The sequence below is a fragment of the Bos taurus genome, chromosome 29 (assembly GCF_002263795.3).
Source record: "Bos taurus isolate L1 Dominette 01449 registration number 42190680 breed Hereford chromosome 29, ARS-UCD2.0, whole genome shotgun sequence".
Lineage (NCBI taxonomy): Eukaryota > Metazoa > Chordata > Mammalia > Artiodactyla > Bovidae > Bos > Bos taurus.
In genome coordinates, this window is record NC_037356.1 from 24,648,788 (window position 1) to 24,777,928 (window position 129,141).

The 129,141-nt window shown below is 42.5% G+C and overlaps 2 protein-coding genes and 1 pseudogene across 2 annotated transcripts; 1 reads left to right on the forward strand and 2 right to left on the reverse strand.

The window, feature by feature from the left end:
* Positions 1–874: 874 nt before the first annotated feature.
* On the reverse strand, positions 875–39,465 carry LOC107131959 (ubiquitin-conjugating enzyme E2 variant 1-like). Its single transcript, XM_015461172.1, has 4 exons — positions 39,436–39,465; positions 35,617–35,795; positions 35,341–35,489; positions 875–948 (listed from the first exon to the last, which is right to left on the reverse strand). The coding sequence occupies exons 1-4, from the start codon at positions 39,463–39,465 to the stop codon at positions 875–877; spliced, it is 432 nt and encodes a 143-aa protein (XP_015316658.1).
* A 10,761-nt stretch (positions 39,466–50,226) lies between these two features.
* LOC101906617 (uncharacterized) lies at positions 50,227–106,525 on the reverse strand (annotated as a pseudogene).
* Positions 106,526–109,150: 2,625 nt separating this feature from the next.
* On the forward strand, positions 109,151–113,995 carry DBX1 (developing brain homeobox 1). The gene is made up of 4 exons (NM_001098998.1): positions 109,151–109,808; positions 110,433–110,534; positions 112,470–112,672; positions 113,070–113,995. The coding sequence occupies exons 1-4, from the start codon at positions 109,439–109,441 to the stop codon at positions 113,430–113,432; spliced, it is 1,038 nt and encodes a 345-aa protein (NP_001092468.1). The 5' UTR covers positions 109,151–109,438; the 3' UTR covers positions 113,433–113,995.
* Positions 113,996–129,141: the final 15,146 nt, after the last annotated feature.

Here is a 129,141-nt window from a genome sequence, read left to right on the forward strand (position 1 = left end):
AAATCCATCTTCAATAGATGGATTTTAATTAGTATTTCTACAATTTAATTTAATTAGTATTTCTACAATCAGGTAGAAATACTAATTAAGGTAAAATTAGATATTACTTATTCTTTCTTTAAAAAATCAGAAATAACTGAGTAGGTTTCTGAAGAAGATAATTTTGTAAACAAAAAATTTAAAAATTTGCAAGCAACTAAATCCAGGCAGTCAGTAATAGCACTCCCCAAGAAAATACTACTATAAAAATTTGAAATTATTCCTTAAGAGCAAACAAACAAAACAATATACAAGATATTTGAACAACATGGATAATAAGCAACATGTTTTCTTAAAGACAGCATCAAAAATTTTAACCTATAACCAAAATCTGGAGTTCAGGTTTACTTCTGAATATAATCTCATCAAGGGTGATCATGTTTCCAGTATCTCTTTACACCTCGGTAATAAAACAATGTGAGTGGACACTGGAAATGTCTGTCTGCCATCCCATTCTGCAAGTTGGTCTTTTACTAAAACATCTTCAGTTAAAAGTTCTCCAGTTGCTATTATTTACTGTGGTCAGGCGACCAGATAGCGGGGTCCCTCCCCTCAGGGTCCTGGGCTGTAAATTAGAGAGAAGGCAGAAGTGAACTGAGTTTGGTGGTCATTTGAGATCCTGATGGACATTTGTCTACCTCACAAAAGCCCCCTACAATTGGGCTCAATTTGTCACAACTGACAGCTTCTGCTCTAAAGAGGCCCAGATCTGGAGTGGCACAGATGTTAACAGTTTTTCTCTTTGCTCAGTTTGGACCACAGGGACAAAATTCACAGAGTTGATAATTCTAAGCAACCTGCAAAACCTCAAATATGCACCTTTCCCTATCTCTTTTCAGAGCTCATTGATGTTATTCCGATCAGTTTCCTTAGGGAGAAAGCCATTGCCAGAACCAACGAGCAGGAGACCTACAGGAACACAATAATTTCATGAAGCATTAGAAGGACTCTAAAAAATACAAACTGAGAGGGCATCTTCACGCAAGTCTCTGAGCTTTTAGAAGGCAGAGCCCAGCCTCACTCACCGCTGTATCCTCCCACGGGGTTGAACTGGGTGGACCACGCAACAGTCCCTCTGTAAATGATGCACAGAATTGACAGAGGACCTTGACATGTGGTCTTAACGAGCCCATTTCCCTCAAGTCTCCCTTACACTGGTTTCAAAGAAGTTCCAATTTGTAACCAGACATCCACAGCAGGGGCCATTAGAAGGTACAATCACAGTGGATTCTTGTGGCAAAAGCCATCCAACTCTTGTGTGTTTTGTCTGTTCCCAGAAAAATGACTGAGGAAAACAAAAATTTTTGTGCAGGCACCTTGCCGTGAGTACAGTTTTCATATAATTGTCTTAAGAGTAATTGAATCTGTCTTTTAACAACTCACAAATTATCTCCTGACAACTTGAAATAATAGACTTTTTTGTTAAAAGGAAAAGCCTGTGGAGACCAAAGGTTAAACAGGTCTTTTCATCATGATAAATCACTGGTTAATGAGGTCACTATTGTTGAGTATTACGACCATTCCCTTTAATGCCATTACCTCCTGGTTGTAAAGCTGACACTACCAATGGGCTGCATTCTTTGAACTTTTCCACAATATTGACTGGCTTTTCTGAGCAGATGTTCCTTGCATGTGATTGCAAGAGGTTCTACAATTCTCAGTCAAGGAAACAGCTTCAGGGAAGCTTATGGAAACCAGACGATTGAGGCTTTGGCAGAGACAAGGTTAAGAAGGAGCAGGAAAAAAGAACACAAGTTTTAATTCTGTGATAATAACTTCAATTTGCCCCATGTACCTGAGGTGATATTATGTGGCAACTAGCACCAGAGAGCTTAATGAATGGTTATTCATTACAAATAAGGTGAAAAGTGCAATTAATACTTGGATTTCTCCTTACACATTACAATAGCATACATCTTCTCAAGTTGATTCTTACACAAATTCTCTATGTTCCATTTATTAATACTACTTTTAGATGGGGAGACTGAGAACCTTAGAGAATTCCTTTTTCTAGGTCTTGCAGATATTAGGTGATAAGGAATTATTGACACCAATCTCATGCTCTCTCATACACACAATCATTGATACCAGAAAAAGAAATTAACTAACTACACATTAGACTCCGGTAAGTATTAATAGTCACTTCAGATGTTTCTTTTAGAAACAACAATTCCACAAGAGTTGTTCTTCATTTGCACTCAATGACTGAACAGAAACAGAACTATATCATTTTTACAATAGAAAGATTTTAGAGAGATTGTAATTCCCAATTACATAGGGAACAGAGGCCCAGAGGTAACTTAGCAATTCTCATAGCCAGATGATGAATGAAGATATCATGAATGTCATATTTGCAGCAGCATTCTTAGAGCAGAATTGCTTCAGGGCACATTTACAATTTTTTGAATCACAAAATCTCCCTTCCTTAATGTTTTCTTGTTGTTGCATTGTGTTGTTTTGTCTGCCTGAATTAAAAATGAAAAATGGAATTAATAAATCAGATATACTGCTAATATGAAATCATGTATAATGCCTTCCAAATACACATTGTTACTATTATGTAGGCAGGACACCCAGATATTTTGGCATGAACTGTACATTTATTAACATCTGCTACTCACTGCCTTTGTGAAAAAAAGAGGAAAATTAAGCCATTGCCATCACTGGAGCGCTAGCAGACATTCAGTTGAAAAAGATGTGTATGAATTTATACCATTCCTGTTTCACAAAATTTTGAAGCATTGGAATAACTTAAATGTTTTACTTTTTGAGTTATTGAGAAAGAACTTTTCTCATAGGGGAATAAATCTAGAATCACTGATGTTTGCTACCTTTTTCCCCCCTCACAGTAAGTAATGACATCTACAACATTAGCCAAGCTTTGCTACTTCAGTCTGTGTTTTTACATTTTTTACATGCTTTAAACTTTTTATTTTATATTGGAATATAGCCAATTAACAATGTTGTGATGGTTTCAGGTGCGTAGCAGAGTGACTCAGCCATGCATACACCTGCATCCATTCTCCCCCAGCTCCCCTCCCCTCCGGGCAGCCACATGGGTCCAGCCATCACGGTTTGGGTTTGCATCACTTTTGAGGGATACTGATGAGATTTAGAGAGGATTAAAAGAGAGACTTGAAAAAATGGGGAAGCAAGAGAACAGCAGCATATTGGATGTTCATTAAGGGCAAACCACTTTTGTATCTGGCAGATAGAAGGCATTCAACCCATGTTTGTTGAATTAACTGAATAGGTACAAATGCACAAATCATAAGTGAACACTTCACATATACTCTATAGATAATGGTTTAATTTATACTTCAGGCTTCCTTTTCCAAAGCTGGCTGACTTCAAATATTTAATTTATTATCACAACTTCCAACTGTCAGTCAGGTGGAGAATCATTTTGTCTCTTTTGACAGATGAGGAAATAGAGCCACTGAACAGGAAGCATACTATATACAAAAAGAAATACTGATTTCAACTGAATCTTGCTCCATCTTTTCAAAATTATAAAAGGGAAACCATCCAAAATAAAACTGAAAAATTTAACACAAGAAGAGGCAATCTTGGTTGTGTATGTTCCTGCAAAGAGGGAAAGGTTTCCATTTTGGGGGAACAACAACAACAAAAGAGTCAAAAATCTTCCCTTTCACACAACAAAGGATAAAATGTGGCCTTGAAATAGGAAATTAATCTCCCCAGTGCTCTGTCTCTGTATTGTCAAAAACTCTGATATGGGGGAAAATTCTAGATGTCTGGAATCCCATATCAAAGCCCTAATAATGAGCTGTTTTTCACTTTTTTTTTTTTTTTGAGAACGGCAACCCTGGATCTGCAGGGGGGATTAGGCAAATGTTCATTAGTAGGGCTTAATTTCCAAACCTAAACTCAGACTAGGCCTAGTCCACATTCACATGAAATAAAAAAAAAACAAAGAAGAAGTCAGGCACACTTCAGGATGTTTTGAAATACATGGGTATTAAGTCCTGTCTTGGTAAAACAAATATTCTGCTTAATTTCTTTTTTCACCACATTCAGGTATCATACAGAGTCTGAATTGGAGACTAAACCTATTCTCTCACTTTAAGGGATTACAGTGTTTCAATAATCAAATTAAATAAGTGATTTCAAGAACATGGGTCTGGTCAGTGGACAGAGAAATAACGAGAGGATGGTAGTTAACATTTTACTTGAACTCACCACAATGTTGTATTGTGCCACCTTTGGCTAGTGTAGTTATTCTCATTTTAGATGAAGAAAATCAGATTCTGATGGGTGAAACGAGAGGTGAGCATGTAACATTACTAGCGAAACAGTCTGGCCTCTCTGTTTCTAGCTCACTGCAGTGGTCAGCAGTATGATAGTTATAATGTCTGCAGTGCTTTAAAAAACCTCAATATAATCTTGTGATAGAGAAGATGGGCCAGATAGCTTAAAGTGTATAACTCCAGGGGTGGCCAGCTCACATCTAGAATGTGTACTTCCCAGGAGCAGGTGGCTAGTGCTATTTCAGAAAACATACATCCCAGAGGAGGCCAGGTCATTCCTGATTGACAACTCACATGCTGCTAATTGGAATACAGGGCTGTCAAAAAGGGATATTATTAGTGAAACTAGTATCCTGTTAAATACAATAAATGTTAGAAAATGGGTTTGCATTCAACATAAAGGGATGGGCAAAAATAGTTCAGGGTCTCTCTCCATCTTTGTATGAACAAGGTATAAGAATCCACTGGGGGACTTCCCTAGCAGTCCAGTGGTTGGGACTCTGAGCTTCCAATGCAGGGCACACAGGTTTGATCCCTGGCTGGGGAATTAAGATCCCACATGTTGTGTGGTGCAGCCAAAAATAAAATAAAAGGCACATGCCATTGGGGAAAAGAGGATCTAAAATAAAAAGAATCCACTGAGGCACTGCAGGAGCAAGGGGATCCAAAGACCCTGAGAAGTTTGTCTTCAAGGAGAGCTAGAAGACAGCTACACAATCCATCAAGCATTCCTGGACTCACCCCTGTGATCATTTAGTATCCACCTTCAGCCATACCGTAGCCCCAGTCTATAGATTAAGTTCTGATCTTCAAATTCCCGAATCAAAAATATTCAAGGAACCTTAGTCTGAAGTTTGGAGTTTAAGCATCAACTTTCCCACATGTCTGGGGTTGACTTTCGGTGGCCAAGGTTTTGACAACTTGGCTTTTTCTTCTTCCTGGGGACTTTGTAATATGATCACAACTTGGCTGCCTGGGTAAGGGTCCTCCTCAACAGTCATTCCAAACCCAGAGTTTGGGTCCTGCTCTTGACATACAGATTCTAGCCAGGAAAGTACAATTTCCATAAGTTTGCCCAAGACAGTCCTGGTTAATGCCTATTGACGCAGTGTCATTATTGTGTAATTATTAATAGCACTCCGATTCCCTCTTAGAAGTGTCCTGGTTTGCATAAGAAATTATATGTTCACTCTACCCTTGAGAGAAGAAAACCTTCTCTTCTTCAGCATTATATTCCTGGGGCTTGGCAAGGAGATGGACTTCAATATGTATCAGCTGAAAGTGAAAGTCACTCGGTTGTGTCAGACTTTTTGCCACCCCATGGACTATAAGTTCAAGGAATTCTCCAGGCCAGAATATTGGAGTGGGTAGCCTTTCCCTTCTCCAGGGGATCTTTCCAACCCAGGGATCAAATCCAGGTCTCCCGCATTGCAGGTGGATTCTTTACCAGCTGAGCCACAAGGGAAGCCCAAGAATACTGGAGTGGGTAGCCTATCCCTTCTCCCTTCTCCAGCAGATCTTCCTGATCCAGGAATTGAACCAGGGTTTCCTGCATTACAGGTAGACTCTTTACCAACTGAGCTATCAGGGAGGCCCCCATGAGGATTCTCCAGGCAAGAATACTAGAGTGGGTTGCCATGCCCTCCTCCAGGGGATCTTCCCAACCCAGCGATCAAACCCAGGTCTCCCGCATTGCAGGCAGATTCTTTACCAGCTGAGCCACAGGGAAGCCCATGTATGGGCTGAAGGAGTGAGTTAAGTGAATGAAAGACTCTGTCACAGTGTGTTACCCGGAGCCAGTCTTCCTGATATTACTACTGCTTAAGACTTGCCAACACCACTTGCGTTGACTTTCAAATACATTCTTACATTTCCTGCAGCCACTTAAATTAGGCCAACTTGAACTTTTCACTTTCATGCATTGGAGGAAATGGCAACCCACTCCAGTGTTCTTGCCTGGAGAATCCCAGGAACGGAGGAGCCTGTTGGGCTGCCGTCTATGGGGTTGCACAGAGTTGGACACGACTGAAGCGACTTAGCAGCAGCAGCAGCAGAAGTGTCTTCTACTGGCCAAAGCTGGGAAAATCTGAATATCAATGAGAGTAACAACATCAATGGGTTGAACACATTAAATAAGATTAAGCTCATAATTAAAAGTGATAATCAAAAGATTCCAAAACAAAACTTCATTTGTGATTTTTGGAAGACCTGAGGAACCAATTCATCATTTAAAAACTAATATATATGGACTTCTCTGGTGGCTCACTGGATAAGAATTCACCTGCCAATGCAGGGGGCACAGGTTCGATCCCTGTTCCAGAAAGACTCCACATGCTGTGGAGCAACTAAGCCTGTGTGCCACAACTACCGAAGCCCATGCCCCTAGAGCCTGGACTCTGCAGCAAGAGAACCCGCCGCGCTGAGAAGCACACGCACCAGGAGGGAGCAGTTTCCACTCTCCGCAACTAGAGAAAGTCTGGACGCGGCAATGAAGATGCAGCACAGCCAAAGGTAAGTAAATAAATACAGCAGTGTGTACATGTCAAAAAAAAAAAAAAAACTAATACAGAAAGGGAAAGAATCAAGCACTGAGCCTGCCTTTCTTATAGGACTAACTACACCTCACTGTAGGTCATCAGCTCCTGAGGGGACGTTTGGCTTTATGATAGGACACCAGCTAATAACCAAAGACTGAATGATGTATTTAGAATATCAACATTTTCCAACTTCTAAGGAAATAATGAGTCTAGATTGGTGGTTCTCAAATGGAGCAATTTTGACCTTCAGTAGACATTTGGCAATGTCTGAAGACAGTTTTGGTTGTCATAACTGGGGAAGAGATGCGTATAGCGTCTAGTGAAGAGACATCAGGGATACTGCTAACATCTGAAAATGCCCAAGACAGTGCCCCGCAGTAAACGATTATTTGGCTCAAAATGCCAACAGTGCTAAGGATGAGAAACCCTGAAGTGGACAATAATTCTTAATGGTTGCGAATATTAGAGACAAGCAGACACTGTGTCCCTCGTGAAAGGCATACACAGCACCTCCTATACAGTTATCATGCAAGAAAAATCAATCTTGCATCTGAGTAAACCTCTAGTTCAGGGGCTTAGTAGGCATTCAAATCCCCAAGTGGGCTTTTGAAAACACAGATTTCTGGGATCCTCAACTGAAGTTGCTGATTGGATAGGTCTGGGTGGGCTCCGAGGTGTTGGCTCTGCTGGCCCAGGCTCACACTCCAAAATACAACTTTCAGTTTACAAGAAATAAAGAAGGTAGGGGAACATCTTAACTCATTATAATATTCATCCATCATACTCTTTATTATACTATTGGAGTTCATTATAATATTCTCTTCTGACCTGGGAGTGGGGGGCTTATCTAACAGTGTCATATCATTTTGTCTTTTCATACTGTTCATGAGGTTCTCATGGCAAGAATACTGGAGTGGTTTGCCATTCCCTCTTCCAGTGGACTACTTTTTGTTAGGATTCTGCACAATGACCTATCAGTCTTGGGTGGCCCTGCATGGCATGGTTCATAGCTTCATTGAGCTTCACAAGTCCCTTTGCCATGACAAGGCTATGATCCATAAAGGGGTGTCCAATATGCTATGGGGAAGAGCAGAGGGCAATCATTAATAGCTCCAGAAAGAATAAAGGGGCTGGGCCAAAGCAGAAATGATGCTCAGTTGCAGATGTGTCTGGTGGTGACAGTAAAGTCTGATGCTGTAGAGAACAATACTGCATAGGAACCCGGAATGTTAGGTCCATGAATCAAGGTAAATTGGACATCATCAAGTATGAGATGGCATGAGAACATCGACATCTTAGGAGTCAGTGAACTAAAATGGACAGGAATGGGCAAATTTAATTCAGATGATAAGTATATCTACCACTAGGGGCAAGAATCCCTTAGAATAAATGAAGTAACCTTCATAGTCAACAAAAGAGTCCAAAATGCAGTACTTATGTGCAACCACAAAAATGAAAGAATGATCTCTGTTCGTTTCCAAGGCAAATCATTCAGTATCACAGTAATCAAAGTCTATGCCCCAACCACTAATGCTGAAGAAGCTGAAGTGGAACGGTTCTATGAAGATCTATATGACCTTCTAGAACTCACACCAAAAAAAGATGTCCTTTTCATCATAAGGGACTAGAATGCAAAAGTAGGAAATCAAGAGATACCTGGAGTAACAGGCAAGTTTGGCCTTGAAGTACAAATGAAGCAGGGTGAAGGCTAACAGAGTTTTGCCAAGAGAACACACTGGTCATAGAAAACACCCTCTTCCAACAACACAACGGACAATTCTACACACGGACATCATCAGATGGTCAATACTGAAATCAGATTGATTATATTATTTGTGGCTGAAGATGGAGAAGCTCTATACAGTCAGCATAAACAAGACCGGGAGCTGACTGTGGCTCAGATCGTGAATTCCTTATTGCAAAATTCAGACTTAAATTGAAAAAAGTAGGGGAAATCACTAGGCCATTCAGGTATGACCTAAATCAAATCCCTTACGATGATATAGCAGAAGTCACAAATATATTCAAGGGATTGGATCTGATAGACGGAGTGCCTGAAGAACTATGGATGGAGTTTCGTAACATTGTACAGGAGGCGGTGATCAAAACCATACCCAAGAAAAAAGAAATGCAAAAAAGGAAAAATGGTTGTCTGAGGAGGACTTATAGTTGATAAAAGAAGAGAAGTGAGGCAAAGGAGAAAAGGAAAGATATGCCCAACTGAATGCAGAGTTCCAAAGAATAACAAGGAGAGATAAGAAAGCCTTCCTAAGCGATCAGTGCAAACAAATAGAGGAAAATAATAGAATGGGAAAGACTAGAGATCTCTTCAAGAAAATTAGCGATACCAAGAGAACATTTCATGCAAAGATGGGCACAATAAAGGACAGAAATGATATGGACCTAACAGAAGCATTAGATGTTAAGAAGAGGTGGCAAGAATATACAGAAGAACTATACAAAAGAGATCTTAATGAGCCAGATAATCATGATGGTGTGATCACTCACCTAGAGCCAGACATCCTGGAGTGTGAAGTCAAGTAGACCTTAGGAAGCATCACTGTGAACAAAGTTAGTGAAGCTGATGGAATTCCAGCTGAGCTGTTTCAAATCCTAAAAGATGATGCTGTTAAAGTGCTGCACTCAATATGCCAAACTCAGCAGTGGCCACAGGACTGGAAAAGGTCAGTTTTCACTCCAAATCCAAAGAAAGGCAATGCCAAGGAATGTTCAAACTGCTGCATAATTGCACTCATTTCACACATTAGCAAAGTAATGCTGAAAATTCTGCAAGCTAGGCTTTAACAGTACGTGAACTGAGAACTTCCAGATGTTCAAGTTAGATTTAGAAAAGGCAGAGGAACCAGAGATCAAATTGCTACCATCTGTTGGATCATAGAAAAAGCAAGAGAATTCTAGAAAAACATCTACTTCTGCTTCATTGACTACACTAAAGCCTTTGACTGTGTGGATCACAACAAACTGTGGAAAATTCTTAAAGAGATGGGAATACCAGACCACCTTACCTATCTCCTTTTGTTTTGCTTTTTTAATATTAAAGATATTCTCTTTTATCCTAAGAAAGTTACAAAAATTTCTCTAGAAACTATATTTCTAATTGTCTATTCTGTGTCCATCTTAGTGTCCTTACCTGGTGGAGATAGTGTCTCCCAGACACAGTCCCTTGAAGGCTATAGCAACCTGCTATAAGTCTTGGGCAGTCCTAAGCTATATTTACAAAATGACACAAAACGACTATCACACAAGACACCCTGGGAACTCAAGGATAGTGTCACTGGGGTTGACCAGAAGGAAAGACCACCTCCTTCCTGATGTAAGAAATCAGGGATGGCTGCATGGAAGAGGAAGGGTCAGTTGATTCAGAACCTGAAGCAAACGCATAAGATTTTGACAGCTGGAGATGCAGTAGATAAGACAGACAAATGAAAAGTCAATCACTGCAATAGATGCAATGGGGCAAGGTCGAAACTGGTTCAGCATCTGCTCAGAGGCTGGCAGGAGCATGGGAGCCCAGGAAACTTGTAGATGTAAGGAAGTTGGAGACACATAGTGAAGAATGGAGAGTGCTCAGTAGATGATGTGTCGTAAGTCTCTTTTGTTTTTCAAAGGACTTGCCTTATTTTGGAAGCCTCACCCACATAGCTCTCTTGTGTAGGTCTAGTTCATGCAGGTTCTTTTCTACTTCCTTTCCTTTTGATACTGCAGACAATTCCCCTCTCCCTCTAATGTAGACAATTCTCTCCACCAATGGGTACATGTATATTTTCATTTCCACAAAGACAGCCCGCTGCAACACTACCCCCAGATGCACAGGGTGTCAGGTTGAAGAACTACAGAGATGGCCAGGCCAGGCAGGTTCTGTCAAATTCTCCACTGCCTTGCACACATTCCTGACCAAGGCTGCCCCAGGGCTGTGCTCCTCACTGAGGGAAATGGTTGTGACCCTCAGCTCCTTTATTGGGTTTCCAAGTGAAACAAATAAATTTGGTCTAAAAAAAAAATGCTCATTTCATGTACACTGATTAGCATAAAATTGCCCTTTTGTCTCAGCTGCTACAGAGAACAATGGTGCTGAGACTCCTGGCTGGGAAGACAGTCCCTTTCCCTTCTTGCACATTGGCTCAGGTCACTCCACACAAAGATCCCAAGGAACCAGATCAGCCAGACTTCCACTGTAAACACCAAGAAGGGACCTCTGGCCTCAACCTGCTGCATCTCTAGGTGAAAACATAAAACATGGACAGGACAGAAAGTATTCCTCTCCGAAGTGCAATTTCTACCTCCCTTCAGGAGCAGAACCTTAAGACACGGGCGATTTTATTTTATTTCCTCTTTTATTATTTATGCAGTGGCTATCGCATAAGTCCTGATTGGCCTTGACTCTTAGCATCTGAGAAAGAGGTGAGAAAGCAAATCAAGTCACTGCTTATTCCAAGAACTTGGAAGGAATTACCAGCCCTATAATGCTGAAATCCAAGTATATGTGTGTGTGTATATACATATATGGGCTTCCCTGGGGGCTCAGTCGGTAAAGAATCTGCTTGCAATGCGGGAGACCTGGGTTCGATCCCTGGGTTGGGAAGATCCCCTGGAGAAGGGAAAGGCTACCCACTCCAGTATTCTGGCCTAGAGAATCCCACAGACTATATAGTCCATGAGGTCCCAAAGAGTTGGACACAACTGAGCGACTTTCAATTCATTGTATACATATATATGTGTGTGAATACATATATTTGACTCTGAAGTATGCACTTTCCTACATTTTAATATCTCCCAAATAGGCAGAAGTCCTATGATTAACAGCGCAAAATTATAAATGGCAGGAATTTTTCTTTCTTGGTGGCACATGAAACTGTGTGTGTTTAATAATTGATAATATCTTGGATTGGATTTAAAAACCAGTAAAAGTCAATGACAGACTGTTAGAAATTGATAAACAAACAAAAATCCTCGTATTGACAAGCTCTGCGCATCTCAAAGGAATTTCCCTTCTCATTCCAGTCCTCCAAAGAACAGTTTTCCAGGAGACAGAATTCTGTTTTATCAATCTGAAAATGAGGTAGTGTATCTCAAATTCCCTAAGACTACTGGTTCCTAGCAAAACTGCAAGGAGACAGAATCAACTTTAGGCAGACAGAGCTGGTTCTAACTTCCATTTCTGGTACTCACTATTCTTTCCTTTTTGAAGCTTCACTTACCTGCTCTATAAAAGATTGATGACATTTCTCTCCTAGAAATGAGATAAAGCCTGGTATGTAGGAGATGCTCAGAAAAAGTTTCTTATCTATTAATACAGTTATTTGTGATACTAGATACACAATTGCCCAGAAGTTCATGCAATCTGCAAAACACACCAATCAGGTATGAAACTGGTAACTTAAAGCAAGGTCACACGGTTGGTGAAAGAGACGGGGCTGGGGGTTCTGAACAGACTAGTGTTCTCTTTTCTATTCAACAGCCGACTCTGTCAAAATTCTCATCATAGCCCCCAAGGCCTGCACTCTGGATCCTAAAGAGCCCCAACCCACTCAAAAAGCGAACAAACAAATCCAGAGAGTGACATGAAAATGGCTAGGTTCTTTAGAAGACATTGACTGATTCTAGTGAGCATCTGTGTGAATTATCATGTCAAAAATGCAGGGGTCATAACGAGCTCTGATAGGATCCGATGCCTGTGACCCCCTCCCCTGACATCCTCTGGGGGCCACCAGTCCTAGCCCGACACAGCTGCTCTGCTACCCCAGTTCGCAGCTATATTGACACAGCCATTTTCATGGTAGGCCTGTTGTAAATTTGTTGTTACATGGTGCGTCTGCCCCAAATTGCACGGTGTACGTAAATTTTTGTGTGTGTGGCGGGGCTGGCACGGGGGTTGGGGGGTACCGGGGCTGAATGGAGCGTGTGATGAGCAACCCGCAGGAGACCTAACCCTGATAAATTGTTTACTTGTTAGCGATGCGGCTCAAGCGTGGGCCGGGGGCTGCGGGCTCAGCGGGACAGCCGTAGAAGGTGGACCCACGCCAATTACGAGCCATTGTGGCGTCGCACCCTGTGATTGACACCAATGTCTCCCCTCTCACCATGGGTCCTTTTACTCTCCCAGACCCAACACAAGCCCCACTGTGCTAATACCATGGTGTCTTCAATTTCCTCTGCTGCCAGCAAAAATTAACCTAGGCCTGCAGCCTGTGGAAGACCTAAGGCCTCTGTTTTATCATGCATTTTCCCCCAGTTTTTCAAGGATGAGTTAAAAAATAGAGGTTGCTAAGGCCAGTTGGGCAACAAAGGAAGCAAAGGGACAAACATTATCTTTGGATGACTGACTTCAAAGTTAATGATCTTCCCCACTGAATTGTGCCCTCCGCTCCTCAATGAGGTCTTTGCCATCAGATAAAGAAGCGCCTCTTTAATCCACTAACACTTCTTTGTCCCTTTGTGGCAAAATGATCATTTCATCAGTTTCGGGTACTCTCTGCCGGGAGAGGTTTTTTTTTTTTTTTTTAGCCTGAGTGATTCAGAGCAGGAGGGACAGAGAAGGGTATTTCTCTACTTCATTTTTCCTCAAGTGACGGCTGAATAACTATGCAAAAAAATTAAGGCATAATGACCCAGTAACAGTGACAAAACCTAATTAGTCACGGAGGCCACTGGGTAATGAGCCGCAAAACCCGGCTCTTGAGTGTGTAATAACTGTATTTTTCTCCATTTCTTCCCCTTTAGTCACAGCCTTGTGTGGCATTTTTAACAAACTAAAATGGCACCAGATGCAACAGGGTTCAGACATTTTAACTTGAATTAAGAAACCATATGTTCCGATAAGTCATGGTCTCTTCTTTCCCACAGACTGGGTGCTCCATCTGCGAGGTAACACTCCGATGGCCCATGGTGAGTGAGCACCCCACAAACACCATGAGGGGCTGGGCTTGGGAGTGGGGTCTCCAGAACCCTTGCTAGAGACAGCGGTTCTGACTCCCGCCGGCATCCTGGATATTCCAGGTGTGGGGCCCAGATTGTTCTCTGAGCACGCTAAGACTGAGAAGCTTGAGGGGGAGAGCAGATGGGAGGGGGCTCTGTGTCCAAATAATTGAGTCTGGAATGCTGAGAATTGCCTTTAACCCTGGTGGCTCAGGTGGGAAAGTACCGCTTACAATGTTCAATCCCTGGGTTGGGAAGATCCCCTGGAGGAGAGACTGGCAATCCACTCAGTATTCTTGCCTGGAGAATCCCATGGAGAGAGAAGCCTGGCGGGCTACAGTCTGTGGGGTCACAAAGAGCCCGACATGACTGAACAACTAAGCATGCATTTATGACAACGTCATCCACTTTCGGTGATTTAAGACACACTTTAGCCAAGTCTGAGGCTCCCAAGAGCCTTGAGAATTAGGATGGTCCTGGTCTCCTCCATCTTTTTGAGAGAAAGCAACCAAGGATCAGTGAGCTTAGGACACTGCCCATGACCACAGGAGTGCAGGCATCAAGCTTTGGAGCCACATCTGTGATCATTATCCCAGCGTATTTCCTGTTTGTTGTCATTATTATTGTTGTTAGCAGTAATTCCCCTTTGCAGTTAGAACATTTTTTAAAGGGCGGAAAGTTTACATACCATAGTTTGGCATGACCTCTGTCTTCAACCCTCAGATCCAGAATCAGTTAGGTAACAGGTCAGTAATAAACAATGCTTATTTGGAGCGGGGCATCATTGGGGGTGTGCCCTTGGCCCTGCTCTGATTTTAATGTGAGATACTTCCAAACCCCATCCAGGCAGGCGCTGCCCTACAGTGCTAACTTTCATTTCTCCTCTGTTTCAGTGAAGGTCATCTTACTTCTGGACGACACCAACTTTGGGGCTGCGACTGGGCTTAGAAATAACAGGCATTACGATCTTTGCTCTATGCCACAGAAAGGCTGACTTTTCTTTTGTTCTTCCCCATACCCAGCAGACCAAGAAAAAAACCTTCACGAGATGAATCCAGCTCCCTCTAGATTTCAATAAGGATCTTATCTCCCCCTGAGCCTCCGGCTGGGGAGTCACATAGGGGAATCTCAAATGAGGAGTCCCACGTGGAATACAGAGTATAGAATTCACCAGAAGACACAGACACAGGTTTGGAAAAAATTGCCTCCTTGGGGAATTTTTAAATATCATGCAGTTAAAAAAAAAAACACCAACCCAGCAGCAACTCTCTCCCTATAACAGGAACAATGCATGATATGAAAACATAAGCAAAAACAAAAAAAAATAGATTATACAACTCGAGGGTTTATATAATACATGTTATATTTTAATTCCCCATATAATTCTGACACAGCAAAGGCCTGGTGTCTGGGACTGTGTAAATGTGACAGCTCTCTGTTTCTCTAATCCAAGAGCAGCTGCATAAGGCAAAATAAGAATGTGGCGACCCCTGTTTAAAAATTCTCAAGGATTTCAAGACAGAGCATTAAACGAGGTGCGGGCCCTTCCACACCTTGGGTCCTGTGTGACTGCACAGGTCACATACCCATGGAACCAGCCCCGGAAAGCAAAGCTCACGCATCAGCGTCCAGGTTGCAAAGGCGCACATGAGACAACCATCAACAGTTGGGCTGAGAAGACCGCCTTGCGTTATCCCGACTTCTCACTCAGAGCGGTTCAAAGCTGACTCTTTTTCCTCTAAACTTTGAACTTCAGAAAGCCTACTTTAGCATCTCAGAAGTACTGTATGTAAAATAGGGAGTCTCTCCGTGCAGACAATGCCATTTCTTCTTGACTCTTCTCTGGACTTTCATCTATTCTAGTCCCCGGCAAGCTTGGCTGCTCTGCTCATTGGGCCTTTTCCTGCACTCCCGTCATTATCCTCTTTTTATATACTGCACTTCGTGCCCTTGTGAACCTGTTGAAAAATAGTGAAAGAGAGCTGAAAAGTGCCACTGGCTCCTAAAAATAGTGCTGAGGAGGAGGCAGAAAGGGGGAACTCCGGTTTTATTCAGTGCTAAAGATAACACCACCAGAGTGATAGACTCCTCCCAATTGTTTGTCTCCCCCTCCCCACCCCGGGCACTGAATGAGCCTCTTAGCAGCTCTTGAGGGCCTGTCACAGGTAGGCACCCAACAGAGATAATTCCCAGCCTATGCTTGACTGCTTCTTTATAGACACTCACTCATGGTTCTGAAAGGCCTCAGACACTGTTGAATAAACTCCTACTCGCTTCCATAACCTTTTTCTCCCACTGAATTTTCCGGGGATGTGAGCAGCTTCCCAGCCTCGCCAGAGGATGCTTCTGAATGCACTCCTGTTCTGAATCAAAGTCTGACAGCCAAGCCCCTTTCCTAAACAAGAGAAGAAAACGGGGGCATCGTTCCCCAGGAGGAATCTCTGCACTTTCTTCTTCAGGTGAAGGCCAGCTCCCAGAGGCTCTGGCCTTCTTCCTGCTCTTCGCATGGGTTTATTTAGTTAGGTTGCAGGAGACCCGTTTTTTGTTTTTGTTTTTGTTTTTTTAATAAACGAAAAAAGCTTCTGTTATCTGAGTCCTCTCTCTTTTGGTTTTGAACATGAAAGACATGCCTATGGGACATGCCGGGGGCCTATTTGTCCTCAGAATGTCCTAGAAGAACACCACACTGGCTGTGAATCCAAGCTCCACCATTTGTTAATGTGTAGGGCCTTGGGCAAGTCCCTTGCCTGTCACAGTCTCATCTATAAAGTAGGGCTAATAACAACCTCTCTCATAGGCTACTTTCTATCAAAGGTTCAAATAGATCATGTATGTAGAGTGCTTTCCATGGTGCCCAAAGAATTCAATAAGTGTTAGTTTTTATTACTATACTATTTCTCTGTTTTTCTTTTGTTATTCTTCTGATTTGCAGACTCTTAGAAGGCAATGGCACCCCACTCCAGTACTCTTGCCTGGAAAATCCCGTGGATGGAGGAGCCTGGTAGGCTGCAGTCCATGGGGTCGCTAAGAGTCGGACACGGCTGAATGACTTCACTTTCACTTTTCACTTTCACGCATTGGAGAAGGAAATGGCAATCCACTCCAGTGTTCTTGCCTGGAGAATCCCAGGGACGGGGGAGCCTGGTGGGCTGCTGTCTATGGGGTCGCACAGAGTCGGACACGACTGAAGCATCTTAGCAGTGGCAGAGGCCCTTTGAGGCCAGTCTTTGGCTTCTGAAGACTGTCTTCTGGCCTTTGACACTGACCACCTGCCATCCAGATCTTTCTAAGCTGGCTTCTCAGTGAAGGAGACACGACCTTCTCCTTATCACTATTAATTCATCTCTCTTTGTGTGTTCTAAACTTTGGGGCTTTATTTCTTTTTGGCTATGCTGAGTCTTCATTGCTGCTATTGGGCTTTCTCTAGTTGCTGCAAATGGGGGCTACTCTCCAGTTGCGGTGCGAGGGCTTCTCCTAGCAGTGGCTTCTCTCCTTGTGGGGCACAAGCTCTAGATTCATGGGTTTCAGCAGTTGTGGGGCACAGGCTTAGCAGTTGCAGCTCTTAGGCTTGGCTGTTCTGTGGCATGTGGGATTTCCCTGGACCAGGGACTGAACCCATGTCCCCTGCACTGGCTGGCAGGTGGATTCCTAATCACTGGTCCACCAGGGAAGTCCACTTTTCATCTGTCTCTTGAAAACACCCTAGGTGGACACATTTTGTTATAGTTCCTCATTCAAATAATGGGAGTGAATATCCCCATGACTTCAAAGGCCTCTTTTAAGATCACTGAGGCATGAGAGCACTTAGGGAAAATATTATATAAGACTTTGGATTACTGTTCTCTTTATTCTTTGTTCACCTTTTACTTCATTGTGTGAAATAAACAAAACAAATGCCTTGCTGCCTCCCTACCAGAAAGATAGAAAGATCCTTTTAGAGATTTCTCATTTAGAGGAAAATGAGGCCAAAAGTGGGGGCAACCTCCTTTCCTCTTCTTATTCCCCCAGCATTTCCTCTGGAACATCATTGGCACAAAATGCAAACTTCAAGGTGACCCATCTCTGAGGTCTTTGTTTTGAAATATCAGGCACCAGCAACACTTCCTCTATGAAACCACAAGGTTTTAATCCACACGCTGATTGGTGTGTGCTGGTGCTGGTTTAGCTACTCAGTCGTGTCCGACTCTTGCAGCCCCCTGGACTGTAGCCCACCAGGCTTCTCTGTCCATGGGATTCTCCAAGCAAGAATACTGGAGCGGGTTGCCATTTACTTCTCCAGGGGATCTTCCCAACCCAGGGATTGAACCCAGGTCTCCTACACTGCAGGCAGATTCTTAATTGGAACCTCTAGAATCAAGCGGGCTTGAGGTTAGGAAGGAGGCTCCCTCACTGAACACGTGAGCATTCTTTCTCTTAACAAGAAGAAAGGCATTTGTGTCCTATTCAAGTTGCTCCCCCTTTAGGATCAGCACAAAGCTGTCTGAGGTAAAGTCCTGGGGGAAATTGTTCAAAGGGAATTCCACCCCAATTCCAACCCACCCCAGAGAACCCATCACTCTGAGACATCTTTCCTCTCAGCAGGACTACTTGTGAGTAATTCACTTACTCATTCAGCTGTCTACTGAACACCTACTCTGTGCCCGGTCCTCTGCAATATGCGTGTGTGTGTGCACTAAATTGCTCAGTTGTGTCCGACTCTTTGTGACTCTATGGACTGTAGCCCACCCGACTCCTCTGTCCATGGAATTTTCCAGGCAGGAATTCTGGAATGGGTATCCATTCCCTTCTCCAGGGGATCTTTCTGACCCAGGGATGAATCCGTGTCTTTTATGTCTCCTGCACTGGCAGGCGGGTTCTTTACCACTAGTTCCATCCGGGAAGCCACTCTTCCATGTGTGGGGATATGGAAATGAGTCAATAAATGATCCCCACGGCCAAGAACTCACTCTCAGTAGGATAAGGAGATTACATACAAAGAACTCTAAGCCATGGTTTAAAAAACCCACTGTGCCACAAAAGAGGTGCAAGCAAAATATTGTGGGAGTACAGAAGAAAGAGAGACGAGTTCAGTTTTCAAGAATTGGCAGGCGAAAGGACAGGATCAAAAAATCCTCTTGAATTGTGCCTTAAAAGATAAATCTGGATTTGTTCTTGCAAAGATTTGTTGAAAGAGGAAATGAGCTTCCAGGTGGAGGAACAGTCAAAGCTCAAAAGTGTCGGCCCAAGAGGCATGTTCAGGAACAAGAGATATTGCATTGCCATTCAATTTTCAAACGTGAATGAACTCTGAGAGAAAGGGACTTCCAGTCTTGTTTGGAGCCACCTCCTGCTCTCAGTTTATGCCCAAAATGCTCACCTCTTTCCAAAGTACACAGAGTTCCACCAGGAGTCCTGAGGAGTTACACCAGCATAAGACTTAGTCTTTGCCCTCCCAGGGCTCACAGCCCTGCTTCTTCATCCTTTTCTCTCTCTCCATACATAGTGTTAACATCCCTTTTACTATACTAAAACAATCTATAGGTATTATCATATACCTTCCAGGGCTTCCCTGACTCACTGGTAAAGAATCTGCTTGCCAATGCAAGAGACGTGGATTCAATCCCTGGGTCAGGAAGATCCCCTGGAGTTGGAAATGGCAAACCACTCCAGTATTCTTGCCTGGGAAGAATCTGTCCTGGGAAATTCCATGGACAGAGGAAACTGGCGGACTACAGTCCACGGGGTCGCAAAGAGTTGGACGTGACTGAGTGACTGAACATACACACACATTATCATATATGATATAAACTACATATTGAGCTGTGGTTTTGGAGAAGACTCTCAAGAGTCCCTTGGACTGCAAGGAGATCAAACCAGTCAATCCTGAAGAAAATTAACTCTAAATGTTCATGAGAAGGACGGATGCTGAAGCTGATACTCTTAATACTTTGGCCACCAGATGCGAAGAGCCTGCTCATTAGAACACACCCTGATTCTGGGAAAGATTGAAGGCAGGAGGAGAAGGGGATGACAGAGGACAAGATGGTTAGATGGCATCACTGACTCAATGGACATGAGTTTGAGCAAGCTCCAGGAGTTGGTGAAGGACAGGGAAGCCTGTGTGCTGCAGTCCATAGGGTCACAAAGAGTCGGATATGACTAAGCGACTGAACAACAACAACCTACATATATAATTTCAAAAAAAAAAAAAAAATGTGATACCCTGTCAGAGATATAAAGGAGAAATAAAAGAAAAATAATTTATAGTAGCATATATTTAAATATGTAAATGCTTGAGGAAGCTTACACTAAAGTTATGAGAGATCAAAAGTTTTTATCTACATGTAGGATTATTGTAAATGCGGTCACTATAAAAGTGGATCAACAGACCTGTATTTTGCTGGAGAATCAAGCACCACAGTGTTGCCATCAGTGGATGTAATTTTCTGAAGTGGTTGAAAACTCTTAGTCAAAGGCCAGGCTAAACAAAATGGATATGGGGAGAGGGGAAGAGAGGGTGCGATGTATGGAAAGAGTAACATGGAAACTGACATTACCATATGTAAAATAGATAGCCAACGGGAATTTGCTGTATGTCTCAGGAAACTCAAACAGGGGCTCTATATCAACCTAGAGGGATGGGATGGGGAGGGAGATGGGAGGGAGGTTCAAAAGGGAGGGGGTATATGTATACCTATGGCTGATTCATGTTGAAGTTTGACAGAAAACAGCAAAATTATGTAAAGCAAAAAAAAAATATATATATATATATATATACATATATATAAAATAGCCCTTCTTTGTTTTTTAACAGTGGTTGCTACATTCCTGGGAAATTCTCTGTATATTAAACTGTGCAATGATTACTTGGTGTCTACAGGCTCCAATCCTTTGGCCACCTGATACAAAGAGCCGACTCACTGGAAAAGACCATGATGCTGGGAAAGATTGAAGGCAGGAGGATAAGGGGGTGACATTGGATGAGATGGTTGTATGGCATAATTGATGCAATGGCCATGAACTTGGACAAACTCCAGGAGATGGTGAGGGACAGGGAGGCCTGGCGTGCTGCAGTCCATGGGGTTGTGGAGTTGGACATGACTTGGCAACTGAACAAGAACAAAAAATAGGTAAAACAGAGTTTGGCTGATTCATGTTGATGTTTGGTGGAAACCAACATAATACTGTAAAGCAATTATCCTTCAATTAAAAATAAATAAAAAATAAAAATAAACCAGAGTTAGGTTTGAGCCTTAGACAATTATAAAAAGTTTTTAACTTTGAATATCTAGTGGAATACCACAAAATTTTGTGACTTGTGGTGTAATTATTGTCTGGGACTATCCTCTGCATTGCCTCTGCATGTATATGACAATAGTCCTCACCAATCAACGTGATCACTAGTCACCACACATAAATATTTACAAAATGCCTCTGAGGGGCAGTGCCAGCCCATTGAGAACCAATAGGTTTAGAGTTTAATTGAGGAAGGAAGATTCACACCCCAAAAGACAACCATATCATCTATTAAATGTCAAATCAGTCATTCAGAATAGACATCAGGTACTATTCCAAACAGGTCAAGAAAATTGGGGATTCGAGTTATCAGGAAATTCTTCACGACTTAGCATGGGTTAAGAAAAAGTACAGACTCTGAATCAGACTCTGGGGCCAGAATTCCAACTTTGACATTTGCTCCCTGCATGAATTTGTATAAGTACTTTAACTCCTCCAATCCTTCTTTTGTCTAGCTGTAGAATGGGAATAATGATACCTACTCTGAAAGGTAAGTGTGTGTGTGTGTGTGTGTGTGTGTGTGTTAGTCACTTAGTCGTGTCCGACTCTTTGCGACCACATGGACTGTAGCCTGCCAGGCTCTTCTGTCCACGGGCTTCTCCAGGCAGGAATACTGGAGTCGGTTGCCATTTCCTTCTCCAAGGAAAGGTAAGTAGAGAGGCTTAAATGAAGTTGGATATGTAAAGTATCTGGGAGAATACCTGGCTCTTGGCAGATGTTCAACAAGCAGTTACTTGTTACTGTTATAAAGGAAGAGCAGCTCTGGCTGGCCTCTGCAGGCTGACAGGAGTGGGGAAGGCAAGGCAGACACAGTGTGAGCAAAGGCCTGGAGGTGGGACTATCTATGGGGGGTTTTGCAGTAAATAGTTCAGGGAGACTGGCAAAGAGGGTGAGTGGGAGGCACGCTCAGTAGGTTGGGCACATTTAAGAGGGTGCAGCCTTGAACGCATGGCTCAGGAGGCTGGCATTTATTCTTGTTGGCTAAGAAGACAATGGATATGGAACAGTCCTGGAGACAACCTAGGTTAGAAGCAACTGCAGACAAGCCCAGCGAGAGCTACAGTCCCCACTGCTCTTAACAGCCATGTTCGGCACTGTGTTCTTCTCATCCTGCTCATACCTAAAAAGCCTTTTAGCAAAATTGAGCTGGGTCAATCCAGATTCTTCTGTGATGAACAAGAGCAAGACAGTAGCTGCTACAGCTGAACAGAAGAGTTTTGAGGCAAACCTGAGGCTGGGGTGTCTGCTTGGGACCACAGGCTCACCGAGTCTAGGAGGATGCTGGGTGATAGAGAGCAAGGAACCTGGACCAGACATGGATGAAGCTGTAACATCATTATGAAAAATCACATGGCCCATAGGAGAGACCAAGAGAGCAGCTACCTGAGGTACTGGTGGTTTTCTGGTACCAGATTCAGTTTCTGTGCGTCCTCACAAAAACTGCTCCTTCCTTAAAGTTAGATGAATGGGTTTATAATTTCTAATTACTACAGATTATAATACAAGCAGTACCATGTTTCTGGATGGCCCATCAGAATGCCATGAGTTGTCCATGGAAGAAACCCCAATGGAATCCAGATAGCAACCTCTAGTTTGTAACATTTCCTTGGGGAAATCAATAAAGTAAATCAAATTTCAAGTTTCCTAAAGCCTGTAGAAAGGCAGAATGCTCTAACACAAAAGGAATAGGAATTCTTTTGCAAAGACCACACCTGACATGGATGGATGGTCAGTCAAAATGCACAAAGAACCCAGTCAAAGGTAGATCCTTGAAAGAGCAGTCCTGCAAGTTAGAGATGAAACTGAGTGAGGTTAACTCAGACAACTATACCCGAAAAAGAAACATCTTACACACAAGTCAGTATCCTTTCCTTGACACTGCTGGTGACTGCTTCCTTCTACTCCAGTAGATGAAGTGACTTCTCTTATCATTGAGTGACATAAACTATGGGTTGCCCCTCACAGGGGTTGCCCATTCCCCTCTCTCTGCTAAACAGTGAACTGTTTAGTGAGGCAGATGATCACTTAGAATAAAATGTGCATTTCCCAGCCTGCCTTGCAGGTAGGATTCAGTCATGTGACTAAGTCCTAGCCAATGAAATGGAAGTAAAAGCATCATGTGGTAGCGTCCATAAACTTCCCTTAGTCTCTTCTTTCCTCTTTCCTCTATCTTGCTACCTGGAATGTGGGTGTGGTGGCTGGAACCATGAGCATAGCAAACACCCTGATTGTGGCAAGACAGAACGAGCCTGAGTCTCTCAGGACTTGGAGAGACCTGCCTTACCAGCGCTAGAATGATTCTTTTCAGATATTTACATACAACACAGATCTCTCTCTCATTGCAAATAATGTTATTTCATATCTCTGATACAGTCCAACCTAACTCTGAGTGCAAAAGCAATACTATATAAATCTGAAGTGTGTATGTTCCCTTTCTTCTGAGTTTAAAGAGGTATGTAAAGGTGACACATAATCAATCATAGAAATCTCAATACTGGACAAATAAAGGCTTCCAAGTGTAAGGATGAGCAAAGGGAAAGAATTTTCTGGATATATAGCAATATTAAGCAATTCCAAAGAAAGTGTTGATACAAGATGATATACAGCCCTAATAGCAAAAGAGAACTATAGAAACATCTCCAAATTGTATTATCAATATGCTCTAGAAGCTATCGCATCTATAAAACAGGATCAGTTTGGCAATGAAAGGGGAAAAAAATCTATATATAGTTTTCTTAAACACGGAAAGTATAACTAATGGATTTTAGAATACAGTGTAGGCAATAAAGGGCAGACTGAGTGCTGCAGAAGTCTTGGTTTCCTTGATTATTTCCCTTAAACATTTTGCTACTACTGCTAAGTCACTTCAGTTGTGTCCCACTCTGTGCCACCCCATAGACAGCAGCCCACCAGGCTCCCCTGTCCCTGGGATTCTCCAGGCAAGAACACTGGAGTGGGTTGCCATTTCCTTCTCCAACGCATGAAAGTGGAAAGTGAAAGTGAAGTCACTCAGTCGTGTCAGACTCTTCATGACCCCATGGACTGCAGCCTACCAGGTTCCTCCATCCGTGGGATTTTCCAGGCAAGAGTACTGGAGTGGGGTGCCATCACCTTCTCCATTAAACATGTTAAGCTTTCATTATTTTTACTCAAGGTTGCAACACAATCTATTCTACTCTTTCCAACATCTGACTTAACCTGTTTCACCAAGAATATTAAGTATATTAGGTATGAAATCCCTCAAACTTTTTCTATATACCTATAGTTTATCTCTATGTGGCCTGCTCTCTCACCAAAACACCCTCTCATTGAAGAGGAAGATGGATCTTTTCCTTTTCTTAGGCCAGTCTCTATTCCTGATCACGTCCTTTTCTGATTTCTCTAAGATCAGGACCTTGTTCTTCCTCTTTCCCTATATTATTACCCTTTCACTCTTTGCCAGATTCTTTTGTGCAGACTGAAGATATGTTTAAGTTACCTCTTTTTAAAAATCCTTCAGTTCTTCATCCTCCACTAGTACTGCATCACCGAGCATCTCCTGTGCCAGACATGGTCCTCAAAACAACCAGAACCCTCACTACCTCTATTTTCTCACCCCTAAGCACTCATTTTTAAAGAAGTTGCTTACGTAAGTTGCTAAATAAGTTGATTTTCCTTGTTATAAAATTATATGTGTTAATTATAGAAAACTGAAAAAGTATAAAAGAATTTATCCATAGATCTGTGACTCAGAAACAAGTGAATCTTTCAGAGATTTTTCTATTCATCTAGTCTCTATATATTAAACTATAAAATTGAATCTGACTCTAATTATAGTTTCATAGGCTTTTACTCACTTTAAGAATATTTTGTAACTTTTCTATATCATCAAGTTCTCTTTAGAAATACATTCACTTAAATAACAACTTGTACATGAATGTTCACAGCAACCCTAATTACAATAGCCAGAATAGAAGGTGAAAACAACCCAAATATTCTTCAGCTGATGAATGGACAAACAAAATGTGTTACACCTATACAAGGGATATTATTTAGTCATAAAAAGGGATGAAATAGTATCTATGAAAGTGAAAGTTGCACAGTCGTGTCTGACTCTTTGCGACCCCATGAACTGTAGTCTGCCCGGTTCCTCTGTCCATGGAATTATCCAGGCAAGAATACTGGAGTGGGTTTGCCATTTCCTTCTCCAGGGGATCCTCCTGACCTGGGGATCGAACCCAGATATCCTGCATTGCAGGCAGATTCTTTTCCAACTGAGCCACTAGGGAAGCCCAGTATCTATACTACTGAATAGACAAATCTTGAAAATGTTAAGGCCACATATTTTATGATTCTATAGATATGAAAAGTCCAGAAGAGGCAAATCCATAGAGACAGAAAGTGGATTAATGGTTGCCAGGGGCTGGGGGAGGGTCAATGAAGAGTAAGGGGCTTAGTGGGTAGGTTTTTTGGTGTGTGTGGAGCAGGAGGGGCGTGATAAAAATATTCTGGAACTAGATAAGGGTGATGTGTATGTACCAAATGTCATTATTGTATACCTTATAATGGTTAAAATATTCAACTTTAAGATTATATGTATTTTACCACAATAAAAAAGATATTTAATAGTTGTTCCCCCTAGAACAGATAAATGACACAAATACCACAATAATTCATTAATGACTCATCCACATGTATGATTCATTAATACATAGTCATTCTTTAGCAGGGACCTATGAAAATTGGACATGGAGAAGGAAGTTTTAAGATAGGAAGGCAGAGGGAAATCCCCGGCTGTCCAGTAGTTGGGACTCCGTGCTTTCACTGCAGAGGTGCCTGGTTGGGGAACTAAGATCCTGCAAGCCATGTGGTGTGGCTAAAAAATAAATAAATAAGGGCAGGCAGAACACAATGGGAAAAAGAACCTCCTTGGCGTCACCCAGAGTGAGTGCATTTTGGCACTTAGAGGGCCGGTTAGCGAAGAGATGAATGGAGAAAGGAAGAGAGATCGAAGCAGAGGAAGACTTTGGTTTACTTCTCTAGATTTGTAGTACAAGCCCCACAAGTGGCTTGGAGAAGATGGCTGGGAAAGTACAAGACACATTAACACAAATTGTAAACTGCTTAGGAGTCTATCACTGCCTTTTCCATTACTGTAGTCCTAAAGGTTGACACAATGTCAGGTACATAGTAGGTGGCAGGTGCCCAATAAACTTTTTTAATTTAAAGGAATAATGGAAATTTCATAGTTTTCTTATCATAATATTTGCTTGTACATAACAGAAACTTCGTCAAATTAATTTAAGTAAGTTTAGCATGAGGATAAAGATGAATTTCCCGCAATCCAACTGCAGAATGCACAGCAAGGTCTTGTGAGAACAGAACAATTATCCGTTCTTTTCCTCTACCTGGAGCCATGCAGATCTCTCACCTTGACTCCTTTGTCCATATCTAATCTACTCTTCCTCTTACAGATTAGTTTTCTCTGCAAAACTTTTAGTTTTTATTCTTTCAAAATTCTAGCTGCATGAGGCTTTAGGTAGACACGTTGACTACTTTGCATGCCTACAACTCCGATGAACAACACTGCTGACTGACTCAATCTCAGCTTGATTCAAGTGTCTACATCAGAAAAGTGGCTGTGACTAGACTGGAATCATGCAGTTAAAGACTCTCTCTTCTAGGCTATGCATAAGAGATTTTCAAAGACGGATCATTGTTTGTGGAGGCAATGGTAGTGCTATGACATGGATAAGTGCAAAGGGAATCGTATTCCAGCCTTTGAAGCTTTGGGCCACAGCCCATGGGCCTATGAAAATGTCTTTAGGCTATAAAGTGTCACTGTGTGTGCGTACGTGCTAAGTCACTTCAGTCGTGTCCAACTCTGTGCGACCCCATGGACTGTAGCCAGCTGGGCTCCTCTGTCCATGGGATTCTCCAGGCAAGAATATTGGAGTGTGTTGCCATGCCCTCTTCCAGGAGATCTTCCTGACTCTGGGATCGAACCTGCACTTGTTAGGTCTCCTGCATTGGCGGGCAGGTTCTTTACCACTAGCGCCACCCGGGAAGCCCCTAAAATGCCACTAGAGTCATAGAAATACCATCAGCAGGATGCTCCAGTGACTCATCTGCTTCTCAAGTCACTATTTTTCAAATGGATGCTAGCCTCCGCAAATGGAGATCAAGCTACAAGGGTAATCACTTAGTCATGACATATATTGTGCAAGAGTCCCTTCTAATAATTAGCATCTTGTCTCTGCTTTCCATGGGCACTCTGAGTTCACGGGACTATTAAGAGTCCACAGTCAGCCAACGATGAAAATCAGAGTCCCTCCCTCTCTCTTTTCTTTTCAACTAACGTATAACTGACCGATAACACTGTGCTGGTTTCAGGCACATAACATAGAGATTCAGTATTTCTACACAGGGAAAATGATCACCATGATAAGTCTACTTACTATCTGTCATCATACAAAGTTAATATAATGTTATTGATTATATTCCACACACTGTGTATTTCATCCCTGTGACTTATTTTGTAACTAGAAGTTTGTACCTCTTAATCTCCTTTACCTATTTCACTTAGCCCCTCAAGCCCTCCTCTCCGACAACCACCTGTTTGTTTTCTGTATCTATGCATCTGTTTCTATTGCACTACATTTGCTTTGTTTTTTAGATTCCACATATAAGAGAAACTGTATGGTATTTGTCTTTATCTGACTTATTTCACTTGGCATAATATCCTCTAGATCCATCCATGTTGTTGCAAATGGTAAGCATTCTTTTTCTTTTTCTTTTTTTTTTTTTGCAATCTTTCTGAAATTTCCAGAATTTCAACCTTTCTAGCAACATGCATAGAAGCACCTAGGAACTGATGTATTAATTTGGATTAATCAGCAGTGTTGAGGCAGGAAAGAAAATAGTAGCTTTCTACAGTGAGTCCACCTGGTGCTGATGGTCTGAGGGAGTCTTCAGACTCTTTAACGGTCCCCTAAGTGGCCTGAGGGGGCAAGGCTACCTCCAAGTCCCAGCTTATTCTTGAAGCTTTCTGTGTGTGTGTGTGTGTGTGTGTGTGTGTGTGTGTGTGTGTGTGTGTGTGTGTGTGTGTGTTTTAACCATTTGGGCTACATGCAAAGTTTAACACATATCAAGTTAAAAAGTTAGACCTAGAAAAAATAACATAAATGTGGTATATTTTAATATTTGCTTGTACATATTGTTACTGGTGGCTCAGATGGTAAAGAATTTACCTGCAATGTGGGAGACCTGGGTTCTATCCCTGGGTTGGGAAGATCCCCTGGAGAAGGGAACAGCTACCCACTCCAGAATGCTGGCCTGGAGATTCCCATGGACAGAGGAGCCTGGTGGTTTACAGTCCATGGGGCCCTGAAGAACTGAACATGACTGAGTGACTTTCATTTCACTTCATTGTTATAACAACACTGGATCAAAATACATGCGGAATAGTTAAGGAAAAAACACTTGCATTTCCTTCATTCTGGTATTCTGCACTGCGTTTTAATTAGTGTGACAATAAGACTCTCAAAAGCCATCGTGTGAACAAAATTTTTACAAAATGATTTATTACTGAAAGGCCCTAATTCCAAGTTACAGCATATTAATTTCCAAAGTGTCTATAATCTAATGCTTTGTTTCTAAAATCCTTAGTGGGTCCCAGATAGAGTTTTGTCCTGAAAAAAAAAAAAAGATAAGTTCCAGTTCTTTTCTCAAAATACTTTTGAAAATCATTCATTTTTAAATCTTTAAAGGCCTAGGCTGTTGGTTAACTTGAGAGAGCACTGGGGCTGACTGACAGCGTCTGTCAGAGGCAATGAACTCCACTCCAGCGTTGCCTTTATGCTGCTGTGTCAAGTTGTTCAACTGTGACCCTTCCATCTGTTCCAGCTAATCTGAAAGTCATTTAGACCCGCTTCCCCATTCATTTGAAACACAGCACATTCTCCTGTTAACACACATATGCAAAGTTGTCTGCTGTCAGCAACCTATGGGTTTTTTTGAAAAGTCTCACTTACAACATCTGTATAAACATATATACAACAGAAAATCCATTTATCGACTATTACTGCCTTCCTAACTTAACTTTTTCAGACCTTTCTAAGTATAGGGCCATTTTGGATAGACACTTAGTATGTATTGTCACTCCAAATTAATTTTTAAACAGGAATGGTCACTTGACTTTGACATTTCAAAAAAAGCATTCTGTGTTATGTATTAAGACTTCTTGCGAATTCATGATCTTATTTTCAAGGATGCAGTTTACAATTGAAAATCTTTTCTTTTTTTGAAAATAAGTTTGGGAGGAAGCAGTCTAATTCATCAGACCTACTAAATAAGAATCCCTGGAGTGGGACTCTGGCAATCTGTTTATTCAAAAAGTCCTCCAAGTGATTTTGAAAATCAACCAGGTTCAGAAACAACTGATCTGATTTACTTACACTTTACTAAGATGCCTGGTAATACATAACTCTGTTTTCTTATCTGTAGGACTCTCATAAGATTCTATTAAGTAAATCACTTAACTAAAAGTAAAAAAAAGAAGTGTAATTAAAAAAAAAACAGGAAAGCTTATTTGAGGGATTTACACAGACATTTCCTTGCATTATGTGTAAATTGAAACTGCTTTTGGATGTAACACAATAGGAATACTCATACTGTGCTAAGTGAATTAAGACCTCCTTTGGTACAGACCTTTAAAAAAAATTGCTTTGCTTTATTTTAACCTGTTTCCTTCTCTGTACTTACTCTGTTAGATCTGTACTGTGTAGACCTTGTGTGATCCTGTATGACCCTGAGTGAGTTACTTCTCCTCTCTGCGACTTAGTTTATATGAGGGAATTAAAATGATTTCTAAAGTCCCTTCTAGCTCTGACAGCGCCTGGGGACCTAAAACAAGTTCTAGACAACCTTTCCTCCTGATAAAATCACTTCTAGCCTAGAATGCAATCTCCAGCCAGACATAATTAGGGGATCACAAAGATAAAAAGTTATCAAGGTATTTCTGGAGAGTATTTCTGAGGTTTAGGAGTTTAAGTTTAAGGGACTACCCTTTGTGAAATGTTCCTAGAATCTAAATTGACAGCCCTAGCTCCAAAAGGTTTTTTTCACTAATCTACTCACAAAATGTGCCACTCTCTCCTTTGAGGTTCTATTTCCAACCATCAAAGATTCTTTATGTTACATCTGTTGAATTTATCCTTCCATATACACCCCATCTCCTTTTTGTGTCTTGAACACGTGTAGTTGAAAGAAACATAAAACTTCTGATGAGCTATGAGATCTTGAACAAATTATTTAATCTTCTCAAGCTTTAGGGTTTTGTTTTTTTTTTTTTCATTTGTAAGATGGAAATAATTCTGCTTGAGTAGAAAATAACTCCTAGGTACAAAAGAAATAAGAAAGAAGCACTTTTTAAATTCACCCTGCTGTGCAGATGTCATTATTACTATCTGCCACCTTCCACATCTATCTGCCATTACTATCTGCCACATCTTCCACCTTCAAGAGCATCATTTTTTATTTTTAATTGAGTTGTTTGCTTTTTGCTGCTGAGTTGTATGAGTTCCTTATATATTTTTTATGGTACCCCCTTATCAGATATATGGTTTGCAAATATATTCTCCCATTCTGTGGGTAGCCTTTTCATTTTGTTGATTGCTTCCCTTGTGGTATAGAAGCCTTTTAGTTTGGTGTAATTCTTTTGGTTCATTTTTGCTTTTATTGCCTATGCTATGGGTGTCATTTCCCCCGAATCATTGCAAGACTGATGTCAAGGAGCTTTTTCTTTGCTTTCTTCTAGAAGGTGAATAGTTTCATGTTAATACATTTCAAGTTAATTTTTGTGTGTGATGTAAGATGAGGACCCAATTTCATTCCTTTGTTTATGAATCCCTAGGTCGCAAGAATGAGTCAATGTATGCAAACCAACAAATGTGATACACCACATTAGCAGAATAAAGGATAAAATCATATAATCATCTCAACAGACACAGAAAAAGCATTTGAAAAATTCAACGTTTTTTTCATGATAAAAATTCTCAGCAACTTAAGTACAGAAGGAATGTATCTCAACATGATAAAGGCCATATATCACAAACCCACAGCTAACATCAAAATTAATAGTGAAAAGTTGAAAGCTCTTCTTCTAAGACCAGGAATAAGACAAGGGTACCCACTCTTTCATTTCCAATCAATATAGTACCAGAATTTTGTCATGTATTTAAATGTTGAATCACCATGCTGTACACTTGAAACAAATTTAGTATTGTATGTCAACCACATTTAAAAGAAAACACTGGAAAATGTAGCCAGAGCAATTAGGCAAGCAAAAGAAGTAAAGGGCATCCAAATTGGAAAGGAAAGAGTTAGACTATCCCTGTTTGTAGACGATGTGATCTTATATAAAGAAAATCCTAAAGATTCCAGTAAAATATTGTTAGAACTAATAAATGAATTCAGTAAAGTAATAGGATATAAAATCAACATATAAAAATCAGTTGTGTTTCTATATACTATACTATATACTAAGAACAAACTAATCAAAAAAGAAATTTAAAATTCCCATTTACAATGCAATCAAAAAATGAAATATTTAGAAATTAATTTAACCAAGGAGGTAAAAGATCTGTGCAATGAAAACTGTAAAACTTTGATGAAAGACACTAAGAAGACACTCATAAATGGGAATATCCTGCATTCTTGGATTTGCTGGAGTAGGAAATGGCAACCCACTCCAGTATTCTTGCCTGGGAAATCCCACAGACAGAGGACACTGGCAGGCTACAGTTCATGGAGAGAAAGAAGCTGGAACAAACATCCCAAATTAACACCCTTTCCGCTGCTTTGCCCCAGAGCCAGCACAGTAAGGGTTCTGTCAACACTGGCAGAATACAGGACAGTTACACATCCCAGAGTCCCTGGGACAGCCCTGGCTTCTGCCTGTTGTCCTAGAATACTTATTTCCTTTCACTCTCACAGTGGTCCCGGTTGGGTGATACATTATACACTCAGGAGCTTTGGGTCCACTGGACACAGGAGGGGGACAGCCCCAGAGAATGTTGGTGTCTGGTATCTTGGTATGTTGGTAATGCTGGTATCTGAATGAATCAGAGAAGATTAATGCTGGTATCTGAGTGAATTAGAGAAATGTTACTGCTGGTATCTGGACAAACCAGAGAATGTTAACACTGGTATCTGAATGAATCTCAGCCTTTCTCCACCTAGACTCTACCGAGGGCACAGTGAACCAGCCAGAACAACAGATGAGCAGTCAGCCAGGTAGAGGAAAGATTCTATTCACTATCTGCCACCAGGTCCCTAATGCAGCCATAGGGGACACACATATATCGCTTTCATTTGTCTTTCATTCATTCTCACACCTTCTGGGAAAGCTACTTGAGTGTGCTTAGAAACCCCATCTCCCCACTAGTAAGCTGGGGGGATGGGGTGCAGCTCAGGAACAAATGTGTGATCCAAGGTGGTCACACAGAGCATTTCAAATCCTTGCTTATGGGGTTGGTTCAGGAATAGACATGTGACCCAGGCTTGGTTGTTCAGAGTTCAACCCTGGATTGCTCACATCTGAAAAACTGCCTCTGCTACAGGACCCTGACAACCTGGAAAATCAATTTCAGGATATTTTGGAAATTGGTTGAATCGCTGAGGAGTTAAGAGAAAGCTTGGTGTCCTTGGCAACAATCTTTACCCTATGAGAGCACAGTCTACCTAAGAATAGAATCAACACAGAGGAAAGGCAGGATAGACAGAGTGGTGGAGAGAAAAAGACAAATCCTAAGGACAGTGTCTAAATCTATGTATGTAATGAGGCTCAAAGTTAGTGTTTCCCTAAACTTTTAAGTTAGGAGTGAAAGTGAGAGTGAAAGTCACTCAGTCATGTCTGACTCTTTGCGACCCCATGGACTATACAGTGGGGAGTCCTGTTCTCCAGGCCAGAATACTGGAGTGGGTAGCCTTTCCCTTCTCCAGGGGATATTCCCAACCCAGGGATCGAACCCAGGACTCCCGCATTGCAGGCGGATTCTTACCAGCCGAGCCACAAAGGAAGACCAAAGTTAGGGGTAAAGTTACTAATTTCCTTTTCTAAAAAATTGAGTTTAAGTTGGATTTCTAGCTCTTGAAAAACAACAACGAGAATTCAGTTCAGTTCAGTTCAGTTCAGTCGCTCAGTCATGTCCAACTCTTTGTGACCAAATGAATCACAGCATGCCAAGCCTCCCTGTCCATCACCAACTCCCGGAGTCCACCCAAACTCATGTGCATCAAGTCGGTGATGCTATCCAGCCATCTCATCCTCTGTCGTCCCCTTCTCCTCCTGTCCCCAATCTCTCCCAGCATCAGGGTCTTTTCCAATGAGTCAACTCTTCACATGAGGTGGCCAAAGTATTGGAGTTTCAGCCTTAGCATCAGTCCTTCCAATGAACACCCAGGACTGGTCTCCTTTAGGATGGACTGGTTGGATCTCCTTGCAGTCCAAGGGACTCTCAAGAGTCTTCTTCAACACCACAGTTCAAAAGCATCAATTCTTCAGTGCTCAGCTTTCTTCACAGTCCAACTCTCACATCCATACATGACCACTGGAAAAACCATAGCCTTGACTAGAAGGAACTTTGTTGGCAAAGTAATGTCTCTGCTTTTCAATATGCTATCTAGGTTGGTCATAACTTTCCTTCCAAGGAGTAAGCGTCTTTTAATTTCATGGCTGCAATCACCATCTGCAGTGATTTTGGAGCCCAGAAAAATAAAGTCTGACACAGTTTCCACTGTTTCCCCATCTATTTCCCATGAAGTGATGGGACCAGATGCCATGATCTTCGTTTTCTGAATGTTGAGCTTTAAGCCAACTTTTTCCCTCTCCTCTTTCACTTTCATCAAGAGGCTTTTGAGTTCCTCTTCACTTTCTGCCATAAGGGTGGTGTCATCTGCATATCTGAGGTTATTGATATTTCTCCCGGCAATCTTGATTCTAGCTTGTGTTTCTTCCAGTCCAGCGTTTCTCATGATGTACTCTGCATATAAGTTAAATAAGCAGGGTGACAATATACAGCCTTGACATACTCCTTTTCCTATTTGGAACCAGTCTGTTGTTCCATGTCCAGTTCTAACTGTTGCTTCCTGACCTGCATACAGGTTTCTCAAGAGGCAGGTCAGGTGGTCTGGTATTCCCATCTCTTTCAGAATTTTCCACAGTTTATTGTGATCCACACAGTCAAAGGCTTTGGCATGGTCAATAAAGCAGAAATAGATGTTTTTCTGGAACTCTCTTGCTTTTTCAATGATCCAGCAGATGTTGGCAGTTTGATCTTTGGTTCCTCTGCCTTTTCTAAAACCAGCTTGAACATCTGGGAGCTCATGGTTCACGTATTGCTGAAGCCTGGCTTGGAGAATTTTGAGCTTTACTGGTGTGTGAGATGAGTGCAGTAGTTTGAGCATTCTTTGGCATTGCCTTTCATATATATATATATGTATATATATATGTGTGTGTGTGTATATATATATATATATATAATCTTGGAACACAATGAAATGCTTTTATTTCGGTATGCATCCACATCTAAGCATTTAGTGGTCCTGAACAGAAAAGTGGAAAAATCAGCCATTTGCCAGGAGTTTCAAGGATTTGCTGTGCACTCTGAGTTCTTTCTTAATCCCTGCTAACAACCAAGAGAAGCAGCAGTACCAAAACCAAAGTATGCACCAAATTCAATGTTCTTTTTGTTCCGGTTGTCAGCTTTCAAATTAGACCTAAATGAATTGCAAGGATGACCAAATGAGAGCCCTGTTTATAACTTCTTCAATTTTTAAGGGCAAAGCAATTACAGGAAAAGAAAACAATTCATTCAGAGAGATTGTGTGTGCTTGCAAGTGCTTTCTGGGGCCTTTCTCCAAGTGTAACCACCAAGGACTCCGAGGGCTGGCAGGTCTCAGCACCCCGATGACTATTTTTTTCACCTTATCAAAGCCTGAGCTAAAAAAACAAAACAAAGAAAAACATACACACACACACAAACACATCAGCTGACGATGACAACAGAGGGTGACAGGGGTGAGAACCCAATATTCATTTCCCAGGCTGATGTATGCATGCTAAGTTGCTTCAGTCATGCCCAACTCTGTGCGACCCTATGGACTGTAGCCTGCCAGGCTCCTCTGTCCATGGGATTCTCCAGGCAAGAAAACTGGAGTGGGTTGCCATTTCCTTCTCCAGGGGAATCTTCCTAACCCAGGGATTGAACCGAGGTCTCCCGCATTGTAGGCAGATTCTTTACCATCTGAACTACCAGGGAGTGTCTCAGGCAGCTGGGGGAGCTTCATATTTTCTTTAGACACCATTAGGCACCAAAGCTCTTGCAGAACAACTCTGATGCTATATGAATCCGGCCACTCTGCTAGCACTGACATGGTTCTTGGGTCCACCACTCCATTAGAATTATTAACTCCATTCAGATGACTTTTTGTTACAAATTGTACAAAAGGGAGGTGCTTCTGGGTATTTAGGTCCACATTCTATTTTAAGGGTGTATATCTGGTTTTCATAAATTGTTCTTGGTGGCCCAATCATCATCCATGTCCACATTGTAAGTGTCCTGTCATTGTTATTGTCTAGATCCCAGCTAGCTGTGCCATCTCTTACTCCTTTCTGGCCTTCTTTGAGTTCTTCCAACAGCCAGAAATCACAAGGGACTTTTACTTCCAAGCCCATGGTGGCTGCTATTTGGTATCGCTGTGGCTTAAAGGCCTACATCCGTATGTCTGAAGACAGATCTCGTGCCCCCCAAGGATAGTCATCCTCATATGCCACGATTCCAGATGTTTACACATCGCTCCTACTGCTTTAGGGGTCTCCCAGAACACACCTCCACCCCTGATTAGATGCACTGCCATAACAGCCAGGAGGTATTAAGCATTTAGTATTAACCAGGCAATGTGCTGGGCTTCTCCTATGGTTTAGCGCATAAAGAATCCACCTGCCACGCAGGAGACACAGGAGATGAGGGGTCAATCCCGGAGTCAGGAAGATTTCCTGGAGAAAGAAAACGTCAACCCACTCCAGTATTCTTCCCTGAAAAATCCCTTGGACAGAAAAGCCTGGTGGGTCACAAAGAGCCCACAGGGTCACAAAGAGTCAGACACAATTAAGCACTAGGAATTGTGCTAAGTTCTTTACAGTCCTCATCTCATTTAATCCTCATAGCAGCTCTACAGAGGTGGGTCCTATGATCATCTCCATTTTACAGATGAGAAAACTGAGGTTTTGAAGATTAAATAACTTTCCTAAGGTGATGTAGATATTAAGTGACAGGTCTGGGCCCATAGTTTGACTAATGGAATTCATACTCATTTCACTACTACATTAATACTGCTTTTACGCCTGGGACAGAGGGTCTTATATTACACATAGGAACTTGCGATTGCATTTGTATACAGACTACGCAATGTCAATAAAATACCTGTTAGGGGAAGCACACTGATTGAAACCGTCCACCCTGGCCAGGTACCATAGTAACTATTTGCATGAGTTGTTTTACGACAGGAGGTCCCGGTAAGGAACACAGAACTAATAGGCCTCCACCAACCGGAAGAGTTCAGGAAAGGTCAAAAGGAGACACCACGTGTCCGACCACCTCCCAGAATCCTCTCTGGCATCCATCTTGGCCGAACAAGGCATGCACCACCAGGAAGCACTCTGAGTCAGAATGATTGGCTAAAGACAACCCGGAAACTAATCCCATCACCATAAAACCCAACACTCAAGCCACGTGGCAGAGCAGTTCTCCTGGGTTCCCTTGCCCTACTGCTCTCCACCCAGGTGCCCTTTCCCAATAAAATCTCTTGCTTTGTCAGCACATGTGTCTCCTTGGACAATTCATTTTCAAGTGTTAGACAAGAGCCCAGTTTGGGGCCCTGGAAGGGGTCCCCCTTCCTGCAACATAGCCATGAGAAAATACATTTCTGCTGTTTTTAGCCACCAAATGTGTGACAGTTTGTTACAACAGCCATAGAAACTAAGGTAACTACAGGGTAGCTTCAGATCCTACTTCCCCAAACCAATGAATAAATTATATCTCCCAATCTTGAGCCTCCAACAACGTAAAATATATCATGCCTTGACTTTGATCACATCCTCTACATAAATACTCATGTAACTGCTAAAATGGAGACCAGACACAGAACCTTTTCTGTCATTGTCAGAAAGGGACTCTGGCTTCACAGTGGGAATTACCAGACAAAAGGGCTTCCTGGTTTAGTAAAGAAATTTGGGAAATACTGGTTTGAAAACATTTGAAAAAATTTCTCTACTACAGGACTTCTCAGAGCCTTTAATATGCTAATAAGACTGTGAATCTCCAAGGAGCAACTTGGTCTTCAGTGTTCACCAAACTTATTTCATTATAATCACCCTACCCCTGGGAATGGGCTTCCCTTGTGGCTCAGACTGTAAAGGATCTGCCTGCAATGCAGGATACCTGGGTTCAATCCTCGGGTTGGAAGATTCCCTGGAGAAGGGAATGCTACCCACTAAAGAGCCTCTTGATGAAGGTAAAAGAGGAGAGTGAAAAAGCTGGCTTAAAACTCAACATTCAAAACATGAAGATCATAGCATCCAGTCCTACCACTTCATGGCAAATAGATGGGGAAACAGTTGAAACAATGACAGACTTTATTTTCTGGGCTCCAAAATCACTGCAGATGGTGACAACAGCCATGAAGTTAAAAGAAGCTTGCTCCTTGGAAGAAAAGCTATGACCAACCAAGACAGCATACTAAAAAGCAGAGACATCACTTTGCCAACAAAGGTCCATATAGTCAAAGCTATGGTTTTTCCCAGTAGTCATGTATCAGATCAGATCAGTCGCTCAGTCGTGTCTGACTCTTTGCGACCCCCTGAGTCGAAGCACGCCGGGCCTCCCTGTCCATTACCAACTCCTGGAGTTCACTCAGACTCACGTCCATCGAGTCAGTGATGCCATCCAGCCATCTCATCCTCTGTCGTCCCCTTCTCCTCTTGCCCCCAATTCCTCCCAGCATCAGAGTCTTTTCCAATGAGTCAACTCTTCGCGTGAGGTGGCCAAAGTACTGGAGTTTCAGCTTTAGCATCATTCCTTCCAAAGAAATCCCAGGGCTGATCATCAGAATGGACCGGTTGGATCTCCTTGCAGTCCAAGAGACTCAAGAGTCTTCTCCAACACCACAGTTCAAAAGCATCAATTCTTTGGCACTCAGCCTTCTTCACAGTCCAACTTTAACATCCATACATGACCACTGGAAAAACCATAGCCTTGACTAGACGAACCTTTGTTGGCAAAGTAATGTCTCTGCTTTTGAATATACAATCTAGGTTGGTCATAACTTTCCTTCCAAGGAGTAAGCGTCTTTTAATTTCATGGCTATGAATTGGACCATAAAGAAGGCTGAGTGTGGAAGAATTGATGCTTTTGAACTGTGGTGTTGGAGAAGACACTTGAGAGTCCCTCAGACTGCAAGGAGATCAAACCAGTCAGTCAGTCCTGAAGGAAATCAGTCCTGAATATTCATGGAAGGACTGATGCTGAAGCTGAAACTTCAGTACTTCAGCCACCTGATGCGAAGAATCAATTCACTGGAAAAGACCCTGATGCTGGGAAAGATTGAAGGCAGGAGGAGAAGAGGATGACAAAGGATGAGATGGTTGGAGGCATCACCGACTCAATGGACATGAGTCTGAACAAAGTCTGGGAGATGGTGAAGGACAGGGAAGCCTGGTGTGCTGCAGTCCATGGGGTCTAAAGAGTTGGGCACGGCTAAGCGACTGAACAGCAACTCCATCCCACTCCAGTATTCTTGCCTGGAGAATTCCATGGACAGAAGAGCCTGGCAGGGCCATGAGGTCATAAAGAGTAAGACACGACTGAGTGACTAACACACATCCCTGAGAAAGTACCTTTAAAGACAAGTGCTACAAAGACCACTACTGCTGCTGCTAAGTCACTTCAGTCGTGTCCGACTCTGTGCGACCCCATAGACGGCAGCCCGCCAGGCTCCTCCGTCCCTAGGTTTCTCCAGGCAAGAACACTGGAGTGGGTTGCATTTCCTTCTCCAATGCACGAGAGTGAAAAGTGAAAGTGAAGCCACTCAGTCGTGTCCGACTCCTAGCGACCCCATGGTCTGCAGCCTACCAGGCTCCTCCGTCCATGGGATTTTCCAGGCAAGAGTACTGGAGTGGGTTGCCATTGCCTTCTCTGAACAAAGACCACAGTTAGGAGAAAAATATGTCTGGCCCGAATACCTCACTGTACTGATGACACTGAGGTTCAGAGCAGCTGATCTGCCACAGTCCCACTGCTGGTGGGGCACCTTCAGGGTTATAACTCAGGCTTTCTAACCTTTTGTCTGGTGTTCCTTCTATTAACCATGTTGAACGTCTTAAAAAAAGGAGGCATTCAATGTCATCTTAAAATGAAGGGAGGAGGGATCCTCAAAGACAATTTCATTGAAAGGAAACATTTTCTGCAGTAAGTTAACAATTTATAGAACGCAGCAATGAGATATGAGGAAAGGGGCATTTTTCTCATCTTTTGTTATTGGCATTGACCCTGAAGGCCCTTAGTCCTCCCCCAGAAGCTTAAGGGGCTTAGATCAAGGGCAGATTTTGAAACTGAATGTATTCAGATTAAGCAAAACCTTGAGTGAGAGGATTTACTCCCCACAAGCTGTTGCCAAGTTGGGGCTGTCCCAGCCAGGCCCCTTTTCCTCAACTGCAGTCGACTGGTTTCCAAGTTGCTAGCATTCAAGCAGCCCAGTTTCCTGGGACATTAAATATCCACAGAGCTTCATCAGCCTCCTGGATCCTTTCCTATTTCTCCACTGTTTTTAGACAGGTTTCGGGTAGGCTGCAGATTTTCTAACAATCACCCAAGGAGATGATCCTGGGGAAATTACCCAGAGATTCGGAGTCTAGAAAAATGCTCCTTTCTTATTAGTGTTTGACAAGTCACAATGAAGATTATTCCTAGCAAGGAGGATATTTTGCCATGATAATCTAGAAGACAGAGGCAGCTGGGAGTCCAGGGTTACAAGTGGTTGTTTATTTGGGGACTTTTCTTTTAATGTCATTTCCCTGGTTTGCTGGATGCCACTGCTACTCCTCAAGTCTGAAAAATTGCCACTGATTTTGAGAGTCTTGAATGTGGCAGAGAAAACAGTTGCCAAGTTTCCATGAAATTAAAAAAGACGCTTGCCCCTTGAAAGGAAAGTTATGACAATTCTAGACAGTGTATTAAAAAACAGAGGCATCACTGTGTTGACAAAGGCCCGTCTTGTCAAAGCTATGGTTTTTCCAGCAGTCATGTATGGTGGTGAGAGTTGGATCATAAAGAAGGCTGAGTGCTGAAGAACTGATGCTTTCAAATTGTGGTGCTGGAGAAGATTCTTGAGAGACCCTTGGATTACAAGGAAATCAAACCAGTCAATCCTAAAGGAAATCAGTCCCGAGTATTCATTGGAAGGACTGAAGCTGAAACTGAAGCTCTAATACTTTGCCCAGCCAATATGGAGAGCCAACTCATTGGAAAAGATCCCAATTCTGGGAAAGAGTGAAAGTAAAAGGAGAAGAGGGAGAAAGAGGATGAGACGGTTAGATAGCATCACCAATTCAATGGACTCGAACTTGGGCAGACTCCGGGAGATAGAAACAGGGAGGCGCGGCGGTCACAAAAAGTCAGACACTTAGCGACTGAACAACAACATTTTGAATGAGCTCTGTCTTTAAGACTGAATTTCTTTAAGTGTTTAAAAGGCCTCAAATTTTTCTTTTGTGTCTATATTTTTAAAAATAGCTTCTATACTTTGTTCTTCATAATACCTGTTTGTTTTAGAAATGTTGGAAGTATGAGAAAAGCATAAGAAAAGAAAAATCTTCTGTGTTCTCACCACTCAGAAATAAAAGTAATTAACATTTTTGGCTCCAAGCTCTTTTAGAATCATTTTAAAATATCTTAACAGGATGCTGGTGAGGATAAAGTTTGAGGTGAGTCTCCCTAATCCCCACAGGATGGAAGGCAACCTGTGTACTCTGTCTCTGAATCAAGCACAAGGAGAATCACCTATCATTTATCGAGCTACTATCTCAAAAAAATCTTAGTCAAATTATATGGAATCAGAGAACCCCATTGAATGGGTAAGAAACTGAGCACCAGAGAATTAATTGACTTTCCCCGTAACACCTGGCATCTCAGGGGTAGAGCAGGGACCAAAAAACCTTTCTGGCTCATTTTAGTGTTTCTTCTCCCCTCACTGTACCAGTGTGTCACTAGAGAAAGAATTATAGTTACAAAATTCAGTTTGAGTAAGAACATTTGGCTATGCCAAAACTCAGAGCACAAGGAATTTTTATGTACTAATTATTTGGCATTATGGAGAGAGAAATAATCTCCACATAAATAGAAATTTCCAAACTACCAAAGGTCAGCTTTTCAAGCACAAAGGCCTGCATTTTAATGTTAGCCAGTGCCAGTGGAAATTATTCTAAATATGCCTTTTTAAAAGACAGGCACATTTAACAACACAGTTTTTTTCTTGATGACTCGAAATCATAATTACAAGCATCAGTTTTTATTCTATCCTACAACAGAGTGAATTCTTCTGGGATTGGTAAATTATAAACCCCTAATGGTTCCAGACTGCTAAGCTTTCATCACGTTATGTTTGCTTTATATGGATTTTCTGTCTCCCCCTTCACAATCAAGCTGTCAGCTATTATTTCTTACTGCTCCCAGTATGTCTGAGATCTTCTCCTCATTTGTTCCCCATCTGCTATGCTCCTGCTAATCTTTTATGAGCTGGAGAAGCGGATATCCACATGTGTTAGAAGTATTTGTAACGTACAAGTAATTAGGCTCTGAGTGAGTATTGAGGGGTTTTCTCAGTCATAAAGTTAGTGAGCAGATTTAGGAACACATATTTTGACTGCTCAGAAGCCGTTTTAAATTTGCATTCTCTTCAGATTGACAAATAAATAATATCCAGATAAATGATACATCACAGTACTTTAAAAATAAATATAAACAGACATGAAGAACTCAGAAATCCTTTGCTGATCTTATACACATCATTCTTTCCTTGGGAAGCGATCCAAATCTCTAAGCAACACAGTGGGTCCTGAGTTCATAATTTCTTTCTTTCATTTCTTTTGTTGCTGTTGTTCAGTCTGTAAGTTGTGTCACACTCTGCAATCCTATGGACTGCAGCAGGCCAGGCTTCCCTGTCCTTCACCATCTCCTGGAGTTTGCTCAAATTCATGTCCATCGCGTCAGTGAAGTGCTCTACCCATCTCATTCTCTGCCACCCTCTTCTCCTTTTGCCTTCAATCTTTCCCAACATCAGGGTCTTTTCCAACGAGTCGGCTCTTTGCATCAGGTGGCCAAAGTACTGGAGCTTTAGCTTCAGAGGTTTGTAACACTGTACAGGAGGCAGTGACCAAAACCATCCCAAAGAAAAAGAAATGCAAGAAGGCAAAGCGGTTGTCTGAGGAGGCTTTACAAACAGCTGAGGAAAAAAGAGAAGTGAAAAGCCAGGGAGAAAGGGAAAGATATACCCAATTGAATGCAGAGTTCCAGAGAATAGCGATAAGCAGTCCTTCGTTGCTTTTAAACTTCTAAAATTTACTTTACAACATACAATTGGTCTCTTTAAATCTAATGGAGGCACAGCCTCGGCATCGCTCGTGAGGGCCTGTTCAGTGCAGAGGACAGGCCTCTACTATCAGGGCTGTTGCCCACCCCTGCCCTTCATTTCCTGACTCCTTCCCCCTGCCTCCAGCTGCTGTTTTCCCCTCTTCAGAGCCAAAGGTGCCAACTTTTCATTTCTTCATTTGTGGCTTGCGTAATTTTGAAAAGATCAAAACAGCTTTCCCTTAATTCAAACTTTAAAAATCTTTTAAATGATCAATAAGACGGACTTTCCTACTCTAGCCCCCCATTTTCTCCCAGATTTTAAATTTCTAAAAACTGTATTGCCAAGAATAAACAAGTAAGTGACATGGACCAGGAGGAAGCTAATGTCCCTGCTCACGCGATGCTGAGATCATTCGGAACGCTACCATTAGAAATGGTGCTGCAGGAACAGCATGGGCTGTAAAAGCCAAGTGATTTGCAAAATTATGCCAAGAGGAGGAATTACTCAATACAAACACCTGCTGTGGAGTGATTACCAAATTATCCACAGTGTAGCTATGACCCTGCAAGCTGACTTTCTTCCCCCCACCCCGCCCTCCCCCCAACTCCCAACGCCACGCTCACTCGTTTGTATTTACCAGTAAACAGCCACAAAACCACTGCACTCTGCTAAACCAAAAGGCCAAATTAACTGACTCGCCTTGGAATTAATGAGGGGCTGTAATAACAACAGCCCAGCCACATCAGAATGGGGCATTAACCATTTGCAAAAGACTTCCACATACACAGGAGCTCAGTTTGCAACAATTGCTCTAACCCCAAGGTGGTTCCCACTGATGGGTTCTCCCGAAAAATCTGCAAATCTTTAAAAGAAAAACCAAAGTTAAAATACACCCCAACCGTCTGGTCTACTTCTTCCCACCCCCTCCACCACCACTTTTCTTTACAGCTGTCAGTTTCTAAAGTGTATGTTTTAATTTTCCATGGTGGGCCACATCCAAAGCTTTTTTAAGGAGCATGGGAGTCTATTCTTCTCTAAAATCTGTACGCAGCCATGGATTACCACAGCTGGCTCTGGTAACACGCGCAAAGTCCAACTTACTCTCTGAGACGATTTCTAAGGCTATTGTGAGTGACATTAGGCCTGTTTCTGGCGAGAAATCCTCTAGTTGTAATGTACACCATCTTAAGTGGTCTTTTTGTGATCAGGGTCCCAGCTCTTACACAAATGCAGGGCACATTTTCCCCAATGGGTGTCCCAAGGAGAGCTTGGGAAGAAATCATCATTATCAAGGCGGTTCACCCAGACACACAGACTTGCTTGTTACCGTATTTAAAGAAGTGGCCACAAAGAAATAGTCATTGCATTTACAATAGGAGAAACCTAGTATGCATTTCCAAGGAATCACATTTGGGGGAGAATTACAGAATAATTACACATATGCTTAGATCACGAGCATTCAATGAAGCGGACAGTATTTTGAGGATTTAAGATGTTGGCGTTGTGGTCGTCTCTAAGAAACCGGGATAATTCAGACATTCAAATGCAAAACTGCACCATTTGGAGAGTGTAGTGCGGTCTGTTCTGGTCACTGTTACAAATTCGGAGAGGATTCCCTGGCTGCAGACATTAGAGGCACTTAATACTTAAATCTGTTCCCAAATGTAAAGCACAGAACACAAGTGCTGTGCATTAATGAAACATATCCTAACACTGGGGGAGTAAAAATCAATGACAAGGGCTTTGCTGTGTGCAACTTGATAAGGTCCTCAGATGAAATATCACTAATAACACGTTAGACATCCATTTTAACACTGTTAGGGTTTTCAGATAAGGTTGGAATTAACTTTATCCTAGGCTGTTGTCTATAACCAATTACTATAAATGAACCTCTTTCATAGGTCTAAATACTGATTGTTCATGTTAGTTGTATTCAAACTGCCAGGAAATCAAGTATTCTTGGAAGTTCTTGCAAGGATCTTAAGAAAAAGACTTTAAAAAATCTAATATCTTGTTTACTCATATATTATTCATTTCCTGAAGGAATGTATCATGTGTATGTATTTTTAAAAATACACATCTTTATCATTTTTGCTGGGTCAGTGGCAAAAAACTTTCTACGGCACACGCAAAACTGGCCTTCTAAACGCTAAGGATTTTTTCTTTTCATAATTAAAAAAATTGGATAAAAATAAGAATTCAACAGATATAGTCCAAAAACTCAGCATTTTATGAATTTGAAAAGATTTCCAATTTCATGTTCCAATTTAAAGCTAAGTAGTTGTCTATTTAGGAAAATCTTCCATGTGCAAATACATGGAATTTGCATTTTCAGTAAAATTTCAAAACATCTCCTAAAATCCTGTGTTCAAAATATCAGAATAACAAGAACTTTGCAATTCTGGCAACCACCTGGAAACTCTTACCAGACAGATTTATGCAGAGTGTTTTTCAACATGTATAGATTTGTTTGATTTTATGCAAACGAGTCATTCTATAAAACGTAGCAAGGCAAGAAATTCTCCTAAGCTGGTCGGATGCAGCTAAGAATCGAGTTACCAAGTAACACAAAACAAAAGAGATGAAATAGAGAAATTAGTCCAAAGCAAAACAAGAGAAGTGCAGGAGAAATTTGGAGCTGGCAATCTCCTAATGTGAAAGGTTAATCACAAGATTTAAAACCTGATCTCATTCTCTAAGGCAGCTCATGTAATTGCATACATTGTAAAGAGATATGAGAACAGTGGGAACAGGAAAAAAAAGAACAACAATCGAGCTTGATATAAACTGTACATTTAATGTGGAAAAAAAGCAAAAACAGGCAGAGAACTCAGCAAGGGGTCAGCTGGGGAACTAAGACAGTAGAAATGACTATAAATAACTACTTTTAAAGAAAAGACAACCTTTAATTTTTGGATTGATCCATAGTCTAATGGGATACTCCCTAAAGGCTCTTTAGATTAATTCCATTCATCTGTGTTGCCTAGCGGATATTTATAGGGAATCTATCATGTGCTGATACTGTGGGTATACAGAGATAAATCTAACACAGGGAGAAGAAAGCCATAGCTCCCTAGAGCAGATAGTACCAACTGAGAGTTGAGAAGAAGAAATCACTCCACAAAAGAGCTGGTATTTAAACTCTGCCTGGAAGAATGGGCAGGACTTGGCCATATGCAGGTAGGAATGGAAAGACAGGAGCAGAGGCAGGAGAGTCTGGAGTATGTGCTTAAGTCAGAGGCAACTGCAAGTGGACTGGAGTGCAGCTGACAGACACAGAAGCAGTGTGGGCTGCAAACGGAGATGGGTAGACATCATGGGCTCTGGAGGAAATTGACCGCTTTCTAATGGGAAGTGGGAAAACACTGGAGTTTGGGGATTCCAGGAATGGTCTGACTCTAAAGGTGTTGAAGAAGATTAATCTATGTGGGGCAGTCTAGAAGAGGAAGAGGAAAACATCATCTCAGCAGAATATATTTCAGGACAGCGAAAGCACAGAGATTTGTGTTTTGGGGCTAGAAAGCACTGAAAGCATATTTATAAGTTACGTATTTCTAAATTTTAAGACGCACTTCTTGCTAAATTGGAAATGAAGTAAGAGGTGCCATGGAGGAACATGTAATTTATCAAGAACTCATGGCAGACCCAGTGGGTGTGACTCAAACCAACTTCCCCAGTTTTTCCAGAGAGATCTCTGGGTGTGTGTTGAATGCCAGAGACTGAATGGATTAAAAAAACACACCAAGGGTGTATATAATACCCTATCACAGCAAGAATTTGGATACATCTCAGGCCCAACCAGGACATACAACCAGCTGCCCCATGAGTAGCCCCTGTGTCCAGAAATGTGCTAACTAGGCTAAAAATCGTCTCTGCGTCAACATCAGGAAAGAGAAGCAAGTGAACACACGAGGAAGCCCTTGGCAAAAAGTGCATGGTGTCAGGGCTTGGGGGCAACATTTACTAAGGAGGATAATGTACAGGTGAGTAGAATGTTTTGGGGGTTTGTTTTCATAGGGACATTTCTTTACTTGTCATATTTATATGGGCTTCCCTGGTGGCTCAATAGCAGGAGACACGGGTTCAGTCCATGGGTCGGGAAGATCTGGGGGAGGAAACAGCAACCCACTCCAGTACTCTTGCCTGGAGAATCCCATGGACAGAGGAGCCTGGCAGTCTACAGTCCATGGGGGTCACAAGAATCAGATACAAATTAGTGAATAAACAACGACAACATATTTATACAACACTTAATACTTTTCAAGGTGCTTTTATTAACTTAAAAATATATATATTTATTTATCATTTATTTGGCTGTGCCAAGTCTTCGTTGCGATGTGTGGGATCTAGTTCCCTGACCAGGGATTGAACCTGGGCCTCCTGCATCGGGAGCATGGAATTTCAGCCACTGGACTACCAGAGAAGTCCTCCTCAAGGTGCTTTTAAATATATGGTTTCATTTCCTCCAATAACCCCATTATTCTCCTTTTACAGAAAAAGTTACCAAAGCCCTGTCAGACTGTATGACTATCTCAGAGCTTCTTGGTAGCAGGGTGAGCACCCAGAACCCAGCTCTCTGGATTTCTCCTTCACGTCTTCACCCGGTCTGTTCCTCCTTATCATCAGCAAATATTTATCAAGCATCTGTTCTGTAGAAGCCATGCTTCTAAGTCTGAGGAAAGCCTTAGGTTTTCCTGGGAGAGTTAGAAAAATCCTAGCAGGGTTTTTGGTGGCGAACGATAACCTGGCTCATCTTTCCTGCATAGCGCCCCCTGGTGGCATGTAAGATAAGCGTTGAGAAGTTTTTAGAATTCAGAAATTTTGAAGTTGAGTTTTTAAGACTCAACTTCATGGAAAGATGAGACTATTGAAACATAGAAAATAATTTTATAAGGGCTCATCTAATCCAGTTCTCTCATTTGGCATATTAAGAAACTGATGTCCAGGGACTTCCCTGGTGATCCAGTGGCTAAGACTTCGTGCTCCCAATGCAGGGGGCCTGGGTTCAATCCCTGGTCAGGGAACTAGATCCCACATGCCACAACCAAGACCCAGCACAGCCAAATAAATGTTAAAAAGAAAGAAAGAAAGAAATTGATGTTCAGAGAGGTCAAGCAATTGTGCTCTTGGCAGTACAGCATTCTAAACCAGCGCTTCTCTTCCGTAAGAAAGGCACCCCTTGGCCTCTTCCTCATTCACCTCTTCCTCATTCACCTCTCTCCTCATTCACCTCATTAATATTCGTGCCACAAAGGCAATGTCCTCGGGAAGGAGGCCATGGAAAGGATAAGCCCCTGGTATTTGCACAAATGGACACCTCCTGGATTCTGCTCTTAATAGTTATGTGACCCATGTGACTTTATCCCCCTCATCCTCCTCTGAGCCTCAGTATCCTCATTGCTAAACTCAAAATATTCCCACCTTACTGGGTTGTTTTAAGTGTTGAATGAAATAATGCAAGTGACACCTTAGCACAAGCCTGGCATGTAGCAAACACTCAATACAAGGTCGTTGCTATTATGCTTGGTCAGTCACCTCTATCTGGAGTCATCAGCCCTAGGCATTTGGTAAGAAATATGTATGTAACAGGAAATCAATATGTGGGTACTTACAGATGAAGCCTTTGAAATTGCAACAGGTATAGTAACTTGTTAAAGGCCTTATTTCAAATAACTGGCAACATTCTAGAAATTATATGCAGCATTCTTTTCATTATGTCACCACCAACTCCACCATTAAAAGATTTTTGTTGGTCTTTGTATCATCTGCAGCTGTTGTCTGTAACAATCCTGAATTTCACACGTGAAAAGGTTGCTATAACACCTGATTGGCTCTTAAGTCTATAACTTGCACCCCTTTTAAGACTCATATTTTTTGAAATATAGTAGGAAAAATAAGCTCCTCCCACAAATAATAAAATTATTAGAGGCTTTCAAAATTCTCTGGAGAGTTAAACCAAAGAAATGTGGTGCTCATCTGTTCCTATAATAGGTATGCTGTCCCTAAATTTCCATTATGCACCCGGCAGCTAACTGAGCTCATTTTGAGAGCAGGTATTTAAGAGAATGTTTGCTATATAGTCATCCCTCGGTATCCATGAGGGATTGGTTTCAGGACCCCTCACAGATAACAAAATTTGAGGATCCTCAAGTCCCTTATATAAAATGGTGTAGTATTTGCATATAATCTATGCACATCTTCCTGAATACTTTAAATCATCCCTAGATTACGTATAATACCTAATACAATGTAAATGCTGTGTTAATGTTGTGAATAAAATGTAAATATTTATGTAAATAGTTGCTGCTATATGGCAAATTCAAGCTTTGCTTTTTAGAGCTTCTCCGGATTTTTTTTTTTTCTTTTTGGAGTATTTCGAGCAGCAATTGGTTGAATCCACAAATATGGAACCCAAGGGTGTGAAGGGCCCACTGCATCTATATTCAGAATCTTAGTAACCTATGGTACCTAAGGACCCTCTAGGGTCCATGTAATTACTAAGAATACTCTTTAACTCTCAGAAGATTTCAGATTTAGACAATAAATTATATATATAACAAATTATATAGCCATCCTACCAACAAATCATGGGGGGAAGGAAAATTTCCCTCTTCTTTGATATTTTAAATGGAAGGAAAATATTGGACTAACCCTCTTATAAACTACCATGAAAACTGAACAAATAAATGGAACAATTATGTTCACACACTGGATAAGAGTTAGCTCAGGGCTGCGGGTTAAGCACGATGATTACCCCAGATTTCTTTCCGCTGGCATTTTCCAAATCTCAGAGCAGACAAGGCGAATCCAGAGTATGGTAGTTTCATGGAACAGAGGAGAAAAGTCAAATTTCAGAGAGGCTGAGACAATCAGAATTTGTGAGGAAAAGTACTGAAAAGAGAGCTACACAGTGGAAGAACTCTCTAAATCTGCGTAGAGTACTGTGAGCCTGTGAATATTAATATTAAGCCACACACACACGGGTGGGACTCCACAGTCCAGGCAAAGAACAAGCCCTCCAGAGCTGTCAGCTGAACAACTGCGGAAGTTTGCACAGTGCGAGGAGACATGTGAGTTCCCTAGAGGCTGTGACCTGGCAGAGTACCTATAAAAGCACACATCGAGGCATATCTTAATTGTTGAAAACCAATCATAAAGAGACTATCTTAAAAAGCAGTCAGAGAGCAAAAAATACAACACCTTTAGAAGAATGAAGATAAGGATTATCAATGATTTCTCAAGCCAAACTATAACAGAATGGCATTTTTTAAATGGTGAAAGCAAAGAAAAAAATGATTTTGTATTATTAAATACATCATGTATAAAGGCATCAAAAATATGAAATACCTAGGGATAAATCTAACAAAATAAGTTAGGAACAGTATAGTAAAAACAAACAAAAAAAATGGAACTGGTAGAAATTAAGGAAGACTAAAATGTTCACAGATTGGAAGATTCGATATTATTAAAATGTCTGTTTTCCACAAATTGATCTATAAAATTCAAAGCAATCTAAAGGAAAATCCTTGAGATGAAACTGGGATTTCTAATTCTTCACTTTCACTCATGGAGTCTTCACAATCTATAACATTTGCCCAAAGGGAGGTTGGCATTCTTTCTGCTTTTCCTGTGCTTTCTGAGTTTGTCAGGCTGGTTTTATGATATCGCACTCATCATGGGAAATACCTCAGGGTGAAGAGTTTGATGGTTTGGAACCTGTGCCTTTAACGTATTGGGAGAGGATCATCAAAGAGATCATTGTCACCCTCCTAAGCCTACGTGAATTGTTCTGTGTGCTTAGTCACTCAGTCATGCCTGACTCTTTGCAACCCCGTGGACTGTAGCCTGCCAGGCTCCTCGGAGCATGGAATTTTCCAGGTAAGAATACTGGAGTGGTTGCCATTTCCTTCTTCAGGAAATCTTCATGATCCAGGGATTGAACCCACATCTCCTGAATCTCCGGACTCGGCAAGCAGATTCTTTACCACTGAGTCACCTGGAAAGCCCATGTGAATTGTTCCAGCTCTCTTCAATTTTCCAAGTGGTTTATACTTTGGCTCCATACCTTGGGAAGACTGGCATGAAGGCTTTAAGATTTCTTTAACTTCATCTATAACTGTGCCTACTAGAATGACATTTGGATATGTCATTCACATATTTGGCTATAAGCAGCTCTTTGCGGGAAACTGCCCTCAGCAGGAAACCCCCTTTCTGGTCACTTTAGTGAAGCTACATTGTCACTAACTTTCAACCAGGTACCCCCATGCTTTGCTCATCTCCAGCCCTGGCACACTTTTCTTGGCTCACACAATACCTTGCCTAACCTGTTGGCTCTTTCCTCAGATCAAAAGTAGTAGAAATGAAGCATAAGTAATTAACAGATGACTAGGTCTCTCCCCTAGCTTCCTCTTTCAGTAATCTCATGAACCAACTGTGTGAACAAGATAACATCTAAAGAAAGATCTCAAGGAGTCAACAAACTTGCTCACAGTGGAAGATGGCTGAGTTTGAATACCAATCTCAATGATTAACCAAGATTATTCCCCTTTTCCCTTTAAAAACATTCATGACTGAGCAGAATCTGGTTCAGAAGGTAGTTTTGGGGGGAGCAAGAGTTTGCCTTTTCCCCAGATTTCCGGCATTCTGATTAAAAACAATTTTCCTTTCTACCCACAACTGCCCCTTGGGTACTGACTTTTGAGTGGGGAGCAGTGAAACCTGAGTTTGGTTACATTCATAGGACAAATGTGGCTCAAAGTATCTTTAATCTCATTGTAGGAGGAGTGAATTTAAAAAAAAAAAAAAAAAGGAGGGGGGGACCTCTGTAAGAACTCTGTCCAGTCCTCACAGTGACATTGGTTTTTCTGGCTCTTTCTCCAAACCACATACTGAATGGCTTAATGCTGGTGGTATGGAGTGAAATTCTATTTTTGGAAGTAAGTCCGCAGGGTAACTTATTCCACTGAAAATATTCCTCTGCCTTTGAATGCTGACATTCATGGATCTGAGTGCTGTAGTCTTCTATGACATGATGAAGAACTATTGGTTTTGTTCAGTCGCTAAGTCATGTCCAATTCTTTGCGACCCCATGGTCCGCAGCATGCCAGGCTTCCCTGTCCTTCACTATCTCCTGGAGTTTGCTCAAATTCATGTCCATCAAGTCGGTGATGCTATGAAGGATGTCAGGCATGTTTCTAAACATGTCTAGATTATCCTCGTGAACCTAGACTCTGACTCGTCGCTAAGGTTGGTGAATACCCCTACTCATCAGCTGCTTTGCAGTTCAGCCATACCATATGGTACAGACCAAGCACCCAGCTTCAAACCAGCTCTGACATTCCACTTACTGACCCTCCTTCTCGACTGGGAATTTGATAATATTTTGGACTGCAGAAAGCAGTATCTAAGTACACACTCTGGATGTTTTGTACTCTGCCCACAGAGTGCAGAAGCTCCATTCTGGCAGCTTCTCTTTTTGCCAGTCTGACATACCCCTGGTATGACAGTTCTGTTACTACCCTGAGATGTAAACATAATTGACCCTGGGCAAGGACCAGATGGTCAGAGAGTCACAACAATCTCTCCCTTCTCACTTGATGCTTCATCGATGAAAGAAATCTGGGTAGGAGTTTCAGTTAATATAATTTGTTTCTCCTCCAAATCTGTACTTTGGGCTAGTTGACAACAACCCTTTAGTAACAGGGAACAGTATAAGTAAACCTTCAAGCTGGGGGGAATCCGAGTCCTGCCACTTACTGGCTTCATGATCTTGGACAACTTATTTAACCTCTCGGATTTCTCAGTTTCCTCATCTGTACTTCAACCTTCTTTTCAAGGAAGGGCCTCTTAATTCCTTCATATGATCCTTGTGGAGGTGGGCCAGGAAGTAGGCACAGGCCCTCAGGTTCTCCCTGCCCAAGCAGTCAGTGGAGATGGTTAGGCTGCCCCGCGAAGGAGCTCACAGTGCCAGCTGATCCCCACTGACTGGCAACCCAGCAGGGCATGGAAGCACATGCCAGTGTTAACATGTGCTAACACTTCTGGAAATCTGCCGAAAGATTTCTTAAACATGAAAGAAAAGCGCTAGCAATAAGAGAAAAATACGAATTGAATTTTAACAGACTTAACAGCTTTGATTTTTCAAGAAAGAGTGTCAAGAAAAAGAAAGGTCAAGTCTCATACTTCTAGGAAAAAGTATTCACAATACACATACCTGGAAAAATACTTGTGTCCAGAATAAATGCAAAGAACACTTAAACTCAGGGAGAAGACAGCAATCCATTTCTCAAATGGGCAAAAAATCTGACAGTCATTTCACAAAAGAATATACATATTCTTGAGAGAATATCTGTGAGGGAAATTTTGGAGGTGATAAAAATGTTCTACGTCTTGACTAGCAGGGAGGATACATACATTTGTCAAAATTCAATGAACTGCACATTTTAAATAGGTGTATTTTCTTATATCTAAAATATAACTCAATAAGGTTTTTTTAATAAAAGGGAAAGGGGAGGAAAAGGGGAAAGTTATAGGACATTATGCAGCTATTAAAAAGAATAAGGTAAACATCTACTTCTGAATTTAAAGATAGGATATCAAGTGAAAAATGAGTTATTGAATAGTACCATTAATCCCATGAACTTTTCAAAAAAGTAGTCTCTCCTCCCCTCCCCCACCCAAATATATATATTTGCTTATATATACCCAGAGAGAATGGTTACAGAAAAAAAGCAAGTCAAGGGCTATTCTGTAGAGTATCAGAGGAAAGAAGGAGCAGGCTTTTGTTTTCATTTTAATACCCCACTGTTTACCCAGTCACGCATCACGAGCATCTGGGTTGCTTCTATCTTTTGACTACTGTGACTTAGTGCTGTTATATACGTTTCTGTACAAATATCTGCTGAGTTCTTGCTTTCAATTCTTTTGGGTATATATCTATAAGTGAAATTGCTGGATCATGTGATTATTCTGTTTAAATTTTCCTCATCTGTAAAATGGGCATGATAGTCCCTGCTCTGTTCACACCCCCGGGGCTTTGAGAACCATATAAAAACCCTTTTGTAATCTGTTAAACATCAAATTCCTGTAAGAGATTATGAGAAAGTTTTTGTGAAGAGTACAATTCTAAAACAGAAGTGTGTATAAATAATTTAAAAACAATGAATGCTTCATGTGCCAAGTACTGACCTACGCATTTCACAGATATTAGTAAACTTAACATTGGAAGGACTGATGCTGAAACTGAAGCTCCAATGCTTTGGCCACCTGATGCAAAGAACTGACTCATTGGAAAAGACCCTGATGCCGGGAAAGATTGAAGGCGGGAGTATAAGGGGAAGACAGAGGATGAGATGGTTGGATGGCATCACTGACTCGACGGACATGAGTTTGTTGAGCAAGCTCCAGGATTTGGCCATGGACAGGGAAGCCTGGTGAGCTGCAGTCCATGGGGTCGCAAAGAGTCAGACACGACTGAGTGACTGAACTGAACAAATTTAAGCCTCAAGGTGCAATCTTGTGAAGTAGGTTTTGCTACAGTTGGCCCTCCAAATTTGTGGGTTCCATATCTACAGATCCAACCAACCACAGGTTGAAAATATTCAGGACAAAAAAGAAACTTCCAGAAAGTTCCAAAAAGCAAAACTTGCATGCATCAGCAACTATTTTACATACTATTTACATTATGTTAGATAGTGTAAGTAATATAGGGAGGATGTGCATGGATTGCATGCATTTGATATAAGGGACTTGAGCATCCATGGATTTTGGTATACTTGTGTGTCCTGGAACCAATCTCCCATGGAAACCAAGGAATGATTTTATTATCATTCTATATGTGAGAAAACTTAGGCACAGAAAAGCTACATAATCTGCCCAATGTCATATACCTGGTAACCAGGAGAATCAGAAAAAACTTCAAGGAGTAACAGACTTCCCCACATGACAGAGTTCTTTCCTCATTTAGGTTTTATCATAATTTACAATTTCAAATTTTGAAAGACAAAAAATGCACGTATCTCATTTCAAAGCTATATTAGTAGTTTAGGAAATGCAAAGGGAAATAAATCTGTTACTATAAATGCTACCTAAGTTTCTCCATGAATGGTTACTTCTTTGATTCTGAAAGAGGAGAAGAATCTAGACTTTTTAAGTATCACCAAGTGTAGGTATCACAACCACTGGCTTCTGAAAAGATTCTGGCCTCCTTGTTCCTGTTGGAGTTTGAGGGAATGGCTGGGGGAGCACAGAGGGAGGGGAGCAGTGTCTGCTTTGGCATCAACACGAAGGAAAGAGAAAGCAAAGGAAAGCATGAGTGAGCCAATAGGAGACACCCCATATTTCTAATGAGGTCTTCATGCCTTCTTTGTCTTCAAATGAAAACTAGAACCATGAAATTCCTTTTTTGTTAATGTTAAGATGTGGTAATGCCAAGCATTCATGACCATAAGCATGGAAAATTGATGAAATTACAATCTGTTCAGGGAAATAATGTAGTGATGAGAGAAAAACTCTTCACCTGTGTCAGGATCCTGATGGCAGCTTTTAAAAACAGGTGAACATTCTCTTCCCCCTCTGGGGGAAGACATCCCTTTGTATGACATGCCAAGTAGATGCATATGGGAAAAGGCCAAAGGAAACAAAAAGAGATTGACACAAATAATTGAGATATTTTTAAGGGCATGTAAGTCAGTGAGCATTTCATTAGTATCATTTCAGCAATTTTCTGCTCTCCAAGAAGAAGCCAAATTGAAATCATATCCTTCTACTTAATGAGCAAAAGAATGTGATTATCTTGCTGGAACATTAAGATTTGAGATGTTCATGTGACGTAAATCAGAGTTAATCTAAGTAAAATGAACCTAGCCCTTTCCCAGGAATGCTTTTCATCAGAATACATTAAAAGTCATCACTTCTTTAAGAGCTATTAACAGCCACAACTCAATATTCAGAGTCATGCATTTCTAACATACGCTATATCGAAGTCTCGAGTAATTGAAAAAAAAATTGCTCGTTCTGGCTTCCCTGGTGCTCAGACGGTAAAGAATCTGCCTGCAATGTGGGAGACCTAGGTTCTGTACCTGGATAGGAAAGATCCCCTGGAGAAGGGAATGGCTACCCACTCCAGTATTCTTGTCTGGAGAATCCCCGGGCCAGAGGAGCCTGGAGGGTTAAAGTCCATGGGGTCACAGTTGGATACGACTGAGTGACTAACACACACACACACACACACACACACAATTGTAGAGCATTCAGCTTCCATCTTAAGTACCATCTCCAAAGGTTCAAGGGTACATGACTATCAGTTATTGCTGGTTAACTAGTCAACTTAAACTTTGTAGCTTAAACAATAACCCCTTATTAATGCTCTCAAAAATGACAGAATGATCTCTGTTCATTTCCAAGGCAAACCATTCAATATCACGGTAATCCAAGTCTATGCCCCAACCAGTAACGCTGAAGAAGCTGAAGTTGAACAGTTCTATGAAGACCTACAAGATCTTCTAGAACTAATACCCAAGAAAGATGTCCTTTTCATTATAGGGGACTGGAATGCAAAAGTAGGAAGTCAATAAACACCTGGAGTAACAGGCAAATTTGGCCTTGGAGTACGGAATGAAGCAGGGCAAAGGCTAATAGAGTTCTTCCAAGAGAACGGACTGGTCATAGCAAACATCCACTTCCAACAACACAAGAGAAGACTCTACACATGGACATCATCAGATGGTCGACACTGAAATCAGATTGATTATATTCTTTGCAGAAAAAGATGGAGAAGCTCTATACAGTCAGCAAAAACAAGACTAGGAACTGAATGTGGCTCAGATCATGAACTTCTTACTGCCAAATTCAGACTGAAATCGAAGAAAGTGGGGAAAACCACTAGACCATTCAGGTATGACCTAAATCAAATCCCTTATGACTATATAGTGGAAGTGACAAATAAATTTAAGGGACTAGATCTGATAGACAGAGTGCCTGATGAACTATGGACAGAGGTTCGTAACATTGTACGGGAGACAGAAATGAAGACCATCCCCAATAAAAAGAAATGCAAAAAAGCAAAATGGCTATCTGAGGAGGCCTTACAAAGAGCTGTGAAAAGAAGGGAAGTGAAAAGCAAAGGAGAAAAGGAAAGATATACCCATTTGAATGCAGCATTCCAAAGAACAGCAAGGAGAGATAAGAAAGCCTTCCTCAGCGATCAATGCAAAGAAATAGAGTAAAACAATAGAATGGGAAACACTAGAGACCTCTGCAAGAAAATCAGAAATACCAAGGGAACATTTCATGCAAAGATGGGCTCAATAAAGGACAGAAATGGTAGGGACCTAACAGAAGCAGAAGATATTAAGAAGAGGTGGCAATACACAGAAGAACTATACAAAAAAGATCTTCGTTACCCAGATAATCACGATGGTGTGATCACTCACCTAGAGCCAGACATCCTGGAATGTGAAGTCAAGTGGGCCTTAGGAAGCATCACTACAAACAAAGCTAGTGGAGGTGATGGAATTCCAGTTGAGCTCTTTCAAATCCTGAAAGATGATGCTGTGAAAGTGCTGCACTCAATATGCCAGGAAATTTGGAAAACTCAGCAGTGGGCAAAGGACTGGAAAAGGTAAGTTTTCATTCCAATCCCAAAGAAAGGCAATGCCAAAGAATGCTCAAACTACCACACAATTGCACTCATCTCACACGCTAGTAAAGTAATGCTCAAAATTCTCCAAGCCAGGCTTCAGCAATACGTGAACCGTGAACTTCCTGATGTTCAAGCTGGATTTAGAAAAGGCAGAGGAACCAGAGATCTAATTGCCAACATCTGCTGGCTCATCAAAAAAGCAAGAGAGTTCCAGAAAAACATCTATTTCTGCTTTATTGACTATGTCAAAGCCTTTGACTGTGTGGATCACAATAAACTGTGGAAAATTCTGAAAGAGATGGGAATACCATATCACCTGACCTGCCTCTTGAGAAACCTGTATGCAGGTCAGGAAGCAACAGTTAGAACTGGACATGGATTCCAAATAGGATGGTTCCAAATAGGAAAAGGAGGATGTCAAGGCTGTATAATGTCACCCTGCTTATTTAACTTATATGCAGAGTACATCATGAGAAACATTGGGCTGGAGGAAGCACAAGCTGGAAAAAAGATTGCTGGGAGAAATATCAATAACCTCAGATATGCAGATGACACCAATCTTAGGCAGAAAGTGGAGAAGAACTAAAGAGCTTCTAGATGACAATGAAAAAGGAGAGTGAAAAAGTTGACTTAAAGCTCAACATTCAGAAAACTAAGATCATGGCATCCGGTCCCATCACTTCATGGCAAATAGACGGGGAAACAGTGGAAACAGTGTCAGACTTTATTTTTTTGGGCTCCAAAATCACTGCAGATGGTGATTGCAGCCATGAAATTAAAAGACGCTTACTCCTTGGAAGGAAAGTTATGACCAACCTAGATAGCATATTAAAAAGCACAGACATTACTTTGCTGACAAAGGTCTGTCTAGTCAAGGCTATGGTTTTTCCAGTGGTCATGTATGGATGTGAGAGTTGGACTATAAAGAAAGCTGAGTGCAGAGGAATTGATGCTTTTGAACTGTGGTGTTGGAGAAGACTCTTGCACGTCCCTTGGACTGCAAGGAGATCTAACCAGTCCATCCTAAAGGAGATCAGTCCTGGGTGTTTATTGGAAGGACTGATGTTGAAGCTGAAACTCTAATACTTTGGCCACCTCATGAGAAGAGCTGACTCATTTAAAAAGACCCTGATGCTGGGAAAGATTGGGGGCAGGAGGGGAAGGGGACGACAGAGGATGAGATGGTTGGATGGCATCACCAACTCAATGGACATGGGTTTGGGTGGACTCCAGGAGTTGGTGATGGACAGGGAGGCCTGGCGTGCTGCGGTTCATGGGGTCGCAAAGAATCGAGTGACTGAACTGAACTGAACTGGTATACGTACTTGCCGCAGTACCTAGGACACTGTAGTTATGGTGGGGAGGGGAGACAGGGAGAAACAAGGTCACTAAATGACCTTAAAAAGTCGTGTGCTGTCCTGATACACTTTTGTTCTTACTATCTAGTTTGAGGGGGTAAATGTAGAAACATGAATAGTGTATTACAGCATGAGATGGGATGATATGCCATGGTACCTTCCCCTATCATTTCATATAGTGGAAGCTCCCACAGGCAGGGTTGAAAATTGGCCAGCTACTTGAAGGAGCAGTTAAAGCAGAGGATTACACAAAATAATACACACAGACTTATCTAAAATGTGTTATTTTAATCTAAAACATGTATACAAACATCAATCTGCCAATCTCCTAAATTTGGACCTATGCTTTTCTTTGAGGACAAATCTTATAACTGGTGTTCTGCATCACCTTTCTTACAGAAAACACACCCTTAATAATCACATATGATTTCCAGCTTCATTTTTATTTTAGCCTATGGAGAACTTAGAGACACTTGAGGAACAAGTACAAAACCTTCTGTTTTTATTGTTTTTTCCCTAATAGTCTTAGTTTTCTTTACCTGGCTAGCAATTTGTTTTAGTGATCATCTTTAAACTTAATCCCAAGACATCAAACTTAGTTTCTGAAGGAACAACAGCTCTTTCATTTTGCACTGAAATGTCATTGATTTATCTCATATTTAGTTAAATCATATAACTACAGTAGAAGAACAACTGGCATAAAAAGGCTTGCGAACAAGCAACTCTCTCTTGGTAAGCATACAACTCAACCCATGATAGTAGACACATCCACGTGGCTGCAGATTGACTTGTAAGCCAAGATTGTTCGTGGGGCCTAAGAATATAACTGCATACTTAATAAGGAAAACAGAAACCAGTGGTTTATCTGAATTAGTTTGAAGCGGAAATTGCTTAAGAGCACTTTTTAGATCTGTATGTACTGTCATGGAAAGATATTTAAAAACCCAGGATGAATCCCAACTTAACTGAAAAGAAACCCCCCAAATCTATATACATCCACATGGTGCAAATGCACAGCTTTCACATTTGTCAGTCTCTACAATCATGTGAGCCAATTCTTTAAAATAAATATCTTCATATATATATTTATATATATACACATAGACACACGTTCACACACATGATGTGCATTCTCATGACAGGCTTTTAGTTTCCACCAGGAATGAGCAAGAAAAGTAGGTCAGAGGCTTTGAGTCTTAAACTCTGTGAGGCTTAAAGTCACTGTTACATCCACTTTTGTTAATTCCTCCCATATTTCAGTCATCAAATGGTTCAATGCCAAAGTGTCACAGCTAGTTTCAGAGATGGCATAAAAAGGGCCACAGAGCAGGTGTATGCTGCTCCCTACCTGCGCTAAGAAGAATCCCAGAGGGGAGATTTGGGGTAGGACCCAAAGTCACAGGAGCAGGCTGAGTCCCGAGATATACAACAAGGAAAAATAAAGCCTCCAGGAAGGCAAATCCCACTCAAGGTTCTAAGACCTAAGAGCAGAAAGGTCTCTGATCACTCCCCTTCCAGACAAGCCCACAATTTCTAAGAGTTAGGGGATGTACAGAGGTCACTTGAATGCTTGATATAACCCTCTCTTCTGTGCTGATTTATAGGATAATAAGCATCTAGTAGAAAGAAAAAAAAGAAAAAAAACCCACTAATGAGGCTGACAGGTGTGCCCACAACAAACTTAAGCTTTCCCAGGCAGTCAGTCTAAAAAAGCATTTTTCCACCAAGGCCAAATGGACATCTCCAGCAGGTGACCCTTTCATTTCCTACTAATTCAATTTGTATAGCAATAAGCATAGCTCATCGACTAAATCTGCCTTTCTCTTAGCAAGGAACCTGATATGCCTTGAAGTTGCTCACTTAATTCCCATCTCCTGTTACAATCAGGAAGCTATATTCTGACTTGATTAAAATTAAGAAATCTGAGATTTGGAAAGAAGCTTAGCATACATCAAGAAGAAGCTTTAGCCTCTTCATTTGATGGTGAGGACCTGAAAGGTCACACAGAAACCCTCAAATAAGACAGACCAGGGATTGAGTGCTGCAGAGCAGAAACTACCCAGGGAAAGGGATCCAGGGTGCTCAGGCAGACTGGCCACATGCGTGGGGTCAGGCGAGGGTGAGGCTGGATGCTGGGGGGTGACAGGGTGGATGATCCATTTCCCAGGAGAATGGCAATATGGTGATCTGGTTCAGCTCCTGCCAGGAAGTCCTTGTACCTTCCAACCTCAGCTTAAATACTTTCAGTGATGTGATGGGGAGCTGGGGGGTGGGGTGGGCAGGGGTCTCACCATTTCAGTTCAGTTCAGTCACTCAGTCGTGTCTGACTCTGCGACCCCATGGACCTCAGAATGCCAGGCTTCCCTGTCCATCACCAACTCCCAGAGCTTACCCAAACTCATGTCCATTGAGTTGGTGATGCCATCCAACCATCTCATCCTGTCGTCCCCTTCTCCTCCTGCCCTCAATCTTTCCCAGCATCAGGGTCTTTTCAAATGAGTCAGCTCTTCACATCAGGTGGCCAAAGTATTGGAGTTTCAGCTTCAACATCAGTCCTTCCAATGAACACCCAGGACTGATCTCCTTTAGGATGGACTGGTTAGAGCTCCTCGCAGTCCAAGGGACTCTCAAGAGTCTCCAGCAGACCCAAAGTAAAAAATTTTGTTGTTGTCGTTTTTGGTTTTTTCTAATCAAGTCTGCCTCCTTGAAACTTCTACGCATTACCCCAGTGGTTCTCACCTTGGGTGACATTTAGGCTTACATATGGAGCTTCGAAAAAGTCCTGACACCCCAGCCTACACACCACACCAATCAAATCCGAATTTCTGAGGGGAGAAGTGGGGGTGGGGGAGGGGACGTAATGTGTGCGTAAGCGCATGCGTGCTAAGTTGCTCTGGCGTCCGACTCCTTGCGACCCTGTGAACTGTAGCCCGCCAAGCTCCTCTGTCCATGGGATTCTCCAGGCAAGAATACTGAAGTGGGTTGTCATGCCCTCCTCCAGGAGATCTTCCTGACCCAGGGATAGAACCTTCCCCTCTTATGTCTCCTGCATTGGCAGGTGGGTTCTTTACCACTAGCGCCACCTGGGAAGTGCCAACCCAGGCATTAGTATTGTAAACCCCAGTACTCTGGCCACCTCATGCGAAGAGTTGACTCGTTGGAAAAGACTGATGCTGGGAGGGATTGGGGGCAGGAGGAGAAGGGGACGACAGAGGATGAGATGGCTGAATGGCATCACTGACTCGATGGACGTGGGTCTGGGTGAACTCCAGGAGTTGGTGATGGACAGGGAGGCCTGGCGTGCTGCGATACATGGGGTCGCGAAGAGTCGGACACGACTAAGCGACTGAACTGAACTGAAAGCTCCTTGGATTGTCCCAACTGGGGAGCCAGGTTTGAAAAAACCTCTGCTTTTTGTTCAGTTTTTGCATTAATTCGCTAGGGCTTCCATAATAAAATACCACAGATTAGGTGGCTTCAACAACAGAAGTTAATTTTCTCACAAGTCTAGAGACTGGAAGTCCAAGATCAAGATGTCAGCGGGTCTGATTTCTCCTGAGGCCTCTCTCCTTGGCTTGTAGATGGCTGCCTTTTCCCTGTATTCTCACATGGCCTTTCCTCACGCTGTGTGCATCCCAAGGTCTGTCTGTCTCTTCTTACCAGTCAGGTCAGATTAGGGCCCCATCCTTATGATCTCATTTAACCTTAATTACCTCCATAAAGGCCAAACACAATCACATTAGGGACTGGGGCTTCATATGTGAAGGGGCATGATGGGGGAACAGGGAAGGAGACACAATTCTGTCTGTAACAGTTCTGCTAGAACTGGTTGATTTAGAGCTCCTTACCCACAGTGCCATAGCACCCACATAGGCCATGGGGTGTCAGGTTGTGAAAGTGGCCAATTGGATTCTGGGGCCATTGGAGGCCCTAGGAGAGCTGCCTCTAGCCCTGTGCAGCTATCCAAGCATCCTTTGAAGACAGCAGGGCCAGATGCCATGCCCAGCAATCTCACGAAGCCCAAAATCAGCAAACAAAATGAGTTATGTCTGGCTTTCAGTTATTTGGGCAGGAACATCTCCTTGGCAGATGGCTGCAGAGTACCCACAGGGCTACTGGAGGAGTCCTGGGTGCTCAAGAAGCACGAAGCACAGGACAGAGAGTCAGGGGTTAGGGGCCACACGGGTGGGCTCCAGGTGGTGGCTTCTACCCTCTCCCTTCACATAAATCAGGTGACATATTATGACAAATGAAGTCCTGGCAAAGAAGTGGATTCTACAAATTAGGGCTCAATCATTCTTTTGAAAGACTGACGTGTGTCTAGAACAGTAACTGGCACTTAGTAAGCCTCAATAAATGAATGAACCAATTAATAACTGAAAATATTTTATTGGATTTGAAATCCATTAGAAATGTTACAAGAGATTTCAATGTTAAAAGTTAATTGCACTTAATTACAACTCTTGAAACTGCTGAACAATTGGAAGAGTATTTCTTTCTACTTTTGTCTCGTGTTATGAAAAATGGTTTTCATTGTTGTGATTTTCAAGAATTGGAATAGCTTACCATTAAACAGTCTTGATCAGAATCGTGTGTAGCTGGGCTTCCCTGGTAGCTCAGTGGTAAACAAAGCACCTGCCAATGCAGGTGATTCCTGACCACTGTAGGATCTTCTCAATCCTTGGGTGGAGAAGATGCCCTTCTCCAGGAATGGCAACCCATTCCAGGATCTTGCCTGAGAAATCCCAAAGACAGAGGAGCCTGGTGGGCTACCATCCATGGGATTGCAAAGAGTCAGACACAAGTGAACAACTGAGCGTGTGCACGCACACACACACACACTTCAACTTTAAAATCTGACATTTAAAAGAAAAGCCATATTCATTAAAGCAATGTTGTTATTGTTTCCAAGCAAGGTTCCAAAACAACTCATTAACTTTATTAACTTTAAGGAATTTTATTTAAGGGACTTCCCTGGGGGCGCAGTGGATAAGAATCCACCTGCCAATACAGGGGACATGGGTTCAATCCCTGGTCCAGGAAGATTTCATATGCTGGGGAGCAACTAAGCCCATGTACCACAACTCCTGAGCCCATGCACCTAGAGCCTATGCTCTGCAACAAGAGAAGCCACCACAACAGAAGCCCTAGCACCGCAACAAAGAGGAGCCCCTGTTTGCCGCAATGAGAGAAAGCCCAGGCAAAGCAACAAAGACCCAGCACAGTCAAGAACAAATAATTGTTTTCAAAAAAAGAAATATTATTTAAGAGATTTCTTAAATGCATTTGATATATCATCCCTAATACTTTGTATTTTATTTTTTCTTGTCAAAGTAGTATGTAAAGAAAATATAATGAAAAATTTCACCAAGCCTCATAGTTGCTGTCATGTCTGACTCTTTTGCAACCTCATGGACTGTAGCCTGCCAGGCTTCTCTGTTCATGGGATTCTCCAGGCAAGAATAGTGGAGTGGGTTGCCATTCCCTTCTCCATGGTATATTCCTGACCCAGAGATCAAACCCAGGCCTCTTTCGTTGCAGGCAGATTCTTGACTGCCTGAGCCACACAGACATATATAAATCCTCTTTAGTTTATATATTACAAATATTGTCACTTTTTATACACGTTATAATATGAAAAAATTTAGGAAGCACTGCCTTCTACTTCTCTCAGTAAATGGCACAATATCGAAATTATTAAGCCTAAATTAGGGTGCTACCCTGATTGTTCTTTCTTCTTCATGTTCTCAATCAGATCCTTCCTTCAGTTCAGTTGTGACTACCTTCAAAATCACCTCTGTCCCCTTCTTTCCTTCTCCAGTGCTTCTACTTGGATTAAGCCACCATCATCTCTTACCTGGACTACTGCAAAAGATTCCTATCTGAGTTTCCATTTCCTGTGCTCCTTGCCCTTCTTCAATTCCTTCCTCACATGGCAGCCAGTGTGTCCTTTTGAAAACTCAATTAGATCGTGCTATGTCTCCCCAACTCTTTACACCCTTAAAGCCTTCCAGTGACCCTTTAAGTAAAATCTAGACTCCTTCCTATGGCCTGCTGCTGCTGCTGCTGCTAAATTGCTTCAGTCGTGTCCGACTCTGTGTGACCCCATAGACGGCAGCTCAAACAGGCTCCGCCGTCACTGGGATTCTCCAGGCAAGAACACGGGAGTGGGTTGCCATTTCCTTCTCCAATGCATGAAAGTGAAAAGGGAAAGTGAAGTCGCTCAGTTGTGGCCGACCCTCACGACCCCATGGACTGCAGCCTTCCAGGCTCCTCCATCCATGGGATTCTCCAGGCAAGAGTACTGGAGTGGGATGCCATTGCCTTCTCCGCTCCTATGGCCTAAAGAGCCCTAATAATATGGTTTCACCTTCCTCTCCAGCCTCACCTCTACTGCCTTCCCACCGTCACATACTGTAGCCCGAACAGCCTTCCGTTTCCTAAGAAAGAATTCTAGGGCAAAGGTCAAGGTCAAGTGGAGATACCAGGCAAACAATTAGATGGAGAATCTAGACTTTAGGGCACATCTGAACCGGCTCTATAACCTGGGATTCTAGTATAAAGTCACAAGACTAGGTGAGATCACCAAGGAAGAGGGCTTAGAAAGAGGAGGACCAAAGACTGGGCAGTGGAGCATTCTCAACATTTAAAGGTCAGGGAGATGGAAAGAAACCTGCAAAGGAGATCAGGAAGCAGCAGCCAGCGGTTGTAGGAGAAAAAAACAGGAGGTTTGGGACCCTTGGAACCACTCTGAGAATTCTGTTAAAAATACAGACTTTCAGAACTATCCACTGGACTTTTCAGTACGAAGATGAACACTGAGCATTCCTAGTCCTGATATTATCAGAGACACCTGGGAAACACTGTTCTGGAGCTTAACACAATCAGAAGAATCACTTGCCTGGGGCCCTTTGTAAACACATACTCTGCAGGGACCTCACCCCCAAATACACAGAAACTGAACCCCCAAGGGACTTAGAATTTGGAATTTCATCTTCCAAACTAATTATTTCTTTTGGGGACTTGTTCTTAAAGAGTTTTGCTTTTGAACCAACGAATCAGCAGTTTTCTCTTCATTGACAAAGGCTGATACACCATTTCCATCATCTCTTCAACTGGAGGCATTTACTAAAACCATATGGAGTTGATTTTAGCACATGCTAGGGTCTCAGCAAAGAGTCTTGGCTTTGAACTAGAATTAAAACTACCTAACATAAAAGGGGGGGGGGGGCGGGAATTCCCAAGTCTGGACACAATAGTCAAACTACAAGTTACAGCACTCCACCCAAACTTCCTAGCTAACTTAGCTTCCAAAGCTCTCAGAGTCATCTTCTCTGAGTCTCAGGAACCACATTTTCCTTTCCCAAGTGTTCTAATGGTGGCCATGTCAAGACGGCCCTTACAGGGCCTCTCTTTCTGGGGTCCTCACAGCTGCTTCCCCCAACCCAACCTGCTCCATCAGGCTTTTTCTAGTTCTATGTTTAGAGGCTCTTCCTAAATTTCCTTACTTTGAATGTTAAAACCTCTCCCTCCCGTCCATCGGATCAAAATGGGAAACTTTTTGCCCTCTTTGACAGAAATCATTCCTTGTTGGCCACCTGATGGGTACTTGGGGTTAATTAGAAAATCCCCATCAAGAGTTCAGAGGCCAATATCAGCTGTCAAAATCCCACATTCCCCTCTCGCCCCTCTTTCAAGTGCAAAACAACCTGTGTCTGAAGATGTGCGGGAGATAAAAGGGCACACACAGCAGCGCTGGGGGCTTTGACTCGGCCCCATTCATGGCCCCACCACCATGAATACTGCAAAATCTCAAATGAAAGTTTTAATCTCCCCACTGCATTCAGCCTAAAGAGAAAAGGGCTTCCTTTTAACAATTTCCCCCCTTAAACCTTTTGTGTTGCCATGCTCCTGAAAAAAAGCGGAGATTTCACTCTGACCCGGCGAGGGCTTTACGCCAAAGAAAGCAATGCACCTCGAACTCTTTGTGCTGAAAGAAGAAGGGCTGGCCGGCCCGAAGCCACCGGCGCGAAAGCGGCAACCCACGGTGGGGCGCGCGGGGGGCAGAGGGTGCCCGCGTCTCTGCAGACGTCGGGATCTGGCCTCGGGCCCCCTGGGCCTACAGGAACGAGTGTGATGCGCTGCGGACCCCACTGCTCCCAACGGTGCGGAGTCTGGGGTGGGGGGTGCGACATGGGGCGGCTGACTTTCCAGCCAGGACACCGGTCTGAAACGCACCCGCACCCGCAGACCAGGGGGCTCAATGTGGCCCTTCTTTGTTTTCACAATGCACTCAAAAAGAGAAGGAACTCCAAGTTCAACCCTCTCTAGGCGACCCTTGGGGAGAATCTCGATCGGTGGTGTTCACAATACCCCGGCCGATTGCTAGGACGCAGACCCCGTCCTCTCCCGGAGCCGCGGCGCCAGCACTCTGCAGAACGCCTTTGCGCCCAGGGCGCTTCCCGCGCGCAGACCTGCCGCGTCCCGAAAAGGACCTGGAGAAACGCAGAGGAGTGTTTCGATCTTTGCCTGCCTTCACCATTACTCCCTTCGCACGTAATTAATGCTACCGAGGTGCTCGTGACCCAACTCTCAGTTCTTCTAGCATTGAAAAAAAGTCCCAAAATTATGACGTCTCCTCCAAAGGGCTGCTCTAAATGTTTGAAATTAACACCTGATATTAATCCAAAATGTCGGGATTAAAAGCAAGAGGCTCTGTTTCTGAGCCCAGCGCGGTTTTACGAGCGCCTTAATTTGGTGTTGCTTGATTCTGACAGCCCAGTGAATGCCACCTCTTTCAAAAGAGTGTTTTCTGTCGAGCGGCCAGAGTTCAAAAGGCCCAGCGCTCAGCTTTCAGCGCGAACTGAGTGCAGGGCCGGCTCGGAGCGGTTCTAAAGCAGCCCCTGCCGGTCGGTCCTCCTTACATCTGTAAAGTGACGAACGCGCCCCTTCCCTCAAGGGTTCTGCCTCCTCCTGTTTGACAGTTTGCTTCGCTAGCCTTTTCATCACTTCTGAACGTGATTTTTATTGAGGGTCATAGCCTGGTAGGTATGTTGTCACTGCCCAAGGCAAAATTGCTTTGATAGTTTTCCTTTTTAAAATCTGTTTGTAAGGGGTCTCCCCTTTCCCTCTCTGGCCAGTTCTTTTTGGCGTGTGCGATTTGGAATGGGTGTTGTCTTCGGGACAGCGTGGGGCGGGGTCGATTTTCAAAAGATGTCTCAAATTCAGACGTTTAAAGAAACAGCGGTGAGAGGGCGGTAGCGTGGAGGTGAACAAAAGGCCAAATAGCATTTAAAATTATTACATTTATCTGTGCTGAATGACATGTATTTTAGAAATAAAAAGCACATATAAAGACTTTAAAATCCCTTCCTTTACATTTGCCACTTGCTGAATAAAAGCTTGTCGAAAACGTGCCTTTGATCATTTTTAAGCTGTGAAATTCTGGCCAACCTCTTAAACCAAACACAAGCACACACACATAACACACTTCCAAAATGAGAGCAGGAATAAATTGATAATGCTGATCAACTTTTCTGCATCTCCGCTCTAGCTTCGAGCTCAACAATGAGCCCCAAATGGACACACAGGTTCTAATTAGAGTGTTTCTGAATTCCTTTCCAGTTCTAATGATCCATAAATAATATTTCACAGTTTGTGAGTAGTTCAAGGGAAAGTACATCTTTTTTAAAAATCATAATTATCTAGATAATTAGACTAATGCAATAAAATGTAAGTACTGATTTTAGCAGTAATAAATACACTTATAGAAAATTTTCATTTTATGTAAAATCATACTTCAAATGCATAAATATTGCTACATTTAAAGGAACTCGAGTGCAAATTATTCTGTCAAATGAAAAAGACTTTTCTAATGAGAATAAACACCATCTTATTAATCTATTTATTATATTAATGTATCTGATTTTTCTTAAAACCAGATCTCTTAAAAAAAAAAAAAAACAAAGAGTTTCCTTATACAGAAGTATGGCCATATTCATGGTATACTTAGATTAACAATCCTCCAGAAACAAATAGAAATGAAAGGTTTGTAAGGACACTTAACATCTTTTCTCATTAGGGAAATGACAGGAATTCTCCAGAAACAAATAGAAATGAAAATTTTGTAAGGACACTTAACATCTTTTCTCATTAGGGAAATGACAGGAGATAAAAAAAACTTAGAGATATCTGTTTGAGCAATGAAAAAAAAGTTATTCAGAGCAGATGAAACTGTTTTTAACTCCTCTACTAAATATAGGTGTTCCAAATTTACATCTTTATGAAAGGAATATAAGATAATCCAATATAAATACTCTACATTTTAACTGAATTATGAATAATGCATCTTTTACATAAGTTGATTTAATGTGGGTCTTTGAGGAAAAGTTTTCATTTGATAAAATTTTGTTACTTGCTTCAGAAGTTTCAGGGAAGGAGAAATTGAAAAAAAGTTAATGCAATTACTAATGAATCTTAGTTAAGCCAAGATAGAGGAACAAAGTCATTGGATATGAGGATATAGGAGTTTTTAATCTTCTGAGGATATCTGAGTTTTTAATCTCCTAATGCTAAAATCTCCTTCAGAACTCAGTATTTGGAAAATCAGGGAGTTTTGCTACCAACTGCAATAAGATTTTTCGCCTAAACATTTTCCCTGCTTGTCTTAAGGTTAAGGGACAACCTAGTTTAAACCACCTGCTGTGCTACGCACCTAGTCCAATTCAACAAGTCTTTTGCCTTTGTGGCAATAACGACCCACATGAATCACTGCTCTCAGACTAACCGAATCTGAAAACCCTGGTCAGAGTGGTCTTTTCATGCTCACAAAGTCAGCAGGCAACTTGCCTCTCATAAAGCTTAAAATCTATCAAGCACATGCAGAATAATTCACATCACTGCCCCTGAAACCCTTTGAAGCAAATAAACAGAAAAGAAAAAGATTAAGATTTGATCTCAATTTAAACATGTTAACAGTAACGCTATATTATTCCAGATTTTACCCAGCTGTTTTGGATCTTTAGAGAATGTGAACAAGAGAGCAAACCTGTTTCAAGGATTAGAGAATATAAAGGTTCAAAAGGAGGCGAACCCTTTTCGGAACTATACATCTCCTGCCTTGGTTTCTTGCTTGGCAGAGTTTTAGAATTCAATGCCATTGGGTTCTTTCTCATTTTTTTTTTTTCTCTGCAATCTGGCTTTCTTATAATTACTTCCCCAAACAGATCTCTTCCACTCTTTAAAACTATAAACATTATAGATCTCATAGGGTGAGCTCAAATCATTTGCCTCATAGGGCACTGGGTTTATATCTAAAGTCATTCGTAATCATCTATGTCAAATTCAGTGAGAGAGGACTTATTTAGTTTTACTCTTTTTTTTTTTTTTTTTTAAGGAAGACATGAGCAAGCCAGAAAGAGACTAAATATGACCACATTTAGAGTAAAGTTGCAACCACTTATCAAATAATCACTTCCTTTAAAAGAATGAATCTGCTAAGTTTTCCCAGAACTGTAGAAGGAAGACATTTTCACAGACAAGAAAGACAAATGTTTACTAGAAGCTGATTCTGCCAATTAAGTTCAAATGGAAAGCTAGAGAGAAATTTTAAGTGTAACAGCAGAAAAAGAAGTCTGAAAAAGAATGAATCAAAGGGAACTATTTGTATGTAGCATCAGTCATTGTAATTTTGCTGATGAGAAGGCAGTTTGTCATTACAATTGGGTTAACCAAGTTCCACAGAAGATGCTGCCGGAGCTATAGGGATGAAGTGCCTGGAAAGATACATTTCATTTGTCCTGGGGACAGAGACAGAGGGTTTGAGGGTGGACGTATAGGAAAATATTCACTGAACAGTATTATTACACAGGTAATCATCACGAGAACTCTTACCAGTTCCCACTTTTACAGATGAGTAAAATGAGTTTAGAAATTTTAAGTTTCCTGCACAAGGAAGACAGTAACTACCTGATGGTCTGAATTCTGCTTCAAGCGTATTCTTTCTAAAATAGCTTGGTTCTCTACTCAAGAGCAGGAAGGCACATTTTAAATTGTCATGGAAAGCAGTAAATATAGGATAGTAGGTATTAAGGCTTCTCTTTTTCCTATTTTCTGTTCTTGCGTCATTCATTTCACCAAGTTAATAAATATTCACTAAGCATCTTTTACTATCCACCACTCCCAAAAGATACTTGAAAGAAAAAGTGAAAGTTGAGTCGTTCAGTTGTGTCCGGCTTTTTGTGACCCCATGGATTGTAGACTACCATACCAGGCTCCTCCGTCCATGGGATTTTCCAGGCAAGAGTACTGGAGCAGGTTGCCATTTCCTTCTCCAGAGGATCTTCCCGACCCAGGGATCAAACCCGGGTTTCCTACATTATAGGCAGACACTTTACTGTCTGAGCCACCAGGGAAGTCTTGCAAGAGATACTTGGTACAGGTTAAATGCCTCGCCTAAGGTTTCACAGAACCCAGGCAATCAGATTAGAGGTCATGCCCTTCATTAAGTGTCATTCTCTGATGCCTCTGCTACAGTCTTGCAAAGTAGGTGATCTGGCCAAAAGGAGGAAAGAACGCTGCATAAAGGTGATCTGACAAGATGATGTGTGCCTCTAAATTCAGTGGGAAATATGGCATCTGGGGAAGATTCTAGAGTAGCAAAAATAGATCATTGACCCAATGGGATGACAACAAGAAAATAGCCAAGAAAATAGAACAATTTTCGATAAAGCAAAACAGTAACATCAGTACTTTTCTATTAGATTAAGTGCAAAACCACAATAGATACAAAGGAATAAATAGCATTTATTATTCATGTAGGAAATTTAGAAAAATTGTAAAATAGAAAATAAAAATTATCCATAGTCTTGCCACTCAGAAACCATCACTACTTTCTCCTTTTTTTTGTTAATATACATTTATGTCTACATGTATAATATACATGTATAGGCACATTTTTAATAGAATACATATCTTATATGTAATTTTCATGCTGGCTTTTTGATTGTTTATTATATTGGATACATTTTCCCATGCCTTCAAAAAGTCTGAAAACATTCTTCTTAATTTTATATGTCAAACTTTATTAAACCAATTCCCTATGTTAGGCATCTAATAATTCTACTATTTGCTACTAGAGGTAGCTCCCCATTGTACAAATATTTTGTATTTTTGTGAACATCTCTGATGATTTCATCAAGATTAAACAACACTTTTCATGTTCTTTTTTATTGCCATTGTGTCTTCCAAAATGGTTGTATTTATTTACCACCCCCCCCCCACACAAGATGCAAAATGATATTTTCACTGCTGGGAAAGAATATTTTCAAAAAAAAAATTCTACCAACTAAATGGAAAGGGGAAAGCATGCTATTATTTGAAATTCCTTCATTATTAACTTGAATATTTTAACATGCTTCTTGATATTTTTGTTGTTTATGGAGTATCTTTAATGCTCTTTCACTTTTTTGCTATTGGTATGCTTGACTTGTTGATTTTAAAGAGCTCTTTACATATTAAAAATATTGAGTAACTACATAATACTAAATTTGGACCTGTTTTTCAAGGTCCCAGACCAATTTCTGCATCTTTCATTATGCCCTTCCTGACTCCTTCAACCCTCACTCAAGTCTCCTGCTTCCAAAATCCTAATACAATATTCAGTACTGAATTATACACTGTTTGCAGTCCTTTAGAGTTTCTCCTTTCATCCTCCATAATACCTTTCCAGAGAAGACTCTGTGCCTTTTACCAACTACAAAGAACCAACTTGACATCTCTGAATTCTCAGTGTCGTTAATCATGACATAGTTGTAATTATCCTCATTTAGCATGTGATGGACCTGGGGTTCAGCCCAGATTTACCAACTGCTACATGGTTATCCTAAGTCCCCAATCAGGCTTTCTCACTCCTATAGCTTCTACCAGTTCTCATGTTATCATGTTTACATGAAGATACTCTTACGTTAGCATTTTTTCTTAGTCTATTTTAAATGTATGGGGCTTCCCTGATGGCTCAGTGGTAAAGAATCTGCCTGCCAATGCAGGAAACATGGGTTCAATCCCTGGTCCAGGAAGATCCTACACACCTCAGAGCAGCTAATCCCGTGTGCTGCAATTATTGAGCCTGTACTTTGGAACCCGGGAACTGCAACAACTGAGCCCACGTGCTTCAACTACTGAAGCCCGTGTGTCCTTGCTCCGCAACAAGAGAAGCCACCGCAATGAGAAGCCTGCGTACTGCAACCACAGAGCAGTAACCACTCGCCACAACCAGAGAAAAGCCTGTGTAGCAACGAAGGTTCAGTACAGCCTAAAATACATAAATAAATAAAATTATAAAAAATAGAAATAAATGCATAAAACACAATTCAAAGAGCTCACAAAGAAGACTAGTTGGTAAGAAATAGAACCAAGTCTGATATTTTAGATTGTTGGTATAGAAAAATGAATTCTTTTATTTTTTCTGGTCATAATTTCTTTAATAATTCTTTGCCTTTAGAACAAAGAACATCAAATTTCCTCAAAACTTGAGTTTATGGGTTTTTTATGTATAAAGGATTTACATGAGTCACCCTCAAATCATAGCAATGATAACAGAAATGAAATCAAACAGCCTATGGCTTTCAATATTGTCTTCCTCTCAAATCTCACTCCAGAAGTCAAATCCTTACAAACCATTTGGATGCTCCAAATGAATAGCTTTATCTTTCTTTTTATTAGAATGGGAATTTACCCAGTACTCACCCACAAAAAGCTTTTGTTTAAAAATCACTCTTGTTGAAATGGAGAGGACCCCAGGGATGGCGAATCCAATGGAGAAGAATCTGAAAAATAACTTATTTGGGGTGTGTATGTATGTATACACACACATATGGACAGAGACAGAGAGATGCATACTTGTTTATCCACAATGTGCTACTTTTTGTACAATCCAATATGACTTAGCTAGAGGCTGGGATAAATAAGAGAGGATAAATAAGGAGGAAGAAAAGGTCATATGAGAAGGTGAAACTCACAGCTTCTCTTTGGAATTGGGCAGGTATGTGTTTTAGAAAGACCTTCAAGGTTCTTCTGGAGAAACGTCTGATTTGAACAGATTAACGTGGCTGGATTTCCAGGCCTTCTAAAATGGTCTTTCATTTCCATGTGAATATTGGAAAATGCCCTTCTTGGGAGAGGGGGCCGGGGGATCAGACCTCTTTGCCTCCATCTCTGCTAATTTACATGCTCCCCAATGGAGGTCATATCGATACGAGACCCAACCACTGTCAGCTTTGCGGGTCCCTTAACCTGAGAACCTTGAAGTCCATTGAGAGCTATTCATACTTGGCAGATTGATTTCTTCAGTCATTTTGTCATAGTAACTGACAATTCACTGCCATCCAAGTGTATCTGGGAGCACAATGCCCACATAAATATTGTTGGCAATTCTCAGCATATCCCTTTGTGGAAATGGTGGGTTAATTTACTTCTGCCGCTCGACTTTCTATAGCTATGTGGCAGAAGATCATTTCCTCCGCAACCATACAGCCAACAGGACCAGTAGGGCCTGTTTCAGAGCAACAGAGAGTTCAGAACTCCTCATTAATGCATAATGAAATGAATCAAAACTTCAAATACAAGTTAATCTGAGGGGGAGACAAGGGGTCCACAGGAACATAAAAACCTTGATGAGAATCAGGAGCAGCTCAAGTCTCAAGCTATTCTAGAGAGTTTAGGATGTGGAAATAATAGCTTATATGATCAGGAAAATGTTTCTACTTTAAAAAAATAATCATGTGAGGGACAAAGGACATTGACCCTTACTCACACCAGCTAATCTGAAAGGTGTGTTCTGAGCTGTGCTGATTCTCAGAGCAGGTGAGGGACTTCCTGGGAGCAGTTCAGAAAGCTCTGGGTGACCTTAGTCTATAGAGGACTTTCTTGTTGTTTCTCGAATTGTTTATCCAACCATCCCCTAATGGTGAGGCAGCCAAGCTGTGGCATGACAGAAAGAATAGGTAGTAGACATTCCTGGATTTGATACCTAGCTCCACTACTTAGCCATGATACCCTAAGTCCCTTCATCTTCCTAAACTCAGTTTCACTATCTGTGAAATGGGATTGTAAAGGCACTGACTTTATGCAGTGGTCATAAGGATTAAATAAGATCATTTATTCATCAAGTAAGTCTTTTCTAAGTACCTTCTCTGCGATAGGCACAGCATTTAGGACTGGGAAATGAAAATATTTGGAGGTGGAAGTCTCTTTGATTTTAGTGCGTCCAGTTAGAAAGGAAAATAAAATTGCTTCATTGTAAGACTTGACTCTGAGTTGGCTTGGAAGCTTCAGGGAAGGCTTCTGAGAGAAAACAGCACTTGCGATTTGAAGAAGGAGAAGTTGTCAGCAGAAGACAATCTGGGATAGGGAAGGCCAGAGGGGTGGGTGATAGCAGTCTTGTTGCTGCTGGAGTGTGATGGGCAAGGAGCCTGCAGCAGAAGACAAGGCTGAGTGGGGAAAAGACTGAGTCAGAAGGAGCTGTGTGCCCACTACAAAGGAGTTTAGATTTCAACCTGTCATCACCAGGAGCCTTTGAAACATGCCTGCCTCACCGAGCATTTGCTAGGTGCCATGTGTTCTGCTTAATCACTGTGATGCTTCTTTTCTGGTCGAACTAATCAAAGCTGATGTCACGGTGGAGTTGACTTTCCACCGAGTTCCTAGTGATGCAGGATAGTGAGCCAGAGTTCATGTATGGGTGTTCGGGAGGGAGGGAGGGAGGGAGGCAGTAAACCTTTCGAAGAATTCTACTCATACCTGGAAGTCAAGAGGCGTGGATACATCTCCAATTGGTTTCTTTATCTCTCTGAACCTTTCTCTGTCTCTCCAGTGTACATGTGTAAGTAACATTTGCCCAGCCTCAATGGAGAAGTTTTATGGCATGAGGGATGCCTAGCACCTTGCAAAATTAAGTACTATCTGAGGCTATATCTAAGACTGTAATATTCACTGAAAGGACTGATGCTGAAGCCCCAACATATTGGCCACCTGATGCAAAGAGCTGACTCATTGGGAAAGACTGAAGGCAGGAGGAGATGGGGATGACAGAGGATGAGATGGTTGGATGGCATCACCAACTCAATGGTGGATGGCATCACCAATTCATTGGACATGAGTTTGAGCAAACTCTGAGAGTTAGTGAAGGACAGGGAAGCCTGGTGTGCTGTAGTCCATGGGGTCGCAAAGAGTCAGATACGACTGAGCAACTGAACAACAAGGCTATAATCTGCTGCAATTTTCTCCTTCCTCTCGCCGAAGTGTGTGACTAGGACACTTGAATATTTGAAGGAGCCTAAGCCCCAAGAGAAGGGAGCCCCAAGCCTCCCAAGCCAACTTAAAAAGGAGGTGGGATTTCCCAGAAAGTTGGTACCACCCTCTACTTCTGAGGCCAATGTAAGGACAGTCAGGACATTGAGAGTACTAGGAAGACGAATCCTAGAAATGCATATACTAGAGCTTTACCAGTTACCAGCTGTGTGATCCTGAGGAAGTCACGGAACCCCTGCGAGCTTCTGCTCCCTCATCTTGAAAATGGGAATAAGCGATGATACCCACCCTGCTCACTGAATAGCACAGCACAGTCTGTGATGACACGTGCTCTGGTCATCTATGGCTGCCTAACCATTACTCCAAAGCAGAGTGGCTTCAATCCATCACATTCACCTAGCTCACAAATCTGCTAGTCTCTGCTCCATTTGCTATATCAGCTGGGGCGGCTCAGTGGCTGGGGCTGGAATCTCAGAGGGTTCATGCACTCACACATCTGAAGGTCAGTGCTGACTCTTGATGACCTCAGGGCTTCCTCACAGCATGGTGGCAGTGTAAAGTGTAAGTGTCTGATTAGGCAGGACACCGAGCCAGAAGTCACACACACACACATCTGTCATTTTCCCTCAGTCACAGCCATCATAGTCCCACTGGGATTCAAAAAGAGGGAACACAGACCTCTCACCTCTCCACAGGAATGACTGCGACCTTGTGAGACGATGATGTGGGATGGGATAGACATATTGGTAGGGCCATCTTTGGAAAATATAATCTGCCACTTGATGTGGAAAAAAGAGCTTCACGAAGTATAAAGCATCATATGAATGGTGTTGCTGAATAAGTGAATTGAGTCGGCTGAGCAAACTCTGGAAGACAGTGAAGGACAGGGGAGCCTGGTGTGCTGCAGTCCATGGGTTGCAAAGAGCTGGACATGACTTAGCAAGAACAACAACAACAACAAACACTCAAGGTTTTCCACTTAAGTGCAGTTCACACAGCTAAGTACTATTATTTTAAAAGTCTTTGTTCTATATCTATTGATGTCTATTACATCCAGGCACCATTCAAGATGTTTTCAAGCCCAAGATCTCATTTCACCTATATAACAAGCATAAGAGATAGAATTTATGATTCCTATTATAGAGTAAACTGAGGTTCAGGGCATTAAGTGATAGCTTCTATTCATTCACTCCATAAATGTGTATTAAACATCTACCTTCTGTCAGACAATATGCTCAAAGGGGAGCAATAGTAAACTAACCAGCCCTGATCTCTGCCTTATCTAGTGGAGACAAAAAATAAAAGCCAGATAATCTTGAAAGAAATTGATTACTATTGTGACCAACACTGTAGTAGGAAGATTCCCTGTGGATGTCGGGGAAGCTTCCCTAGGGAAGTGACATTTTAAATGATACTTGAGGAAAGAGTAGGAATGAGATAGGGGTAGGGGTGTACAGGAGAGTGTTCCCAGCAGAGGGCGAAGCCTATGCAAAGGCCCTGTGGGTGGAGGGAGAGGGGCACAGCTGGAGCACAGAGAGTGAGGAGCTTGCTTTGAGATGCAGCTAGAGGGACTGATAAGCCAAAAAAAACTAGCAAAAAGCTTGCAGAGCCTTGCCCAATCGTAAGCCAGAAGCTGCAGAGTCAGGACTTAATTTAGGGCTTCTAAGCACCCCCTGAGGGTTATTTCAATCCAGGACAGTTGCCTGGATTGTACTGGGCAGAGCGCTACCTTACTGCTGTCTCCCCCAGATCCTTACTCAGGTGAGGGTAAGCCATACATATCTCCACTCAGGTCTGAGGCTTTTGGAGGGCTGCGTGCTCTCCCTCTGATTAATCTCTGCATGGCACTGAATTGTGGAGACTATGCAGACACTACTCCTGCTGCTGCTGCTAAGTCACTTCAGTCGTGTCCAACTCTGTGCGACCCCAGAGACGGCAGCCCACCAGGCTCCCCCGTCCCTGGGATTCTCCAGGCAAGAACACTGGAGTGGGTTGCCATTTCCTTCTCCAATGCAGGAAAGTGAAAAGTGAAAGTAAAGTCGTTCAGTCATGTCCAACTCTTCGAGACCCCATGGACTGTAGCCCACCAGGCTCCTTCATCCATGGAATTTTCCAGGCAAGAGTACTGGAGTGGGGTGCCATCACCTTCTCCACTGCAGACACTGAGTGAGTGCTTATTACTCACCTAATTACTCCCAGCCTGACTGTGAATAATACAAACACCCTCCTATCAAACCCCGCCAAAGGCAGATACCTCCCACAGACCTAAAAACAAAGAGGCTTCCTGGAATCTAGATGGCATTTTAGTGCATGAAAACGAGAAAACAAGACCTTTTCAAAGCCTCAATTTGCCCTTCTGTGAAATGAGGGACATTCAACCGAATTACTTCCTAGCCAATTTATTAAAAATCAATTCATTCAAAAATGAATCTAAATTAATCAGCTCAGTTATGCACCCTTTGCAGAAACAGTTTTGCTTGCTAGTTTTATAGAGGAACCAGTAAGGTGAGGTGGTTAGGACGGCAGGACCCTAGGAGAGAGAATCTCAGCGTGGGGATGTACAGTCAGAAAAGAATGTTTGAAGATAGAAAAATGTTTTTTACCGAATGTGCTTCTCAGCAGCTCTCTGGCCCTCTCATCCAGAGCCTAGAACTGTTTCCAAGAGAGTTCTATTAGGCTTTTAAAAGAAAACAGCCTGCTTTCCCTGTTGGCAGCTATTTAGGCTACCAGCAGCTTCCCCAGTATTCTTGCCTGGGAAATCCCATGGACAGAGGAGCCTGGTGGGCTAGAGTCTGTAGGGTCTCACAGAGTCGGACACAACTGAGCATGCGTGCCATGCCAGCTTGGAAGGAAAACATTTTTCTCTCTTTGGCAAAAGACACATTATGGGTCCTTCAACATTAGGAGAAAAATGTTTTTCTGGAGATGGGCACTATGTAAAAAGTATTCTTGATTTACATTGTCATTCATAACTATTGGGTCATTTTCTTGCTGTGTCAACTAATAGAACGATTAAACTATGATCCCCTACATAAATCTCTTCCGACATGTTTATTCATAATAATAATTTTTTTAAAAACTCAAATGACAAAGTTAGAATTATTCACCAAAGCCCAGTAAAGCACACCCACCTCCCAGAGCCACTCCGCAAAAGGCTCAGAGTTTCACAGTACCTCACTCATTCTGCTAGCCGCAAGACCATCACTGTTTTCATCCTGAATAGCTATTACTGGGGAGCTCCACCGGGAATTCACTCATCAGAACTATAATATCCCTTCAAATTTCTCATCTGAGATAAAACTTTATAAAATTCTTCCTAACTCAGAAATCATTAAAATAGCCACTGAGATAAGAGTAGGGTGGAAATAAGAAGGCAGCCAGGAAGAGAGATACTCTTTGGGGAAAATATCCTCACCGGTTTTCACTTTGGTGGTGATGGTTTGGTCACTAAGTCATGTCCCACTCTTGGGACCCCATGGACTGTAGCCTGCCAGGCTCCTCTGTCCATGGAATTCTCTAGGCAAAAATGCTCGAGTGGGTTGCCATTTCATCCTCCAGGGGATCTTCCCAACCCAGGTATCAAACCCACATCTCCTGCATTTCAGGCAGATTCTTTACCGCTAAGGCACCAGGGAAGCCCTGGTTTCCACTTCAGTGATTCTTTTATCATGAAATGAACTCTGACTCTAAGAGCACACAGAGATGGTACTTTTGTCTGAGAAGCAATACATTTCACACCATAGTCACCTCTCTTTTCTGGACATAAGTCTGAATTTCCTACCATTTTAAGTACCAAAGTAGGTTGTACTTAGTTGTCATAGGGAGCCAGTAAAGGTTCTTTTAAAAGGGGACTTGCCTGGTGGTCCAGACTCCACGCCCACAATGCAGGGGCCTCAGGTTCAATCCCTGGTCTTTTTTTTTTTAAAAAAAGGTAAGTTCATAAAAACATCTGATGCAACAGTGAAGCTGCTATTTAGAACCGAAAATATCCTGAGAATAGTATAATTATGGTCCCACTGTTGCCAGTGTAAAAATTTTCTTAATATTTTCAAACTAACCTGTGTAGCAGCTGTCTAACCAATCAGTCAACATAATGTTGACCAGTCTTCTAACTGTGAATCATAAATCACATAGTTGGCAGCCCAGATAGGGTAAGAATATTGTGGAAAAGGTGGGGTGGGGTGAAGGGATTCAATGAGGGCACGAGTGAGGCAAGATGACCCTGGAGAGCCCTCCATCGTTGGTCCTGTGCAAAGGATCTAAACATCTGTACTCTCCCACCCCTGCTCTTTTGGAAATAACCTGCGATCAAGAGCCATTCCTTTGATCTTGTGCGTGCTCAGTTGCTTAGTAGTGTCCGACTCTTTGAGACCCCATGGACTGCAGCCCACCAGGTTCCTCTGTCCATGGGATTGCCCAGGCAAGAATACTGGAGTGGGGTGCCATTTCCTCCTCCAGGGGATATTCCTGATGCAGAGATTGAACCCACATCTTCTGCCCTGGCAGGCAGATTCTTTATCACTGAGCCCCCCAGTAAGTCCATTCCTTGAATACATTCAAATAAACCTTCATCTGGTTATAAATGAATGACTAGCTATTTAAAATGGGGGGGGGGGGACTTTTAGATGTCATAAATTTCTATCTCATTATGTAACATAATCAAACTATGGTAGATAAGTAAGGCCAAATATTTTCATATAATTCAGTCCAACTCTATTAAATGATTATAATCCAAGTACTAAAATTTCTAGATTTTCAGAGACTTCTATGGGAATAGAAAAATTTTTAGACTACTTGGGGTGTGTTATTTCAGTTCTATTATATATTCATTAATCTGAAACGATATATTCTAAATAGTAATGAATGTTTACCTTCTGTATGCCCTTCTTTTCTTCCTTGTAATGTTTGTTACTCTCACTTGACATCCTAGGCTTGGGTGGAGCCAAAAGTCTTTAACTTCAAAGAAAGTCAGTTTGGGGTTTTCTGGATCTGATTCAGTAGTTGAAGATAATAGCAAAGAAAACAGGAGACTGGATTGTAGGGGAAGGGCTTCCCAAACCTACCATTGGGCAAATAATTCACAAGTGTTTCAAATAGCAGCTAAAAGAATTGGTGTTGGATTGAAGGGAGGGCACTAAGATATTCTACTTCCCTTCAGATTGTGTTTAAATTCTATATATGTTCAAACTAACTCTCACCTACTATGACCCCAAATAAGAACAGTTCATCAATCCTAAATTTGTTCAATCAACTATTTATTATCTACCATGTGCAAGGCAAATATTCACAGGAGTGACTCTGTGAAATGGTTCCACCATTTTACATAAACTCGGTAGCAGGTTAAAAAGTAAAAGGAATTTAAAATAACCCTTTACATAGCACAGCTATGATGAAGCTCAGCAGTTCAAGACACTTGAGATGGACAAATAAGAGCTGAAAGTTTAAAAATGGTATGTCAATACCTCTATCCTAAATGAAATTTAGGAGGATTTGTAACCATAACAACTCAGAAAATACTGAAAAAAAAAAAAAAAAAAAAACGCTTTTACAGAAAGGTCTAGAAAATGCAAGCAATATTATTAATAGAACAAAAATATAGGCCAATGTTAATATTATTTCAGAGTGTTAATGCTTTAAAAATACAAAATGGATTGCCCTGGCAAATCTGATAGAATATGGAAAGATATAAATGTTATGCCCTGTGGCCTAATTTAAAATATTTTCAATATCCCTGTACAATAGATCAAGGGCAAAGTTGAGGTCTTATTTCTTTTTATCCCTGGACTCCAGAAGTTCTTGAAAATAAGAAGCATTTGGAAAAAATCTTGGATGAGTTATTCAGTCTTTAAAAAGGTAAAGTACACAAGCTGGGAGTTCAATTTTACTTAGTTATACAGAGGATGAGATGACCGGATGGCATCACTGACTTGATGGACGTGAGTCTCAGTGAACTCCGGGAGTTGGTGATAGACCGGGAGGCCTGGTGTGCTGCGATTCATGGGGTCGCAAAGAGTCGGACACGACTGAGCGACTGATCTGATCTGATACTTATTACTCATCAAAGTTGTTATGAAAGTTAGGAATGAGGAAAATGCCTGTACATTTTCAAGAAGAAAATGTCTTCAGAACCATTTGATCTTAAGAGCTCATGTGATAAGAAGTATTTTGGATACTTGATCAAATCTAGAGAATCTGGCTTCAACATTAAAGAGTATTGATCCCTTGTTTTCTGTTGGATACACAGCCCTCTTTCTAGAACATCGAATTTAAATAATTTAAGGTCTGATTATCCAGTTTATGAATGATCAGAGTCCCTTTCTTGCCCTTATCTTCCCCAAGGCTGTTTTTCCTGAATCTTCGTTTGTTCTAACCAGCCACGAGCTTTTCTTCCAGATGGGCAGAGGATAGGGAATTCAACACTGTCAGCCTCTTGCCCTCCCTCTGACTACCCTTGCTTTCTCTCTCTCTTCCTCCCTCTCTTCCTTCCCTTCTACCAACTTCTGTTCATTTTTATGAAACTTTGTATCAAAGTAGTACGTGCACATCATTTAATTATTAAATAATACCGCAAATCTTACAATAATAATCCTTAGCCTCTTCTTCCTACTTTTGAGATATAACTATTTTCCTATATTTAAAAAAATTTCTTCTGGTATTTACCGCCATATTTCTTTTTTTTTAATTGAAGGATAGTTGCTCTACAACCTTGTGTTAGTTTCTTCCATACACCAACATGAATATATCCTCCATATTTCTGAACAGTTTGCTTCTAGTTCCATTTGCTGACTTGTACATTTTAAACATCAGCTATTGACTTTCCATCAGAGAAGGCAATGGCACCCCACTCTAGTACTCTTGCCTGGAAAATCCCATGGACAGAGGAGCCTAGTAGGCTGCAGTCCACGGGGTCCGTAAGAGTCAGACATGACTGACCGACTTCACTTTCACTTTCCACTTTCATGCATTGGAGAAGGAAATAGCAACCCACTCCAGTGTTCTTGCCTGGAGAATCCCAGGGACAGGGGAGCCTGATGGGCTGCCATCTATGGGGTCACACAGAGTCGGATGCGACTGAAGTGACTTAGCAGCAGTAGCAGCATTGATTTTCCATAATGGACAGTGAAGGTTTACCCCTCACACTCAATCCTCCTACCACTCTACCACAATAATTATATCACTATTTTTGGTACAATCACCATTACGTGTATCCTTTACTACATGTGTGCAAATATTGTGCAATGTTAAGCTAGTATTAGCCTATGGTTACATTGCCTTTTGTTTTTCTTTTTCCTGAAGCTAATAGTTTCTTTTCCTTTACATAGCTCTCTGGGTAGTTATCATTAAGTTCTTCCAAGACCCTCTCTCAGAATTTTAAAACACCCCTAAATATTCCTCTCTTTACCATGTGCTCAAACGCATCAGCTGATCTTCAGTTCTGTGTCTTCTCTTGCACGCTTCCATCTTCCTGCTTCTGTCTGCACCCTCTAGTCTTGCTGCCCAAGATTTCCCTTTGCTTTTCTTCTGGGTTGGATCTCTTATTTCCAGGATCCCATGTCTTCTTCTTTCTTAGTCCGTCCTCTCTTTTGGCAAAGCATCTCCTGCTGAAGCTTCTTGAGAAAGAATGGAAGTTTCCTCACTGCTAAGAATCTCACTTCTAATTTCTAAGGATCCTGCTCCCTTACAATCTCTTATAAGGCAGGGGCCACAAGCTGTTTTTCTTTTAATCTCCTAATCTGTACACCGCTACTCCCCTACCAGTTCTTGTTCATCACAGACCCTGAAATTATCTTAGTTATTTATCTGTTTACCAACATGTATCTTTCCAACTTGCATGCCTTATCCACCAATGTATCCTCAGCATATTATAGTTGCTGGTCCCAACAAAATCACTGAATAAATAGACAAATGAATTAAAATGTGCAGAAAGAGCCATGAGCTTTGAGAGTCAGACAGCCTTGTACTCAAACACTGGCTTTGTACTTCAGTTCTGAGACTTTGAAAATTTTACCTAACATTGCTGAGACTCCACTTTTTCATTTATCAAATAAAAGTAACGATTCCTTATGTGTCAAATCACACATAAATGATGCTGACTTATTTAGGGTTGAAATACCATGAGACTTATGACTTATTTTCAAATGGTTCAGGTTCCTTTCCCCAGATGTATAAGTGAATACTTTGAGGACAAGGCAATATGGCAACAGTTAGTGAACCCAGATGAAGGATATATTAGTGCTTACTGTATTTTTCTTTCAATTTTTCTCTAAGAGTGATTCTTTCCAAAATACACAGTTGAAGAGGGGAAAATGGCACAGCTACCGCTGAGGGTCTTTTTTAGAATTAAAGGAATCTAATAATGAAGCACTTACCACTATGCCTGGCAGTACTCTACGTGCAACAAATGTTATTGTCCTTCATTCCCTGGAACTAATTCCAACCTTAGACTGGAGAAAGATAAAGGAACTGAGATCTGTGGACTATCAGCTTCACTTTCAGCCAGCCCTGCAGTAGGCTCCCTCTGACTTCATAGACCAGTTCTAGAAACTTCTCTTCTCAACTTTGCTCCTGGTGGTAAACTGAAAAATTCTTCCTCTCCAAGAGAGAAAAGAAAAAAAAAGTGCACATCAAGTCCTTCGAACTGATGAATGTTTTATTAATTTTTGGTAAAATGGTCTTTACAGAGTAATTAAGAACCTTGAGATGAGACATCCTAGATTATCCAGGTAGACCCAAATCCAAGGACAAGTATACTTACAAGAGACACTCAGGGCTTCCCTGGTGGCCCAGTCGTTAAGAATATGCCTTGTAATGTAGGGGACACTGGTTCAATCCCTGGTCCAGAATGATCCCACATGCTGCAAAGCAACTAAGCCCATGCACCACCACAACTGAGCCTGCGCTCTAGACTCAGAGTCAAAGCTGTGGCGTCCACACGCCATAACCACTGAGCCTGCGCTCTAGACTCTGAGAATCAAAGCTGTTGAGTCCAGGCGCCACAACTACTGAGCCTGCGCTCTAGACTCTGAGAGTCAAAGCTGTTGAGTCCAGGCGCCACAGCTGCTGAGCCTGCGCTCTAGACTCTGAGTCAGAGCTGTGTCGTCCACACGCCACAACTACTAAAGCCAGCACAGTCTCGTGCCTGTGCTCCGCAAGAGAAGCCACCGTGATGAGAAGCCCTCCCATAGCAGCTAGAGAGTAACCCCGGCTCCCTGCAACTAGAGGAAGCCTGCATGCAGCAACAAAGACCCAGCACAGCCAAAAAGAGAGAGACACACAGAGGAGAACAGTCAGAAGAAGAGGAGGCAATATAAAGTCCAGGGCAGAGACTGGAGGGATGTGGCCACAAGTCAAGGAAGCGAGGAAAGCTGATGGCCACTGTAAGCTGAAAGAGGTAAAGAATTTACTGTCCCCTCAGAGTTTCTAGAGGAAGCTTAGTGCTCCAACACTGAGTTTGGATTTTTAAGCCCAGGGAATAAAGTTCTATTGTTTTAAGCCACCAAGGTGGCAGTAACTGGCTAGGGCAGCCCTAGGAAACAAATACACCGCCACACCAGGTTCTCAACATGCGTTTCTATTCAAGCAGCCCAGCTCTGCCTGAGTCAGCCAACAGCCCTCACCCAGCCCCTTCCCCGAATCCCATGACCAGGGCCCTGCTCCCTGTCCTGGTTCTTCTTTTCTTCTCTGCTACTTACCTGACTTTCTCTGCCAGCTGTTGGCTGCAGGATCTCTCTGATGCCAGCTACTTGCTTGTCTGTTCTTTGCATGTGATTTGTCCTTCATACCTCTCAAGTCCCACTCTTGTGGTCCAGCTCCCTGGTCCCTGGGGTCTAATCACCTCTGCTCTAACTAGCCCAACCAAATACCATGTTCCAGACAGGACATCCTTATCATTCCAAAACAATAGGCATAATAATCTACAGTGAAAAAAAAAAAATCAGACCATGGTTGTTTTTGGGGGTGGGGAGGGAACCAACTGGGAATCGGTACACGAGAACTTTTTAAGGATTATGGATATGGTCATATTGATAGGAATCTGATGTGCAAGGATATTTGCATTTGCCAGAAGAGATCAAACTTTAACTAAACATAAGATCTCCACATATCACCATATATAAATTATTTCTCAACCAAAAATAGTAAAAAATTAAAAAGCAAACCTGCTTATAATAAATTTAGAAGAAAAATGAAAGTCCTTCGGTCAGTTCAGAGTTTCTCACCTTTGACACTATTGACATTTTGGGCCAGAAAGTGCTTTGAGGGGGGCCGTCCTGCACGTTGAATAGTAGCATTCTTGGCTTCTTCCACCAGATGCCAGCAGCATTCTCCTGGCACCTCCTACTCCCCAAATGTGTGACAACTAAGAACATCTCCAGACATTGCCAAATGTCCCCTGGAGGGAAAAATCAGCTCCTGGTCACAGGTTATCATACCTGAGTTATTTAATACATAGTGCTTATCCATGGCCAACCCATGCAGTGACTTGTATACACTATGACAAGCTTTGGAGAGCCAACTGAGAGGGACTTGCAGAGGAATCTTTCTCTTAAAGGGAAAAAAAAAATAGGGACTTCCCTGATGGTGCAGTGGATAAGAATCTGGGAAGATTTCACCTGTTGAGGAGCAACTAAGCCCCTCTGCCACAAGCACTGAGCCCAAGAGTTACAACTACTAAAGCCTGCATGCCGAGAATCTGTGCTCAGCAACAAGAGAAGCCACTGCAATGAGAAGCCCACCCACCTCAATTAGAAGCCTGCAAGAGTAGCCCTCGCTCATGGGAACTAGAGAAAAAACCTGTGCAAAGCAACGAGACCCAGTGCACCCTTAAATAAATAAATAAGTAAAAGGGAAAAAATAACTTGTTGCCAGGGATGTGGGCATGATCTGATGGTTCTCTGCTTTTCAGTTCTAGTTGTAAAAAGAAAAAGAAGCATAAAATTAGAATAGGCAGTAGTATTAGCATTAACTATTTTAGCAGTGGTTGTGGGGGTAGAGATAATAATATCACCACCAATGACAAGATAAATACCAATGACAACTAACATTTACATGTTATATATTTTAAGTCCTTTAAAAATCCACTAATTTCTCTGTAACAATATTCCTTTGAGAAAGTTAGATGTGATATCAGTTTCTCCACTTGATAAAATCAGGGGGCAAAGGTGAAGTGACTACCCAAGGTCATGGTGAATTAAAAGAACAGCTGGAGCCACAACCTTGGTCTCATGGAGGCGGGATCCACATCAGAGAAAACTGTGTGCCTGGGAGGAAATAAGCAATCAATTAGTCCCTGAAGGGCTGGCTCTGCAGACCCAAATTAATCTATGTGAATAATGAACAATAAGTTTTCTTTGGAAACTACAGCCACGGAAGATTTTCCTTTTTGGTATGATGTCAGGGACGGGGGCAGAGGTGGCACATCCCAAGTGGCACTAGTGGTAAAGAACCCGTCTGCCAACGCAGGAGACACAAGAGATGCGGGTTCGATCCCTGAGTTGGGAAGACCGTCTGGAGGAGGGCATGCCAATTAGATGACATTCTGGGAAAAGCAAAACTATGCGAGACAATAATAAGATCACTGGTTACCTGGGCTGGGTAGGGGAAAAAGATAATTAGGCAGAGCACAGGGGACTTTTAGGGCAGTGAAAATACTCTGTATAGCATTGCAATTATGAATATGTGTTATTATACATTAGTCCAAACCCACAGAATGCACAATATCAGGGAATGAACACTAAGGTAAACTATGGACTTGGATGATTATCATGTATCAATGTAGAGTCATTGTTGGCAAAAGTGTACCATTTTGGTAAGTGTTTTTGATAATGGGAGAGGTTATTCATATATATATATACTTTTTCCTCAGTTTTGTTATAAAACTAAAACTGCTCTGGGAAAATAAGGCTTAAAAAAAAAAAAAAAAAGAACTTTTGGAGGCTCACCCTTCTTAATAGGAGATGAGGGAGTACAGATCGCAAAGAAGGGGATCCTAGGCTGGTTGGCAGCCACAACGCAGCTGACTTGTCCAGAACATCCTTTTCCCTCTCTGCTGTATTAAGCTCTTGTTCCTGGATGTTCCTAAGTAACAAGGGAATTTTCTCATTGTTGTTCTGGACACAGTCAAGGGAAGGGACAGTGAAAGTAACCTTCACTGAGCACTTCCACAGGCATTTCTTTTATAGCAAGACGCTTTCATTATAAAATTTGGAATTAACCATGAAGTCAATTAGAAACTAGGATTTTCCCTGCTATTGTTTTAAAAGTATCTCCATCTGGAACTTGTAGAAATAGAAGTATTTTGAGCCAACAGGGCAGCTTCATTTGAATGGCTTGGGGCTTTATTCAGCACAACAATGGAAGATGAGGGACTAAAGGTGGAAAGAAAGGGTAAGAAGCACTGAAGATAGTGTCTATGGGTCTACAAGAAGAAGGCTCTTTATTCTTGAGCAGAGGACGGAAGTAATCAAAGCTGGCTTTGCTAAGTAATGTTCATAGCAACGTTTAAAATTTCCATTATTGAAATGTCTGCAGGAAAAATAACTTTTGACAGTGAAAATCTGAAACTCTTGAATCCTTAGTCCCTTTTGGTCCATTCGGTTTTTATAATGCAGTTTCTTAAAAAGATAACACTGATCCCACTGACACACCCACAATATACAACAAACCAGGCAGTGCAAAGCAGGTACTTCCTGAATAGATGGACTTAGTCAAAATAGGCTGCAAATGGCTTGAGTTTTGGCAATGAAATTACTTTGTTTCTCTGTGGAATGGCAAAGAGACCTGAGATTATCTTCCCAAACACCCATGAACAGAACCTATCTATGTATTTTCTGAAACAATGATCTTCTTGGACCAGAATGTGAACCAAGGCGGACTGTCCACTTGGGGAAGATGGCCTGTTCCTCCTCTGAGCCTCATCCTATCACCTGAGCCAAGAGCTAAGTCCCCTACAGCAAGTGCCAGGAGAGGGACTTGAAAGTAGGTGGCGTTTGGCTGGGAACAGTTAAACGTCTTGAGTGAACAGGCCCTGCTTCGACTACCAACCCGTTCCATCCAGAAAGCAGCCCTGGGAGCCCTAGAGGGGGCTTTCTCTGCTGACTTCTCACACACCCTTCTTTCAAATGAATTTAAAGCTTTTCTTGTCCAAATCCCCACAGAAGGAAAAAAAAAAGAGTAACCACTCTGTAGTTTTTCTACTATTATGCAAATAGATTAATCAGGCAATGTTCCTGTGAGAATTAATTTATGTTTGAATCCAATGAGGCCTGGATGCTTGCTAACTGAACCCCCCCACCAAACCATGGCCAAAGCCTCAGCTAGGTAGCACCTCATATTATTCCTTTGACGAGATGTGAACTGACACGAACACTATGGCTCCCTTTCAATCCGATTACCCCGTTACCTCACATCAATGCTACCCCAGCCATCAGATTCTGGCGTCTTTCCTTTCACCGGCCCCAGGAACAACGGACAACTCCTCCTGGATAAACAAGCATCCACGCTACCACCTCGTACCCCCGCTCTTAACCCATCATCCTCGTTCAATGGGCTCTATTCGACAAGGTATTCTATTTTGTTTGTAGGAATCAAGGACTGAAAAACAGTTCAAAATCAGGCCTGGCTGGGGCTGTTCATTCAAAGCTGCCCTTTCACACAATCAGTCGCTGAGAGCCCCTGCGAGCAACACCCCTGAAGTAGCCACCCTTTAAAGGACGTCCTTCCCTTGGGACGCTACCCGCCCCCCCACCTCCGCTTCATCTCCCTCCCTGGCTTCTTCTGAACTCTTTTTAAAACACACAAGAAGCAAATAGCAGCACAGGTTTCCCTAGGCTTGCGTGACCTGAAGCTCAGTCAAAATGAACCTAACACTTTATACCATACCTTTGTACTAAACTCGTGTTGACAACCACTAAATTCTTCCCATTGCTCTGCATGGAAACTTGCAAAAAAAACCCCAAAAAAACATTCATTTCTCTCCCTGCCCCCCAACCCCAAACTCTGCCCGTTTAAAAAGCTTGGCTAAACAATCCACCAGGTGGGGGAAAGCTTTTCTATGTGGGCAGCTAAGTTTCTGGAGCCCATACCTTGGAAATTAGATTAACAGGAGAAATGTGAATAGCAAGGACCAAAACGCCTCCGCTCCCTTCATGCTTTCTACCATTTAGAGCACTTAACCCAGAGCAAAATATCTTGAATGGTGACAGTAAAAAAAAATATGGATTTGTGAATTGTTCTATGCTGAAAATGGAAATGAGAGAGGATGAAAACAAGCCAGCTTTATTTTTTAGAAAGCAACACCAAGCGATTGTCGCACTTGGTTTTTTGAGAGAGGGGCAGAAGTTATACATGATCATAAATTTGCACTGTTGGTATGTTGATCAGCTTTGCAGTTAACTGGCTTCAATACTCTCTAATTCCTTTCAAACTTTCAAAGCTAGAGGACAGTGACCCCACAGTAATTCTTATCTTCCTGAATTGAGGAAGTTAGGGCTAACTTCTGTAACCACGATCCCTCTACAGGCTCTGATTTTGAGAAATCCTTTAAGACATATTCTAACTAAACACATGTATCAAGAATCTACTCACTTTGAGAAATAAGCAGTAAGAATTGAAGCAAATGAACATTCCCTCAGAACACTTACCTACAAGGAAAATTATTGGTTTTGCCAAATACCATTTATACTTTTTTCCAAAGCAACTTTCTTTCTGTTTATACCAAAGGAGAACATCTCTGTTTTCACATAAAATAGACTTCCATTTCTTTTTTCCAGTTTTTTTTTTTTTTTTAATATTTATGTATTTATTTGGATGCTCCAGGTCTTAGTTGTAGTAGGTGGGATCTAGTTCTCCGACCAGGGATCGAACCCTGGCCCCTGCATTGGGAGCACGAAGTCCTAGCAGGGAAATCCTTAAAATACATTTCCATTTAAAAGTTAAAGAGGCATTGAGGGAACGTGTTAGATTTTGGTCATTGATTTTCACTAGAAGAGACACTGTCTTTCTCTTTCATCTGAACATTGGTGTCTTTTCCAAATGTCTAAAATGTACTGCTTAGGGTCTGCCAAATAGATCTAGCAGCTATTTCAGAAATGTTGCTTCATACCATATTTTGACTCAAAAATAAGTGCAACTGCTTTCTTCCCTTCCCTTGGTCTAACTGTTCACCATTCATTCAACAAACAATCCTTCCATATCTACTGACTAGGAGATGTAGCACTTGGTTTTTTGAGAGAGGGGCAGAAGTAGGTTCTAAGTGGGATTCAGAGTGACCAGTGTGATTAAAATCCTCACCTGACATCCTTCCTATAACTACCATTTGGGGCCATTAGAACCTTCTCCTGAAAGCTCAGCTCTATTCAGTCCTGCCTCTTAACAGGAAATATCTAGGAAACTTCATGCATGAGCTTCAGGAACTCAGTCTCCCCATTGCTGTTGCCTTCTGCATGTGATGAAGGTTTCCAGGCTACCTTAAGAGACCCCTTGCCCCCGAAGTTCCCATATGGTTCCTCAGCCCCTTCCCAGATCACCTGACTGCCCAGAACATAGGATATGCCTTCCTCTAACCTAGTGATCTTCAGCCAGGGGGGCAATTTAACAGTGTCTGGAGACATTTTTCTCTGTCTGGGAAGGAAGAATACACTACAGGTATCTAATGGGTGGAAAGTGAAAGTATGAGTCACTCAGTCGTCTGACTCTTTGCGACCCCATGGACTGTAGCCCACCAGGCTCCTCTGTCCATGGGATTCTCCAGGCAAGAATACTGGGTTAGGTTACCATTCCTTTCTCCAGGGCATCTTCCCAACCCAGGGACTGAACGTGCATCTCCTGCATTGCAGGCAGATTCTTTACCATCTGAGCCACTCAGTTCAGTTTAGCCACTCAGTCTTGTCTCTTTGTGACCCCATGAACTGCAGCACGCCAGGCTTCCCTGTCTGTCAATTCCCGGAGCTTGCTCAAACTCATGTCCATTGAGTCGGTAATGCCATCCAACCATCTCATCCTCTGTCATCCCCTTCTTCTCCCGCCTTCAATCATTCCCAGCGTCTGAGCCACTAGAGGCTAGCAATTCTGCTAACCATCTTACAATGTACCACACAGCCCCCGCAACAAAAACTGAGGTTCAGAAATCTGGCTCTAAACAGCCTTAGACAACACAGACAGACATACTCTGGATCAGACCACCCTGGTCCAAATCTGCCTCTGCCAGTAAATTAAACGCATGATATCCTACAAGCTACTTTATACTTCTGAGCCTCAATGTCTTTGTCTGTAAAATGGACTTGTTATGAGAAGATAAGGAAATAATATGTATATAAAGCATTAGCACAGTAGTCACTAAATGGAAGGCATAATTTTTGTTGCAACTGTCTTATCTTTCCTAGAAATGCACCCCAATATCCAATCCCCTGATTCCTGTTATTTAATGACAAACTTTTTTTCTGTGAGCTTTCTCCTGGTAGCTCTCATAGTTCTCAAACCACAGATGCCATATGGAACATGGGTCTACAACTTCTGCCACCAGGTCCTGGAAGGCAATGTTAATTAAGAGCAGAAAACTTTCCCAGGCTGCTCAGAGAGGATCTCATCTTGTTATTATTATTGTTATTTTTTGGTTGCACCCCGCAGCATGTGGGATCTTAGTTTTCTGACCGGGGACCAAACGTGTGCCCCTGCAGTGGACGTGCAGAGTCTTAACCACTGGACCACCAGGGAAGTCCCCAGACATGATCTTAAAATCCTTCTCTACGTAGTAGTTTAAATGCAACTATCAATCAGTTGTACTATATGCACACGTACTGTATTTGCCACCTTTCATTAATATGTTACCTCACCAAACAGAGGTTACCTCTTGCTAGAAATAGTAAGCTCCTTATCACTGGAAGTGCTTAAGTAAAGTTACCATAAAAGGGATTTTATTTTTAACATGTATGGCATTTTACACATGTTTGAATTACCATCTTAGAAGCCTGGGATCTGCACACCAGATCTGCAGCCTCTATGCCCAAAAAGCAAGGTACAAGGAAGGTATTTTGATGGAAACAGTAGTCACAATAGGATAAATTCTCTGATAAACCCAAAATCTTATAAGAAAAGCTTATTTCTTACTTTTGGCACTGTCCAATATAAGATGGGTGGCACTCCTCCAAGCCATGACTCAGGGGTCTAGGTTCATTCCATACTGTATCCCTGCCACTCCAACATATGGCCGTCATGTCCCAGTGGAAGGAAAAGTGAAAACGATTGTACATGAGAAACTTCATATGCCAAGACTGGAAGTGATCGCCATCACTTCTGCCAGCATCCCCTGCTAGACCAGAGTCCATGGCTCCATCCAACTGTCAGGAAAGCTAGGAAATGTGGTCTGTGTGCTCACAATGAGAAGAATGGATATTGGTGCCCACTGGCAGTATCAGTGGTGGTCAGCAAAAAATTTTTAAAACAGGAGAAAGACTAGTAACTGGCAGCTAGGAGTACTCATCATGGGTCTAGCTTTTGGTAAGGCACATTTTAAACACTTTGCTTTATTTGACACAAAGCAATAGACACTGTTGCCTGTATAAAGCCACACCCCTTTTCCTTTGCCAATTAGTATTTTCTTTGTTCAGAAATCTAACACCCATGTATTTCCAGGAATCTAGGAAGATGACCCTTGATCCATTTGATTAAAAAAAAAAAGGTAATTCCATTTTTCTTGCTATTGACTGGCTTAGATTTGAGCACCTGGCACTATTCTGGCCAATGAGACCACAGTAGACATCCTCCAAGGTGGGCTTCTGGAAAAGACTTTTTTTTTCCTGCTGATAAAAGGAGAGGGAAGACAATAAGTGGACTCTCCTTCTGCAGGGTGTTGTCATCTTCACGTTGATGTCTGGAACTGGGGCAGCCATTCGACACTGTGAGGCAGCCAGCAAAAGAGATCAGTCAACACACTGAAGATGGCAGAGCAGAGAAAAAAACCTGGATTTTGATGACATATATGAGAAAACAAATTAACAGACTCTGGATCTGTTATACTTCTGGAATTCTTTTATGAAATAATAATTTTTCCTTGTAGTTGACTCTATTTTTGGATGAGTCTTTTTGCTAACGCAGCCAAAATCATCCCAACAGAGGTGATATGTGCTAAGTACTTTATATTTACACTCTCCAAAATGGAGCCAGTGGAGAACTAAAGTTCATCTATATCTATGTCCTTTTGTCAGAGCAGAGAGGAACTAGAGCTCCCCTCACTCTGGGTCCCTTACCCTCACAAAGTTCACTTTTTTGAAATCTAATATCTACTTCTATGAATAAAGTAAGTGTTGGAACTACTGCTTCTGTTTCTTGAGATGACTGTGAAGATGAGTTGATACATAAGCACTTCAAGCAATACCTGAGATTCTGTAGATGCTAAATAGGTGCTCATATCATCATTATTATTATCAAACATAAATACAAAGAATCATAAGAGACTACTGCATGCCAATGTAGTGGTAGTATACTACTACTACTATATGCCAATAAAATGGACAAGCTAAAGAAATTAACAAATTCCTAGAAAGGTACAACCTTCAAAGACTGAATCAGAAAGAAATAGAAAATATGAACAGACCAATCACAAGCATGGAAATGGAAACCGTGATTAAAAATCTTTCAAGAAACCAAAGTCCAGGACCAGATGGCTTCTCGGATGATTACTATCAAACATTTAGGGAACAGTTATCACATACCCTTCTAAAACTGTTTCAGAAAATTGCAGAGGAAGAAACACTCCCAAGCTCATTTTATGAGGCCACGATTACCCTGATAGCAAAACCAGATAAAGATATCACAAAAAAAGAAAATTTCAGGCCAATATCTCTGATGAACATAGACACAAAAATCCTCAACAAAAATGCTAGCAAACCAAATCCAACGACACATTAAAAGGATCATACACCACGATCAAGTGGGAATTATCCCAGAGGGGCAAGGATTCTTCATTACACATAAATCAATCAATGTGTTACACCATATTAACAAATTGATGAATAAAAAGCATATGATAATCTCAATAGATACAGAAAAAGCTTTTGACAAAATTCAATATCCGTTTATGATAAAAACTCTCCAGAAAGTGGGCATAGAGGGAATGTACCTCAACATAATAAAGGCCATACATGACAAACCCACAGCAAAAACATCATTCTCAAGTGTGAAAAATTGAAAGCATTTCCTCCAAGATCAGGAACAAGACAAGGATATCCACTCTCTCCATTATTATTCAACATATAATGGTTCTGGAAGTCCTAGTCATGGCAATCAGAGAAGAAAAAGAAAGAAAAGGAATTCAAATTGGAAAAGAAGAAGTAAAACTGTCACTGCTTGCAGATGACATGATACTATACATAGAAAATCCTAAAGATGCTACTAGAAACCTACTGGAGCTTATCAGTGAATTTGGTAAAGTTGCAGGATACAAAATTAATACACAGAAATCTCTTGCATGCCTATACACTAACAGTAAAAGATCAGAAAGAAAAATTAAGGGAATAATCTCATTTATCACCTCATCAAAAAGAATAAAATTCATAGTAATAAACCTACCTAAGGAGCCAAAGACCTATACTCAGAAAACTATAAGATACTGATGAAAGAAATAAAAGGTGGCACAAACAGATGGATACACCATGTCCTTGGATTGGAATAATCAGTATTATGAAAATGACTATATTACCCCAAGCAATCTACAGATTCAGTGCAATCCCCAATTGCCAATGGCATTTTTCATAGAATTAGAACAAAAAATTTACAATTCGTATGAAAACTCAAAGGACCATGAATAGCCAATGCAATCTTGAGAAAGAAAAATAGAGCTGGAGGAATTAGGCTCCCTGACTTCAGACTACATTACAAACTAAAGTAATCAAAACACTATGGTACTGGCACAAAAAAGGAAATACAGGTCAGTGGAACAGGATAGATAGAAAGTCCAGAGAGAAACTCATGCATCTATGGTCACCTGATCTATGCCGAAGGAGGCAAGAATATACAATGGAGAAATGACAGTCTCTTCAATAACTGTTGCTGAGAAAACGGAATAGCTACATGTAAATGAATGAAATAAGAATACTCTCTAACATAATACACAAAAATAAACTTGAAATGGATTAAACACCTAAGTGTAAGACTAGATACTATAAAACTCTTAGAGGAAAACAGGCAGAACATTCTTTGACATAAACTGTAGCAAGACCTTCTTCAACCAATCTCCTAGACTAATGAAAAAAAAAAAAAAAGCAAATGGGACCTAACTAAACTTAAAAGCTTTTGCACAACAAAGGAAACTATAAAGAAAACAAAAAGGTAAACCTCCAAATGGGAGAAAATATTTGCAAATGAAGCAAAATATATAAATAGCTCATGTCACTCAATATTTTTTTAAAAATAGCACAATCAAAAAGTGGGAGGAAAATCTAATAGACATTTCTCCAAAGAAGACATACAGATGGCCAAGAGAGGCAAATGAAAAGATCTTCAACATCACTAATTATTTGAGAAATGCAAGTCAAAACTACAATGAGGTATCACCTCATCCTGGTCAGAATGGCCACCATCAAAAAATCTATAAACAAAAAATGCTGGAGAGAGTGTGGAGAAAAGGGAACCCTCTACACTGTTGATAGGATGTAAATTGGTGCAGCCACTATGGAGAATAGTATGGAGGTTCCTTAAACTAAAACTAGGGCTACCATATGATCCAGCAGCCACACTTTTGGGGCATATATCTGGAGAAAATCATAATTTGAAAATATACATGCATCCCAAGGTTTACTGCAGCACTTACTTACAATAGCCAGGACATGGAAGCAATCTAAATGTCCATCAACAGAGAATCTGATAAAGAAGATGTCATAATATATGCCCTGGAATATTAGCCATAAAAAGGAATGAAATAATGCCATTTTCAGTAACACACGATGGACCTAGAGATTATCATACTGAGTGAAGTAAGTCAGACAGAGAAAAACAAATATATGATATCATTTATATGTGAACTCTAAAACAAAAAGGGTACAGATGAACTTATATACAAAACAGACATAGAGCTACAGATGTAGAAAACAAACATCTGGTCACCAGGAATAAGAGGTGGGGAGGGATAAATTGGAAGATTGGGATTAACACATACACACTATTGTATATGAAATAGATGACTAATAAGGACCTACTGTATAGCACAGAGAACTCTACTCAATACTCTATAGTGGCCTATATGGGAAAAGAACCTAAAAATGAGTGGACATATACACGTGTATGGGCTTCCCCGGTGGCTCAGCAGTTAAGAATCCGCCTGCAATGCAGGAGATGCGGTTTCGATCCCTGAGTCGGGAAGATCCCTTGGAAGAGGGCACAGCAACCCACTCCAGTATTGTTGCCTGGAGAAGCCCAAGGACAGAGGAGCCTGGTGAGCTTCAGACCATAGGGTTGCAAAGAGTCGGACACTGCTGAATGACTGAGCATGCACGCCTGCATGCATATGTAATCTGATTCACTTTGCTGTACATCTGAAACTAACACAACACTGTCAATCAATTATACTCTAATAAAATTGTTTAAATTTGTGTTCAAATTTTAATTTAATTTTTATTTTTATTTAAATTCTTTATGTATTTAACTAATTTGAATTTAAATAGTCCCACATGGCTGGTGGCTACTGAATTGGACAGGGCACTCTAGTTCTACACTCTGACTTTCTTTTCCGATAAGTTGGACATCTCTGCATCTTCTCTGAGCTTCCTGCTTTCTTTTAACTCCCTTTCCACCATAATTAACCAATTCTGATGCCCATACCTGTGTTGACTTTCTGTCTTATGTCAGCAGATTTTATACCTAAGACATAAAGATTAGCTGACAGGCACCAGTTTTTAAAGCAATTTTTTGCTTTCTGAACAACAGAATTTCTCTTAGTGATGAGTTCATTAACATATATATTTATATTAATACATACATATTTGTGCATATATTAATATATATATATACATATTTATATAACATAAATATTTATACTTCCCTAAGGTCTGGGTGGGGATGTGCCAGAGCATTCATTACTTACACTGCAAAAATTAAACATTTACTTAATTTAATGCTGTGAGATCAAGAGTTAGTGTATTTGTGTTCATCTGAGCTTGGTTCCTGTGCTGTGGAAGTTGACTCTCTGTAAACGTAGTCAATTAAGCATATTAGCTAGTAATATCTAATAATGACTAACAATGCCAGTAGAAGTCATCAGCTAATCATTCAAATAAGCAAAGAGAACTGCCCTAGGAGTTATAAATGAAAATCACACAGTCTTTGAGAAAACCTGGGAGCTATCCCATTTGGTTACCATCTAGAGAACCCAACAACACAAAATGAAGAGCTAATAATAAGACTTTAGAAGAGGTTAGATGGAGAAGGCACTGGAACCCCACTCCAGTACTCTTGCCTGGAAAATCCCATGGACAGAGGAGCCTGGTAGGCTGCAGTCCATGGGGTCACGAAGAGTCAGACACGACTGAGCGACTTCACTTTCACTTTTCACTTTCATGCATTGGAGAAGGAAATGGCAACCCACTCCAGTGTTCTTGCCTGGAGAATCCCAGGGACGGCGGAGCCTGGTGAGCTACCGTCTATGGGGTCGCACAGAGTCGGACACAACTGAAGCGACTTAGCAGCAGCAGCAGCAGCAGCAGAAGAGGTTAGAAGAGAGATCAGTGAACTAACCACACTGAATTTTAAGCAGGAAAAGGCCCTTTGAAATGAGGCAGGTGAGTGCTCACGGAACTTGAAGATTTTATCACTCTGCACATATTCTCTGAATGCCTGCCATGTGCCAGGCATTAGGACACAGAGTCAAAGAACATGGTGCCTACCCTCAAGGAGTTCATGGTCTACAGGAGAAACAAATCCACAAATTACTCCAACAGGTATAGTTGCCAGCAAATAAAAATTCAGAATATCCAGTTAAATTTGAATTTCTGATAAACAATTTTTAGTATAAGTGTATCCCACACAATATTTGGGACATACTTGCACTAAAATAATATTTGCTTGAGACTCAAATGTAGCTGTACCTCCAATACTTTTTTTTCTGGCAACTCTAAATAGAGGGTAATAAATGCAGTAATAAAGGTGTTAGGTACTACAAGAAAATATCCAAGGGGCACGGACCTCAGAGTACATCAGAGGAGGATCACAGAGGAGGTGAAGCTCAAGCCAAATCTTTCCCAATGAATGGAAGTCAGCCAGGTGATGAGAGTCTAGAAGGATCCTCAAGCCCAAAGGCACTGTGGTTTGTGAGAGTGGGACATGCTTAGGCAAGTGCTCAGTAGGGACAAAATAAGTAATGAGTAAAATTTCAGTAACTGTCTGGGGAAGAGCCGAAGGCAGAACCCAGAGTAATGCTACCATCTAAGGGCTTAGAGGAGAAAATGAGAGTTCGTGAACAGAGCAAGAAGAAACAGTCTGAGGAGGAAAAAAGAAGATCACGAAGCCAGAAGGGAGAAGTCCTCAGTGACAAATACTGAGGCCACACTGAATAAGAAAAGATCATTGACTGCCAGCAGGGAGGGCATCAGGGACACCGACAAATCCATCTCAGTGGAATGGAGTGGCGGCAGGTGAAGAAAGGTCATAGGGGTGGCAAGAATGGAAGAAAGCAAGATTAGGCTTTACTCTCAGAAAGTCTGGTTGTAAAAGAAGTACCATGCTTCAACCTGGACAAACAGGGAGCTCAAACTGGGCCCTGAACTTTAGAGAGGGCCCCAGTCTGGCTTCCTTCCAGCTCCACCCATGTCCACATGACCAAGGGGACAAGCTCACCCACAGCCTATATGCTCCCTTCTAGGGTCTGGAATTCATTGTCCAAATGGAACCAAGTCTCTTTTCAAAGCTGACACAAGTCTTTTCCTAGGTCTATCTTCCCATGGGTGGACGATGTCACTAGGGTGCCTCTCCCTGAACCTGAGACATGGACCACATGTCTTTGGAGAGAGGTGCAGGGGGTGTGGATATGCGGACCAGGGGTGCAGACTCTGGGGTGCAGGACCTTCCTGATGTAGGATGGAGTCAGAGTGGGAAATGAAGTAGGGTGGCCACAGGCTTCCATCTATAGTTTTGTCTCAGGCTCACAAAAGTTAGAGGAAGTCTGTAAGGAGATATAACTAAAAACGGATATAAGGCCAAGGGAGGGTCCTTTTGAAAAAGCACAGTTTGAAAGAACCTGTGGTGAAGGGGAGATTGAAACTATAGACAGAAAGGACAATGGAGAACAAGGTTCAGTCAGGAGTTCGGCAGCAAGCATTTCCAATGAAGGAGCCACTTACAGAAGTGCAGACGGGGTTAAGGGAATAAGCAAGAGGTACTACTGCACCCGAAGCCTAGCAACAGTGTGAAGCCATTATATCCCATTATATCCCTATGTCTGAAAGGTCAGGAGGTCGACAAGACAATATTGCCAGGGCTTGGTGAACTTGGGAGCTGCAGTTACAGTTACTCACAGAAATGCAACAAAAACCAAGAAGGGAGTGGGAGGAAGAAATATCCCAACCTTTCTCTGCTATCCTTGAGTTGGTGCCATTGGCTCCCACTAACTGAAACCGTTCTGTTTCTGTCCTTTATTGTGTCCATCTTTGCATGAAATGTTCCCTTGGATCTCTAATTTTCTCGAAGAAATCTCTAATCTTTCCCATTCTATTGTTTTCTTCTATCTCTTTGCATTGTTCACTTAGGAAGGCTTTCTTATCTCTTCTTGCTATACTTTGGAACTCTGCATTCAAACAGGTATGTCTTTCCTTTTCTCCTTTGCCTTTTGCTTCTCTTCTTTTTTCAGCTATTTGTAAGGCCTCCTCAGACAGCCATTTTGCCTTTTTTGCAGTTCTTTTTCTTGGGGATGGTTTCGATCACCACCTCCTGTACAATGTCACGAACCTCTGACCATAGTTCTTCAAGCACTCTATCAGAGCTAATCCCTTGAAACCTAACAGATGCAGAAGATATTAAAAGAGGTGGCAAGAATACACAAACTATACAAAAAAGATCTTAATGACCCAGATAACCACAATAGTGTGATCACTCACCTAGAGCCAGACATCTTGAGTCTTAGGAAGCATGACCATGAACAAAGCTAGTGGAGGTGGTGGAATTCCAGCTGAGCTATTTCAAATCCTAAAAGATGATGCTGTGAAAGTGCTGCACTCAGTATGCCAGCAAATATGGAAAACTCAGTAGTGGCCACAGGACTGGAAAAGATCAGTTTTCATTCCAATCCCAAAGAAGGGCAATGCCAAAGAATGTTCAACCCAAACCACTGCACAATGCATTCATTTCACATGCTAGCAAAGTAATGCTCAAAATTCTCCAAGCTAGGCTTTAATAGTATGTGAACTGAGAATTTCAAGATATTCAAGCTGGATTTAGAAAAGGCAGAGGAACCAGAGATCAAATTGCTAACCATTGGATCATAGAAAAAGCAAGGGAATTCCAGAAAAACATCTACTTCTGCTTTATTGACTACACTAAAACCTTTGATTGTGTGAATCACAACAAACTGTGGAAAATTCTGAAAGAGATGGGAATACCAGACCACCTTACCTGCCTCCTGAGAAACCTGTATGCAGGTCAAGAAGCAGCATTTAGAACTGGACATGGAACAATGGACTGGTTCAAAATTGAGAAAGGAGTATGTCAAGGCTGTATATTGTCACTTTGCTTATTTAACTTGAATGCAGAGTACATCATGTGAAATGCCAGCACAAGCTGGAATCAAGATTGCCAGGGAGCAATATCAATAACCTCAGATACACAGATGATACCACACTTATGGCAGAAAGTGAAGAGGAATAAAAGCCTCTTGATGAAGGTTAAAGAGGAAAGTGGAAAAGCTGACTTAAAACTCAACATTCAAAACATGAAGATCATGGCATCTGGTCCCATCACATCATGGCAAACAGATGGGGAAACAACGGAAACAGTGACAGACTTTATTTTCTTGGACTCCAAAATCACTGCAGATGGTGACTGCAGTTATGGAATAAAAAAGACGCTTGTTCCTTGAAAGAAAAGCAATGACAAATCTAGACAGTGTATTAAGAAGCAGAGACATTACTTTGCCAACAAAGGTCCATCTAGTCAAACCTATGGTTTTTCCAGTAGTCATGTATGGAAGTGAGAATTGGCCCATAAAGAAGACCGAGTGCGGAAGAATTGATGCTTTTGAGCTGTGGTGTTGGAGAAGACTCTTGAGAGTCCCTTGGACAGCAAGATCAAACAAATCAATCCTAAAGGAAATCAGTCCTGAATATTCATTTGAAGGACTGATGCTGAAGCTAAAGCTCCAATACTCCAATACTTAGGCCACCTGATATGAAGAGTCGACTCATTAGAAAAGACCCTGATACTGGGAAAGATTGAAGGCAGGAGGAGAAGAGGACAACAAAGGATGAGATGGTTGGATGGCATCACTGACTCAATAGACATGAGTTTGACCAAGCTCTGGGAGTTGGTGATGGACAGGGAAGCCTGGTGTGCTGCAGTCCATGGGTTGCAAAGAGTTGGACATGACTGAGTGACTGAACAATAACAAATGAAACCAACTAGCAAGATACCTAGATTCATTTTGCTAGTCTCTTAGGGCAAAAGCAGAGGGAGAAGGAGTAGGAGGTAGATTTGGAAGGGCAAACAGGGATTAAATAATCAATATTTATTTATTAAATAACTAATATTTATTTATTAAATAACTAATTCTAAGGAGGCAGGAGATGTGAATAAAATGGAGAGTAAACCAGAGGGAAGGAAATGGAAGGCATTTCTGTCTGATGACTATCTTCTCTCTGCAGTTGGAGGGGAAAGTTGGTCATGGAGGAGGGTAAGCAGGCTAGAGAATGTTCTGCTTTTCCTCCGGCAGGTGGCAGCTGCCAGTTAGGCCCTCGTGCAATATAGGTAATACCTAAAGTAAGACTATTTTCCTCCATCCCTTCCCCATGTAAGAGGAATGTCACATTCTCTCATGCCTCCCTCCAACTTCCCTAAACTGATTGAGCAGAACTGCAGAGCAAGCAAAAGTCTTGGGGGTACTTTTCCTTCTCCCTTTCCTGCAATAACCTGTAAACCACCTCAGCCTCAGGCAAGTAAACCTCCAGCAACGTAAGAGTCCCACAAACTACAGAATACTTCCCTCTTAAGTATTGACTCATGGTTCCAACAGCTTCTCTATCTGACAGTTCCCTCCTCTGACCAAAGCAAGACTCCCTATTTGTCAGAAGAAAAATAATTTTTAAAATTAACTTTCACATTATAAAGAACTGGAAGTCTTACCTCTAATCCTCCCATGGACATATAGATTTAAAAAAAAAAAAAAAGACCTCTTTCCCCCAAGGGGCAATCTCTAAATTTCAAAGATGAGTTGAAGAGTTCGAAACGTTTAGCCAAGGATGTTCCCTCTCCTCCCCCTGCCCCCACCTTCTCTAACCAGCTGGCCCTAGATCTACAATGACTCCACTTCCTTCTATACTTGAGAACACAGCTTCTGATTTTTTAACATGAAGAGAGAAAAAAGAAAGGAGAAAGTGAAGCAAGATTCCGGTTTAGGAAAGAGAGTCTCAATCCATTGGCAAAAATCTTTGTCCCTTGTTCTTAAACGTTGGGCTAAGGTTTAATATTAAGACAACAAGCTCCCCAGAGGGAGAGAGAGCTTGAAAGATTGGTGCAAACCAGGCAGCATCTATTTCTCACAGCCACTCCACATAAACAAGACCCGTCTTCTCAGAGTCCTCTCTTCTCCAAGTGCGTGTGGTGGAGGGCAATCCCGTTCACTTTTCTGGGATCTGCCACCCAACCAACTAAACCTCCAACTCCCTCGGGGCCACCTCCACCCATCCCACCCCACCCCACCCCCAACACAAACCCAGCCTCCCCAAGAGGCACCTGCTCCCCAGCCGTGAGTCCTTGGGCCTGGAAGGAAAAACAGAATACATTTCATATTCTCTCTCTTCTCTGTCCCACCCCTGACAAAAGTGGCCCTTTCAGGTCCAGAGAAAGATCCTGTATGATTTTCCACCCAGTGTGCCTGTCAGCCAACTTCAGCCTCTTTATCCAGAAAGATTCTGGGACAGGAAGTCAATAGTTCAGCTTGAGATAAGGAGAAAGAGGTGGGGGGGTGGGGACGCTAGGGTGGGGGCTGTGAGGAAATGGTTCATGGAGAGGGGGGGCGCAAGGAGTAATTAGGCTGACATATGCACCGCCCAGGACCCAGGAGCCAAGCCAGGGAGGGTCACTTCCTGATTTACCCCTGGCGTTGGGGCACACCTCTTTGCCAGGGTAGAAGAGAAGTGTGCACTGGGAGCCACTAGGGTGAGATCGTGGGTGGGGTGCAAGGGCCCATTAGCCTAAGGGCTCTTAGAGGATCTCCAGATCAGAGACCTGAGGAGCAGAAGCCAAGTCGATCTGCCCTGAAGCCTCTAGCTCCCTCCACGATTCTTCCCTCCCCTCAGGCCTTGCCCCTGGTGCCCGGAAATGCAGTCTATGCAGTCTCCCGGGTCCTCCCTGCAGAGCTGAGGCCTGCAGTGGGGTGACAAAGAGCAGAGTTTTTAAACCTTAGAAGATCAGACATGAAAGGGACCTTAGAAAGCTTTCTAAGGCAATCACTGGTTTCCCACACAGGGACACCTAGGCGCAGGAGACAAGGACTTTCCCCCAAGACACACAGTAAAGTGAAACGGATCCAAATGTAAGTTAAAAGGATATTTAACCCCGCTGTCTTCTGAGAGCCAGTTAACCAAGGAAAGGCAAAAGCAATTTACTTTTAATGGGGGTGGGGGGAGGAGACATCAGCTTTGAAAAGAAGCATTATAAAATTAATTTCCAAGACAAGGAGGTTGGAGTAATGGAGAGAAAAAACACTCAAGGCTCAGCTCACCAAAATTTCATTTTCATTATCTTGAATGGGCACAGATCGCCTCTGTCAACATTTCATGGTGCTACTATCGCTTGGCTGCAGGGCCCAAGTAGAGAGTTAAACTCCCGCCAAGCCGGGCCTGAGCACAGCTCTGTTTTAAAGAGATCCCCTTTCTTAGGGTTTGGAAAAAAAAAAAGAAAACACACACACACAAAAAAAAAACCCACAAAAAAACACAACACACAGTTAACCACCTGTCAGGGCTGAGGATACAATGAGGCTCTTGGAAAAAGAGCTTTTCATGCATGCGTAATATATTTGTTCAGCTATTCACTTAATGAAGCTGATAAATGTGATGCAAGACAATAGTCAAGTTAATCTATTTAGTAAAATGTTTTTGAGACTTTCAGGCTACGTTAAGGAGGGGAGCATTCAGCGACATTTTCATTTAAATGCGCTCATCTCCCCTCTTAGGCTGCACAAGGGGGTTCAGGCAATCTAAGTGAATATAATTTCTTATAAATGTGTCTTTAATGGGTTTAATTCACCCTTGCCAGCTGTTTTGGGGGCTATTTTGTAAGAGCAAAACAAACCTTTCGGGCTTGGAAAGCTAGTTAAAATTAGTTTCGGTCAGCAAGGCCAAGCTATATTTCCTGCAAACCATCTGCTTGATTGGCACAATAGAAGGATTTTCAAGGAAAACGGGGGAGAGTGTGTGTGAAAGGAATGAAGGGTGGGGGGAGACGCTAGAAAGGGCTGGGGCAGCCGGTAGCTCCTTGTGGCCTATTCTGAAGGTGAACCCCTTAGAGGTGTCTTAATAGAGCGACTCGCCTAAAGAGCTGGGGCGGCAGGAGAGCTCTTTCAGCCCGAGCCTCGCTGCTCTCCTCCTTTGCCTCGCCCGTCAGCTCCTCCTTTTGCCCCGGGGCTCTAGAAGCCAGGAGGCGGGTGCTGATTCCGATGCCGCCGCAGCCCGCCAGCCCGCCAACTTGCAAAGCGCTCTTGGTTGGTAGCTCCCGTTGGGAGCTCCACGGCTTTGAACTCTGGCAAAAAGTGTGAACTTGGGGTCCCAGTCTTCCCAAAGCCACGTTCGTTATCTTTTAGGAGGGCAAGGAATCTGAAGTCACTCTTTACTTTGCAGACCCTTCACCTCCCCACGGGTGGCCTGTGCCTACCCGGGCTGGCGCTCGCGGTGAGACCCACTTTGGAGAGGGCGCGCAGCGGCCAGAGAGCTCCGAGCGTGGGGTAGGGACCGCCCTCTCTCCATGGCCCCCGGGAGTAGGGGTGGGGTGGAAACCCCAGACGGGTTCCAGGAGTCCTTTCTGCCTGCCCAGGGAGGCTCGGACAGCTTTGGCCGGGAGGCCCCGGGAGCCCCGGCTCCCTCTGCCGAGGCCTCCCCAGGCGAGCGGTGTGTCCGCGGCACAGACGAGGGCCTTCACCCCAATCCGAGCCTCCGATTCTCTCTTTTCCCCAGAAAGAGAAACAGACAGAAAACCCCGTTCTGGGAGAGAGGATGCAAATGACTTCTCTGAAATAAACTCGAAGATAACGACATTACAATGAATGGCAGGACGCACAAAACCCCGTGGGCCCAGGTCAAACGGCATTAGTCACAGGTCTTAGACGCAGCGCCACGCCGCACCGCGCAGCCCCCTAGGCTATGGCGGAGTTTGAAAAGACGCGTTCAAGGAGATCACTTCAAGTAAGATCCTTTCGTCTGATTTCTTGCTTCCTTGGGATTTACTTTGCCTTTTCACGGGCGCCAGCCCTCACCCCGCCCTCACTTTTCCTCTTTGGCGCCTTAGGGATGCTTTAGGAAGCTATGGAGATGGAGCCCGAGAACACGTGGATCGCAGCAAGGGGTTGACCCACCTTCCAAAAAGTGTCAGGCCCCCCTTTTTAAAAGAAGAAACGTTAGTAGTAGTCAGTCTAGTGGGAGGCAGAATGGTCAGTGTGTGTGTGTGTGTGTGTGTGTGTGTGTGTGTGTGTGTGTGTAAGGGTGGGGATCAAGGAGCGGCTCTACGGGCACGATACTAATTGTAAAAACTACACCAGGGAAATATTAATACCCCAGATGGAGAAGAAGTTTAGAGAAGGGGGGAGGTTAGGAAGGCCCTAGACTGGCTTTGAGTCCTTTCTTCCCTCAGAACAAAATCCTGCAAAAGTAGACTGTCTAGACTGTCTCCAGTAGGCTGCAGTCAGAAGCTCTAGCTCTGAGCCCTCTTACTTGATGAGAAACCCAACACGGGGGTATGGAAGGAAGAAGGGAAGGAACACAGGAGAAGAGGAGGAAAGGACTAGAATGAAGAAGAGGAGAAAAAGAAGAGAGGTGGGAGGGAACGCACAAACCAGAGCTGTTCTTTCTGCTTCCAGAAAGCAGTTGGTAGGAGGGATGATATGGAATGAAAACTTTGTGACAATGTGAGAGCACAGATGTTCAAATACTTTAAACCCTTTTCTCCCCTATTTATGGCAAAATTTCTAAAAGAGGAACATTTGAAGTTTTTCAAATATGTCTCTCTTTCAATTCCAGGGGATTCCAGTTAACTTCAGCAATGCATTTTCCCTATTTAAGTAGCCATTTATTTAAAAGATGCTGTTTCCTGAGTGGTTTTCCACCTCCTGCTCCCCAGAATGCCTCCATAAACAGCCTTGGGCTCAGAAACTCCATACTTGTGTCCTCTTGGAGCATTAATTCGGCTCCAAGCCCAACTCTAAATAACTTTTTAATTTGAATCAAGGGAGAGCTTTAGCGGGCTCTATTTCTGGTTTAATGTGATATAAATCACAGATGCACTTTTATTGAATGGTTAAAGCAGCGACATGGAGATCATTAACACAAAACGCCCTGAACAAAACCATCGAGAGAAATAAAGCTGGTTAATAAGATTTTTGAGAAAGCTTTGTGTTAAAAAGCAAAAAGGAAAACCAGCTGAAGGTGACAGTTAGTTCATGGTTAATAGGATCAGGGCGGCCTGGCGGGGCTGCACACTTCTCTTTGGGGAGGTTCAGCCACACTAAAGAAATGAATGGGACATTTAACACATCTGTTATCTAGCCGAGGAACGGAATTGAGACTCAGCACCACCCCAGCCCCAACCCAGAGGAAAGCCAAGTGCGGTCTACAGGAAGATTCTGATTTGAGGTACCAAATGAAGTAAGAATCGTCTTTCCTCGTGTGGACCAACATTTTTGGGGACCTCACCCTTCGCTCTGTTTTCACTCATTTGTACATTGCCGTTGTTAAGAAGCAGCAAAACTATGCCCTGGGAAGTGCTGGCAATGGGTAGGACCCTCTCAGGACAAATTCCAAACTTCTGCTGCTGTGGTTTTAAAAGTCCATGCTGTGAGTTTCAAACGAAACTGCCAAGGGCTCCTAGAGGTTGGGAAAGAGCCAGCGGAGCACCCAGAGCCTTCAGGTCTCCTTGCACAAGGCAGCTTCCAGCAGAGGTAAGCCCTGGGAAATGGAACCCTGCCACCTTGCCCCTTTTCGAGGCTCCCCTCTGATCCTCCTCTGGGTTAGCTGTGGTTCATTCCTCTGTGCCACTTCTAAAGACAGGATACTGAAAATTGTTTTCTAAGTTGCAGGGGTTTGCAGGAGAATCATATTACTGTTCAGGTATCACCAACTCTCTCAATTAGTTTCCCAACATGAAATAAACCAAGAACTCCCTCTTCCGACCCCCGAGGGATGCCCTTCAATAGCTCCAAAGCATCGATTTCAAGTTTCCCTAGTATTTTAGAACAGCACTCCTCTACTCCACGTTTATTTAACCCACCCCTCACAGCTGCTTTATGCCTCAGCTGGGGTAATGTATAGGGAGGGCAGAGACCGGAGAAGGAGTATATTTTTATGTTCATTGACTTGAAATTTTTCATTGCCCTCTGCACAAGGGGGGAGGATTATTTTACTGATTGCCTGGAGATGAGTTTCTATGAATATTTATTGATTTATTTTACTGGCTCAGCAGGGGAGCTGCAAATAAATTTAGTGTGTTCTCTAAATAATTCCTTTTCTATAAGGCAAGATGTCATCTGAAACTTCTAAATAGGCATTTAATTAGCCCGGGTGTTGCTCCAGAACAAAAACTCCTGGCGAGAGCTTCGGGGGCGCACTGTATTGCAAAGAGGCGGTCGATACGCAGAATTGATGCGCGCCAGCCTTTGTTGCCGGCCCATTGTGCGGGCCATGCTTATGAAGACTAATCCAATCATAAATTGCACCCCTGCGCCAATCAGATCGCCCAGAGCCTCCGGCGAATGAAGCTCGAGTGGAGAACTTTGTTGAACTTCATTGTCAGAGCTGTCACTTTTCAAAGCGCTTTAACGGGCAGGCCACTATAAAACCATCACCTCGACGGGAGGACTACGGAGGACTCGCAGACGCCCAAGTAGGATCCTTCCTTAAAGACGTTTGCTAAGCCCAAGAGAGAGGGCATCACGGGGGTGGGAGGGGTGGGAAGTCAGGCATTTACCTCCTGGCCATTTGAAGAAGTTTTTCGGCCCGCCCTGCGCCTAAAATGATGTTCCCTGGCCTCCTCGCGCCCCCCGCCGGGTACCCCAGCCTCTTGCGCCCCACGCCCACCTTAACGCTGCCCCAGTCCCTGCAGTCGGCATTTTCCGGTCACTCGAGCTTCCTGGTGGAGGATCTGATCCGCATCAGCCGACCCCCCGCCTACCTGCCCCGAGGCAGCGTGCCCACCCCCAGTATGTCGCCCCCTAGGCCGGGGGCCCCTGCGGCTCTCACAGACACCGGAGCCTCGGACCTGGGCTCCCCGGGCCCGGGCAGCCGGCGGGGCGGCTCACCGCAGACCGCCGTCTCCCCTGCCAGCGAGCCCACGTTTCTGAAGTTTGGAGTGAACGCCATCCTTTCCTCGGCTCCCAGAACCGGTAAGTGAAAGCAAAACGCTGAGGGCTGTTCTGTTCTGGCCTCAGTTTCCCTTATGCAGCGGGTACCCACGCACACAGCAGCGCACACACTTAACACAAGATCCCCGAGGACCCAGGTCAAGCAATGTGACACGTAGGTCCAGACGATTCCCAGAAAGGAAAGCCGCCAGGTTCGCCCCACCCTCAGAATGAATGTGAACACCTGCAGTTTGAGCGCGCACAGTACCTGGTGCAGGGAAATCGAGCGCACGCCCCTGGGCCTCTGCCTTTCTGCCCTCCAGCTTCTGGAAGCCCGTTTCTTAAACCCAAGACAACATATTTACTAGCTTAACAAGTATTGTGGGTCTGCAATTCTTTTCTCCCCCGCTCCAATTCTACCCATCTTGTTTGCGCCTAGGATGATATTGGGGGGAGGTGGGTAAGTGACTGTGAGGACTATGGGGAGAGTTCCACAGATGAGACAGTGTTAGGGAAACATTTATTTTACTCTTTCATTGAGGAAGAAGCCTTTGAAACCAGCCTAAGATGTAATCATGTCATGTGTTCACTGTCCTGTACAATAATCAGGTGACCTAATCAAATTCCCTGTCTTCCTCCTTCTGTTCCTCCTTCCCTCACTCCCAGAAACGTCTCCCACCTTGCTCCAGAGTGTCCCTCCCAAGACCTTTGCCTTTCCCTACTTTGAAGGCTCTTTCCAGCCTTTCATCAGATCTTCTTATTTCCCAGGTAAGTCTCGTCCCCCTTCCTTTCAGGAGGCTGGAGTCACCCCAGCCCCACCCCATCGCTCCCTGCCCCGAAGCCATATTTCTCCGTCCACCCCACGGGGTTACGCTCTGGTTCAGAGGTTGCGAGACGTACAACATTCACGAATCCGTCGCGCCAATTTGATGCCCTATTTAGCACAAGCAGTGACTGCTTGACACTTTGCACCAATTCCCTGCTCTACAAATTAGCAGGAATTGTCATGGTCCCAATTTGAGGCGGTTCCCTTCCCGGCGCGGAACTGTTGGCATCCCTTCACGCCGCCGTTTTCCCACAGAGTCAGTGCACTTGGCCACGATTCCCCACAAAGGTTTCAGCACCATGACCAATTGGTCAGCTCCTCCGGGCAGCCACACACAGACCAGCCCTCGCCCCTCCGAGCCGAGGAGAGACACCTACCAGCCGGGGCTAATTTCTCTTTAAAACTCATTCAGGGCTTCGGGCTTTTCACAAGACCACATGGGGTGCCCTCTTGTGTGGGATGCCTGGGGTCGCCCGGGGGAGGGGGACTAGATCCTCCCACACCCCCAACCCTCTATTTCCAGCCCGACTTCCCAAATCATACCCTCCCCCCACCGCCAAACCGTTTTAAAGACCGTAGAACTCGTAAAATTGGAAGTCGGAGGGAGGTCCATAATTGGGTCCCAGTTTAAAGGAGAAACACCTTAAGCAGGTTCCACGAAGTTTTCATCCTGCAATCCCAGTGATGACTCAAAACTCTACAGCTGGTCAAGACTGAGGAGACGGGAACTCTTATAAAGGGAAGGGAGACTGGGTATGGTCGGGGGTGGGGGGCGGTGAGTAAAACCTCGACAGCACTTCCCAATATCAGCGAAAGAAACACGCAATTGATTTTTGAAAGGGGGAGAGAGAATTCACCAACCGTCCCCCCTCCCACCATTCATGCTGTTGCTGCTAATGGAATTTGCTCCCTTTCTCCCCCAGCTCAATGCTCTAACAAAAACAACCCGAGCTTTATAAATAGCTTTTCATGTCCATTTAATGAAAATGATTCGGGGAAGAGAAGCCTCTGCCATCAGTATTCTCCCAATGGTCTTGGCCTGCAGTTGTGTTTAGTTTGAAAGTGTAAATCTCTTTTGTCCCAGTAATATATGGCTTTCGCTGCTTGTCCTCAGTCTTTTTCTGTTAGTTCATTACTACACAATTACCATTCACGCTTCATTAGAGTCTCTGTTTCTTTTGGGGTTTTTTTTTTTTTTTTCCTCCCTTAAAGCGAAACTCTGCCCCACCCCCCTACCCCCTCCTTTTATCATGCCAATACCCATTGGGAAGCAGTCAATGTGCTAATTAGCTGCCACTTTTCATGTATTCGGGCCGAATTCTTTACGTTTTGCGGATGAGGGGAGGAAAGATTAATATAAAAAAGATGAATACTGATTGGATTTTTCCAAAAATAAAAAAATCCAAAGCGGATTTTCTCCTAACAAATCAGTAAAGCACCTCATTTTCATCCAAAGAATGCAAAAGCCACCAATGTGCTAAAAGCTTAGGGGGGAAACCCAAGGGGCCTCGGCTGGCTATTTTTACTTTTGTAACTTATTTTTTTTTTCTCCTGCTATATTAGCTGATGCACGCAGGTTTGGTTTCCCTGAGACCGTTGAATGGAAAAACGAAACAGGCTATTGTGGGGGTTGTTTTCTGTGTTTCCGTGGTTTTACCTAATCCGGGTTTGCACGGTTGAAAGGGAAAGTTATTTGGGCGGAAAGCGCCTTTCACTCTCGCAGGTTTGTAGGTTCGTAGCCTATTCTCCAGGGGGAGAAAAAGGAGAGCTTTAAAGAGACGAAGGATCAGAAAGGAAAACCAAAGGAAGCCGCAAAGGAGGGGCGGACGGGGCAGGACACCGCCCACTCACTCACCTAGCACTCCTGGCCTCCGCAGCGTCCTCCAGCGTCGTGCCCATCCCGGGGACCTTCTCCTGGCCACTGGCCGCCCGCGGCAAGCCTCGCAGGGGCATGCTGCGTCGAGCCGTGTTCTCCGACGTGCAGCGCAAGGCGCTGGAGAAGATGTTCCAGAAGCAGAAGTACATCAGCAAGCCGGACCGCAAGAAGCTGGCGGCCAAGTTGGGCTTGAAAGACTCACAGGTGAGGGCGGTCTCCCCGTAGCCCCTCCCGCCAGGCATGGTCCAAATGGGAGGGTTCTAGGAAACCGTTTAGGTCCCAGTGTACAGATGCGGTCAGGACTAGAGAGGATGAAAGGGGCGAGAGCCGGCTTCGCGGAGGCTCCTCGCGATAGATAGCCACTCTCCCTGCCCCGTCTCTCCCAGGCTCAGCAGCGACCCCACCCCCGCCCACCTCGGCCAGGTACCCTAAGACCCGGCGAGAGATGCGTGAAGTGGGTGGCGGGGATGAGATTGGGGGCTGAATGGAAAGTGCCACGTGGCGTCCCAACTCACTTTAAGGGGTGGGGAGCTGGCAAAGACGGTGGCGGGGGCTCCGCGCTAACCTCCCCTCTCCCCTGCTCTCACCCCTTTGGCCCCAGGTGAAAATCTGGTTTCAGAACCGACGCATGAAGTGGCGGAACTCCAAGGAACGCGAGCTCCTGTCTAGCGGGGGCTGCCGCGAGCAGACCCTTCCCACCAAACTCAACCCGCACCCGGACCTCAGCGACGTGGGCCAGAAGGGTCCCGGGGACGATGACGACGAGGAGGACGAGGGCCCGGGCAGCCCCCGCCCCCGCCTGGTCTATCACGCGGCCCCCGCCGACCCTCGGCACCTGCGGGACCCGCGGCTGGAAGCGCCGCTGCCCACCTCGCCCGCGCGCTCAGGCAGCCCGGACAAAGCTTCGGACTTCTCCGACTCCGAGGACGACGAGGAGGGCGAGGAGGAGATCACGGTGTCTTAGAAGCCCCCGCGCCCCCCGGGGTACTGATTACGAGTGCTTTGAAACTGAAGAGGTGGGATTCGGTGCGAGTTCACTCGGCCCGCTGCTGCTCGCTGCTGCAGAAGTCACCTTGTCCGAGGGCACCCTGGCCCCTTCCGTTGCCCCAAACGACATTTCTTTCCCCTACACCCCTCCCTCAACAGCCCTCTCCGCACAAGTTAAATTTAGGTCTTGGTCCCAGCCTTAACTCTTCCACAAGGGGTCCTGTCTATCGTGTTTTATTGCAAGCTATCTTAAACACAGTAGGGGTGTTCACTCCTACAGCCTGGCTTAAGCTGTGTGCCAGGCGCTACTGGCTGCAGCAGCAACAACCTTGTAAGAAAGCCTGTATGAAGTAGGAAACCGAGACAGGATATCTCACAATATCAAGCCTATAACTTCAAGACCCCTGACTTCCCAGACCCCTCTACATCCCCATCTTAGGTAGCAACCACATCCTAGCCAACTCCAAACTCTGGTGACCCAGTCTTCTATAGCAATGGCCTTAGAAAGCTCAAGAACTAAAAAAAAAAAAAAAAAAAAAACCCACAAACCTGTGCCTTCTGGTCTAAGGTACTGCATAAACACTAAATCTTTTCCGTGTGTCCTATTCCCAGTGCTCTCTGGGCAAAGAAGTGAGATCTCTAAATGGGAGGAAGAGTCAAGCTGTATTTCTGTCCGTGTGTTTTAAAGTATTTTCTTTACTATTTCAGCATCTATGGTATATGAACCAAGCATTCTCCCTTATGCCCTTTTATCATGACTAGGGATGTTCCACTGAGCATTGGGCCTGAGGTGAACAGATAGAGACCCACAAGCCTCTTTGATTTTTTTTTCATGGAACTTTGCTGTCTTTGCACAGCTTTTATGAACTGTACACTATTTTGTACACGTGTATGGATATTTTATACCAAGGTTATTATGAATGATATAAAGAACTGACTAGATTTCTTCTTTCCTTTTTACAATGCTTTTTAAACTTTAAAAAGGTAGCTGTTTAATTGCATAACTTATGAAGAAATTACTTATTTTGTATTTTTACTGTGTACAAATTTTTATATATGTATATATGTATTAAATGAAAAATGCCAAATAAAAAGTAGAATGGACACAATGATCAAGCAATATCCCTAACTCACAGATTGTTAAAGCTATTCCAGTCTGAGGAATGGAGCTATTCTGGTCCAAGGGCCACTGGAATTTATAGAAGGTATACTCATATTCCAGAGGGACAGGCACATGTCTAAAGCACCCAATTAGTTAGAGGTCAAGCTAGGACTAGAAGCCATTTTTGACTCCCAGGCCAGTGCCTTTTCTGCTTCCCTGAACCATTGTTGTTGTGTTAGTTAGTCAGTTAACAACTCTTTGCCACCCCATGGACTATAGCCCACCAGGCTCCTCTATCCATGGGATTTTCCAGGCAAGAATACTGGAGTAGGTAGCCATTTCCTTCTCCAGGGGATCTTCCTGACCCAGGGATCGAATCTGAGTCTCCTGCATTGCATGCAGATTCTTTACCATCTGACTCACCAGGGAAGCCCTACCATAAAATAGCCAAATTCACTATGGTTACAAGTAAAATAGCTCCAGTGAAGTGACACCAACAAATTGAGTCTGGAGTCATCCTTCTCCCCTACTCTGGGGACTGAACTGATAGACTAAAATAAATCAATGAAAGTCACTTTAAATGGTTCAAGTTTGCAATGGTTTTTCTTTCCCTCCTTGAAGGCATATTTTCCTAGTCCCCAGGAAAGCTCGAAGCTGGTTTTGATTTTTGTGTAGGAACTGATTTTATTAGCAATATCATCTACAGGCAGTACTAGGGAACCTGATACAGGTTCTGGGACTCCCCACTGAAACTAAGTTCTTTCAAGATGGACTGTCAGCAACAATGATTTATTTAACCAGCAACCAGTGAATAGGATCAGTTAGAACTCTGGCAAAGGCTCTGTGCCCTTGGAGAGACTGATCTCTGCCATATGGGTCACAGACACACAGTTGGTTATTATGCTAACATATACTCTGACAAAAGTGAAGTGTCACAGCTGAAACTCCAATACTTTGGCCACCTCATGTGAAGAACTGACTCATTTGAAAAGACCCCGATGCTGAGAAAGATTGAGGGTGGGAGGAGAAAGAGACGACAGAGGATGAGGTGGTTGGATGGCATCACCGACTCAATGGACATGAGTTTGGGTAAACTCTGGGAGTTGGTGATGGACAGGGAGGCCTGGCGTGCTGTAGTCCATGGGGTCACAAAGAGTCGGACACGACTGAGTGACTGAACTGAACTGAACTGATACTCCGACAGCCTGGAAAGAAGTTGTCAAGCTTAAATTTCAGTAGTTTGTATTATATTTGAAATTTGAATATATTTCATTCTCAACTCTTTTCAGAAAAAAAAAAACAAAACAAGCCCCCTCCATGCTAAGGTTAGGATATCCTCCCCTGCTGGGCCCATGCGTGACACTGGGGATCACTTCAGTGCCATGGGAATTTGGAGCAAAACTGATCTTAACTATCATAATTATCTTACTTCAAGAAATATCCCACATTTCCCCCTCAACACATATGAAAATGTTAGCATGGTGTCCTGCATATGGTAGGCATGCAATTTTTCAGACCAGAAACCCTTTCTGCTCTGAATAATTCAGGCTATTTTCTCCTTTTCTCTGCTGTTGCCCGGAGGGATATCTAGAGATGGAATCTTGACCAGAAATGCCCCACCTTTCCCTCTCTGCCAGTTCAAGCCTGCAGTTATTACTTACAGTGAAGAACTATTTGCTAGCATGGGGATGGATTCATGTCTACATCAAAGTAGTCTAGCAGCACACCCGTGTGCATACCAGCATGATCTTTAATAGTTAAGAGGTATTCGTGTTCACATCACTCCCATTATTCACAACAGCTTTTGCAACCCAAATATCTATCAATGGATAAATAGAGAAAAAGTGGTATACACACACAATGGAATATTATTCCACTTTAAAAAGGAAAGGAATCCTGTCACATGTTCTCATTTCAACATGAATAAATTTTAAGAACATTATGCCAAGTGAAATAAGCTAGGAGTAAAAAGGCAAATACCATATCATCATACTTATATGAGGTATCTAAGATAGCCACATTCATAAAAACAAAAAGTAAAATTACAGTTGAAGAGCTGGGGTCATAGGGAAATAGGGAGTTGTTCAATAGGTACAGAATTTTTTCAGTATTGGAAAAATAACTCAAATGTTCGAAGATTTAAAATTCCAGGTCAAAATTATGTCAGGCAAGTGAAAAAACTTGAGGTAAAAAATATGTGTGTGTGTGTGCATGTGTGTGATGTGGCTTGCAGGATCTCAGTTTCCTCTCCAGCGACTGAACTGATGCCAGGACAGTAAAAGCCCAGAGTCTTAACCACTAGGCTACCAGGGAAGTCCCTGAGGTAAGCAATATTATCATAAGGCCATATAAAATTCAAACCAAAAAGTATTCTGTGATGTAAATAAAGTTTTTTTCTATGTTAATAAAAGTTAACTCTTGGGGTAAGCAGCCCGAGGTGACCTCTAAAAATGATGTGCTATTCACTTGACCCAGAAAACCCCACAAAATCAAGCAAAGCAGAGGTTCAAATCCTTGTGTTCACTTTAAGAACACTCATGAAACTGCCCAGGTCCTTAAGGGTATCTGAAAAGTCACCAAGTATCTGAAGGATGTCACTCTACAGAAGTGACATATGCCATTCCATTGTCAGTAGGTTGGAGTAGGTAGGTGTGCACGGGCCAAACAGTGGGGCTGGACACAGGGTCTGTGGCCCAGAAAGAGCGCTGGATTTTTACTGCACATGCTCAAAAATGCAGAGAGTAAAGCTGAACTGAAGGGCTTAGATGTAGATTCTCTGCTCACTGAGCACATCCAGGTGAACAAAGCCCCCAAAATAGGGGCTCACGGTGGGATTAACCTGTACCTGAGCTCTCCCTACCACACTGAAACGATCCTAACTGAAAAAGAACAGACTATTCCTAAACCAGAAGAGGAGGCTGCACAGAAGAAAAAGATATTCCAGAAGAAACGGAAGAAAAAAAACTTACAGTCCGGGAATAATGTCACAAAAAATAAATGCAAATGAAATTTAAAAATAAAATAAAAGTTAAGAAAATCCAGAAAAGGAAAAAAAAATACTCTGGAATTTTTTTTTCTTTTAATGTATGCTATTCCTCTACATGCACAAAGTTTTACTTCCTGAGGATTACAAATGGCACATTTTTTTAAAATTTAATTTTATTTAACTTTACAATATTGCATTGGTTTTGCCATATATCAAAATGAATCTGCCACAGGTATACATGTGTTCCCCATCCTGAATCCTCCTCCCTCCTCCCTCCCCATACATATTTCAATGAAAATGGCACATTTTGGCTCTAAGTAACTCCTTTAGCAGAACTTCACAAGGGTGAGTACCTAGTGTTATGCATAGTCCCTAACACATATTAGGTGTTTGATATGTGTTGAGTACGTAAATAAATTAAAAGGAGGGATGGAGACCCTCTAGAGTCTAAACCATATGTCTGAAAGCTCTAAATCTTTCAAATGAGTTGAAGGGCTACTTAGACCAATAATAAAGTAAAAGAAAAACACTAAATTAACTGGTCAGATGTGTTTTTAAAAACCAAACCAGGGACTTCCCTGCTGGTCCAGTGGTTAACTCTCTCAGCTCCCAAAGCAGGGGGCCCAGGTTCGATCCCTGGTCAGGGAACTAGATCCCACATGCTGCAACTAAGACCTGGTGCAGCCAAATAAATGAATAAATATTTGAAAAAAAAAAAAAACCAAACCAATTACTTTAGTCCAAAAGACTAAAATAGTTATAAACCGAAGAATAGTAAATACTAACAGGAAAATTTTTGTTTTGTTTTGAGCACCTGCGACAGGCATGCATTCTGCTAGGGGCCTTACATATTAGTGCTTCTCAAACTTTAAGGAGCATAAGATCACCTGGGGATCTCATTAAAATACGGATCATGATTCAGAGTATTTAGCATTGCTAACCCCTGTTAAGGGTTTACCTGACAGCTCAGTTGGTAAAGAATCTGCCTGCCGTGAAGAAAAGCCCAGTTCGATTCCTAGGTTGGGAAGATCCACTGGAGAAGGGATAGGCTACCCACTCCAGTATTCTTGGGCTTCCCTGGTGGCTCAACCGGTAAAGAATCTGCCCGCAATATGGGAGACTTGGCTTCGATCCCTGAGTTGGGAGGATCCGCTGAAGAAGGAGAAAGGCTACCCACTCCAGTATTCTGGCCTGGTGAATTCCAAGGACTGTATAACCCACGGGGTCACAAAGAGTCAGACACGACTGAGCAACTTTCACTCACCCTTGTTAGTCCACAGATCACACTTTAGCAAAGATTTACAAGAAGTTTTATCCTTACAGTAACCCGTCTAACTTAGAAATTATTATCCCACATTACAGATGGATAAACTGAGGCCAGGAGTTTTGGTAATTTCCCCCTGCTTACCTCAGCCAGAATCCAAATTCAGGTGCCTCTAACCTTAATACACCATCCTGCTTCCTTGACTAAACTGGTAAAAACCCATTTAACCAAACTCCAACCAACAGGTACACTTAATAGAGTTTTAGGCTTTTTAATATTCTGCAGTTATAAGAAAAAAATTAACGGCTATTTAAAAACTTTTCTTATCCACCTGAATCTCTCTTATCACTAGCCCTGCTCCCTGAACCTAAACCAGTGATCCTCAAACTGCAGTGCCTTACAGTACCCTTTACACTGTTAAAAATCATTGAACATCTAACAGATTTTTTTTGTTTCTGTTTTATCTATTAATACTTTTGGTGTAAGAAATTAACACTGAGAAAAAATTTAAATGCTTATGTGCTTGCTGTGCTAAGTCACTTCAGTTGGGACCAACTCTGTGACCCTATGGACTGTGTAGCCCACCAGGCTCCCCTGCCCACTGGATTCTCCAGGTAAGAATACTGGAGTGTGTTGCCGGGCCTTCCTCCAGGGGATCTTAGAGTAACAAATGGAAGTAATAAATGCTTATTACTTCATTTTAAAACAATTTTGTTAAATAGTCATATAAACACTATATTTTACAAAAGGTAAATATTGATATATACAAAACAAAAAAGTCAGAAGACTGACACTTTAGATTTCTGCAAAGCTCTTTAATGATTGGCTTAATAGGAGACAACTGAATTATCTATTTATACAATCTATTACAATAGGAATAAAACTTGGCTTCATAGAAATATGCAATTGGAAAAGAAGTATTTGATTAACCTTATGTGATTGTGGCTCTTTGATACAAGAGCAAAACTGGACAAGCGGTATTTTTTAAAGGTTAGTAGCAATTTGAAATCCAAATTCCTTTCGGGATTTCCCTAGCGGTCGGTGGATACAAATGTGCCTATAGGGGACATGGGTTTGATCCCTGGCCACGAAGATCCCACACGCCATGGAGCAACTAAAGCCGTCGTGCCACAACTACTGAGCCTGTGCTCTGCAACAAGAGAAGCCATCGCAACGAGAGGCCTGGGCACTGCAGCTAGAGAGTAGCCCCTGTGCACAGCAATGAACACCCGGCACAGCCAAAAATACAATAAATCTTTAAAAAAATGGAGTCTTGGGGACTTCCCTGGTGGTCCAGTGGCTAGGACTCCATGCTCTCAAAGCAGGGGGCCTGAGTTCGATCCCTGGTCAGAGAGCTAGATCCCACATGTCACAACTAAGACCCAATACAGCCAAATAAATATAAATAAATATTTTTTAAAAATGAAGTCTCATGAAGAACGTGGCTAGTTCAACCGCACAAGTGCTTTTCCTTAAGTAACCATCACATTTCGGGATGTAGCAGAAATGCTTCATGCACACTTCCCCTGTCGTCATACAAGGCACTAAAAGGATTACAAGCATTGGAATTTGATAACATTAATTATTTTTCCTGCCCCACCAAGCACATTCTTAATGGAAACTGGCTGTCTTTGGGCAACAGTCAGCAGAGAAAGCAATGCCCACTGGCGTAGTGTAGCACCCCTGCCTTGATTTGTGCCAAGGTGCCAGCACTTGTACCAACAACCAGCTTTGAGCTGTCACTAAAAACGTCAAGGTGGTGGTTGAATAAAACCTAAGATTCAAAAAGGTATTCAACACTTTAAATATTTCAGCAACCTTTATGTCTGTTGTCAAGCATTTCCAGGTATTCTTTGATGATTATCTGTTTTGAATACTAAGTAACACAGAATAGGATGTCTGGGCAGCTGTGCAGATCTGTCCATTTTCAAAGCAAAAGGTACAGTTTTGCAGATGATTTATTAACTCTGTCTTTGATGAGTTACTCTATCATTGGAAACGGGCACCACCATGATTTCTTTTACTGACTGTTCATCCAGCAGGTGTTCAGCATTGTCGGCTTTACAGGGTTTTAATTAGTCTCTCAGCGGTAGAGGGTAGTTCCTTAGCTAATACAAGACGCTAAGTTACTCAGTGAATTACTCCAGTGGCCTTTCTGTTTCTAGTCTGAAAATCTGTAACAAACTGTTCTTAATTCTCAAACAGTGCCTTTTGTTTTTGTTTTAAAAAGGCAATTCAGTTCCTTTCTTTACAGTCTGAATGATTGATCTCAGAATGATGTACAATTTAATTGGAACCATCTATTCCCAAATGGTCTGTTGTATAAAACAAGAAAGGCCAAATATTACAAAATTAACTTTTACCATATTTTCTTTCTTTTTCTACTGTTTCATCCAATTTTCATTTTTGTTTTTGTGGGGAATGGGAGTAGTATATTCCTGCCTTCCTTGAACTCTGATATGTCATTTTTATTGGTTTTAGCATCTTCAGAAGTAGACAGTGCAGCAATGGACTGAGAAAGTGACTCTTTTAGTCTCCATTTCAAAAGTCAACAATTCACCCTTAAATATAAGAAAAATATATTGCACATTTTCTTTCATTTTAAAATAAAATATAAAATTATAAAATAATAGTAGTTTTTGGCAAAATCTCACAGAGTGGAACATTTTCCAAAAATTTAAAAATATTATTGCTAAACAAGACAACCACCTGTACTTCTTATGGTTCTGCATAGATGCAAGGAAAATATGGGAATTTCAAAACAGCAATTTACTGCATGATAATAAGGTTACAGATGTCATAGCAGGTATAACTGAAGACAGCTGTAAAAGCACAACAGAAGTACTGAGAAAAAAACTAAGTTAATCACTAAACATGTACATAAATCTAAAGTCACCGCCTTAGAAAATTCTAAGAAACACAAGACTCCCATTAGCCGTGAGGAGACACCACGGCACATGCAGCCTCTATTGTACAGAAAATCCCACTGTGTGCTATGGGAGGATCTCGGGGGCGCCCAAGGGTCCCACATCACACTTTGAGAGTCCATCCTTTAAACATACAAAGTGTTTTACTAGAGGAGAGATGGAAGGGAACTACTGGGTGGGGTCAAAAAGCTTGTTCGGGCTTTTCCGTAAAATCGTACAGAAAAACCCGAGTGAAATTTTTGGCCGACCTAATATTTGGCTAAGCTCAAACCACTCCCACTTAAAAACTCAGACGCAACCCCAGCTGGTGCCTTCCCCAGGTCCTCAGTTTGCTCACTCCTCTGTCAATTCTTCCTTCCCTCCAGGAATCCTTGATCCATCTTCAGCCCATCTTTCTCACTAGCACCTCCCTATCAGCATCGATACGTGACCTTCCCTGCAATGTGCCCTGAAAAATCTCATTCCTCTTCTGTTCCCCTCTAGCTACTACTGCTGGATGTCTCTCAGCCCCTCAAGCTGGAGAAGCCTCATCCTTGGGCTCGTCACCCTCTGTATTTCTCTTAATGTAGATGTTTCCCAAGGTTTTTATCTTTAGTCCCTGATGCCACTTCCTTTATGAGTTACGCCAGTGATCTCCCCCTCTCTCTGGTTTGATGGGGCACCTGAGAGAGTCAATTCCCAGGGAGGTTGATAAGAAGTCCAGGGTTCCCCAGGAGATAGGGGTCTGGAGTTCTCAAGGAGGAGAAAAGGACAAACATTTTTTTCTACATTGCTTTGTCTTAGTCAATATAAAAATGTATCTTGCTCAAGGACATGTTTCTCCTTAACAAGAAACTTCTGACTAATCCTGTCATCTTAAAATGTAAATTGTGGGAGTGGGTCTAGCAAGATCTTTACAACCTTGAGACATTCTTTTGACTTATTGTAAAACCAGTTAAAAAGTATAGAGCTCCCTTGCTAAGACTAGACAGGGGGGCACTGTCCGTCCCCCCTCTGATGTCTATGTCAGAAGCTTTCTTTGTCCCTTTTTCACTTTAATAAAACTCTGCTACACAAAAGCTCTTGTGTGATCAAGCCTGGTCCCTGGTCCCAAAGCTAAATCTTCTTCTTTGGAGATCACGAATCCAACATCTTTCACCATAAGCTATCACACCCCAACATGGCACTCAGACATCTCTCCCCTCAGCTCCAGACCCAGACAGTCAGCAGTCTTTGGATACCTGCCCTCAGGTATCCTAAGAACCTGTTAAATTCCACCATGCCCAGGACTACTGGCATATTTTCTAGTTGCAACACTCCATTCAAACAAAGCAAAAACAAAACAGTTAAAAAACTTCACCAAAGTCTTGTCCATAACTCCAAGAAAGCCTTCATTTCTCTTGCTCAAAAATTAGAGACAAGTGCCTTTCCTCATCTCTTCCTCTCATCCATTCCATACAAGGGATCAACCTCCAAGGTCTGTCCTGGTATGTAAGTCCTTAAGAGATTTTCTACTGTTCCTTCCATTCTCACTGCCTGTCTTAAATAAAAGCTATTATTGTTGTTGCTGTTATGTTGGTTATTTCAGAGGATCGTACTCTGTGCTAGATGTGGTGATTAGCATTTTATGTACATTATTTCCTTTAATCCACCATGACTACTTTAAATCCCATTTTACAGATGAGGGAACAGACTCATAGATCTTGGTTATCCCCTTTTCCCAGCATTGAGAGCATCTGAGAATGTTTTGTGGAGAAATCTGCCCCAGGTCTTGAAGGATGGTATGATTTTTATGGCATAGGAAGAGGAAACCATATAGAGGGAAGAATGTGGCTGAGTGTGTTTGTGGTCAGTGACATTAAGGTGTTTTTATTCAGCGGCAATGAACTGAAACAAGCAGTCCCTGAGTAAAACATTTCCAAAATGCCTTGCTCCCTTTCTTTAAATATAAAAGAATAACTGTAATGGCTACTGAGTCCTAGTATGCAGGGCATATTGCTAACACTTTCATTTACTTTGCAACTCACATTTACTACAAACCCCCATGGAAGCATCAATACCTGCATGCAAAGAACAAGAAAATGAGGGTGCATAACTTTCACCTAATTACTGAGATGGCAGAGACTCCAGCACAATCTCTTTCCACTAAGGGCAGTGGCGCCACAGAATGCAAGCCTCCGCTCCTTCTCCTCACTCCACTACCAATCGCAGCCTCTACGTAGGGTCCTTCGGGTAGATATTCATGCTTTCTTTTAAAAAGTGTCTTTAGCTGGAGACCCACAGTCTGAATTTGGAAAGATGTTGTTAAATAACTATAAAAAGGTTTTTCTATTATCTTCCAATTAAAAACAAATAAATTAAAAAAAATTTTTTTTTATGGAACCTACCTGGCTGTCCAGTGGTTAAGACTCCACACTCCCAATGCAGGGGGCACAGGTTCAATCCCTGGCTGGGGAACTAAGATCCTTGCATGCTGTATGGTGTGGCTTAAAACACAAAAAAGAAATGGTTTTCCTGGCAAAGACCTGTAAGCCTGCAAACTTATGCTCTCAAAAAAAACCAAACAAACAAAAACAAAAAAAATAGTTTCCCTGTTTTTACATTTGTGTTTGGTTTTTTTTTTAATGACTTTGATGTTGATGTAAAAACAATCCCAGCCAGGGGAAAGATGGGGAGCAGGGATAAACTGGGAGTTTGGACTTGACATACACTTGTACTTAGCCATTCAGTTGTGTCCGACTCTCTGCTCTCTGTGACCCCATGGGCCGCAGCCCACCAGGCTTCTCTGTCCATGGGGATTCTCCAGGCAAGAATACTGGAGTGGGTTGCCATGCCCTCCTTCAGGGAATCTTCCCAATCCAGGGATCGAACCCAGGTCTCCCGCATTACAGGCAGATTCTTTACCATCTGACCTACCAGGGAAGCCCATTCTACTACTGGAGTGGGGTGCCATTGCCTTCTCCAATTTATATACACACATACTACTATATTTAAAATAGATAATCAACAAGGACCTACTGTATAGCACAGGAAACTCAATATTCCCTAATAACCTAAATGGGAAAACAATTTGAAAAAGAATATATACACGTATAAATACAACTAAATCACTTTGCTAAACACAGAAACAAATACAATATTGTAAATTAACTATACTTTCATAGAAAAATTTTAAAAAACATTTAAACAACAAACAAAAAAGCAAAACAATCCCAATCAAATATGATCCCAGGACGGAAAAAGGACAGTAGGTAAAACTAAGGCAATCTGAATAGAGCTTTGATTTTAATTGATAATAATAATAATATACCAATATCGCTTTTTAACTGTGACAAATGTACCATAGTGAGATGTTGACATTAGGGAAGATAAGTGATGATACAGGAACTCTGTACTATTCTTGCAGCTTTGTAGATATCTAAAACTATCCACCAATAAAGTATTTCTTTTAAAAAAATCCAATGTGTTTGTATAGATGTGTTGTGAAGGAGAAAACAGGACCACATTCTTTACAGTTTAAACAGCAGAAGTACTATTAGAGTAAGGTGATTATTAAAAGGAAAAGCGAAGTTTCAATTCTTTCTTTGGTAATCCACACAACAAAAGTGTGTACCCCACCCCCCTGCCCAAACCCAGTGGGGCTGATGATTCTATTATTTAACCCACTCATCCCTACTCCCCCTTCCAAGCCCCCCACCATCAGAGTAATGCCTCCTGGAATTCTTTTTGGCACCAACATCTTGTTTTAGGAACATGTTTAGACTGTGATTAAAAGAGGATTATTTACACCACGTAGGCATCCAGAGCAAAGGAGCAGGCCACCTCCTGCACTTTTCTTAACTTTTCTGTAAATACCACACCCCAGCCATCACCAGCAAACTAAGCCAAGCAGATCAAGGGGCAAGGAAGGGAAGGTTTTATTGTTCTTAGCAAAAAACTTTCATTTCAGCTAGCAGCTGCCACTAAACTCCTCATTCTTAATTCAAAAGGACTCATTTACTGAAACTGATGGTGTACGTAGCGCTAAAGTTTGTATGCCAAGAAAACCCTCCGTTTACAGCTGTATAATGGGAGGAAATGACCAGGAATCAACAGTTATTATTAACAAGGCCTTGGACAGACCAGTTTACAGAGGCCTACTTTACATTCAGGTATTTGAGAAAGTAGGTTCTCATTCTAAGTTCTCACATCATGTTTTCTCCACCTCCACAGCAAATTAACCCCTCACATTTGTTCATAGTTTAAAAAGTTGACCTTACCTCATCTCGTTTGATTTTCACTTCAATCCTATGAGATAATCAGGGCAGGCTTCATTTTCCGCATGTTCCCCATAGGCTCAGAAAGTTGATTGATTTCCCCAAGGTGGCACAGCCTGTAAGCAGTTAAGATGGTACTTGAACCAAAGTTTCTTAACTCTAAACCGGGGTTCTTTCATTTGACAGGTATTTACTGAGTTCCTTCTGTGTGTCTGGATCTCTGGTTGCTCCTGAGGATGGACTGATACTTGAAACAAGCAGGGTCCTTGGTTCTGGAGAAAGCAGGAGAGGGAGAGACTGACCAAGTCAGTGAACAGATGTATATATAATTACAAATTGTGATGAGGGTTATAAGAGAAATAGAGCACAAAGCGAGCTAAGGGAAAGCCTCTTTAAGGAGGTGACATTTTAGCAGGTACTAGTTGGGCACATCGGAGAAGGCAATGGCACCCCACTCCAGTTCTCTTGCCTGGAAAATCCCATGGACAGAGGAGCCTGGTAGGCTGTGGTCCATGGGATCGCTAAGAGTCGGACACGACTGAGCGACTTCACTTTCACTTTTCACTTTCATGCACTGGAGAAGGAAATGGCAACCCACTCCAGTGTTCTTGCCTGGAGAATCCCCGGGACGGGGGAGCCTGGTAGACTGCTGTCTATGGGGTCGCACAGAGTCGGACATGACTGAAGCGACTTAGCAGCGGCAGTGGGGCATATACTGTGGGAAGGATGCTCCAGATGACATATGACAGAGACAGCAAAGGGCTTGATGATGGAGAAAGGAATCAAGAGACATGCAGCGGTGAAAAAGAAGTGGAGTCAGAGGATGCCCCTCAGCTTTGTAGGCCTGTTAAAGGGCTTCAATTTCATGCTACATAAGGCAGGAAAGTACTGAAGGGTTTTTAACACAGACTGACACGGCTTGGCTCAGTTTTTTAAAAAAAATCATACTGAACACTAGGTGAAAAATGGATCGAAGAATAAACTGGTTCTACCTCTAGGCAAGAGTGGAAGCAGAATGATCAGTTGGCAAAACTTAGAAATTATGGTAGGGGAATTCCCTGGAGGTCTTGTGGTGAGAACTTGAAGCTTTCACAGCCAAGGTTGTGGGTTCAATCCCTGGTCAGGGAACTAAGATCTAGCAAGCCTCAGGGACCAAAATAATGACAACAGTGAAACAACAAAAAAATTTAGCTCTGCTACTCATTAAAAAAAGGAAAGAAACCGTGGTGCTGGAGAAGACTCTTGAGAGACCCTTGGACTGCAAAGAGATCAAACCAGTCAATCCTAAAGGAAATCAACCCTGAATATTCATTGGAAGGACTGATACTGAAGCTGAAGTTCCAATACACCAATACTTTGGCCACCTGATGTGAAAAGCCAACTCATTGGAAAAAACCTTGATGCTGGGAAAGATTGAAGGCAGGAGAAGGGATGACAGAGGACGAGATAGTTGGATGGCATCACCGACTCAATAGACATGAGTCTGAGCAAGCTCTGAGAGATAGTGAAGGACAGGGAAGCCTGGCGTGCTGCAGTCGGTGGGGTCACAAGGAGCTGGGCAAGACTTAGCGACTGAACAACAACAGTGGTGACTTGGACTAGGGGGGTGACAGTGAGGGTGAAGAGAGGGTGAGGGTCAAAAGGATCCACAAGCTGTAGGAATGAATGAAGTATGGAAGGTGATGAGGACCAAGGAGTGAACTGTATTGTTTAGTGAAAAAAATCAGCCACAGACTCATACATGAATTCACTTATGGGAAAGAAAGATACACGTGTTAATAAAGACTCCAAAAGGGTATCTAGCTTGAGCTAGGTCAATTTTGGATGTGAGAAAAATCCCAAATAACAAAGGTTTCACTGCCTCCTGTACAATGTTATGAACCTCCATCCATAGTTTTGCAGGGACTCTGCTGACCAGATCTAATCCCTTGAAACTACTCGTCAACAGTATGCATATTCCTCTCCTGTATACAAGTTCTTTGGGGTTGGAACAGCATCTCAGGCCTTCTCTGTCTTAGGGTCTCTGATATAATGACTTATAATAAGAAATATATATTTGGTCTTTGTCCCCCTTTCTGACACAGAGTTCCTAAAACCCTCACAATCTCCTAAGTGGTAAGAGAGTGTCTTGATATCTATAACAAACACCTTTCAACCACATTCGAGTTTATGTTAATAAGGTGACTTCTGGAAAATACCTAAGAATGGGACCGCAGGAACCAACCACGGCGATTAAAAGGTAGGAGCTTTAAGTCCCACTCCCACCTTTGGGGAGGGGAGAAGGGCTGGAGATTGAGTTCAATCACCAATAGCCAATGATTTAATCAATCAACTTACATAACAAAGCCTGCATAAAAGCCCAAAAGGAAGGGGTTCGGAAAGTTCCTAGGCTGGCAAAAAGCCTAGAAGATCCACACCCCTTTTTACATACCTTAGTCCGTGTATCTCTTCCATTTGGCTGTTCCTGAGTTGTATTCTTTTATAGTAAGTCAATAACCTAGTAAGTGGGGCTTCCCAAGTGGTGCAGTGGTAAAGAATCGGCCTACCTATGCATAAGACTTAGGTTTGATCCCTGAGTAGGGAAGATCTCCTGGAGTAGGAAATGGCAATCTGTTTCAGTATTCTTGCCTGGAAAATTCCATGGACAGAGGAGCCTGAAGGGCTACAGTCCGTGAGGTTGCAGAGTCAGACACAAATGAGCACACACACACTCTAATAAGCAAACTGGTTTCCTAAGTTCTGTGATCCACGCTAGCAAATCAATGGAAATCAAGGTGGGCGAGATGGGGACCTCTGATTTACAGCTGCTTGGTCAGAAACACAGCTGAAGACCTGCACTTGCAATTGGCACCTGAAGTCTTGTGGGGCTGAGACTTGCTCCTGGCAGCTGACATATCTGCATGTGAAGAGCATCAGCATTGAGTTGAATTGAAGGACTGCCAGCTGGCATCACACGGTTACTTCCTGTGGGAAAACACTCCCCCATATTGGAGGGTCCCAGGCAAAGAACTGATGCTTTTGAACTGTGGTGCTGGAGAAGACTCTTGAGAGTTCCTTGGACTGCAAGGAGACCAAACCAGTCCATCCTAAAGGAAATCAGTCCTGAATATCCATTGAAAGGACTGATGCTGAAGCTGAAGCTCCAATACTTTGACCACCTGATGCAAAAAGT

Excerpts from the sequence above, each read along its gene's own strand:
- LOC107131959 (XM_015461172.1), bottom strand. The coding sequence starts at position 39,465 with ATGGTTAATAGAAGGAACACCAGACAAAAG. Across the intron at positions 35,796-39,435 it reads GAAGGAACACCAGACAAAAG|CGATACCAAATAGCAGCCAC; the intron begins GTTAGAAAGCCT and ends TTTAAGCCACAG. Across the intron at positions 949-35,340 it reads ACTCCCTGGTAGTTCAGATG|GTCTCCTGCTCGTTGGTTCT; the intron begins GTAAAGAATCTG and ends GTGTTCCTGTAG.
- DBX1 (NM_001098998.1), top strand. The coding sequence starts at position 109,439 with ATGATGTTCCCTGGCCTCCTCGCGCCCCCCGCCGGGTACCCCAGCCTC. Across the intron at positions 110,535-112,469 it reads CAGATCTTCTTATTTCCCAG|CGTCCTCCAGCGTCGTGCCC; the intron begins GTAAGTCTCGTC and ends TGGCCTCCGCAG. Across the intron at positions 112,673-113,069 it reads TGGGCTTGAAAGACTCACAG|GTGAAAATCTGGTTTCAGAA; the intron begins GTGAGGGCGGTC and ends CTTTGGCCCCAG.